Source organism: Lacerta agilis, chromosome 9, assembly GCF_009819535.1.
Source record: "Lacerta agilis isolate rLacAgi1 chromosome 9, rLacAgi1.pri, whole genome shotgun sequence".
Taxonomy (NCBI): domain Eukaryota; kingdom Metazoa; phylum Chordata; class Lepidosauria; order Squamata; family Lacertidae; genus Lacerta; species Lacerta agilis.
Window position 1 is genome coordinate 9089455 of NC_046320.1, and position 144179 is coordinate 9233633.

Here is a 144179-nt window from a genome sequence, read left to right on the forward strand (position 1 = left end):
CCTAGGGCTTGCCAAACAGAAGGTTGGTGGTTTGAATCCCCACGACGGGGTGATCTCCTGTTGCTCGGTCCCTGCTCCTGCCAACCTAGCAGTTCGAAAGCACCTCAGCGTGCAAGTAGATAAATAGGTACCGCTCCGGCGGGAAGGTAAACTGCGTTTCCGTGCGCTGCTCTGGTTCGCCAGAAGCGGCTTTGTCATGCTGGCCACATGACCCAGAAGCTGTACGCCAGTTCCCTCGGCCAATAAAGCAAGATGAGCGCCGCAACCCCAGAGTCGTCCGTGACTGTACCTAATGGTCAGGGTTCCCTTTACCTTTAAAGTGCAATATACAAATGTGACACTAGATGGCGATGGTGAGCTATGCCAAAATAAATGTATTTTTCAAAACCTTTTTGGGAAAAGCATTTTCACCGCATTTTTTAAAATATGTGTGTAGATTCCACCTAAGTCATCACTTGAGGCGTAAGAGGGGACCAGGAACCCCCAAAGTTGATGGGTGTTGCCATTCAAATGGATCTCGTGATCAACTATGGGGCTCACTCTCAAACCCCCCCCCCTTTTATGCAAGTTGGCCCCCCTGACTCAAGGGCATCTCTGCCCTGAAAGTGAGGACTGTGCCTTCATCACCCTCAGAAGCCTTTGGGCTGAGGAGGTGTTATGTATTAAGTTTAACTGCAGTACTCATTCTGGCCACCGTGGCTGCAGTTCTCAATCTGCCCACAGTGGCTGCGGTTTCCACTCAGGTCCTCCCAACATGCAAATGAAGAAAGGAGAGTGCCGTTCACGGATTGGGCAGCTAGAGGGAATTTGTTACTACTGTTGAAAGTTACTGAGTACTATATAAGCCAGGCGGCTAAGCTGTTGCTCAGTCTAGGACTCAGAGCTGAAATAAAGAGCTGGTTGTTTTAAGAGCTGTGTCTTCATCCATCGACCCACTACTCAACAGGAGGGACGGCGGTGTAGTCAGGGACTCGGCCTGGCGCCCTTCTGCCTCGAGCGCCTAACCCGCCCGCCTTTTGAGGTGGGTTCCGAGGGCGGGAAAGCAAGAAAAGGCGGGAAAGAGAGACAAGACTTAAGAGACACACACAGAGAGAGGCCGGCAGGCCGGCAGGCCGGCCGCCCTTCACGCGCGCCCGCCCGCCTGCAGTGGCCCCTGCAGTGCAGCTGTTTCTCGCACATGACCGCGGCAAGACCGGGTAGTGCTGCTGCTGCGTGCGCCACATCCAAGTCTCTCTCTCACTGTGTGTGCTTTTTGAGGCGATTATTCTGAGAGGGAAACCGCGCCAGCCCGCTTCGTCTCAACATCCACACACACCACCGCACACGGTCCCCAGGCTTCGCTCGCGGCTGCCTCCCGTCAGGCGACTCGACCCGGCCTGTGGTGGAAACTTCTATTTTTACAGCGCGCAACTCCTTCATGGCCCCTCCGCGGCCGCCCACCCCCTACCCCCTCCGCGGCTCGGCCCCGTCCTTCCTCCTCCTCCTCCTCCTCCTCCTCCTCTCTCCTTCGAGAGACGCGCGGCTGGAGCAGGTAATAAGGAGCCATTGCCGCCGGTGGTGGCGCATGTGCCGGCTTGTTGTGGTTCTTCCCTTCCCCGCCTCAGCTGCGCCCTCGGGGAGAGGCGGGCGCGGCGGCGGCGGCGGGGCAGCCCAGAGAGGGCGCTGTGAGGGAGCCGCTCCTCCGTTTCTCCCTCGAGGGGAGGCTGCCTGCCGCCTCACCGCCCGCCCGCCCGCCCGCCTTTGACAGCCCCGGGGGCGGGGGGAGGCGGGCGAGAGAGCGAGCGGCGCCGGTCACGTAGCGAACGAAGCAACAGGAGCCGCTTGCGCCCCCGGCCAACTTCCCCACCGCCTCCTCCTCGACCGCGGCGGGACATTGTCGTCCCCTCAGGGAAGAGGCGGGAGAGTGTCTCGAGTCTCGAGCTCCCAAGTTCCGCCTTCCTCTCTCTCGATCTTCATCTTCCTCGTCGTCTCTTCGCTGACATCTCCTCGCGAGCCGCAAACGGCGCACTTCCTTTCAAGGCACACACATCCTGCGCTGCTGCTGCTGCTGCTGATCGGTAAGTGATCTACTCTCACCGCCCCCCAAACTCCCTACATACTTTTTCTCTCTTTGCAGGTTGATTGACGCTGCTTCTGGGGCGGGGGGGTGGGGAGGAGGGTGTAGCACCCACCTAACCCACCCAGCCACGCCACCCCACACCCCGCGGCGACACGGTGCGCCACGGACGGAGCAACCACGTGCTGCTGCTGCTGTTGTTTCCACTATGACCGTATGTGGGCAAGAGGCTTCGCCCCAAGGACGGGTCTCTCTGCCCCGAGGAGCTTACAGTCTGGATTTTCACAGGGAACTGTGATGGCGCAAGGTGGGATAGAAAACAATGGGTGCTGTTATGCAATGGAAATACCCCCCCCCCTGCGTTTGGTGGGGTTCGCCTCACCCTCCAGCAGGAGTGCCAACATTGGCGTAGCCAGGATTTTTGTTGGAGGCAGCAGGCTTTTGTTGGGAGGGGGCAGAAGAACCTCAGATTTGCATTGATTTATATTGATTAGGAGGGGGCAGCTGCCCCCCATGGCACCCCCTTGGCTACGCCTGTGGGTGCCAACTTGAATAAATATCAGAGGAGACAGGTAAGCCCTGCCCCACTTAATTGATCACGTGATGCAGCACGCACACAAACATCATTTGAATGGAAATGCCCTTTAAGGTTTTTTTTTGGGGGGGGGCTCAAATCTTTTGGGGGGCAAAGGAACCTTGCCCACTAGGAGTTGGATCCTATCCCCTCCGGTAAGCATGCCTTGGGGCCTCACTTCAGTTGGGACTGAGGAATATAGAGCTTCCTCAGCTACGCTTTGGCTTTGTGGTCTCACAACCGCAGCCAGCTTTGCACAGTTAGAAGGAAGCTGCAGTGGCCAAATGGGAACGTTTTAATGACTGGCACTGCTGACACTGACAACTTGCCTTCAATAATTGTTGCATCAATAAATCACAGTAGAAGGATTGTGAAAACTAGGACAGCTCTCTCTCTTTCTCTGTGTGTATGTATAAACAGTTTTTAGGTCTACAACAATGCATTACAATGTTGGTTTTTAGTTTGTATGTTTGCTTGTTTTTGTCCTGTCTCAACTTGATCACGGTTAATCTATTGGTATGAGCAATGATGTCTGGTTGGAATCCCACAAATATTTGGTTAAAAACATGTTTAACATGTTGCCTGATGAACGCACCTTTTGCCACTTTTTTCATAAACACCCTACCCTGCTTTTCATCTAGCTCCCAAAGATTACAACAGTACCAGCACTAAAATACTAATTAATGTAATATGCTAGGTGAAAATGGCATATTTGGAAGTAAAGTTGAGTTTTGCTTTTTATTTTTTATCATGTGGATATCATGCATATATCAGGATTAAAAAGAAATGTTTTGTGTGCATTCATTTCCATTTTCTAAGAGACAGAGGCATAGATTTATCTCTCAGTGCATCATCTTGTTGAGATTCAAAGGCAGCTTTGAACTTACTTTGTAGGCTCTAACTTGTGCCAATAACAAATTGTAGAACTAAAGGCGCCAACTTTGCTCATAACTCAGCACTGCACTTGTGTGGTTTTCTCTTCTGTTCAGAGATCAAGTGATAGAGGGTCACTCTGCCATTTAGCACTGCAGAGCTTAGGATACAATTTCAGTCTGGGATTTTGCTGTAATGTTGAAATCCCAGTGATACAAGTTCACCTGCGTTAGTGATGATGGAAGCATAAACAACCTAGGAATAAGCATGTAATTTGGGAGGCTATTTCCTTTCTAAATTGCATGATGATAACCCCTTCTTCACTCCAGCAATAATAAAATATTGTAACCAGTGTCATCTGTACAAGTACAGTGAGGGGTATAATATTTCCTAGTGGAGAATAATCCAAAATGTACTGGTTGGTTAGCAACTTTTCTCTTTGGAGTTTGCTTGTGCTGTATTTAGGGTGTGCGCTTGGAGTATTGTGGGTAAAAATAATGTCTCAGGAATGTCACAGCAATAAACTCCAATTGTGCTGCTCAGAGTGAAGCATGCAAAGTAATGTTATACATAGCACAGTATACTCTGGTTTCAAGCTTGATGTTTGTAAAGGGCTTGGAAAGGCTTTTTAGCAATATTAAAATTACAGAGACAGGGCATAAAAGAGGGGAAAGGTTACAAAATGCATCATAGCTGAATATTTAAGGGTAGCTGTAGTCATAGAGAGAAAAACTGCTTAGTGTAGTTAGGAAGGTAGGAAGCTACCCTTTACTCAGTCAGACAACTGGTCCATCTAACTGACCAGCAGTGACTCTCCAGGATTTGAAATGGGTGATGTTCCCAGCCCTCAATTATGTCCTCTTCAGGGGTAATGGACTATAGCCTGCACCATGGCCAGTGCTTTGGGTAGATGGTGAATCAGGCATCCACAAAAAGTCTATAAGCAGGGTGACTCAATTCACATGTAGGTCAAGGTTACTGATCCCAACATGCCAAGTTACTAAATCTGTGGAGGCCATTTATCTAAACCCAAGTCCACCTTGTATGTGCATTGTAGACCCATGTGCAGTGTAGGGATGGGAAGCAGTCAGTAAAAATGACAAGTTTCGGCGGGGAGGCCACAGCTTTATTGATTATAGTGCAAGAGCCTTGGCAAAGTAAAGGCCTATATTTATGTGATCACCAGCTCGTTGGGTGATGATGAGTTGCCTCTTGACAGCAGAGATTGACCAATTTTGAGGTTTCTGCACAGTATGAACCACTTACAGGGAACCTCCCCCGGCCACTGGGGCAGGGGTGCCATGGTCCATCAGCCCCCAAACTGGGCTTCAGGACAGAAATCATTGCCCTTAGTGGCTAAAGTATTCAGGCCACTTAATCTCAAAATATTCACACTGATGTTGCGCATGTGCACACACACATGACGGTAAAATTACTTATATTAGAAGACGCCTGCTTCTTGGGAGAAAAGCAATGACAAACCTAGACAGCATCTTAAAAAGCAGAGACATCACCTTGCTGACAAAGGTCCATATTGTTAAAGCTATGGTTTTCCCAGTAGTAATGTATGGAAGTGAGAGCTGGACCATCAAGAAGGCTGATCGCCGAAGAATTGATTCTTTTGAATTATGGTGCTGGAGGAGACTCTTGAGAGTCCCATAGACTGCAAGAAGATTAAACCTATCCATTCTTAAGGAAATCAGGCCTGAGTGCTCACTGGAAGGACAGATCCTGAAGTTGAGGCTCCAATACTTTGGCCACCTCATGAGAAGACTCGACTCCCTGGAAAAGACCCTGATGTTGGGAAAGATGGAGGGCACAAGGAGAAGGGGATGACCAAGGACGAGATGGTTGGACAGTGTTCTCGAAGCTACCAACATGAGTCTGACCAAACTGCAGGAGGTAGTGGAAGACAGAGTGCCTGGCGTGCTCTGGTCCATGGGCTCACGAAGAGTCGGACACAACTAAACGACTAAACAACAACAACAAATCACTCTGGAAGTCTCTCGCCATTACTGTTAAAAGTATGTGGAGGAGAAAATACCAAATATATGTGTCTTCTCCCATTTTTCAAGTCTCTTTTCTGGCTGCCACTATAAATCAAACATGCACGTACCCAATTGAGGTTTACTAAGACCTCCCCACATTCTCAATGTGTTGTCTAATCTGTGCCTTGAATTTCACTTTACTGACTGCTGTTAGGAACTAGACTCCATGCTCCACATTTTGAGGGAGAGAGGTAACATGTTCAGCCTTCTCTGGAGTTGGACGATCCATATACTTTTGTGCACTTTTTGATGTTTTGTTTATTGTTTATTGACCACTTTTGTTATGTTTGTAGTTATGTGATTTTTTTTTTATATGTTGTAAGCCGCCTTGAGCATGGTTTTAATTTTGGAAAGGCGGCTTACAAATAAAATGATTGGTTGAATGATATATCAAATTTCAGCTTTCTTATCAGTTGTGGTGAAAAGAAATTTTATACTCCATCTCTGAGTAAGTAAGTGAGGAGGAGCCAAATGTGTGTCCAGCAATAATAATCTGTTCTGATAATAAAGTATAGCAGTTCCTTTCTTAGCTGTAAGAACCACCATTTTATTTCTTAGCTAGCATTCCTTTTAAAACAAGATACTTTCCCGTCTATGAGCGGCTGCATGGGAATTTGAACTCATGTGTCCTATTTTAGGCTAGTTTTAAGAGATTGCTTATGTACTGCATGTTATTTAGGAAAGAGGCTAATACTCCTGAGCTATTATTTAGAAGCCTCACTGCAGTACAGATGGTGGGATTTGTGACTGTAGCTAAGCTCAGAGATTGAAAAGAACATTACTATATAAAATGGAAAAAAGAGGCACTCTTGCTATCTCCCTCAGAGTTCAAAAGGCTATGAACTGTTGACAGTTGCTCTCAATCGTCTTAATGTGCTTACAAGCTGAGCCACTGCATATTTTAAGTAAGGAGAACATTTGTCAAAATACACAAACTTTCATTATGTTGCAAAGAAGCATTAAGTCAGGATAAAAATAGTAGACCAGAAAACGTAATATGATTCTTGTGGTGTGATGTATCATCCATCACCTTTGTACCTCCCTAGATATATGGGTTGCTATAGGTTTGATATGGCTTGAGAAGAATGCTCCCCAGGAAGGTCAAAGGGCCAGTACCTAGAGGATAAGGGCAAGCTAATGTGCAGTCAAGATGCAGACAAAACTGTGGTTGTCTCCCTGCCTGCTTCCCTGTCTTCTCTTTCCTACTTAGCCCATGGTGTTGCTAAGTCGTGATGCTTCCTCCTTCTCCATATCTTCAAGCAGGGGTGAGGAACCTGTGACCCTCCATCTGTTGTTGGGCTACAGCTCTCATCTGCTCTGACCATTTGCCATGCTGGCTAGGGATGGTGGGAGTCTGTGGTTCTTGTTACATAAGCTACCGTATTTTTCCGTGTATAACATACCCCTGTGTATTAAGACGCCCCTATTTTGGGGGACTCAAAATTAAGAAAATGGGGGGAGATTGCCCCTTTGTATAAGACTACTCCTTTTTAAACTTTATTTTTTAGTAAAAAAAAAACAACCTAGTCTTATACATGGAAAAGTACGGTATTTCTTAAAACCTTTGGATAATTTAATTTGGACTACGACAGTCTTGCTTTTTCTTGTGTTTTCAATGAGCCTGAAGACAAAACCTTGCATGAAAATGTTGTAGCTCATAATTGGACCCATATCAAACAACCATAATGAATGTACTATAGTGCTGTGGCTTTTAAATAATGAAATATACTTTATAGCTGGCTGAGGATCATCTGAGGCTTTAACATCCCTGTGTTTAAATATGACTTGACTCCTGTAATGCTTTTGCCCTAAGTGTGAATCACTATTGTTAATGTCTGATATATATAATTACACAAGAAGCTTTTCATTTTATTGCTTAATTTTATACAGTCACTGACATGACTCTTAAATGACAAAATGGGAAAATTGTGTTAACCGTGTAAATATCTTTCCTTTCAGAAGCATAAGTCTTCATCAAAAATTTCTTTGATGACTCAAACATGGATCCCATATCGTTCAAAGTTAAAAATCCTGAAGCAACAAGTGATGGCTCAATAGACTTTAGTCTTCAGCTAGTAGGTTCTCTGCCAGTACACTCTCTAACCACTATGCCAGTGCTCCCTTGGATTGTGGCAGAGATTCGGCAGCTCAGCACACACTCCTTGAAGGAAGAGCCTAACTCCAGCCAAATACGGCTTTATGTCTCACCGACCAGGCTGCGATGTGAAGCAGACACAGGGAAAACGCAGCAGTGGGATCCTCTGATTTGTTCCAGCCTGTTTGAGTGTAAGCCACAGCATGTCCACAAACTGATTCACAACAGTCATGATCCAAGCTACTTTGCCTGCTTAATAAAAGATGGAGCAACAAACCCCCAAAGTATCTGTTACGTATTCAAAGCTGATGATCAAACAAAAGTAAGTGATATATTTTTGTTAACATTCAAACCGAGAGATATTCACAGCTCTTTTAGAGAATGTGTTGCAAATTAAGATGGCATTTAAATAAATTGTATTGTAGAGAGATGCAGCTTCTGTGATGGTTTGACATCCATGCCATACATTTAAGATATGTTTCTTAACACAAAGAATCTAGGGAACTGTAGTTTTGTAAAGCTGCTGGGATTGTGGCTCTGTGAGAGGTAAACTACACTTCCCAGGATCCTGTACGGGAAGCCATGACTGTTAAAATACTATAAATGTGCTTTAAATGCATGATGTGGATGTGAATAGTTCTATTCCATACAAGCTGTATATGATTATGTTCTCAATATGTAAAACAAAGTATCCATTCATTTATCCAGAGCTTCTCCTATTTCAGTGTTTTTCAACCACTGTTCCGCGGCACACTAGTGTGCCGCGAGATGTTGCCTGGTGTGCCGTGGGAAAATTACTTTATGTATAGTCAATATAGGCACAGAGTTAAATTTTTTAACATTTTCTAATGGTGGTGTGCCTCGTGATTTTTTTCATGAAACAAGTGTGCCTTTGCCCAAAAAAGGTTGAAAAACACTGCCCTATTTCATGAATATAAGACCTCTCAAACAAATTATATTAGTACTCTATGAAGCTTGGTATTCAGTCTGTGTCAATGTGCACGAAGAAATTGTTCAATAAAAGTGGTGCAAATAGGGCAGTTAGGGAGTGATAATTATCCTGTTTGTGCCATATGTGTTTAACTCTCAGCTTCTGTTATCCAGAGAACAGATTCAGCTAGTACAGTTATCTCTGAATATGGCAGTGTATTTGGGGATCATTAATATTTTTTGCCATTTTCTTTCTATTGTGACTTCCTTTTCCCATAAAATAATGAAAACTGTAGAATGGTGGTGGTTCGGGGTGTCAAACAAAATTTTCAGCACCCTCAGTAGCTTTTTGAGGGGGTACTTGAACTAGTATAAAACTAATATGATTCAATGGTATAGATATGGCATAGATAACTTGTGATGAAAGTATTTGCTTTTGTGTTTGTACAACCTTCTGATTGGCATGCCAGATAGGCTTAGTGATTTAGACCACAGCGCCACCCGCATCCCCACAGTAAATATGGCTTATCATAGGCTCCCCAAAGAATGGAATTGCAGTTCCTCTAGGATAAACCAGTTTTAAGCCTGCAGTATACATACCTCTTTCCATTCCAGACCACATGCTAATAAATATTGGTCTAGTCTAGTCTATGTGTAATTCCATGAACCACAGGATCTGGGTGTCAAAGGTTGTTTTAGAGTAGCATGACTGGTTCGGCTGCACTGGGCGCTGTGCTGCAGGGGATGACACAACAGTGCTGTAGAATGGAGTGTGAGACAGGAGTGATGGTGAATTTTAGCGTAGCACAGGGCGCCACTGAAATCTGAGAGCGTAAAGTCTGCCACTGTAGGTATTAATTAAAGTGTAGGGTAACAGTGCTGGGACTGACATTCCCCAAACTGCTGCGTAATAAATGTGTTGTGACAACAGCATTACAGATTTGTTCCAGATGGCCAGAGGATGATAGCTCCTTCTCTACCTGTTTTCCTTCCTCTGTTCCCAATTTGCCTGAAGTTCTGATCTTTAGTAGCTAAAGGTAAAGGGACCCCTGACCATTAGGTCCAGTCATGTCCGACTCTGGGGTTGCAGTGCTCATCTCGCGTTACTGGCCGAGGGAGCCGGCGTACAGCTTCCGGGTCATGTGGCCAGCATGACAAAGCCGCTTCTGGTGAACCAGAGCAGCACACGGAAATGCCGTTCACCTTCCCGCCGGAGTGGTACCTATTTATCTACTTGCACTTTGACGTGCTTTCGAACTGCTAGGTGGGCAGGAGCTGGGACCGAGCAACGGGAGCTCACCCCGTTGCGGGGATTCGAACCACCAACCTTCTGATTGGCAAGCCCTAGGCTATGTGGTTTAACCCACAGCACCACCCGCATCCCTATCTTTAGTAGCTATATGATGTCATATTGTGAAAACAGAATGGCTCAAGTGTCCCTTGCTTTGAGAACTGTTGGTTTCAATCAGTGAATGTTATGTTATAACCATGAGACTTAAAAGCATGGGATATCCACCTGCCGCCGCCGCCCCCCCAATACTGATGGCAATAATAATCACCTCAAACGCTAGATGGTGTTATTATTTGTTACTTTTGTTAATATATATTATTGATCACTGTTTGCTGTCTACCACATTGCCCCATTTTGTTTTACACTGTGAAAAAATGATGGTAACATTTACTTGCTTGGCTAGTTCTGGGAGCAGTTTGACATAAAGTTTGAAGAACAAAACAGTTAAGTAGAGGACTGTGCATGTTTTAGTTTCTTTTGGGGGTATCAGTTTATTATTAACATCATGTTCTAGGAAAGAGCCGAACATTTTCACACAGCTACGAACATCAAATGGATGCAAAATTTATAGTTCTAAAGCATAACATAACATAAACATCTTGTCCTTTTCTAAAAGTCCTATCACGTAAAAAGGATCCTGATTTGGAAGAAGCTCAAATAATTGTGACCCTTGTTTATACCAAGTAAAACAAATATTTCTTTAGAAAAACATTTTTTAAAAATACTTTGCTGCCAAATATGTAGTGAACCTCTAAACTAGTTCTGGTATTTGTAATCTGAAGGACAAACATATCTTTAAAAAATCTGTCCGTAAGATTGTTTTTGGGGTAGCATTTTAAACTTGGGGAATGGTTTTTACTTTAGTCATTAGGTGGCTTCTCAGCCATGTGGAAGCTTTTGAAGTTGAGAATGGGTATTTTTCACGAGACTTTGCTTGAGATCCATGAACTCTCTCACACTATTATAATGGTGTGGCTGCTTCTTTAGGAGCATTGCAAAATTGGAGTGCTGTAATATGGTAGCAGACTTAGGCCAGGATCTGAAGAACTGTGCTAGTTCAGTGTTCCAAGGTGACTCTTGACTTGTGCTTTCTTTGAACCCTTTCTTTGCCTTTTGAACAAGAATGGAAGTTTGTGATTTGGGTGTGGCTGTTATTCAAAAAACAAAAAAATCCCTCTGCAGAAGTGCAAGTGCTGGAAGAGACAGGACTTTCCATTTTAGGTCCTGGCCATATCAGCGAAACACAAAATGTATAGCATTGAACATGCATTTTATACCTTAACAAACTCATTAACAGTAAGTTTTTATTTAAGAAGGAAGGGAGGAAGAAAAGTGCAGTTATGCACTTCCTCGCACACTCCAATTTTCTTCCTCACTTCCTTCTTTGGGGAAACCAAAGCTAACATCTGCTCAATCCAAACTGGCAAATGGTGGTTTGCACCAACCATGAACCAGAAATCATGACTGGAAGTAGGTTTCTATTCTGGTTTGGATGCATACTTTGAGTTACACCAGGTGTTGGGAACCTGTGAGCCAGATGCTATTAGACTGCAACTCCCATGAACTTACTGGGGTAAGCATGCTCAATGGTCAGGGATAGTGGGAGCTATACTCATAACATCTGGAAGGCCAGAGGTTCTTTATCTCAGGCTTGCAAAAAGCATGGCTTGCCCAATGTCCAAATCGTTTATTTGTAAACCATGCAAAGGATGGTATGCCTGAATTAGGAAGGAATCAACAGCATGTGCATGGAGGGGAGAAAGTATACGGGTCTATACAAGCTTTAGAGTTAAATTATCAGATGAAAGTATAACTATACAATACAAAGGGTAATGGTTGGTTGAAATGAAAAATTCCAATGTCCATATTAGGACAATATCTTTATTAGGCCAACCAAAATATCACAAAGCAATGCACAATCTTTTGAGTTCTCCTGAACTCTTAATAAGGCTAGGTAGTATACAAAGCAAGAAAATAAAATAAAAGGGGGGAGGAGACAGGGGGGGCCCAATTGCTGGTGATTAACCCATCATTTTCTGCATGTTGAAAGAGTTTTATGACGGACTGATAGGGGAAATAGTAGACATTCATATGAGGTCCCTTAGGTTCTATGCAGGTATAGATTCTCTATCTCGGGAAATACAAAAAATACAAGTTAGTTTTATATCGCCAGATCTTATTCTTTAGTCTTTGATCTCCTATACAGAGGCCAGTCAAACAATCAGCTTCAGGTGGTTTTGCTTCATTGAGAAAACAAGCCTTCTTAAAACCTTTGATCTCAGAATGCTATTGAAGTGTCTGGCTTTGATATTTAATTCCACAAACAAGCATAGGAAGTATCTTGAAAAACTTATTCTGGCCTGGCCAAACAATAAACACATGCTGGCCTGTTAATTGCTGGCCAACAGGCCCTTCTGCAAGGTGGGCTTATATTTATATTGGGCTGGGAAACCTCAAGCCCAGAGGCAGAATACTCCTATGGCTATGCCCTCCCCTCACTGTGTGCTTCCTTAGTGCTTTTGCTTGTATCATTGACCTCTAATAATGCTTCTCGCATCCTAGATGGTGTATGGAGGGGTGTATGTAGAAACATCTGCATTTGCATGGCTGGAATGTATAAAAAGAAAGAGTCATATCCAATGTTATGCCCACTTTTCCCTCTGGTCCCACCTGTCATGGGCACATGGCCCCCACGAGCTTCTCTCTGAGGTAATGTGGCCCTCAAGATGAAAAAGCTGCCCTATCTTGATTTGTATGAAACATTTCTGGATTTCACAATCTAACAGGTATTCATATAATGTTTCAGCTGTTAGAAGCCCCTTTTCCCATGCAAGCTAACAAAACGTCTACGACTAAAAAAAATATCCCAAAATGTCTTTTATTTCTGGAAATAGAGGAATTATGAATTGTCAAAAAGCTGTTCAAAATTATCCACCAATATTTTCAAATGGCTCTGCCCTGCTAACACAATTTTGGGCTGTTGCTTCACTCAGTATCTAAAGTTCAGAGTTCGGGAAATATTTGGCTTTCAAATTTTTTGCACCAAGTCAATTTAGAAGCCCAAGTAAAAGAATGCAACTTTGTAGTGGGAGTTGGAAGAGGAGGAAAGAGGGCCACCACACAGGTGCATTTTATTATTCTTTATCTTAACCAAAAGACTGAAAAACAAGAAGATACAGTAGTGGTTACCAACTGGTGGTCCATGGACTGCAGGGGGTCCGTGTAAACCACCCAGGGTTTTTTTTTCTGAACAGCCAAATATATTTGTTGCTTAGGATGCAAAAACTGAATAATAATAGCACCCAATTGGTATTTCACCTTTGTCTACCTGATTCCAATCTGCAACTTAGAATAATATTTTTTGGGAATGTGTTTTGAGAAAAAATCCATATTTTTGAGGCTTGTATAGCTGGCATATACTGTAAACAGCCTTTGTTTGATTCCAGTTCCTCAATAATGATTTGAAGTAACTATTAGGACCAACAGCAAGAGTCTAATGAGAAGAACCCACCCCTCCAAAAAAAAGTTGGCTTCCAGCATATCCTCCAAACTCTCTTAGGGACATGATAGGAAAGGAGGGATGAGAGAGGGAAGAGTAAAAGTACAGTTGTGTAAACATAAGCTTTGTTTTGCCTAGAGGCGAAGAGTATGCAACAGTGCAGATAGTGTCGTATTACAATTGGGCAGTTAAGTATAGCAGTTGCGATCAGTTGGAGTACTGGATTTGTCCCATGTTTGCTGTAAATGTCCTCAGTACTAGCTAGAAATAGGATGTTTATCTAAGTGACTTTGTGCCTGACAGGTTTGGTAGTTCTTAGGTTATTTCAAAGCCACTATTTCTTAGAGATTATACTTAAGGCGTTCAGAAGAAAGATGAAAGTTACCCACATTTTCTTTTCTTTTAATATTTTATGTGGTGTTTTTCTTATTGTATAGTTATAGTCTTTTATTTTGAGGCTTCCGTGTGTATTTTGTATTGGAAAGATTGCTAGTAACCCTTATAAATAAATAACACTGGGCATCAAATTGCACATTAACTTCAGTGTGTTCACTTTTTGTTACAAAACCATATTATTTCACATGGATGTGTATTTCTATTCTTTAGACTGTTGGAATATGACCTGGAAGACCAAGGTTCAAATCCTCACTTAGCCATGCAACTCAGTGAGTGACCTTGCACTAGTCAGTCACCACCTCTCAACCTAACCTATCTAACAGGGTTTGTTAGGGTAAAATGGGAAGCAGTGAGTCAGGAACCATGTACGGTATGCCACCTTGAATTCCTTTAGTGAAAAGTGGGATATAACTGGAACAATACAATACACGCACACTGCTGAAAGGCTAGTGGAAGTGTCTGGCATTCTGATCAATAGTACGGTAGGCTACCTACCAGACTACACAGCCAGTCAGGACTGAGAACTGATGAGGATTATGTATATTATTCCGCTATGAAAGGCATAGAAAAGACATAGCAAACTCCCCAAACATTGGTTGCTAGCTTTAGCTTCATGACGGAGGATTATTATGTAATTTATTGTTTATATCTGACACCAAGGCTTTTGTAAGCATCTCTATTAAAATTACCCAGACAAGACATTGAACTGTGGGGTTAGAGTTAGTATTGTTTATAGCACTTGACTAGCAGATGTTAAGACAATCTGCAAAGTTATGAGGAAATACTTAGAGAAACACACACACCCCATCACTCAGATTTATATAAATGTCAGTGCCAGCAAAAATTGTACTGGTGCCCTTTTCTCTCTTCTGTCAAATGCTGCAGACCTCATTTATTTTCTTTGTAAGGTTGCTCATAACTTTAAAGATGCAGCTGATCTTCATTTGAAGGAGCAGAAATAATTGAAACTTGAGTGCATGTAGATCTCCTGAGAGAAATAAACTTTTTAACAGACTTGTCAGAAAAGTAGACATTTTAAACACGGAGCAAAAAATGACGTAGTTTGATTTAAATCAGGTGTGGTGGGTGCTTTGTTGTCTGTGTGGTGCTCACAACAGTTTGTCTTTTTTGCAATTGTGCCTGAAACATTTGGCGACCAATGATTTAAATGATCCATCTTATAGCTCAAGAAATATCTGCTAAAATCTGAAACATTGATCCAGAAGCACAATCAGTACTCCTTTGAGAGAAAGTTATGTTCTTAGGGGAAGGTCCAGAGGAAGAGTATATGATTTGAATGTAGAAAGTTCCAGGTTCACGCCCAGGAATTACCCCAAGGTAGGCCGCAAAAGACCCTGGTTTGAAACCTTGGAGAGCCACTACCACTCACTGCAGAGAGAAGATTGCACTGAACCAGATGGACAAATGATCCAACTCAGCATAATGCAGCGTCAGTGTTGGGCACCCATTGGACAGTGCCTGTGACATCACAAATCAAATGTCCCTATCCCTGAAATTTTGGGGCAAAACATGTTTAAAAATAAAAAAAATTGTGCATAGCTATCCTTTGCTGTATCATTTCCCAATCATTTCCAAAGTCTTGTTTTTTGTTTTTTTTGGAAAAGAAAAATAGGTGAACAGGCTTTCCCCATCTCCACAATAGTAAGCTGGGTTTTTTCTGTCTTTCTCCACTATGTTTGTGCAGTTATACAGTATTACTGTTGTAACATTGGAGACACCATTGTAGCACTAAGAGAGAAGTAGCTTTTGTTGCCCCCAATTTTTAAAATACCTCAATACAATCGTTTAACTTTATAAGGAGAGAACTCTGTGAAACAGCAGAGGGCCAAACTCACATAACTCAACCATTAAGCTATAGGTCAGATCTAAACTCAGGAACAAGATCAAAAGCAAATAATAAATTCTAGTTCACAAGCACATGCCTTGCAGAACAATGTTTTAGGTAAGAAAAAAATGTGAGTCCAGTTTGATGTTCTAAATCAACAGCCCACAACAAAGGCCTGCCTGGATTTTCCAAGAGGCTGCTATATAGTCGAAACAGCCAATAAGGCCGCATGTGGTCAATAAGCAACAGGTTGCCCTGAGCCGTTGAATAAATAGCACCAAGAAAATCCAGCCCAGGAACTCAATCCTGACAAGAGGCAAGGAAGATCTGTCAAATGCAGAGATTGCAGTGAAACCACCACCATCCAATCTACCTTTTATTGTTGCACATGGTCCATAGGTAGAGCCCCATGCTTGCAACTTGATCAACAGGAGCTATGCATCTAGTTTTGCAGATGGAGAGCATACAGTTCATATGGACAAGGAAACACATATAGGCCCCTGTGTGCACATTGAGACATATGAGGGCAAAGCAGACAAGTTATATTATGGGGAATGTGGGCCACAATCCCAGTTTCCCACCACACATACAGTTAATTGGTGAGATTAAGCAACTTGCCTTTCCACCCACTGATTTCCCCCTGCCAGTATCCTGCCCTCCTTCATGTCTCGTTTTTTCGCTGCATCCGTAAGATGCCTTTTTGTGCTGCAGTTCCCTAAAACAGCCACACTGTGGAGCTATGGCAATTGAAAATGTTCAACATTCAGACACCCAATATGTAGGATGCAGATATTTAGCAATATTTTATCACATTACTTCCTTAGGAAAAGGCCAAGGCAAAAATCAGAGTGGATTCTGGTGGCGGGCACCACCAAGCATAGACCCAGCTTATTTGCTGACTTTAAAACTCGGCACTTCTTGCTAAATAATAGATTTTACATTCTTTTCTATGGGACATGAAATGTCTTCTCTGTGTACATGGTGAGATTTAGAGGCATAAGGGTTTCCAGCTGCATCAAAAACTGTTACCTTTACCAGCTTCAAAACAAACAATTGTGAGGTTAAGGAAATCTGACCTATCCCCATGCAACATAAGCCTAGCTAATAAAGAGTTAGCATTCATTGAGAATGGAAAAGCTGCCAACAGTTAAGAGTCACAAGCGGACAAGGAACTAAAATGATATTATCACAATCTGATTACCAATTATATTCTCTAATGTGGACATCAGTCCTGCGAACAAGGCTAGAATAGTGCCAACCTATATGTGTATATTCATAAGGGCTCAGCTAGGAGGCGAAAGTTTTAAGCTACTAGGATAACCATTATTTTTATAAAAGTTTCTTTTATTTTCATTTCTATTGGTCCAAAAAGAATACTTGTGTGTTAAATTATGTACACTATACTACAAGGCAGACGAGTCTCAGTCTTGTATTGGTCCCCATGTTGCAATGGTCTTCATTGTAAACAATAACATCAATAAAAATTCAGATTGATTGGAGCTATTAGGGCAGAGGCTGCTGATTTAAGGCATGGGGCAATGCGCTTAGACTCTGTTGTGTTCCCTTCAAAGGACCCATGGGCATAGTAACTTATTTGATTGGAAAAGTAAGCAGTTACATCATTCCAGTTAAAATCAGAGGGACTGAAGTTACTTAATCAGCTGGTTTTATGCCTATTTTATGTAAATCCTATTTCAGTTTTGTAACATGCATTTATGTCAAAGTTCTGATCATGTTCTCAGAAGGCCAAGGATACTGGCTTTCAATACTTTTAAAGCAAAGGATAAGCATACTGTACTGATATCCTTGCACATTTAATTGACTTTACTTAAATCTGTCTGATGCAAATGTGAAACTTATGTTGACTGGAACATAGATTTGCAGTGCAATGCTGTACATCAACTCAGAAGTACCCTTGAGTTCAATCATATTTATTCCCATATAAGTTTGTAAAGTGTTGCAACCTAAGTTTCTATTATGTATCAAACAAAGAGAGAAAAGTTTATATTTCTTTCTAGTCTTTTTGTTACACATTGGTGGTGTTATTGAAAATTGTTCTCTGAGTCATTTACTCATAACAATATTTACTTGGAAATAAGTCTCACTGAGTCCTAAGTAAGTGTGCACAGGATTGTAGTCTCAGGGTTGTGCTTTAAAAGTACAGGTGTAACATGGTATTACAAACTGTGCAACACAATATCTCAGTTCCATTCATCATGTTTTATTTGCCTGTTGATTGCTAAAAACTGTTTTTGAATGCATCTGCCAGAACAAACAGTGTTGGTGTCTGTGTGGGTCTCTAGTTGCAATCCAAGCCTGTGACATTTCTGAAAGTCGTGTCAGGAAATTGGAACCTCTTTAGTTTCCCTTCACAGAAATAGCTGCAAGTGTGGGGAATACTTTATCTACAGCTTATATTTCAAAATAGTTTATACTGGTAACTCTGGAGATGCTCCCACTGCAGTTTCTCACTTGAATTTTTAGCTGAGAGATTGGGATTGGGGAGGAGAGTGAACTTTCTTCTAAATACCTTCCCTAAATTTTATTTTAAATGTTTCCACCAATAACATCTCTCATAGATACTGACGGTTAATTTCTACGGAAATTGCTTATATGAAATAAGTTGCACAAAACTGCATTTCCCAGTAGATATCATTTTTATAGTTTTAATGATGCCCAAACCTTATCTCATCTTGGAGGAAACACTAGGATATGATTTAATGGTTACTGAGAACAAACACAAAATCCAAGAAGAAGAAGAAGAAGAAAAGTATAGGAATTCAAATTAAAACCTGAACACTCAATTTGATATCATATTGTCCAACATTGTTTTAAAATCTGTTTTCAGTGTGATGCAGAGAGGATTATCAGTGATGCTATTAATGTATTGTCATGCAGTAAATGGTGTATCTGTGGCAATTCCAAAAGTAATCAAAGCACAAGTTTGATTATTTTGGAACTGGGTCAAATGAAGCATCAATCCAATCTAGAAAGAGTTTTTTCTCTGATGTCAATGTTATTCTGGTGTTTCATGTGAATGAGATGTTTTTTGATAGAATGGCTGCATTTTCTGCACATGAATTCAAAGAAAGGCCAACTATATGAGGCATTTCCCACACACCCTTTAGGGTTTCTTGGTTTTGTTTTGTTTTGCCTTAGGGTTGCTTTCCTGCTTGAAGCTCTCAGCAGAGGCTGGGTAGAAGAGAGGTCACCCTTGCTCATTCTGCAAGCAAGTTCACACTAGTTGGTGGCTTCCATGCATTCATTTCAGGGGCTATCACTGAGGTCATGGTTGGAGCAGTTCATGTTGTGACATCTTTGGTATGAATCTGTGCTTCCATGTATGGGCTATACACACAGGTGCTACGAATTGCATGATTGTTTGGCATTTTGTTTTTGTATTTCTTACCAAGTTCTAAGTTTAGACACTTTGCTTCAAAATAAAACTAACAGACATCTAACCATTCAGTGGTGACATTGGCATCTTCCCACAAAAAGTAACATCCGGAACACCTTAAAGCCCCTTAAGCAAACACAGAATTCCAGCTTCAGTTTCTACCAGTTGCAGGTGGTTTGCCATCTTCCTCCACAGACAGGCATCTTCCCTAACCTGACTTCTTAAAGTACAGACAGGATGTAGTGGTAGAGACCTGCTGGTTCATGAGCTAAATCTGGCCCATGGATAACCACCAAGTGGCCCACTGTTTACCCATCTCCTCCTTGGAGCTACAGCCTCGTGGCTAAAATAAACCTTTTAGTCCCAGACAATCTCCTTGGAGCTGACTCAGGAGGAAGAGGAACTGCCAAAATCACACAGGCTGTACACAAAGTCCCAGATTGTGAAGGTACTGGTAGGTGCTGGGCAAAAACATATCTCTCCAACCAGGTGTTCGGCTGATTAGCACTCTGTGGCTTTTAAAATGTGTTTGTGGGAGGTGGGTTGTTAGTGGTTTGTTTTTATTTTATTATGTATTTTGTATTCTCGTTTTGTATTTTTCTGTTGTGAACTGCCATAGGATCTTCAGATGAAGGGTGGCCTACAAATTTAATAAATACTCCTAATAAGTGAATAAAAGGGAGAAGTAGCTTGACCCCCTTGGCTCTGTGCTTTCTTTGACCTACATTGCCCATTGGCGCCAAGCACTGAGTTGCCAATACATGAGTGTAGTGTTTAGTGAAGTGGGTCAAGTGATTCCCTCCACTTTCCTGATTCAAGAGGAAAATGAACCCTGACTTCTAGATATGAGGCAATGGCATGACACTACTTGTGTGCTCCCTGTGTTCCCTCTGAACACCTGGAACTAAAGACTTAACATTGTTTGTTCACTTCCACCAGGAGCTTTAAGGTAGCAGAACAGTCCAAGCCATGGAAGCTGAGCGTTGTGGAGCCCTTTGTCATGCTGCTAAAGGAGTTGCACCAGTAACAACAAAAAGATATGAGGAGATGTCAGTTGGAAGGAAAGCAAAGTGTACGGCTGACCTGGCCCATATGGTCAATGAACGATAGGTACCTGGGGACTGTTGTTGCCGTTTTCTAGTGTAGCATTCCTCATGCCCAGCAGTTTTGAAGTTTCTGCAGTGTCATAAGACAGAACTTTTGGGGAGATTCAAAGGGTTTATTTTTCTTCGTTTTTTTTTTTAGGGAGCGTGTCACTGTTTCAATGTCAGATAATCCAACCCCCAAAAGCTTCGTGAAATACAAAAGTATCCTTCAGTTCTGTAACATTGGATGTATTTTATAACTTTTCTATGGTTTGGATAGGATTGCCAGTTAATATTATGCTATCTTAACATGGCCCCGGCAGAGCCCAGATTGGGTTTGATGTGAGGCTGTGGGGAAGAGCCCGCAGTTTCTGATAGTCCTGGAGGAGCCCACATTTTCTGGTAGTTCCAGCAGCAAGGCCCCACATAAAAGCCATGCATTCAGACTCAATAGCTTGCATTAAAGTTGTTGAGGTGTGGCCTTGTCCTCTACTTTTCTGGCAACCAGCTTCAAAGTTTTTATTTTTAATGCAACTTTTTTTGCTTGGTTGGCTGCCTTCTTCTCAGAGAAATCAGCCCTCATAGGAACAGCAAGTCTACTAAAGCTCTGGGCCCCAAAGAGGCAATTTACAGTTTGGCTGGAGCAACTGTGTTCAGGCCTGGAATGATCTGTCATGAGCAACGTTGGGGTGGTTGTTGTAGTGACTGACCACTGAGTTCCCCTGGGAACTGTCTCCATGGCAGCTGCTTTAAAAGGAAGTTCTTGTAGAGACGTGGAAGGTGAATGTGTACAAGCCAAGGTTTTCTACCCCAAGAATTCATCCAGCTACCCTGTTCAGACTATCTCCATAGCAGATTATAAAATGCTGTTTTCAAGAGTTTTAAAAACATTATACAGTGCATATGGCACAGTTTTGCTTTTTGCCCTTTTTGGGGATAATATATTATTGAGTTTTCCATTCATTTAAAATGGCTATACAGTACCCTTGGAAATAGCATTGCTTAATCTATTCACAAGCTGCAATAAACATTAAAACACAAAGTTCTGTTTTAAGTATGTCTGTACTACTAAACTTTTTTTGGAGGAGAGGGGGTGGAACAGATGGACAAACATTAAGGCGAGGTAAATAAAAATAAATTATTGAATACCTGAATACTTTCCAGCTAGCTCCACACAAATAAACCTTTTTGAACTTGCAGACTTAATTTTTACTATGCAACTGGGAGACAGAAATGTTATAACATGGTCAGGAGTCCCCAGTCTTATGGCCAGAAGCCAATCTTTGCTGCTAATTGTTCATTGTCCAGTTTACTCTTACCATTTATAGGGATGTAGTTGTTGCCCCCCCCCAATTATTCAGCTAATATTCCAGAATAATGTGGGGGGTTTTTTAAGCCTTTTCTTTTATTGCAAAACAACAACAACAACTTTTGTGAAAGATCCTGAATGGATCCTCAATATTTTCATCTGTCTAGAATATGTACAAGCAGGACTATTTTTCAGCAGAGCTCACAGGAGCTCAGCTCCAGCACCTCTCAAGATTGTGCCATTGCCATTCTAAGAGAACAAGGGAGAAGTTCGTGGTGAGCTCCGGTACCTCTTTTTCTAGAAAAAAATAGCACTGTGTACAAGCACAGTGTCCTGGTTTATTTGTGGTTTGGGGTTGGTGGGCATGCCTTGGGAGACATCTGTTTTGTGCTACTTCTCTCTGACCTTTGCAAGCTGTCAGTTTGTGACATCGGCAGATGGAGATGATGTTGAGTCAAAGCTCTGCCCATGACAACATTCATTAGCTTCAGACAAAATTTCATCACAACAACCAAGTTCGCCATAGCTCAGGCTGACGCACCTTTGAATGTCCTGTACCATCACAAGATTAGAATTCCAAAATGCCAGGCATTTTAAAAATAATTAAAATTCCATGAAATGGCTGTAGCTTTATGCATGCTCATAATGATGATGTTTACTGCTGGAGGATCATGAGGATATGTAAGGAGAGTGACTAGAGCCACAGAACTTTTCTCAATTTGGACACAACCCACCATTAGTGCAGAAAGGAAAACCCTACACTCACTCTCTAATAACAGTAGCATGTGACCAATGGTGCAGACAGTCAGCTCCACATTCACTCTTTAAAACGTTGGGTCAAACAGCACAATAAAAGGCCTTGCCTTTCCAACACTGTGTAAATAACATCATTCATAAAGCACCTGAGATTTGCTAAGTGCTGTGCACAGATTACAGTCACTGCCCATATGCTTACATTTAAAAGACAGGAAACAAAATGAAAAAAGAATGGAAAGGAGTTATATAGTTCTCATAATGAGCAGCTTGGAAGGAAGCAGCTGGTCTCTCGCCCAAGCCTATGGAGTGGCCCTTGCTGACCCATCTTTCCCTCTGACGTGAAATGGCTGCTTTATTCTTCATCTTCTTAAAACTGTTAATTAAATCTGTTAGTCGCTTTATCTTGCACAGGGTAATCCAAAGTGATTTACAACCAAATAAACAGACAGACGATAGACCTCACATAGATACATTAAAACCAAGAGAAAAGAGAAATATGTTAAAAACATCCCACCCAATTCTAAAAGGTCACAAATAGTTAAAGGCCAAAGGCCAGGTTTTGCCTGGCGTTTAAAGATATATAATGATGGCACCAGGCAAGCCTCCTCGGACAGGACATTCCACAAATGGGAAGCCACTACAATCTGTTCTTGTGTTGCTGCCCTCTGGACCTTTCTTGGAGGAGGCACACAAAGAAGGGCCTCAGATCATGAGCACAGGATCAGGTTGGTTTGTGTCTTGAGAGGAGACGTTTAAGACAGCTCATCTCTTGTCCAAGCCAATAGACTGGACTTTGCTATGCTATTCCTCCTACAGTAACCATGTGAAAATACTGGCATGACAGTGAATAATTTTGAAAGTAAACTAATCCGATGTATATCAGCACTTCTCACATTTCTTCTAGAACCAGAAGCCTGCAACCAAGAAATTTATTCAATTTATAATGTAGACTCATCCCAACATTCAATGGCAGCTGGTAACATTTTTAATTTATAGGCCTTGCCGTTTTTCATCACAGCACTTACTTAGGAATGTTTGCAGAGTGCCATTGCACATGTGCAGAGTGCAAACCCAACACCATCAATTATTCTCTGCACATCTATGGACAGGGAAAGAGCTTCCATGTAAGAGGAGGGTCTAAGTATAAATTTCAGACAAGATTGACTCATACCTCTTATTTAGAAATTAAGCCATACTGGATGAAGTCTATTCATCTACATGTCTGTTGCCAAAAAGCTAAACACACAAAACATTTTAAAATGAGGAAAGCTTGCTTCTAGTTGCACGCAGTCCCTCCCACCTGCCCCGCCCCAGAAAGCAATTCAACTTTCAAAAAGCAAAGCAAAATAAAAAATAAAAAAATTCCTTCCAGTAGTACCTTAAAAGGTAAAGGGACCCCTGACCATTACGTCCAGTCATGTCCGACTCTGGGGTTGTGGCGCTCATCTCGCATTAATGGCTGAGGGAGCTGGCGTACAGCTTCCGGGTCATGTAGCCAGCATGACTAAGCCGCTTCTGGCGAACCAGAGCAGCACGCGGAAACACCGTTTACCTTCCCACCAGAGCCGTACCTATTTATCTACTTGCACGTTGATGTGCTTTCGAACTGCTAGGTGGGCAGGAGCTGGGACCGAGCAACGGGAGCTCACCCCGTCGCGGGGATTCAAACTGCCGACCTTCTGATCAGCAAGCACTAGGCTCTGTGGTTTAACCCACAGTGCCACCCGCGTCCCTTAGTAGCACCTTAGAGACCAACTACGGTAAGTTTGTTCTTGGTATGAGCTTTCGTGTGCATGCACACTTCAGATACACTGAAACACAAGTCACCAGAAGTCATTCAACATTGCTTTTTCCAGAGGGGGAAGAAAGCAGCACTTACAGTACATTACTTAACTTCACTATTACCAAAATTAATTATATTTTGCAAAATATGTTTAAAAATAAAAGTACAGGACAAGCGCCCAATATATATTTCATGTTAATATTGCAAAAATCACTATTCCACTGTTGCTCCAATATTGATCTACTAGTGGAGGCTGCAGTCCCACCATGTCTACTCAGAAGTAAGTGGGGCTAGGACTGCTTGCTGTTAGCAAAAAGACAAGAAACGAATTCACTGAATTTGGGGGGGGGGGTTGCGTTTATTTTCAATTAGCAGTGACATTATTTATTTGTAAGTTGGAAAGTTTCTAGAAAGTCCTATTAATGGCTGTGTGTGTTGTTGGGAGAGTGTGCGTGTTGTTTTAAGTGAGTTCTATGAATACTCTCTTTTATTCAGAACTCCTTAAAAGTTGCCAGCATATGTTCATAACTCCCCTCCTTGGCATGTTATTGCAGTTCTCTTAAATAAAAAAAGAACTGCCCCGTTTCACAACTTCCTGAGTGATCTACTACAGAGCAGGACTTTGTTGGTACTTTCCTTAACTGCCTCTCCCTGAGAGTAGGTGGAGTCGTCTTTTGAAAGCAGCCTATAGAAAATCTCACTCATGCGCGCAACCCACCCAGCCTTTTCCTTCCTTGCAATGAATCTCTGCGATAGACTGTGGAATCGTGTGCGAGAGACCAGTGACCTCATAGTTGCTTGCGGAGCTTGGAAGGAGCGTGGTTTTCTGCAGCATGGAGCGGATAGTCTGAAAGAAGTGCTTTCTTGTTTCTCAGTAAATGAGCTTGCTGCTCGAGGCAGAAGCGGGAGAGGGCGGTTTTATGAGAGCACAGACGCTGAAAGAGAGGAGAAAGTGGCTGGAATTGCAACTTTCCTCACACTGCTGCATCTGCCCTTGTTAGGATGTCACCATTGTTCAACTGGGTGGCGAAGGTAGGAGGAGTTTTAAACTTCATTCATCTCATTTCTCTCTATTTAGATATGCAGATCAATGGCTATGTTTTGATTGTGGGGTGCTGCAAGAGAAAAATGCAGCTGGAGAGCAAACGTTTAGTTAGAGGGTGTTAAAAATGTGCAAAATCTTTGTGAAAACCCCTAACAGTACAACCATGATGTATGTTTACTTGGAAGAAAGTGCCACAGTGTTCGGTGTGAGTTATTCTCCAATATTTGTGTTTAGGATTGCAGAAGAAGCTAGAATTCTTGTGTTAAAGCAAATTTGTAGGAGTTGGTATGTGAACATTTTAGTATTTATATGTAAAAGAAGACAATTTGCATCAGTTTAAATCTTGCCATTCTTGTTGTTCCGAATAAACATAGTTCACCTAGTCTGCTCCAGAAATTGAAAGAGTCCTTTAGGTAGCTTCGGACTATGCTTGGAGATGGACAGCCCATAAGCAATTAGTGGCAGAGGTTGTTTATGTTTTAGTTATTTGTCCTGGAGTGTTGATAGCAGCTTCCACTGTAACTTAGCTTTCTTCCAACTGTGGACGCTGAGCAGCTGAAAGGGTTAAATGTGATAAGTGGGGTTTTTTGTGTGTGTCTCTGAGCCTGAAGAATTAATAAATTGATGGCCAGTTCTAGTTAGTGATTCAAAATGGGGATGTGAGACAACCCAAAGAACACATCCTAGAAGTGAATTGAAAAATGAAGACATAAATCTTGGACATAAGTTATTTGACATTTATCTCATTTTCTTATGAGTACACATTTTACTATGGAATATAGTACCTTCAATTTCTTCCTCAAGAGTGTGTGTAGTAACTTATTTCATGTGTGCTAATATCTTTGAACACCTCAAGAAAATGAAGTTAGTGAAAATCAATGCATTCCTCTTCTTTTATTGTCCACAAAGGCATAATCCTCTCTATTAAATGACTAAAACAGCTGCTTATTTTTTATCACCTTTGTACCTCACCGCTGGGTCTTGTATGAAGGGTGTGTTCTGTATACTCAAGTAAGCAGTAGCTTATTCTTCTTCCTGTTCTTTATTCTGTGTTCAAATTTCCTGTCCTGACTGGAATTGAAAATTTTGAGCCTTGCTAGTGCCCACAGGATTTCCCATGTTTCTAACTGGGGAGTGAAGTATCTAACCACTTGGATTCTTACTTTCTGTCACATGGATTTGTGAATGAAATACCTATCCACTTACTGTTGTCTTGGATTATTACTGTTGTCACTAGGCTACCTTTGGTTGTCCTGAAGGGAACCGGCAAGTTTCCAAACATAATCTCAGGATTGTTCCTCTTGCCATATATATATATATACACTTAAGTGACATTTTGAAGTAACAAAGTAGGACAAGTAATTTTTCTTGATCTGTTCTTGGCATCCGTCTGTCTCTGAAGTCAATGGAGGAGTGTGCCTTATCTTAGTCACATGAACAAATTAAGCATATTGGAGTTCAGAGTAGGAGTATTGACAAAATACTCCTACTCTAAAATACGCAGGGACGCAGGTGGCACTGTGGGTTAAACCACAGAGCCTAGGGCTTGTTGATCAGAAGGTCGGCGGTTCGAATCCCTGCGACGGGGTGAGCTCCCGTTGCTTAGTCCCAGCTCCTGCCCACCTAGCAGTTTGAAAGCACGTCAAAGTGCAAGTAGATAAATAGGTACGGCTCTGGTGGGAAGGTAAATGGCATTTCCGTGTGCTGCTTTGGTTCGCCAGAAGCGGCTTTGTCATGCTGGCCACATGACCCGGAAGCTGTACGCCGGATCCCTCGGCCATTAACGCGAGATGAGCGCCGCAGCCCCAGAGTCGGACACGACTGGACCTAATGGTCAGGGGTCCCTTTACCTATTGACAAAATGGGAGAAAGTAAAGATATACAATACTATGTTGGCCACAGTACGTTGTACAGTTAACTGATTGTTGTTGGACTACAAATCCCTCGCCATGCTGACTGTGGCTGATGGTATTTGGAGTCCAATAATGTCTAGAGGTCTACAGGTTAGCCACCCCTGCTTTACAGCTTTCATTATATCCCTTTCCTGCTGCCACCGCCCATGATTTCTCTATACCAGGTTTCCCCAACCTGATGCTTTTCAGATGTCTTGGATGACAACTCTCATCATCCCTGTCCATTGGCCATGCTGGCTGCAGCTGATGGAGTCCACCAGCAGCTGGAGGGACCAAGACTACTCTACTCTAGGCTGTTGTTCTGTTTTACAGATGAGGAACAGAGAATTTGCTAATGCCATGAGTCATTACCCAATCAGAAGAGAGTCCTTTCACACTCAGGAGTGACCTAGTTCTAACCTTTTACAGCACAGTAGCTTTTACAGAAAAGTTAAGTGTTCAAAAATACAGGCCAATGCATTTCCTTAATTCTGTTCTAATTGATAAATTTTAATAGTTACTGTGCTGTGCTTTTCACTAACCTTTCCCGTCTCTTTTTGACTATAGCGTAAACCATTCTAAATCTATTCATAAAAAAAATTCTTTGAACATTTGGAATTTGTGGGTGAAAATATTAGCCCCTTCTACATCAGCTCTATTTTGGGTCATCCTTTTTCCCTTTGTTGACAAATATTTCAAATTTAAAGAGTGGAAAGCTTACTGAGACTCAAAATACTTTTTCCATCAAGACACTCTGGTAAACTGTTTGCAAAAAGCCAAAGGCATTTTTTCAGATGTTCAGTAAATAAGGGGGAAAGGCTTAGGTCTAATAATAATAATAATAATAATAATAATAATATAATATGATGCACTCAGTCAGCAAAAGAGGGCCCCACAATTTGCAGCATTGTTCTTGAACATATCACAGTGTGAGTGTTGGAAGCAGACTGTGGTATTACAGTTCCAAAAGGGGCAATGGAACTCATGGACTGCCAAACATTTCAAGGCGATATTTGTCCAGATTAAAGAAGTTACATTGGATTAACAACTCTTTAACACCAAACTGGGAGGGGGTGCAGGGACACAATCTGTCTTGCTGATGGTGTTGATGCCAAGACATGGCAAGGCACTGGAAGAGGATCTTTAGGACTGTATCAGACAAATAATAGATCACATTAGAATGCTCTTTGCTACAGCAAGGTTGGAGGTAGCTAAGGATGTTAAGGAGCTCACGGATGCAAAGGTTGTGGAACATTGTCAGTAGAAGAACTCATACTTAATAGCAAAGAAATAAAAATATGGTACCCATTTATAGTTTAATGGCATTAAAGATTCATAATCTGGAACATTTTCGCAAAGTGTGCTGCTCTATATCCCATTTTTAGGACCAGAATATAAAAGTCTTATAGGGAGTTTTTCTCTCCTAAATTATGTGCAACAAACATGTAGATCATCATGTGTGGCAGCTGCATGTACAGGTGTTTCACTGCATATATCCATAGTAGCAGTTGACTTTTTGGAATGCATTAATCACATATATGCAGTTAAAAAAAAAAAAGTACAGCCCATGAAAGGCTCTGCATGTGTGTGTAAGGAAAAAAAAAAGATTTCAGTCCTCTGTATTGATGAGCCAGAGGGGCTGCACACTTTATGTAGCATTCACATTTGCCTTAAGTGCACTGGTTTTACAGCAGTGTTGCCTGCAGCAAACATTAAGTGTGTGAAGGCAAATGCATACCTCTGCCTCCTCAAATCCCACATTATCTTTTATACCATACTCAGATTGCACTTTATCCCCTCTGTGACAGGGCTCCTCTGTTTTTGAGAGTAAATCCTGTTTGCCTCTGTTCATCTCCCAATCTATTATCATCTACTGCAGCCTGTTTTTTACTAGTCAGCAACAGTGCTAAGCAGAGAGGTACAAGACTTCTTTCACTCACAATCAAGCTAAAATTGAAAACAAACAGCTAGAGAAACCATGCAATGGTTATGTCTGCAGCACGTTATGCTTAGCTGTCCTACTTACTTTAAAAAAAGAGAGAGACCTACACATTTTTCATAAACTTGCTTTGCAAAATATGTATAAGTTGTGTTAATAGTTCAACCTGAGAAGGGGGAAAAAACCTGTAATTGGTTTGTATCTTTTCTGTGTGCAGCTGACCATCCTTATCCTCCCTTGAAATGCTTGTTTGGCTGACATGTTCTTTATCTTCCAAAGGAATTTGATGTTTGTTAAAGAGAGACTCCTCCACCATTAGTAACTTGCATACAGGAGCCAAGAAAATGGCAAGATCTTGCCTCTGGGTAGCAAAAGATCACTGTCATGTTTGCATTGCTCTGTGACACCATGCATACTGTTGGGACTGTTTTAATTCCCATAGTAACTGCTGAAGTGGCTAATTAACATAGAGAAAAGAAATGTATAGCAATCTCCATAGTATTTGCAGGATCTGAACATAGTTAAGTATCATGTAAGAGCAAAAGATACCTATGCAGTTACTGTTTATGGAGCCAAACTGACCTTTGAGAGACACTGGATAAACAGTGCTTTAATTATCATTTTACAGCACTAATGTGAGAGTTACTGAGCCACTTCCTGTTTAACCATGAAAGCTCAGAGACTATGACCTCAGTCATAGGGATCAGAGAATAGATACTTCATCTTGCTCCTCTTCACTCCTAGCAGCCACAGTCTGCAGGGATCCTTCTCTTTTCCCTAGCCAGCTTTTCATACTGTAATTGGTATCATGGCTGCCCTATATTGAACCTTTGCCAATGCAGTAGTGGACCAGGGGCCCAGCTCTGTCCTGGATTTTAGGCAAGTCAATCAAAAAGTTGCTTCGGGGTTTTCAAAAACAACAACACTCAACAACTTTTGGGGTGTCATTGTCTTTACTTTTTGAAATATGGCAACCCTATCTAAACAGATTTTGACTAATCTGTTTTACATATGAATAAATCTACAGGGAAAACTGGCCTTTAAGGCACTGTTAAGACTACAACTTCCATTATCTCTGACCATTGCTGTCTGGGATTGATGGGAGTTGGAGTCCAACACCATTTGAATGGCAAAAGGTTCCTCATCCTTGGTTTATCCTGTTTATATGAACACTGGGTTTTGAATTTGTAAAGACTTGCTAGTGCTTGACCAGTTACAGAAACACAATGGTCTGTGCAGCTGATTATGGCTCGAGATCAGCTTGCTCATTTGGGAATCAATATCGACGCAACAGTAGCTCCTTTGAGGAATTCACTCTTACTTCGTTTAAATGATTTAAACGAGACATTGAAAATAGGAACATGAATTATTGAAATGGTCACTTGTAAAAGCTCCCTAATTAGAATTTTAAAGGAAAGGAGCGATCAGGATGGTAAAAGAGCAGTTGTAGGAAAGAGCCATACGGTAGCTTCAGGTCACCCTCAAATGCAATAATTTAAAATTTAACAAATGACTACTCAGGCTTAATCCTATGCATGTTTAGGATTGGATAAGTCTCAGTAAACTCAGTGGTATTTGCCTCTTAATCGTCATGTATAGGACTGCAGCCAGAAGGCTTTTAGCATTTGTTTTGCTCAAATTAGTCCATTTCCATTGTGGAGTATTCCACAAGATGCTATTGTGGATACTCCTTTAAAACTCTCTGCAGACCAAGGGGATTGTTTGGGTAGGAAGAAGAACATATCAAAATCTGTGCTGGATGTCAAAATCTGAATCCTGTACACATCAACTGCCAGAGGCTGATATCGATGGAGTTAAAATAGGATGGCCATATCTTTTGGCTGCCCCAGGTTAAAATGGGCACTCAGAAACTCTTATTTTCAAATGCCCTATGATAAGCAGTGCATGCCTTTTACATTTAAGAAGCAGCTTATATACTGCTGGCTACTAGTCATTCAGTCAGGGAGAACTAGCACCGAATACAGAACCACGCTACATCTGCAATAGCATCTTCATTTCTGCCATGTTCCGATGCTATTTTCCATGTAGAAATAAATGCTGTTAACACCTGTCCCCCCCCCCCATTCACTCTATCAGCTTGGAAACTGCATTTAATGGATTGTTGTTTGTACAATATAGTAGTTCAGGCTGCTAGATTTCCTGCTGTTAGAGAAAGATGGTGTTCTGTACGTTTCCAAAACATGACTGCAGCCTATGTAAAACAGTACAAGCTTCCTGTGTGTGAGGTCAGGTGTTTAATCTTGGCATCTGCACTTAGTTTTGAGTTTAAAGGGCTTTTAGAAACCTCTGCCTAACATCCTAAAGTGTTGCTACTAGTCAATGCCAATAGTCAATACACGCCTGACTCACAACAACACAGCCTCTTGTATACTTAGCTATGGCTTAACAATGAAAGAGGGACACATTTATTTTCTTCCATTATTATTATTATTATTTGAATTTATATACCACCCTATACCCGGAGGTCTCAGGGCGGTTCTTTTTCTTAAACTATTCTTTAAAAGGACACCTGCTGTCATATCTTTAGAATGGGGCAGGTGCATCCTCTCCAGCACTAGAGCTTTTTCCTGTTCTAATTATAGGACTAGAAACCAGGGATTTATTTTTTTCAGCCAGAACTCCCCGGAACTCTGTTCCAGCACCTCTCAGGTGTGTGTCATTGCCATTGCAAGAGAACAAGGGAGGTGTTCATGGTGAGTCCCAGCACCTCTTTTTCTAGAAGAAAAACACTGCTAGAAATTATAGAAAAAGTTGCATGCTAAGGCTTGCAGGATACAGCATATATTTTTAGAAGGGTTCCAGTAAATAGCAAATGAAGGCTACAGTGTATCCTTGTGTCCCTTAAAGAGCTTTAATGCTTCTTCTTACTTGACTAATCCAAAAAACACTACAAACTGGAAGCTGGTACCATCTGTTGATTGAGCAACAGTCTTAAGGCCTACGAAGAATACTTGTCTCAGTTCCAAGAATGATTTGGGTTAGTGTTGAGTTAGAACTACACCAGTTCCCCCAATCTTTAACCACCCTACTTCCTCAAATGACGATAAACCCTAAATGACTCCAGGGTCACACTGATTTCCTAACTTTACTTTGCCATTTACCAAAAGCAGCTTTGCTATTTAATAGGAACATAAAAATCTGCCTTATACCGAATCAGGCTGCAGGCTTATCTAGCTCACTGGCAGCAGTTCTTCGAGGGCTCTTTCCAGTTCAAAATTCCAGGGAACGAACCCCAGACCTTCTACATTATGTCTACCACTAACCAATGGCATTTGCATGTAGTTTCCCCAATAGTTGTGCAGTTAGAGAATGCACATGCCCTATTCCAAATGTATGCATCCCTTTCTTAGTGACTTCACAAAAATTACGTAGGCTTATCTCACCCCACATAATGCTTAACAATCTCCCAGACCATAACACCTTTTTACATAACCAAGAGGTTTGTCCTTCATTATACACAGATAATATAGCATAGCTCTAACATAGCAGGCAGTTGTAGATTACAGGTTAAAGGTGATCCACAGTGATAAATCAGTAGTTCCTGAGTTAGAAATCAAAGCCCCCTCTATTCTTACAAGAAAAGTTAACTGAAAAATTAGCCCCAGGGTAAAAAAGGCAGGAAAGTGAGATAATAGGTCAAGGGAGACTCAGATCATTCCCATTGCAGCATAGAACAGAAGGCAAGGCAGGCTCCTGCTTGTCCTGTCCAGAGAATGCACACATCCTGTATCTGGAACTGACAATACCCAACAGCTAGTGTACTGCTGGATCTGGGTCTTTGAACTCTGAGCAACCTGGTCTTCTGGAAATTGAAACAATAATGTAGGCACAGATCTAAAAGTATTATATTTGACGCATGACAACTTAATGCAGTACTGTATATTCCTAATGCTCTCCTAAATGCACACTGAATATTAAATGGTTGATTCCTGAAAACGGAAAAATAAGGTTAGGAACTTAATGTCTTAGCTGTTGCTGCTAATGTGTTTTTGAGAGCTAGTGAAAAGGAAAAGAGGTAGCAGTAAATTTGTGTACAAATACTAGGAGATGCTTGAAAGAGTTTTCTTGAAAAATCATTTCCCCCTCTTTCAGTAATGAACTGCATGCTAAAATGCTTGTCCATAATCAGTGCTGTTTGTCCAGTACTGTGTTAATGTAAAGGATCTTGATACTAGGTATACCTATCATTCTGTACTTAATCCATACTTGGCACGGGTTCGACCAAAACCAGATCTGAAGCTCATCTGGTTCAGTGCCCTCCTATAGTTATCAGCCAATTCCCATCATGAATGGATTGTTTAAAACATTGCTCCTCAAAGCAGTGTGAAGAACTAAGACTCGGAAGGTTGCCTCTTTTGTGGTAAAGGCTTCCAGTCTCGGGAAAGGATACCTAATTCATTTCAGATTATGCTTCCAACTCTACAATTCTATGATTCTGTGGTAAAGTTTCTGATTTTTTTGAGAAACGAACATTCTGACACGTCTCACCCATTTTTACATTTTTAGTTTTGTTTAGTAAATATCTAATAAAGAGTTTCTCCTCTCGCTGTACAAACAAACACTGTATGTGTGTATACATATATATACATACACATACACTTTTATGTAGAGTTTTAAGCATATTTTATTTTGTTCTCTTTTGATGTGGTCTACAGACTAACAACACATTATATTCTATTTAAAGAAATATTTCTGCTTCCATAATATAGCCTTCCTCCTGACATTGAAGGGCAGGATCCTTTTCTTAACACTGCAAACAAATGCTGGATTTTCCCTCACCTTCTCTCAGATTGCACAAATTTTTCCTGGTGCTATATTAACTGAAGAGAGTGCAAACACCAGCAGCCCACCCACAGTGGGTTTTCTGTTGCTTCTGCTTCGTTTTTTGAAACTCTATATAAAGCCCTGTGTGGACAAGCCCAAAGTTTCCTATGCGCTGGGAGCTGCACAATGATGTGGTTTTACCACTGAAGGAGCATCCAAACATTAATTCTGTGTTTACCTTGCTTTCTAAGGTTATTTTAGTGCAGTTGCAGGTCAGACAAACGAGGAAGATGAAGGTGCAGTCAGTATTGAACAGAATCAAATATTATTTTACCCATTCTAGCCTCTAAGTGTAGGAAGGCTTTTTCTCCCCTGTTAGTGTGACTTGGTCCCCTGCAGCCCTCATTTTTGGCTAATGTTGTGTGGGGATGCACCTGTTTGATTGCCACGTAACATCCCACAGGTTATGGCTAGAATCCTGACAGAATATCAGTGCCTTGATCAGATAGTTCTTTGTATCAAACTTGGATGCATATCTCCTAATACTGTACAATGTTCATAGAATACCATTGGACTGCCAGATAGTAAGCAGTAGGGAATAGAGCCAAGGCTCTTGTTGGACCATACTACTGTCTCTGTGCCTAGAAGACAGAAAGAGGCTTGGATTTCTAACTCGGGAGCTATTGCTTGCCGCTGTGGGTCACCTGTAACCTGGAATCTACAACTGCCTGCCTATAAATTGCCTGCTTGTTACCTACAGCAAGTAATTTTGTTAGAGCTATGGTATATTATCTGTGCATAACAAAGGACAAACCTCTTGGTTATGTAAAATGGTGCTATGGTCTAGGGACCTAGGTAAGCCTGTAGTTTGATTCGCTATAAGGCAGATTTTTATGTTGAAATCATTATTTACAGACCTAAATTAGTGGTTGTGGGTCCTAACTACAACATGTATGAAATGGGAAGTTGTGTATTTAGAATTACCTGAACCCACAGTTATTTGCAAAAAAAAAAAAGTTTATAAAAATAACAGTAGTATTTCATCTCCAAATTTTCATTGGAGTTTCCCCCGCCACTCTGGGCGGCTCCCAATTGAGTGTTAAAAACAATACAGTATAACATAAAACATAAGCATTCCAACTTCACATATTGGTCACACGCAAAATATTAATACTCAGTAGTACTCAAAAGTTTTGCCTGGTCCAAATAAATGCTAGATACTTACAGTGTTGTACTGATAATACCAAATATGGGTAAAGTCCTTATTCATACCAGCCTTAGAAGAATGACATTTTTTCAGTGCCTTTATTATTTAAATAGAGCCATCAAAATTCCATGTCGTTTTACAAAGTGCAAGAGGGCAACTTATGCTCTTACTCAACTGCTTTTTTAAAACAACTACTTAATATTAGTTCAGAGTGCAACCAAACTGTATGTTGACTGAGTCATGCACCATGCTCAGAGAATGAAGTAATTCTTCCTGTCTCATTTCAGACCATTCTTGTTTCCTTATTGTAGTCCTCTGACTAATGCTATCGAAATATGTCTGTTATCTATAAAAAGACCTTCTGAAGTCTTTGTCAAATCCACAGGCAACTATTTTCTATTACAGTTAAGGATGAAATTGGCACCTGCATTAAAAACACACACACAAATGAATGCACATACAAAGAGAAAAGAGTTTTCCAGAAGGGATTTTGTTTGATGCTTTCTGGGACATAATTTCTCTAGTTATGTAGAGAGATGGTTCTAAAAGCAGAAGCCTTACTTTTTACTCCAGCACTGCTTGTTTCACCATTTACTCTGAGCAGCTACATCTCTGTTTTGAAAATCTGCCTTCTATGAAAAGGAGAGTATAATCTGAAAAAAGTATGTATTTTACAGACTTAATGCCATCAAGCCTCGAATCAAGAAAAATATTTTTAAAGCCAGAAAATTTGGTGTGGTTTCAGTGTTACGTTTGTGGTTTGGGAGCTACTTCCACATGCTTGGTTCCTTGCCATGCCAGTAACTAGTTAATACCAGAATTGTGTGCATAGGTAATTGACATAGTTGCTTCCCATACTGCTATTACCCCTTCTCAGGGTACAGCAGCAGTAATATCATCTGGCCATCTCATATGGTCCTGTTTGTGAATAGCAGTCCTGCTAGACTCATGGAATTGGCTTCATGTTTGAAATATGCATTTTACTGAGCTATATTTACTTTTCCCTAAAGACAATTGTCTTTGTTTATGACTGCCTGAAACTCCTTTCATACCAGAACATACCCATGCACACACATACTCTGGTCATAATCCAAATACATTTTCTCTTGTTCAGGAACAGGAGGGCATTAGGCATGCACAAAGGTCTGCTAATTTCCCCTTATGACAGCAGGTCCTGAACATCACATTAAGTAGTTCTGAAGAGCACACACAGCTACCATTGTTCAAAAACACTAAAAACATTGGATTTTAAAAAGAGAGCACAAACAGCTTTGGGATTAGAGTACATAAAAAGCCCCCATGCACATGAGGAATACTGTGCATAGCGCTTTGGATCTTAGCCTCTGTATTCCAGGACAAGTTCACACACAAGCATGTATGTCACTTGATTTCCCTTCACTCAGTGTTGATAACTGGCAGCTTACTGTGTGATCTGATTTCATTGAAAATCTGTGATATGATAATCCTCTCTGTTGGGTTAGATCTGTGATGGCAAACTACACATATATTGGTTTTCCTTTAATGTTGTGATGGCCAAATAATGAAGATGCCTCTAGCTGCCAAAATTAATTTGTACAGTGGTTTTTCTGATTCACACATCACTTTCTGTCACCTTAAAACCCCCACTTTCTTCCTCTAATTTGAGTGGCTCTGATACTGTCGTTTTCTTCCAGGTGCCTGAGATCATAAGCACTATCAGACAAGCAGGAAAAATTGCACGGCAGGAAGAGTTTCAGAACAACCTCTCAGATGTGGAAGATCCTTTTAGCAAAAAATTTGAGGTGCTATTCTGTGGCCGAGTGACAGTAGCGCACAAAAATGCACCTCCAGCCCTCATAGATGAATGTATTGAAAAATTTAATGATGTTAGTTATACCAAAAACTTGGATTCTGGTCCATTCGCTCAACAACATGAAACTGTCAACCATTCTGGAGGATTTTCCATAAGTGATAAATTCCGATCCGTCTTCCAACCCTTAGTTAATGAAGAACAGGAGAAAAGGCCGATGCGGAAATCCTACTCTCAGCCCGGACTGCGTTCTTGTGCTTTCAAGAGAGATTCACAAGCAGGTTGCCTGAAGACAAGTAGCAGCTTTGTCAGATCCTTTGATGAAGATGCTGTTTCTCTGAACTTAAAAAGTCGATTTATTCAGGGGCAAAACGTTCAGCCAACAGATATTGCTGGGAACCGGATAATGTTGTTCACGGTAAAACAGAGTTGTGTTTAATTAATTAATTGCATTTCTTTGCCACCTTTTTCTCCAAGGAGCTCAAGGTGGCATACATGGTTCTCCTCCTCTTCATTTAAGCCCCACAACAACCCTGTGAGGTAGGTTAGGCTGAGAGGCAGTGACTGACCCAAGGTTACCCATGGCAGAGAAGGGATTTGAACCATGATTTCTCAAGTCTTTGTCCAACACTCAGTAACCACCACACCACATTGGTTCTCTGATAGCATCTCTGAACACTGGATAACATGGTAACAGAAATGGATATCCAGAGCTTTTGTGCGTTGCTACTAGCTGATTTGAAGTTAATTGAGTTCAGGTGTGTGTGTGTTTATACAGATAATGATGGAGTGCTTTCTGTTTACTGCAGCATAAATCTGCATCACTTGTCCTCAAAGCCAAACTCAACCCTACAGGAGCACAGCTAAAATTTATTTTCTGTGCTGTTGCTCTTGATCTTGTAGCTCCATCAAATGCACCCATTTAGCACCACTCCTTCCCATATTTGGCATTTTCCTTTTTTTAATTTTAAGGAAATAGATATGAAGTAATAAAGGAAAGTACTTCGGTTCTTGCACTTCCTCACCACTGAGCAACTGCACTGTGTCCTCAGATAGTTAGAATTAAGAACCTTGAAAATTGCAGGCCTCTATCAATGTAGAAAGTAAGCACAGCTCACTCCACCCCCACCCCCCCTCCACCACCACATCTTAAAGCTTACAGACTATGATGGTAGTCCTGTAAAATCTCAAGCCTTAAGCTGGCATTCTGTACCTGATCACACCCTGTAATATTCCATACTGTATCTACCACATACAAACTTTGGCATGTGGAGCAGCTTTAACATGACTGCATTTTAAGTAGCCCTTGTTTCGTGTGTGTGTGTAGGCCATGTGTAAGATGGAAGCCTAAATGTGTGTAATACTTATAAAGACTTTCCAATTAAAATTGGGCAGAACAAGAAGACTGGCTAGGCTTCCCTTACGAAGCTGTGCTTTAACAGACTATGAGGTAATGTCTAAAGCAGCCTTCTTCAAGCAACTTCCCTCCACTGTAGTGTGGCTTCATTTGGGATACCCTAGAGTAAATTATTTTAGAACAATACCCAAACACTTTAATGCTCCGGAGACAGTATGGCCGTACGATGCAAGTGTTCACAAACAAGAACCTGTCATTCACACATCAATTTTTTAAGGTAAATTATTGAAACAAACTGAAAGGTATAATGTCTGAAGAAGTCCTCTGTCATTTACCTTCCAGTAACGCTAGATTATATTGATCAGTTAATGTTTAAACTGTTTTAAGTGTCTACATAAGATGGCACACTGTTTCTCCCAATATGCCAGCTCACCAGAGAGAAAGAAAATGAGCTAAATTTGTGGGAAATACTGGCATTGCATTTTCACTCATGAATGATTTCAGTCTATAACTCAGTTCTTTGAGGTGCATATGGAACTCCTATCATTGGCAGGTACACACAAATGGAAAAACATGTAAAGTCTCCTCTTTTGAAGTTACTAAGGAATGATTGTGTGGAAGCTCTCATGTGTACTTTGGATCTTTAGGGAGAGGGAACATAGCTCATTGGTAAAGCACATGATGACATCTCCAGTTAGAACAATGAGGTAGCAGGTAATGTACCTGGCGAATAACAGCATAAACAGTATGATGCTAGATGAGCAAATAGTCTAATTGGGTATAAGGCAGCTCCTTTTGTGCCGTGCGCAGGGTTGGGCTAAATTCCTAAACAAGTGTGGTGGTGGTTGTTACCCACCCTTCACCCGAAGGTTCCAAGATGAGTTACAGCAATCTAAAATACAATATGAAAGTCCTGCTTTGCATTGTGGCTGATTTATCATGCAAAATTCAGCATACCCACTACAGTCTCAGAAAATCATATTTTTGTCTATAAATCATTTTGAAAGGCAGCTGACTAATATTTTGTTTCTTTTTTCAGATTGGCCAGTCTGAAGTTTACATCATCAGTCCTGATACCAAAAAAGTAGTTATTGAGAAAAGCTTTAAGGAAATTTCTTTTTGCTCTCAGGTACCAAGCTTTTGATTCCTCCTTGGTTCTTAAAAACTTGGGTGTTGTTTTCCACAACAGGGCAGTGGTTTTCTCCAACTAAATTCCATTACCCATTTACCAAGCCAGGATCTTTGCCCTAAAACCAGTGTATGACTCAAAGGATGGAGAGGACATTCGGAGGAATATGTGGCAATGGTTTATGAAGTTTTGGGTGATCATTTAGGTACAGGAAATAAACTGCTAGGGAAGAAAATAAACTAAAATTCGAGTGAGCAGAAAGTAACAGGTTTTTTGACAGTTAACTTGTAAAAACTGCTCCCTTTACAATCTGATCTCTGATGAAAGGACAGAGTGATTTTCTTACCACTTAAGAAATGTGTGTCAGGGTAGATTTCTAAAACCATTGTAGTGGTGACCTTTGCAGTCAGTATGTGATAGGAACACTGTGATAAATAGTATTTCTGTTTCATTTGCAATGAACTTCTTCAGCATATTTCCCCCCCCCCCCAGCAATTAGGGATCCCCTCCCCAGTTTGTCCAAACCATGAAGGCAGCAAAGCCCACTGAGTGGGACATTCCTTCAAATAACCAAGGACTGTGTTAACCCCAGTATGTTTGAGAAGATTGCCTGCAGTGGATCTTGAAATAAATTAACACAAATCCCAGAAATTTACTTTCGAAAGGAATTTTGTCAGACAGCAAAGGAACTTTCGTCAAAGAGAGAGAGAAAAGCTGTGAGGCCGCACTTAGCAGGTTGCCCTCAAGGTCAAAATTTAACTTTCTCAGACCAACAGGAAATAAATTCCAAATTTAATGACCCAACTCCCTCTCCCAGTCCTTTTGATTGCTTAACTAGTGGCCCAACCAATGGGAAAAACTGCACACATGCTCCTGTTTGCTGTCTCTAGAGAAAGGAGGGCATATGCTACAACTCTACATCCTCCCTTGGACGCCAGCCACACACTGTTTCCATGGTAACTGTTGACAGTGACGCTTTAAGGCTTGAAGATGGGAAAATCATTCTGTTTTGCTTCTGCTCTTATGAAACAAGATTCTATAACTTGAGATGCACAACCTTAATGGATATTAAAATGTAAACATCTGAGAAGTTTGGGTTTATGAAAGTATTTATCCAATTCCTCATGGATACCATTCATTCCTCAACAATTGTGCTGTATGTTTTAACGTTGAGTGTTCCAAGGCCCAATGGGAACAATATCTGCCTATACGCCCCAAACTGTACCTAGAAACACTATTATTTTGGGAGCTGTATTTACTGCCATACTGTTTTGCAATCTTACTGGCCTTGAATTACATTGAATCCTAGAACTAGGGGTATTCTATGTTACATAAGCAATGTCTCCTGTATTTCTTTGTTGCCTAACTCATTCATCTTTGCTCACCCCGATTACTTCTTGTTATCTGTGCCAAGTCAAGAGAGTCTCCATTTCTTAATCATGTTATGTTTTGTTGGGCTCCTGGGCATCTTAGACTTAAAGCTTCCATAATGCAACACAACTTGCAATTAGAGACATGCAGTTTTCTCATTTCTTGATTTTACCCCATCTTCAAATCTAAACTGGGCCTTTTTGTCAACAGCATCCCTTAAGAACTCCAGGAGGTTGGAAGCATCTTAGCTCAGCTAAGAACTGGACATGGGGTTCACATGCACCAGCACTTACTGAAGCAGGGAGCTCCACCAGAGTGTCTTCTCAGTTGAGCAAGTGATGTTTGAGGGTTGTTGTTTTTTTTAAAAAGTTCTCCAAATATTTTGTCAACTCCGCCATATGATCAGCAACATGTGGGCCTAACTTGGTGAAGAAATTAGTTTATGTGCTTTCATGTTTTTAAAAGCAATTGGCTGGTTGTTCTCCATTTAATATCTTGGGAACTTGACTGCTGACAGAAGGAAGGGGTTGTGGTTTTTTTCCATGAGCAAAATGGAAACTTGAAGGCTGCTCTTTGAAATGTCATCCAGTACATGGCTCTCTGGGCTTAATGCCACTCCACCACTCATCCTATTGATTACTTTTATGTCAAGCTCTGGGCACTGAGATCCATACCAAGCAATGGTATTGATATTCTGTTTCTCTTCTCTCCCTCTCTCCTTTTAAAAAACATGTTAATCTCTTCATTAGAAATTGGAAATGGATTGGATCGGATCCAGACTACATTAGCTTCACTTAACTTCCATTAAAACCAGCGGACTTAAGTCAGGACTTCCGTCCCATTGGTCTCAGTACAAATCAAATGCAACTAAAGAACAGTGTAATCCAAACACAAGATTCACTGGGCTGAGGCAGTTTAGATTTGCCAATCTTGGGCTTTCATTGTATAATATATATATGTGTGTGTGTGTGTGTGTGTGTGTGTACAGTGGATGCTCAGGTTACGGACATAATCCATGATGGAGGCACATCCACAACCCACAGTATTCGTATCCCGCAGCACCGCGTCTGCCACAATTTGGTGTTTCTGTGCGAAGCGTCGAAACCCAGAAGTAACCCATTCTGGTACTTCCGGGTTTGGCGCCGAGCGCAACCTAAAAAAACATAACCCTCAGTGGCCGTAACATGAGGTATGACTGTATATTTTTTATTTCCCAATGGATTACTTTTATTTTCCTGTAGTCAATATTTATTTTGCAAGCCTTTCACAAACGTTTGTATGTCAAGATGCTGCTTAGCGGACTAATTACAAGTCTTTACCTAGCCTTTATGAATCTTTGATATAACTTTCTGTTGTAGGGAATTAGACATGTGGATCACTTTGGATTTATCTGCAGAGAGCCTTCGGAAAATGGAGGCTTCCATTTCGTTTGTTACGTGTTTCAATGTACAGATGAAGCTCTGGTAAGAACCTTTAGAAAACAAAAAGAAAGATGTGCTGGACATAGAATGTCTTCTATATAGGGTTCTTATTTTCTCTGAAGCTTGATACTTGTCACTATTGGGCTAATATAGTACTGTATAGCAGTTAATACATTGTTCTTTAGCCTTCTTAAATACTAGGTCTTCACCCCTAGTTTTCTTTGCTCCAGGTTGATGAGATCATGATGACTTTGAAACAGGCTTTCACAGTAGCTGCTATACAACAAACTGCCAAAGCACAAGTCCAACTCTGCGAAGGATGTCCTATGCAGTGCCTGCATAAACTCTGTGAAAGGATAGAAGGTAGGAATTATGCAGCATGGTACATGTTTGCTTTTTTTTTTTAAGTGTATGGATTATTGCTAAGTAAACAATCAAGCATGAAGTGCTTTGCCAAACTATGTGTATTTAAAAACAACTTTGCTACTTGGGCAGTACTTGAGAAGTCTGGAGAAAAGTCCTTGTCTGGCAAATATTTGCATATTACAAGGTCCAAAATACTAAAAATATATTTTTCAACACTTACATGTGCTGGATAGAAAAACTGGGGGGCAAAATAGGCCAAGAGGGTGTTGTTGAGGTTTTTGTTTTGTTTTGTTTTTCTGCAAGCCCCCAAAAGGGTCTTTGTTTGTTTCTTTAAAAGTATAAGGTATGCAGTCGTACCTTGGTTTTCGAACAGCTTAGTTCTTGAACGTTTTGGCTCCCTAACGCCGCAAACCCAGAAGTGAGTGTTCTGGTTTGTGAACTGTTTTTGGAAGCCGTAGATCCGACGGGGCTTCCACAGCTTCCGATTGGCTGCAGGAGCTTCCTGCAGTCAATCAGAAGCTGCGCTTTGGTTTCCGAACATTTTGGAAGTCAAATGGACTTCCAGAATGGATTCCATTCGACTTCCAAGGTATGACTGTACCTAGGATTCTTTTAAACTTCAAAAGGGATTGTCCCTCATAGCTTAAAGGTCTGGTTAGAAGATTGTTTTGGCTGTAGCTAAACCAGTGTAGTTTGCTTAGCATCAAACAAAATGTCTCCACTTGGTTCTCTTCCTCCAAGTTTCAGCAGGCACAAAGGTTCAGGTGGCATCCATAACCAAGCCCCCAGTGACTGACTGCTATCTGGGTCTTCTTCCTGTTCTGAGCTTATTCTTTTCCCTTGCTTGTGGAAGCATAGATTGTGATCACAGTCACTTCAGGTTTTTGTTTTGTTTTTGTTGTTGTTGTTGTTTTTTGCTTCTCTGCTTTTCACCTTAGTGTGGTGAGTGTAGTCTCTGTCTGGAAAGCTTATATTAGAGGGACATGACTTTTTGAATATTGCCTGGCCAGGTATTGTCATTGGATTGAATCCAACTAAGTGATAATACTCAGAATAGAACAATTGAAATCAGTAGATGTGACGGAATGAAAACTGTTCACTTTAGTGGGTCTACTCTGAATTGACTGTAGTCAGATACAACCCATCTAAAATCTTTTTGCTTACCCTATATTTGTTTGCCTTGTTACTTGTTAGGGTTACATCCTTCTAAAACTAAACTAGAAATCCAAAAACATCTAACAACGCTGAACAACCAGGAGCAGGCCTCTGTCTTTGAAGAAGTTCAGGTAACTGTCTTGCCTTTTTTCTTGTGGAAGGGGTGGGGTGGAATAGGGAACATGTCCTTCAAAGTATTCAAATATTTATTATGGTGTATCAAAAGAAACAACAACAGACCCTTGGCTCACTAGTGAAAAATACTGGAAATTCTTTTTAAAATCTTGGAAATTGTAAAAGAGAGAGAGAGAGAGATTTCTTATGAAGGCAACTAGATTAATATTGGGAGCTGGGATTGCTGCTTCCGGCATTCCTTGGCAATTAATAATAGAAGCAACTGATCACAGGAACTGACTTCACACACTTCTGTAGTCAGTATATCTGCTCTTGTCCAAAGAAGTGTGAAACTACAGCTAGAAGCCCAACAGGGCTTGCTTTTCTCAAAACAGCAGGGCCACCTCCACTTTGATGTTACATGGCAAACTGTCCTCTTTTGTTGTAGTCATATCTTGAAATCTCATTTTAGCAGATATATAAATTAAAAGGCTGTAAGTAAATTTCTAAAAAATAATAATTCTTCTACCTGGAAATTTTCTATCTAAATCTGTCAAGGGGGCAATTTATTTGTTTTTGCCTTGATCCCTCTTTGTATCTTCACTCCACTGTGAATCGCCTATTTACTTATTTATATGGGGCAGTGTAATCCTTTTTTCTTGGGTTTTGTTTTTGGAGTTTGTTTGTTTGTTTTTTGCTAGCTAAATTTGTTTCGTTTGTGATGTTGTTGCCATCTACTGGTATTGTAGGGTACAAACGGAAATTTAACCGTACAATGTGCTGACAAAATTTAAGTAATAGGGCAAAATCTGGATGGCTAATATAGATGTTCCCTTTTTCCTATTGCAGAAAATAAGGCCAAGAAATGAACAGAAGGAGAATGAGTTAATAATCTCTGTCCTGAGAGTTATGTATGAGGAAAAGCAAAAGGATCATATCCACCTTAGTGAAGCCAAGCAGGTAGGCAATTGTAAATACTCTCTCTCTCCCCCCCCCACCCCTTTTTATTGCTGGAAAAGATCTATTGGTGCATAAAATGAAAATGCCCTTTCTAAAAAGGTCTGCACATGAGACCTGATCTATATTTTCTGAAAACATGTGGCACAGCCCTCCTGGGAGGATCACATATTTAAATGCTGCCCTGTATAACTTGCATGTATTTTATTGTGTGAATTATTTGATGTGTTGTTGTTTTTTAATTTATTGAGTATGTCAACTGCTTTGAGATGTTTTTATATTGTCAGGTCCGTGTTGGGTTGCTCATGAGTAAGCAGGCATGAGTCCGAACTGTCTTTTAACAGTTTTATTGTGCAAACTATTTACAGTGCAGAGTGCTGAAAAGCATGACCGTACCAGTCGCTAGCAGAATCTGGGAATGGCCCCTTCCAGCTGGGACCCCAACATAAGAGTTTCGGTATCTGAAATCTCTGCCTCCCCTCCTTGCGTTTCACCCCTCTGCGCACTTGGGGCGACGGAAATGGCGTGTTTCCCTCCTCGCCTGCTGAGCGAGGGGGGGGTGCAGGGTCTCTTCAACATCCCCAGAGCCTCTGCTCTCAAGCCTCTGAGCTGCATGCCCCTCCCCACTAGAGACATCGCTGCTTCCTCCTCTGGAAGAGGAGGTGCTGCTGGTCAGGTGGGGCCTGGGCTCTCTGTAGCATCCCAAGAGCCCTTCCACCACCCTGCGCTGAGCCGGGGACAGTTCCCTGACACACATATATATAGCAAAGTGGTATATAAATGGATCATGAATTAAAAATGAAATTTTAAAAATTTAAATCCTTGCACTTAGATAACTAGCATTTGCAGGCTAACTCAACCAGCAAGAAGTTGACCAGTAAAGTGTCTATTTTGACATTGCTCTGAGTGGTGAATAGGTGCCGTTGCAAAGGAGGAGAGAAAGCAACATTAGTTTAAGCAGAATGCTCTCCTGTGGCAGTAGCTGTGCACTGAATTGAACAGTAGACTACAACATAAGTGCAAGCCCACTTGAACCTTTACCATTATTTTATGCAAGCATCCATACATATTTGACCCTGAATACTTTCTCTGGCAACCATCTTCTCCAGTAATTGGATACAGCCTTTACATTTCATTGGAGATACTACTTTCTTTCCCCATGAAGGATGCCTCAACCACCTGGCTCTCAGTTCTGACTGCCCAGAAACTTGTACACAAGAAATAAATGCAATCCAAATTGCTATGTCTAGGACATATTTTGGGGTGGGAGCTAATATGAACGGAGGGGAAAACTTTCCTTTCCTTGTGTAAGGGGGAAAATCTGATCCGTGTAACAAATATTTAGCCTTTTAGAACTTTTTTTGTTCCAAGTTAGTTCAGAATGGGCGTCATACAAATTGTGTGACACTTCTAGAAAACATGGAAGGATGTGTTCTATGGAAACTTGTTCTATTTGTCCTTATTCTCTCTTTTTAAAGAAATGTTATTTTAACTTTCTAGACGTCACAGTCATCAGTAGAGGCCATGGGAAATGAGATGCCAAGCAGCACACCCCGGTTCAGACTGGATATGTTGAAGAGCAAGGCTAAAAGATCACTGACGGAGTCATTAGACAGTATTTTATCTCGGGTAAGGCTCTTTAATTTTGTTATCTTGTGTCTGATGGCATCATATATGTTAACTGAAAGAATTTTTTAACATAGTGCAGATATCCAGTAATTTGATTGGTGATTTCTTAAAATAGAAAGGAATGAAAAACATTGATGACTATGTAAAACGTTCACTTATTAAATTAGTACTTAGCGGTCATGCTTTTGTTACTTTCCAAGTTGCTTGTAAATATCAGTGTGAGTGACCTTTTTGAAGGAGACTGCTGTTTCTTATGCAGAGCAAGGCTATTCTTAGTCCACTCAGGAAATTAAATTTAATAATGATCTCAGCACAGTGAGAACTTTGGGGGGGTTATTGCAAGGAATTGTATGAATTTTCAGATTTCTTGATATATGTGTGCCTATATAATATGAGGATTTTCTTGGTAGGGGAATAAAGCCAAAAGTCAACTGGAAAGTTCTGGAAGTATTGATTTGGACAGCTCCTTATCTAGCACACAAAGCACAACAAGTAAAGTAAGTGAATGTCAAAACATAAAAAGTAACAATATATGTTACAGTCTTTAATATTATTTCCTAAAAGACAGGTGGCCAGTTGGGGGCACACAGTTATATTATTAAACAGTGTTGAATTTTATTTTGAAAACGATGAACGATTATATTTGTTATCATAAACAGGCTCTATAACTCTCTTGGCTGCTCATATTTCTGTAAGTCACACCTGTATAATTTCTAGCACATCAGTGATCTAAAAGTTTACAAAAACATACCTACTTGATCATCTGGATAGGATTCTTAGTCATCTCAGATACTTAATTGACAGGTTATATAAAAACCTAGGGCCTGCAGTTCCCTTCATTTTAACTTCCTTTTTTAAATAATAATTTTTATTAGTTTTCAATTACACTCCAATAATAACCTCATTATAACAATACCAATTTATAATACAATTAATAATACCAATCATTCAAATACCGAATTATATAATTTAGATAAAGTGGCCCCCTGCATGCTAGATTTGATGGTTTGATGATTTTCCTTATTTCTGCATTCCAAAATCTTATTAATTTCAATTACATTCTGGTCATAATAATACAGTCGTACCTCGACTTACAAGCAACTCGACTTACGTATTTTCTGAGTTGCGAATGGGTCCCGGAGCTAAAAAAAAATGGCCGCCGTTTCCGAAATTTTCGAGTTACGAAGGGAAAGCGGCGGCACAATACCTCTACTTACGAAGATTTTAATGCGGTTTTTCGACTTGCAATGGTTTTTTTACGCTAGATGCCGATCTTCGACTTACGAAGATTTCGACTTCCGAAAGCTCTTTCGTAACCTATTCTTTTCATAAGTTGAGGGACCACTGTAATCCCTTATATAACAACTGCAATATTAATAACTTCTATTCGTGTTGACACATTAAATGATTTATAAAACTAGAAGTGAGGAACTCAAACTATATCCTTGTTCTTCCTGTGTGTGCCAATTCTGTCTGTGGTGTTCCTTCCTGTCCTTGTAAGATGTTATGTCCTTCTTTCCCTCAGTTGTTGCTGTTATCCATCATGCCTTGGATGGAGCTGATAGCCCATTGTTCAATAAATTTCTCTATCACTCCATCCCGTGCTTCGTTGCTTTGCAACTTTAACAACAGCTGCAAAAGTCACTCTGTCCCAGTAAATTACCTGTTGTCACCATTTTTCCTCTCAGCCTGGGAAGAAGAGCGGCCTGTCAAACTGCAGATGACTCAATAAAGAACCCTTATCAGTTCCTTGGCAGTTCACAGACTCCTTTCATCCTTCCTTCCAACTGAAGATATATGAGCAATTATACTTCCAATTAAATTAAATTCTAAGTCTTCTTAGCATTATTCAGTTCACTTCGTAAATAATAAAGGATGGAGAAGAGTAAACCTTTTGCAAAATAGAGCTTCCCTCCCTTTTTCCTTTTTTTACACACACAGTTCCATTTGATAAAATAAAAAATTCCTTCCAGTAGCACCTTAGAGCAGTGTTTTTCAACCACTGTTCCGTGGCACACTAGTGTGCCGCGAGATGTTGCCTGGTGTGCCGTGGGAAAAATTGTGTTTATTTGATTCCTATTCAAGAGAATTACTTTATATATAGTCAATATAGGCACAGAGTTAAATTTTTTAACATTTTCTAATGGTGGTGTGCCTCGTGATTTTTTTCATAAAACAAGTGTGCCCTTGCCCAAAAAAGGTTGAAAAACACTGCCTTAGAGACCAACTAAGTTTGTTCTTGGTATGAGCTTTCATGTGCATCCATCATGCATGCACACGAAAGCTCATACCAAGAACAAACTTAGTTGGTCTCTAAGGTGCTACTGGAAGGAATTTTTTATTTTATTTTGTTTTGATTGTGGCAGACCAACACGGCTACCTACCTGTAACTAGTTCCATTTGATGTTATATTCCATATTTATAATCCAATTTCTTTTATCCTTGCTTGTACAAATATATTTTGAAGTAACATTCAGAGGAGGGTTGCTGAATCATAAATGTAGAGAAGAAAACTTTAAATAAAGAAACTGTAGACTCCCCTCCCCCCCCACCATCTTTTGCCCCGAATGGAGTCTTATCTTATAAGTTCAAACCTTAAAGTCCTTGCAGTTGTTGTTTTTTCTGCAGTTTGTGATCTCATCTCTTCTAGCATGTTCCTGTACTTTAGTCCAATTAAGCTCTAATTAACAGAAGAACCTCTGCTTCTTAATGGCGGCGTTGGAGGGTTTTCGGCAGGCGAAGTGTTTTTGCACTCAGCGCCTTCCTCCCCCCCCCCCCCATTTCATGCTGGAGCGAGAGCCAGGTACCGAGTCGAACTGCGAGTGAAGCCCGTTCTCCCCCTTTCCCCGTCCCTGGGGGGAATTTTCAAGAATAATTACCTTCAATCATCCTTGTTTTCCCTTTGCCAACGATCTTCCGCTGTCGTGGGGGCTGCCTCCATTAAGGCAGAGCAGAATCAGAAGCCCCTTCTTTTTAACTTCCTGTACATCTCCCATTCCAGGTCAGACTTACCTTCTGCAGCATGAGTATTTTGTTCATGGTTCAGTTCATGTTTCGGATAAGCTTATGATCTGTAGCATATGAATAACATATTCTTGGTGAACCCTTCTGGGCTTCCCAAACAGGAATGAAATCTCATTGGAACTATACATGCAGACGATGGAGAAATGAAATTGCAGAAGTGCAGCTGTAAAGCATATATGATACGTGCAGAGCAGCCTGAAAAACATAACACTTATCACTTCTATGCCATGCTTAATTATATGTGCATATATTTTATGTTGACAGGAAACATCTCTGTTTGAGGAAGAAGACCTTCCCCCAGAGAGCCCCCTCAAGGCAAATGGATCTGTAGGTGATATCTCAAGTGAGCTAGAAAGCCTGTCTACTGAACAGTCTGCAAAATCAGCTTACCAGGGATTTAGAAGACGAGCTAATACTCTGACCCATGTGCCAACTGAAAGCCAGGAAACCTCAGAACCCACTGAAGCATCTCCGACTGTTCCCCAAAGGAAACTTATGAGGTATCATTCGGTGAGCACAGAGACTCCAAACCAACAAAAGTAAGGCTAAGTTTAAAACAGGATGCTGTTGGGGGAGAAATTTGGGCTAAATGTTTTAAGGTATGTCCATTTTTAGAGAAAATGAGATCTCTGGATAAGTCTGTCTCATATATCCAACCATAGCATGTTTCTGGACATAAATGTTAAAATTCTCAGATAATGTGACAAAGTACTTTTCCATAGCAGGATGCTTTAAAAATGAAACATCGAAAAGTCTTGGGGTAACTCATCATTTGAAACCTTTGACATCCTCTCTGTCACATCAGTGCTCCTACTCATTGGGAAATATGAATTGGCTCTTAGACTTTAAGGAATATTTGTATCAAGGTCCATGATTCAGACACTAGAATCCATGCATGGACTGTGTTACTTGCAGGTGTTTTCCAGTTATTGTCTGTTAGGGAAGTGCATGCAACCAAAGAAAATGTGTGCCATTTCCTTTCCAAGAACAGTATGGGAAGTTTGGATAGTACCTACTGAAACGAAGGCTAAATATCTAGTGATTACAAATACTTGTAAATTGGGCAGGAGGAGGGATACATTCCTCTATTTGCTGATAGAGATTGGGGCCCTGTCCTATTTTGCCCAGTCGATAGCATGAAATGCTTTTATATTTGCTGATCAACACTCACTTCTCATATTCTTGTGTCAGTATGCTTCATACGTTTTCTAAATGTTTGCACATGTTAGCTGTGTTGCTTTGCTAAAAATACTGGTTTGCCAGGAATATCTAGACTATTACAAATTGGGATTTGTGCCAAATCACTTTTTCTTCCTTGCACATACCAGAAGTGGCAGAAAGAGGAGGAAGAGTGAAAGAAAGAGGTTCTATGGCTTGGGTTGGTTTCCTTGTCCTTTCTTTGAACCTTGTTGTTTGTTATATCTAGAGGGCTTTAGCATTACAGCTATCGACTTGCAAATTGTTCATCAGTATCACTTTGCCACAACGCTATTTTCAACCTGCTGCTGCTTGCTCAGTAAAAGCTGACTTGCTTAGAATGTTTTATTTCACAGTTTATCTTTGATCTCAACTTTTGTGACATAGGGCACTGCTGTATTGCTTTTGCTTGCATGTTACAGAGTTGGTAAAGTTTTGGGGAGTAAGGGAGAAATAACGGGTTAGGTTTTTTTATTTTTTTTTAAAAAAAGCCTTGCTAAGTTTTACTTTAAATATAGACTATATATACTTCCATTGCTTCAAGCGCATATAGTCAAATGCAAAAACCAAAGAAGGTGTGCATCACTTTAATGTTCCCTGCTATCCAGAATAGTGATTATCTTAAATTCAGATGTATTATTATTATTATTATTATTATTATTATTATTATTCTTTCATATGAGGTTATTTAGATAACTGAGCTTGCTAGGAACTTGATCCTGCGTTTGTGTTGCAATTACGCGATACTTCAAGGGAACTTCTTCCCATATTAGCTCCTTAGAATGACACCATAAATGCATCCTCCAAAAGAGCATTAACGTGTTTCAAAATGTTTAGGCGTCCCTCCACTATACATATTGCATCAACAGTCCTGACCCTGCATTATCCCCTGGTCTGTTGGGTGTGGTTGCTGATGGGCATGGAAATTGTTCAGAATCCATACGTCAAAGCCTTGGCAATAAAACCTTGTTGACAACTCAAGGCCTGATGCAGGCTGGGAAATATATGTAGGAGAAACCAGCAATCATCCTTTCTGGACTGCAAAGCCTTCCCACGGTCTTGGAAGCTGTGCTCCTGTTGCTCACATAAGCGTTGAGAAAATGAGCCATGTAATCTTGGCTTGTTTAGGGCTAGAAGAGGACCACTCCAAGAAGTAAAGCGCTGTTCTGTGTTTGCTGCCTATTTGATTGTCATATGTCTGCCTTCCTACTGGGGACATCAGAAGATCTTTTTGGTTAGGCCAGGCACCTTGGAGAAGGCAGAATCAATGGAAGAGCATTCTCATTGTCCCTGGTGCCTGTGCTGTTATTTAACATGGTTAATACAAAGGCAATGATGTAGTGTATCTTTTTTTTATTCAGCTCTTTGCCCTTTTCTTTTTGTCTTTTTAAAATTTTTATTTATGCTTTTCAGATTTATACATTTCACTAATTTTACAATCACTTTAACATTTCAAAACTTGACTTCCTTCCCCCCCTCTTTTTTGCAGTTCCTTAAATTTTTAATATCTTCTGCATATCCAAATTAACTTAATTTGCTCATTTATTCATCTACTTTAAATATATACTCTTATCAGACTGCAGATTATTACAGTAATCCTGCCAATGTTCTTATCCGTTTACAATTTATCTGTAAATATTCAATGTTTTCTTTGATTTGTCACGTTTCTTTCTGTCTTGCCTTTTGTTTAATCTTCCCTGCTGGAACCCTCCTTGTAAAATATGAACACACCTGGCTGCAGCTCTAAAAGTTCTTCCGATCAGTCATCACCGGCTCCTCCTCCTCCTCCTCTTCCTCCAGCTCGTCTTAATCCCTCGGCCACTTCGCCCAATTTCTTTAAACATTTTAGGCATAATTCAAGTGGAGAACAAAGTGGGCATGCTGTGCCAAAGAGGTGAGAGAAGAGATGTGGGGAGTTTGTTTATGATCCGCATTTTAAAGAACATTTCAAAACATAAAAACCACCAGAAACCCCAGTGGTTTCATGCTTTCACCTATAAGGATGTACTTTTCGTGCTTCATTTGAGGTTTTGCCTTAATTATGTGGAAGTAAAAATAAGTTCTCACAACCTTTGGTGGGCTATGTAGTTTGAGGAACAGGAATGGACTTTTTCCCTACTCTGAGGTGCATCTTTTGAAGCTTCTCTGTAGTGTCATTATCCCACACTCAGATTATTCTTTACTAGGCGCTGTGGTTTAAACCAATGTGCCACTTGGACTTGCAGATTGGAAGGTTGCCAGTTTGAATCCCTGCGATGGGATGAGCTCCTGTTGTTCGGTCCCAACTCCTGCCAACCTAGCAGTTTGAAAGCACACAGTGCAAGTAGTTAAATAGGTACCGCTCTGGCGGGAAAGTAAATGGCATTTCCGTGTGGTGCTTTGGCTTCGCCAGAAGCGGCTTAGTCATGCTGGCCACATGACCCGGAAGCTGTACGCCGACTCCCTCAGCCTGTAAAGCGAGGTGAGCACCGCAACCCCAGAGTTATTTGTGACTGGACTTAACTGTCAGGGGTCCCTTTACCTTTATGCTATTGCAAAGCTTGAGAAAAGCAGTGGGAATAGATTGACCTTAAATGTCCACCTGATGACTCTCTCATGACTATTTCATCTAGAAGCCAGGAGAGGAAGACAGTTAAAATGCATTTGTTTGGTGCTAGGAAAAAATTACATGGACCCAGCCTAAATCTTCTTAATTCAAGTAAATTTCATGTAAGGGTCACATGGCAGCCCTACACAAACCATCATATTTGGTGATTTTCCTGCCACATTTCCCTTCCATTTCATGAGACCAACCCGAAAGAAACCACTGCTGCCCCACTCATTTCTGAGGGGGAGGTGAAAGAGAAGGTGATTTCTCTTCCCACTGATTCAAAAGTCCAAGAAGTGAGGTTTCCTATTCATTGCTGATTTGGAATAAAGACCTAAAGAGACTTAAAATGTCTTGCAATGTTAGCCTTTGATTTCTTGTTATTTGTTTTAACACCTACAAGTTTTATTTTTCTGGTTTGTTATTTGTTTTAACACCTACAAGTATTATTATTTTTTCTGATTTAATACTGATCGTTTTTTTTTCCTGTTTTGTGTTTTTGTCCTCAATTTCACCTGGTATACTTACACTTCCTCCTTCTGAACTTCCCCCTTTCAACTGCTCTCAGCACCTCCTACCGTTCTGCTCTACGGAAAAAGCTTCACTCTTCCTCTTCTGTGCCAAACTTCTTAAAATTTCTGGCTCCTGTAGATGAAAATAACACCTCTGACTTTAGGAACACGAAAAGGTAGGGTTCTCTTCCTGCAGCTGAAAAAAATCTGTGATTGTTTAAGAAACATTGTCTCAGACTGCAGTGGGAATTGTTAAAAGTTATAATTGTTCAAATGTGGTTGGTGTGGTCATTTAATTAAAAAGCCATTTCACTTCAGTGTGTATTATTCATATTTTTAAATAATATAGATAATGTGAGGACCATGACTTTTCTAAAGTTATGTGATGGCAGTGATTCTTATAAAGTAAGCTGCCGTCCTTATTCAGTAGCTTTTCAGTTACTGCTGTTTGTGAGCAGAATGGGTCAAAGTTGTAGTTTCTCACATTCCACACGAACCCTCCCTACCTACTGTGCGTTCAGAAACTCTCTCAAAGGGCCAAAGTACGCATTTCATTAATGCTGCCGCTTTTATTTTGGAGGAAATGCAGCCGCCGGCCCTGATTTGGTGCCATTTTCCAAATCTGGAGGGGAGTCTCTCACCAGTTTCCTATCTGCCCCCACCTTGCTTACTGTGAATCCACATGACAAAGCTCTTCGCATTTCCTTTGGAGATAAATAGCAGCTTTTTCCTTCTTCAAAGGAAAAAGCAGCAGCGTTAAGGACAGCTTTCTAAAAGCGTGATTAATGCACCTCATAGTAGTTTGACTCACGAGCAGAAAATAAAGAACTGTAGTTGGAAAGACGACAACAGTTTACCTGAGAAGAAAATGGTAAGCAGCAGGGTTCCAATGGTTAAGGGTCACCAGCATAAGCGAAGCCATTGCAAGAAAGTTGCAGTAATACTGACTATGTGGAAGAATGTTCTACTTGTGGCCGGATTTGCGGAACCTGGGAAAGTGATTTGGAGTTTGATGACTTAGGATGTCACCTTATGGGGATGCTGTCGCATAATCAAGAAAGTGGGGGGGTTATGCTGTAGCTTTTTCTGCACAAAAATAGGGGTACGATAAAAATATGGGGGGGGGGGTTAAAAAAAGAACCCATAGGCCTTTCTTGGAGGTTTATATTACCTATCACTCCCACTGCTTCATTTTTATAAAAGGATGTTCAGGGTTCAGAGCACAAGACTCTCCATAGGCTGTTTTTGTCAGAGGTATTTTGGGTGAAAGGGGTAGCGCTAGCAACTAAAATTAAGTATTAGTTTCACGTGGGCCCAGCATTTCTCTAAAGTGGCCTGCTTATTACATGAAGAACTGGTGGTTGTTCTTTGTTGCTGCAAATACTTAGGAGGATTTGTTCATTCTGCTTGATGGATTGCAAAACATACTTCAGTTAACTTCATTTTGCAGTTTTTACCGGAACGATAGACAAATCTGGTTCTGACAATCCTTCTAATTTTAGTGACTACAAGCCCAAGTCAGGTGAAGCGGCTTCTATCCATGAAAGTCCTGTGAGGACCCGCCGGCATTCATGGAGACAACAGATATTCTTAAGAGTGGCAACCCCACAGAAAGGATGTGATTCTCCTAGTTGGCACGATGGTAATGGTCTTCCTTAGATAAAAAGAACCTGCCTAACTTATGCTACAGATAAAAGTTCTAATTTTTTTGTGGGTGGACAATATCATGAATTTCCAAAGAACAGATTCATAATTAGTGAACCTACTGATCCAGCAGGATTCTTCTTAATGTTCTTTAAATTCAGAAGTAATAATAATAATAATAATAATATTATAATAACTTATTATTTGTACGCCGCCCATCTGGCTGGGTCTCCCTGGCCATTCTGGGCAGCTTCCAACAAATATTAAAATACATTAAAATATCACAGATTTAAAACTTCCCTAAACAGGGCTGCCTTCAGGTATTTTCTAAATGTCAGGTAGTTGTTTATCTCTTTGACCTCTGATGGGAGGGCGTTCCACAGGGCGGGCGCCACTACTGAGAAGGCCCTCTGCCTGGTTGCCTGTAGCTTTGCTTCTCGCAGCGAGGGAACTGCCAGAAGGCCCTCGGAGCTGGACCTCAGTGTCCGGGCTGTACGATGGGGGTGGAGACGCTCCTTCAGGTATACAGGACCAAGGGCGTTTAGGGCTTTAAAGGTCAGCACCAACACTTTGAATTGTGCTTGGAAATGTACTGGGAGCCAATGTAGATCTCTCAGGACCGGTGTTATGTGGTCCCGGCGGCCACTCCAAGTCACCAGTCTAGCTGCTGCATTCTGGATGAATTGCAGTTTCTGGGTCACCTTCAAAGGTAGCCCCACGTAGAGCACATTGCAGTAGTCCAAGTGGGAGATAACCAGAGCATGCACCACTCTGGCGAGACAGTCTGCGGGCAGGTAGGGTCTCAGCCTGCGTACCAGATGGAGCTGGTAGACAGCCGCCCTGGACACAGAATTGACCTGCGCCTCCATGGACAGCTGTGAGTCTACAATGACTCCCAGACTGCGCACCTGGTCCTTCAGGGGCACAGTTACCCCATTCAGGACCAGGGAGTCCCCCACATCCGCCTGCCCCCTGTCCCCCCAAAACAGTACTTCTGTCTTGTCAGGATTCAACCTCAAGAAGGATTTAAAAAGCAGCCTGAGAAGGCAAAGTGTTCTCAATTTAATTTAATTTAATTTAATTTAATTTAATTTGATACAAACATTTTTATGTCAGCAGCAGATGTCCCATTAATATCCAGGCATTACCAGCTACATCAGGCATAGGTAAACTCGGCCCTCCAGCTGTTTTGGGATTACAACTCCCATCATCCCTAGCTAACAGGACCAGTGGTCAGGGATGATGGGAATTGTAGTCTCAAAACATATGGGGGGCCAAGTTTGCCTATGCCTGAACTACATCATCTAGCACCACTTCCTGCTATTAATCTGATTTGTAATTATGTTGGCAGCAGGCACTAAAAGTGGTTAAGAGCGGTAGACTCGTAATCTGGGGAACTGGGTTCGCGTCTCCGCTCCTCCACATGCAGCTGCTGCGTGACCTTGGGCTAGTCACACTTCTCTGAAGTCTCTCAGCCCCACTCACCTCACAGAGTGTTTGTTGTGGGGGAGGAAGGGAAAGGAGAATGTTAGCCGCTTTGACACTCCTTCGGGTAGTGAAAAGCGGGATATCAAATCCAAACTCTTCTTCTTCTTCTACGCAACTTAAGGAGGGGAAATGGTGGTGGTCGCCCTGCTAAATTGTGCTTGCTGTTTTTAACATGTACACCAGGTGGCACTGTTTCTTCTGCTTGTGACTCTTAGAGTTGCTCAGTTTGAGTCCCTTGTGCTTTTAAAGGTCAAATGTCTCATGAGTTTGGTCCTTAAGGAATCATAGCAGCCAGCTCTAGGGGGCCGTGGGTGCTTGGTCACCCACAACAATTGCAGAAAGTCAATGAGAAAAGCCAGCAAACGGGAGAGAAGCAGTTCAGCTCCACCTTCCGCAGCCAGCAAGTGAGAACCCTTTTCCAAGGGGTGGGGGGAGTGTTTCAGACACAGAGGCAGAGTCTCTCTGCCATCAAGTCTGAGCCCCTCCCATGGAAAAAGGTGCCTTGGTGACTCTGGGGAGGAGGAAAGGAGCTGCCGCTGCTACCACCAGCCTCCACAACCTGGATGTGCAACGTCACATGCTTGCACATGCATGTGTGCATGTGACATCACACGTCTGCGTTGCAGCAGTGGGCACTCACAATCCCGAGGGTGAGATGGCACCCCTGTAATGAATTAAGATCTTCTTTTACTTTTAAGACCGGAATGACTATTATTTCTAGCAGTGCTTTGCTTTTCAGTCTATGCTTTGGGAGGATTTAGAGTCTTGCATTGAAAGTAAGGAGCACAAATGATCAAAGCTCTGGGATATGCTAGTAATGCTGGCTAATGCTATGATCCAGAGGCCCACACATTCAAACAGAATGGGTGGTGGCTGTTTTTTCCGTCCAGCAGAAACTTCTTGTGTCTTACAGGATATACCTTCTGTCCTTTGAAGTAGCTTTTGAAGGGGTGGGGTGGACCGCACATCATGTGCAGCACTTTGATTGAGAGCACTGTGTTCATGTTATGCCCTTTTTTTAAAAAAGGAGATACTGTACTGAGAATAAAATCCAGTTGAGTTTGATAAGCCCTGTATATGATCCAGATTTTGTAGGCACTGTTTAGCTAAATGCAGGACTATTGTGTAAGGAAGAGCTCAGAACTGGTTCAAAATCCTTAGAAACTGTTCTTATTTTTGAAAAATGAGTTGCTATTTCTATAACAGCTGCAAAAATGGGCACCTATGTGTTGTTAAATAACTTAAGCAAAAGACAGAGTGTTAGGATTTGCAATTTCTGAGGAGCGGTGGGGGCTCTAATTACCTCCATTGTTCTTCCTTCCCTATAAGTACTGGAAGCAAAATAAATTATCTGAAAATGTTCATAGTTTTCACATATTGCAGATATGCAGAATTTCTCTCAGCGCACAGACCTGTTTAAATGTGCAGGTTTTTCTAAAGTTATTTACAAATGCTAAGCTGTATTAGCACAACAGCACACTAATTTAGTTTGCTTGCTTTGTTGGACTTTGCTCCATTTTTTTGCTCTCACAGTATTATTATTGCCCTTTTACCATTTAGGAACTGAAGCTGAGAAATGATCACTTTTTCCAGTGACAGCACAATGTGTTTGTGGCATATTTAAATCCTCAGCCTAAATCTCCCCCTGATTCCAGTCTTTCATTTTAAGCATATTGCTCATATGGACATTCATGTACATTCCCATTGACTTCACTGGAATGAGTCTTCCAGTATAAGAATCAATTCTTGAATGATTCTGTTTTGATTCTTGGCATCCTAAAAGTACTGTGGTATTGGCGCAATATGTATCCAATTTCAAATGTTTATTTCCTGGTGGAAACTAATTCATATTTAAAATATAATGTGAAATGAATTAGTTTCCACCAGGAAATAAACATTTAAAATTGTTTATTAAAATATATATAGCAAGGCGAAGTAAAATCTGCATGTAGGTGTGCATAGAGCAGCCTTCCTCAAAATAAAGCGAATCTTTCTGTTGTGCCCAAGGTATTCAGGATCTCCAGTGGAATGTTTGACTTTTAAAAAATTTGAACAGTTGACTCCCTGCAATGTCATAAACTACTTCTGAGAGCGTCTTTGGTTTTGTGTTTTTGGTAAATTTCACCAGATGTTACAATTACTAAGTGTAAAGTGACATGCATTGCATAGTGATGGCATGCAAGCCACTTTAATATGCTTTCAGGATTAGCTATTCATTTGCACCCCCACCTTGCACAGACTGGGAAAATTTCTCCACAGCATCACAAACCTTTATTATAGATATATTGTAACTGATGCTTACCTGAGGTGTTGATCTAGAAATCCAAACTATAAACATTTAGATACCAATAAAAGGCTTCTGAATGCTTCTTTCTTGTTTTGTCACCATATTAAGAATACTCTGAGTTGGGCGAACTTCCACCCAGATCACCATTGCAAGCTGTTTGTGAAGATGGGCCCTTTAGGGCAGTAAAAGAAGAGAGGAAGAGGACACCCAGAGAGCTTCGGGAACTGTGGCAAAAAGCAATTTTGCAGCAGATACTGCTTCTTAGGATGGAAAAAGAAAATCAAAAGTTGCAAGGTAAGTAAATTACTGGATCAAAAAACTGAGGAATGGCAGGAGCAGGGGAACCCGTTGGACTTGTGACTATGGCAATAAATAAGTGTTCTAGAAGAATTGTTGCCTTGTGTTTATTCAGAATCCTTTCTTCCCAATATCCTGTCATGTTTGCTTTCCTTCTTTTGCTGTACTTTACCCATAGTTTGTTTACTTTATCTTAATAGTCTCTTTGCTTGTTTTATCAGTGGCTAATCTTAGCCTGGTTCCTGGAAGTGCTGATAAGGTGCTCATTTTCTGACTCTTTTGACCTGTGGCTTTGGTATATTTGGATTCACCTTCCAGATGCTGAGAGTACTCAACATCTGTTAGTGTCCTGCTGAGTCATTCCGAGTGAAAATCTCCCAAGACTTTAATCTGTGTGAGAGGTACTGGCTTTAAACTAGTACTGGTGGAAATTGAATGTCACCCTACAAATATTTCAAGTGCAATAGGGACACTTATAAAACAACAAAAACAACCCTGAAATATTTATTTCTGCCTCGTATCCTCTAGACTATAATCCATGAAATAGGCAAAAATGGAAGACAGAATGTCCCCATGACCCTTTCCTCCATACATGCCTTTTCACAACTTCTGTGGCTACTCACAGCTATGATCTGTCTGCATTTTCCCCCCTTTCTCCTTTACTGCATGGCCCAGGTAAGGTGCTATTGAGCAAATTTATTTTGTCACGATCCGGAAATTGGAGGCGAGGAAAAATCCTTTATTCTTTTTTCGCATATGGTTTTTAGCATGCCACTATACTGTGCAATCTCGAAAGGAACTGGCAAAACCAAACTGGAAAAGAAGTATTCTTCAATCTGTAAACTGAAGTTGCAGTGGAGGACTAAGGCTGCACTCTCCTATAGATTGTCTCACTCCTATAATAAATGAAAGTGCTGTTTTTATGATGCATAATGCTATTAAATCATAAAAGTGACAGTATTCTTATGATGTATTGGAATAATATGTCCCGAGAATGACAGTGTGCTGGTAATGTATCATCACAGCAAGGGCTTGTTGTGCATATATCAAAGCAGACATCATTAAAGTGATAGCTACGATATGACAGATTACTTTTTAAATATGGTTCCAGGTTATGCTTAGTGTCCAGGCAGTGCTTTTAATGCTGCCCTTTAAGTAGAAGGAAACACAGTGCATTAACTTGTCTTTTTTCCATCTCCTTTTGCTTTGGTCCCTGTGTTCCAGTTCTCTCTCTCTAGGGTTTCTTCTGGCATATGGTAGTCCCTAACCCTAACCCTAACCCTTTCATCTACAGAAAAAGAGCAATACAGTCAATTTGCATCTTATGCATGGGTTACCTTCTGGGGATAGTGTTTAAAGCCGAAATCACGTATAGTCAAAACAACCCTTTAAAAACCAGAAAGTGATCTGTAAAAAAACATAGTGCGACACTTACCATGCTTTTAAGTTCTCAGACATGCTTACTGAACTCTGGGAAGCTCTTGCAGGATCTTTTGGGGCCATCCAAGATCTCACGAGAGCTTCCCAGAGCCTGCATGTGAAACTCCCAGAAACCGGTAAGCAATTCTGAGAGCTTAAAAGCTCTTTTCCACACTGGGAAAACCAAGTGCAGAATGAGCTTGTAAGCTAATTTGTGCGATTTCAACTGGCTAGCCTTCAGCTGTGTAAAGTTGCGAGTTGACTGTACTTTCTGTCCTCAAAATGCAATTAATCCCTTATGACACATGTCCAGGAGATCTTGTAACAGCATAGCCTTCCCTTCCCTCTTGGCAGCTGGGCAGCAAAGAGCCTCAGGATAGGCAATTATCTCCCTCTTAGCCTGGGAAGACCCAGAATAGACGGTTGGGACTCCTCCTTTGGCCCAAGGTAGTGCTCACAGCATTTCATTTATTTATATACCGCTTGACTGTAAGTGGTTTACAGAAAATAAAACCAACATTAACATGGCAGTAAAAGTTGAAAACAGGTACTTTAAAAAATTGAAAATGTAATTACAACCAACAGTTAAGCTGAAAGCAGATTAAAACATTGCATCTGGAAAGACTTTCCTGAACAAAAATGTTTTTAGCAGGTGCTGAAAAAAGTACAGTGAAGGCACCTACCTGATGTCAGTAAGCAGAGAGTTCAGTTTCCCCTTCTTATTTTTTTATCTAATCCTGACCCCACTTAGCACCTACCCACATGATGCTTCTGTAGGAACACTGACTGTATGGCTCATGTCGGCTGCATTTTCAGACTAACAACAGTTTTCAGCTTGGACTCAAGTCTGTACTATTTTCTATGTGTAAACAGTAGACAGTGCAGGTAAGATGACTGTTTTCAGTAACTTCTTGCAGTAAACTGCTAGTAAGGACAAGCCCTAGAATGACACCTTTCAAAATATCCATAATGGGGCAGCAGCATATTGAATATGAATCAGTAGCATTGTAGTACAGTATTCTTATATTACCTTATTTCCCCTTTGAAGCTGCTGAAACACACTTGCCTTTTTTGAGTGTCATGGTCCATTAGGCTGACATTTTCATTGAACTGTCAAAGCTCCATTTATCATATGCTGAATGTCATTAGCATGTACCTCTTTAATCTTTTTTGTCTAGCTTCTGAAAACAATCTGCTAAACAAACGTCTGAAGCTTGATTATGAAGAAATCACCCCATGCCTCAAAGAGGTAACGTTGGTCTGGGAAAAAATGTTGAGTACGCCAGGAAGGTCAAAGGTGAAGTTTGACATGGAAAAAATACATTCTGCTGTTGGAAAAGGTAAGTGTACTGAATTATTGCAGACATGCACACACATTCTTGAAAAGTAAACTATCAGAACACCTATTTAAATAATGCGGGTAATGTATTATATGAATATGGCTGCATTTCATGAGTGCAAGTGCTTGGGGTTCATTCACTCTCAGTGCTCATGGAATAGACAGAGCCACAAAGGAATTGCGAGTAAATTGGGAAGTCCCAATTTTGAATCATGCCTCTGTCACAAGCAAGACACACACACTCAGTCCCAGTCAGCCCCATCTGCAATATGGGGAATGACTGCAAGCAAATGGAAACAAATGGAAGTGCTGTGCATTTGCATGTAGAAATCAGGATTAATTCTTCAGGATCTTCTTCAGGAAGTTAAAAATGGGATCAGTGACTTGATCTAAAGTAGGGATGTGGAACCTGTAGTTCTCCAGATGTTGCTGAACACCAGCTAAGGTTGATTGGAACTGGAGTGAGACAACCAAAAGTCCCCATTACAGCTGGTTTTATAGATTATATTCCCATTTCTGACAGAGCCCCATAACATACTTTTTTTATTTTAAACATCCAGATGGACAATTCTTATTTATTTTAAATATTTATAAGCTGTCTTTCTGAATAAAATTATCTGAAGACTATAATGAAAGTGTTAGCAGTGAGGAAAAGGTAAAAGGTATTCCCCCCCTTTTTTTAGCAAAGTTATTTTCTGTGTACAGTTTTAGGTCACAGTCTTATACCCTCTTACCTGTTGAACACATTGATACTTACATCTGGCTAGGCATGCATAAGATTGTGCTGTTGGTTTAGTTTTCTAGGGAAGATTCTTTGAAGTACCTTGCCTTTTCTATCCCACATGTAGTATGAGAAGCTGGATTTTTTTGTTCCTGCTATGATTGCTACAACTGTGCCAACAAAGTAGTCAGTATCCTCTCCCCAGCCAGCAGTAAAATGTGTGTTCGTTTTAAAAGTAAATACAAGAACTGTACAATTCCCATTGAGAAAGAACCTAGTGACTGTGATCTTCCACTGCCAGTGTGCCTGGCGTGCTCTGGTCCATGGGGTCACGAAGAGTCGGACACGACTAAACAACAACAACAACAATGTCAGTGGTACTGGCACCAGTAAGCTGTGTTTTTCTGTTCACTTCTCCCCATCTCTTCTCAGTGAAGATAAATGGGATGGAGTAGCAGACAGCTTCATTTGGAAACTATGCCTCAGTGGGGTATCATACTGCTGAGCAAAAACAGAAAAATGTGCTTCATTAGCATTCCTCACCCCTCAAATTGTGCCTACCTTTCAGTGAATTTTTAGCACTACTGTTTGCATAAATTTGTGGACCGAGGACTGACTCAATGATGACTTTAGAAGAGAGAGAACATCCCACCACCCCTTCTACATCCATTAACAGATGTTTAAGCATCATTGGAACAAAGCAGTATCTCTTCCATTAACTTCCTTCCTTCCTAATCATAACGGGCAGTGAGAGATAGTATATTCACCCTACTTTGTCCTTTGAGAAAAGAGGGATTGTCTACCTCAAGATCTCCACCCTGCCTTGAACTTTAGCCCTGCCACCACCACTTGGCATTTAGTACTGCTCTTGACAATTTGGCCCACACATAGGCTTTAGTAGATAATTTATGTGAGTTAAGGTGCAAATTATTGGATACTGTAGTTGAGACAGATGGCTGGTACAGTGATAAATAGTATGTGGGGTCCCCCCCCCCCAATTCCAATTAATTCTTTTCTTTTCCTTTTCCTTTTTTGGTTCCTATTGCCTTTTGGAAAGGAGTTCCTCGGCATCACCGGGGTGAGATCTGGAAGTTTTTAGCAGAACAATACCAGCTTAAGCCTCAGTTTGCAAATAAACAGCAACCAAAGGATACACCTTACAAAGAACTCCTAAAGCAGCTAACCTCTCAGCAGCATGCAATACTTATTGACCTAGGTAAGTCTACAAAAAATAATAATAACCCCAACATAATACTTAGCATTTCGTTTTTTGCTGAGAAGGTACATTTTTAAAGTCATGATTTTATTTAAAATCTATTCTGTTGCAGTCTATATGCATTGATGAACTCCCCAGGTTAGAGACAATGCCTGGTGTTCAAAAGTATTCTTTATTTTATTTGCACAACATGGGATGTTCAACATCATGTTTCTTTTTAAAGGGCAGATTAAAAAGTGGAACGTGGGTCTAGGTCTCATGACTGCAGAGGAGAAACTTGAAAACATAAACAGATATATGATACTGTACCTGCATCACAGGGGGTTGGGCTAGAATACCCTTGGTGTCCGTTACAGCACTACAATTCTATGATTCTAAAGATTCAGAAACTCAAAAGGGTTTGAGTGGCATTGGGAGTAGGTCTGCTGCATATACCGTAGTTTCCCTCCAGCGAATCTACTGGTCCCCAAAGAAGCACTTACAAAACCATGTAAGGCAACCCATGATTTGCCCGGGAGTTGTGTTCCAGGTCATTACATGTGACGGTAGAGTGCACATAAGCCCGCCCCCTTTTCTGGCCACTTGCGGGTCACCACGGTGCGCAGAGTTGCACATCAACTGAACTCACGTAAATTGGTTGTTTCCTGTATACATAACTTAAAATCTCTTAAGTAAGTTCTAAAGTTCTAAATAACTTCCGCGTGCATCTGTTTGTTCCAATGCTGTGTGAATGATGACAAAACTCAGAGGAATAGTTCCTGACCACTCAAGCAGTAAGACACAGTGTAAAAAGTCTAGACCTGCACGAATACAAAAAAAACCCCTTGCATATTTTACTCTGTATAAACTAATTACAGATAAATTGTCAGTGTAATGAAACAACTTCTGAATATAATGATAAAATGCACTGCATCCTCTGTACTTCCTGTGCCTCCTAAACTTCACATTAGTGGGGACTTTTTATCCATTCCCCACAGAATATAAATGGCAGCAGCCCAAGATTAGCAAGGCACAGGAACACATTGCTATGAGTTTCCAGTGCCTCACTACAAAAATGAAAATGTTCCCAACACATTTTGAGTGTAGTCTCTTATTTAGGAAAAATGGGTTTAAAAGCAAAATATACACAATACTAAAAATGTATGGATCTTTCATTATCCAACATCACATCAAATTGTACCAGAATGTTAGGACATTTCAAGTTAAGACGTGTTGAACTGTCAGTAAGCAGTGATTAAAAGGGTTGGTTTTTTTTAAAGCATGTATTAATATTATAACTATACATTTAAATTGGATTATATACATACTAGTAGACATTAAACCCGTTAAATTAACGGGCGCTGGAACATTCCTTCCGGCGTCTCTTCCGGCGCTCTCTCTCCTCCGCCGCTTCGCTTCCGCCCATGCTCCCTCGGCTACCTTCCGGTCTTCCGCCCGGCCGCGCTCGCTCCCGCCGCGCGGCCTTTCCATTCCGCCCGCCGGCTCCCTCTCTGCCTCGCCCGCCAGGCTTCGTGGCTGGGCCGCTAACCAGGAAAGAGCCGCCTGGGGGTTTCTGCTTGATCCCTCGGAGATCCCGGGGCCCCTGCGCTCCCTTGCTCCCACCTGGTAGGCGCCGTAGTTGCTCTCGGGGTTGCTGAGCGGCGCGCGGCGCCCGAAGTCTCTGCGCTCCAAGTCCCAACGGCTGTCCGTGGGGCACATGCGCAGTAGCGCAATCCCACGGACACAGGGACTGGACGCAGAGACACTTGCACTTTATTATTGTAGATTGGCTGGTTTGTATTCAAAGGTAGTTTAACAGCTTTTTAGAATAAAAAACATAATTAGTATTTGCTAATATTAGAAGCTAAATGCTTAGATAGCTTCATTTGAATGTAGTATTGGATTGTGCCTGCTTTTCGCTGAAGCTGTATCTTTTAGCTGAGTCACACCTACTTTTGCTTGTTTCTTAAGCCTCTTTCTGTGAAAACAAAGCCTATGCTTGAAATGCTTTAGGAACATTTTCTCCTTGCGTTGCATAGTACTTGAAGAGTGGCTTAGGAGCCTGTGCAAATTGCTTTTCACCACAGTTAATTCAGCCAGCTTCCATGTGAGTTTTAAGATCAGACACAGCAAATTGCTGCCTTAATCCATATCCTTCCAAGGAAAGGTGTATTCCAGAAATGCCTGTCATCAGTTATCATGTAGTAAGAAAGAAAGGGGGGAGTATTAAGTACTCTTCTTGTTCATTCTTATTATTACGTCTTTTTCCATTTTGGATATCTTTTCCCTTTCCTAGTTAGCTCATGCTTTCAAAGTGACTCTGTTGAGAAAGACTTTCTGCCAAACAGGAGAGAGACATTGAATAGAACTGTTCAGCGTGTGTTGGAACAACTCCTACTTTGGGCAGGGAGGTAGCTGCTGCAACACAAGCTGCTCTTCCAGTTGGGAAGCAAAGCACGCTACATCTGCAGAAACACTCGGTTTCCTGCCAGCCTGGGCAGTGAGCAGCCAGACCCAGAAATCAAACAGTCTCTTCCTAGTATACAGTGTGCAGAGCACTAATCTGTTTGCAGGAAGACTTAGCTTCGGGCTTTGTCTTTGTTTTTGAAATAAGAGAACCCTGATAGCATCTGGCAAGGCAACACACCTCCCATAGATGCAATGTTCCGGAAATTAAAGGGTGGGGTGAGATTTAACAAGTGCAAAGCTACAAAAAACTGCTTTAGCTGCACTTGAAAGGATGTGGGGGATGCAGGAATAAATCTACCTCGTATTTTAATTTGGAAGAAAAGAAAAACTGGTTGTTTCTCTTGCTTTCTTTCAGAGTGGCAAACATTCTCTTCCCAATCCTCATGGGACATCTACATGGATCCCCCAATCTGATTTGTTATCCCAGTTTGTAAATCTGGATCAGATCCGTTTCAGGCTCATTCTGACCAGGAGCCAGATCACAAGCTGGAAATTGCAAATCTTCAGAAATACCATTTGCATTGTGAACCCAAATCAGCTCTAACTGTCTTGTTTTTTCACATAGGGGCATGACATTTGCAGTCATGGTGGTCCCTACAGAGGGGATCAGTCCTGAAAAGTTTCAGATGGGTAGCTCAAGTGGTTTTCATGATTTGTTGTTGTCGTCGTTCAGTCGTGTCCGACTCTTCGTGACCCCATGGACCAGAGCATGCCAGGCACCCCTATCTTCCACTGCCTCCCGCAGTTTGGCCAAACTCATGCCAGTCGCTTCAAGAACACTGTCCATTGTCCAACCATCTCATCCTCTGTTGTCCCCTTCTCCTTGTGCCCTCCATCTTTCCCAACATCAGGGGGTTTTCATGATAGCCAACTTTAAAGTTTAACATATTTTCAGATTAAAATGGACATAACATTTTGAAAACATTTATTTAATTAGGTGTGAGGTAATGGGCACGAGCAGTCAACATTAGGCAGACACTGGCAGGCTTGCAGTGAGGGGGGATAATACAGGTACAGGACAATGAGAAAAACACACAACATATTCATAGGAGTCACAGAAGAGACCCTGTCATATAGAGTACAAAGTCTATGTTGGATTTAAATCGTTCAATCTATAGTATCAAAACAATTAGACTTTATAGTTTATTAGACAAGCGACCTAACAAAATGATTTGGTTCACACGAAAACATGGCATGTTTGCTTTATTAATATTTGTGTTGCTAACCCCAATTTTTAATTTTCACAGGCCGCACCTTTCCAACGCATCCATATTTCTCAGCCCAGCTTGGAGCTGGGCAGCTGTCACTTTACAATATATTGAAGGCCTATTCCCTCTTGGATCCAGAAGTCGGCTATTGCCAGGGCCTTAGCTTTGTAGCTGGTGTGTTGTTGCTTCATATGAGTGAAGAAGAGGCTTTCAAGATGCTCAAGTTCCTTATGTTCGACATGGGCCTGAGGAAGCAGTATCGACCTGACATGACAATTTTACAGGTTGGAGCTCCAGCTTGCAATTTATATATATATATATATATATATATATATATATATATATATATATATATATTTAAAAATGCAACGGCATAAGAATTATATATTGCGTTTCCACCAATGTTCATAAAAAGAAAGCACAATACGTGAAACTCTTGTGGATTTTTATTACCCGTGTATTCAAAAAGGTTGAATGAGAAGATGCCAAATGGGAACATTGTCAGCTGTGTATCTGCTGAAGTTGGGGCACAATTTTGGAGTGTGTTAGCAGGTCAATATGCTGTCAGTGGCTGTTATGCAAATAGATTTATGAGGTTTTCCTCAGAGAAAAAAAAAAGTATCCTTTAATAAGATTGTGATGATCACCAAATCACAGTATTTTTAGCTGGCATAAAAGGGGGAGGAAGGATAGTTTTCATTTTCGAATACAATGTAGAAGGCCAATACAAAATAGCTTCAGTTTTCTTTTTCTTTTTCTCAGGTGTGTGAATGCTAATTTGTGGATATGAAAATTTTAGTTTGCTTCCTGGAAAGTATACTTAGGATCACAATTTCAGCTGAATGCACCAGGGCTTAACATTCATATTAAATGTGCATTTGGACTATCACATAAAGGTCCAAGGGAAAAGTCCTTTAAACATTTTGTCTAGTTTAACAACCTTTATTTTTATTTGCCTGTACAGATCCAGATGTATCAACTTTCTCGACTTCTTCATGATTACCACAGAGATCTCTACAATCATTTTGAAGCACATGAAATTGGACCTAGTCTGTATGCTGCCCCCTGGTTTCTTACCATGTTTGCCTCTCAATTTCCCCTGGGGTTTGTGGCTAGAGTGTTTGGTAAGTCACAATAAATGTTAAGGATACCTAGGATCCATTAAATATATTATTTCTTTGAAATTCAAGAAGTTTTTTTTCTATCAGTATGAGCCAATCAGCTAATAGGATATGAGAGCTTTTCTTAAGATTGTATGGACAAGAATGTGGAGACAAAGAGAGCATAGCAAATGCAGATGCTTTCATTCCACCATGTCAGATGCCTTATCTTTGTTTGTAAACGGAGGAATAAGTCTTTCATGACAGTAACCACACTTTCTGACAAATAGGCAATTGGTTAAAATGGGACAAAATCATTTTTAATGTGTCATATTCTATGGACAGTCCCAGAAAAGAATTGTGAATTTTGCTTAGGCTTTTAGTAAGTTGAGACAGTATTCTGATTTGACTGAACTGCATCTATTAACCTAAATTCCATGGTTGACAAAAATTTGATGGAGGCCCTAATCTCTGCCTAAACCTATTGATTGCATCATAACTTAGTATGGAATCAAGTTGACATTCCAGATATAACATGCTGAAATTATAATCCAACATTCCTCTTCACAGTCATGCATAATAAAAATATATATGATCTTTGGCATTACTTATCAATGTCTTGCTTGAATGCACATAAACTAAAACATATGCTATCTGTATATATCCCACCCTATATGTTTCCAAATGTAGGGCGGTTGCTTTTAATTATTGTGCATTTTTTCTTTTTCATTACCCTTCTTGCAGAGAAACACAGACAACTTGTTAAAAAGCAAATACACTTGAAAGGAACTGTACATGTGTAATGAAATATAGATATGTGAAAGGTCTTTGTGGAACAAAGACTAGCACTAGTTTGGGAGGAGATAAAAAAGCAAAACTTTGCTTGTTACACTGGAAGCAATGATTTGCAACAATTCTTGGAAAGTTGCTCACAAAACTTTGTATGAGGAGAGCATTCTCTCTCTTTAAAATAATGAATTACAGCAGTGGATAGCCATGTTACTTACTCCGTTGCACCAAAGACAACAAAGAATTATTTTTACGATACTTTAGATGAAGAAGAACAAAAGGAGAATTGCACACCTTAGTCCCTTTTCTTTTACAGAATATTTAAATCAGTGCCTTCCTGGTTTAGCAGCTCGCTCTTGTAGTTGTTACGCTAGAGTAGGTCTTTGGGGAACTTGGAATACCAGATAAGGAAGTTCTAAGTTAAAAAATTGGCTGTGCGGACTAGAGGGCTGCATTGTGTGTTAAACCCACCTCTGTTTTTTCTCTCTGCCTCTGTGAACTTTCAACACCCCTGTTGAAATATGGGTCCTATACAAAAAAAAGATGTATTCTCTTATTTGCTCAGCAATAGAAAAACAATGTTAACTCTGTTTCCAGATTGTATTTTTGAATCACGCTGACATTTGTTTGGATGTCTACATTACGTCGTTCCTGGCTCACCACCCAGATCCAGCAAACCTTTGCCCTGGATATGTTCTTAAAACAATTGGCCTTTTGTTTAAATGCTTGATGTGTTATACAGGGATCGACAAATTATGTGTGGCCCTGGTGGCCAACCAAGAAATTTGTTGCCATGTGGATATCCTCCAGGGGGGTAGGGTCTTTGAGATGCAGCACAAGGTCAGGGACAAGCAGAAGCTTCTCTGATTTTCTTCTTCAGCGTGAAACTGTAAGGGGTGGCAGAAGCCAATGGGCTTTCTCTGCCAGGCACCTAGAGCTCCAGCCACATGGCAGGCAACCCTCCATGCCTGCACCATCCTTCTTAGTGGGTGAGGGGCAGTGGAGGTGTGTGGCTTTCTGCACCTGCCTCTACTGTCCTTCCTCTGTTCAGAGCCAGGGAGGGTTGATGGAAGCATGCAGGGTTTCTTTGCTTCTCTCAGGGGGTCAGAGCACCACCCCACTGCCAGGCACAGAGACCAGGCATTGTGCTTGCACTGACCCCCTTCAGCTTGGAAGCAGAAGTATGTTTTGGCTAAAACAAGTAACAGGTTCCATATTTGCATTGGGGAGTGGTGAAGAATCAGCTCTCCCCTTCTTCACCTCTAGCGTTATGAAGAGGTCTTGGGCCTGTCTCCCTTGCCTGAGCCTGACTGACCCCTCTCTGTGGTAAGATCTTTGAGGAAGATTATAAAATGCTGCTGTTTTACACAGCAGCAAGACAATTGGTATGTCTGCCACACTAACATAGCATAGGTCACCTTGAACTGATCTCTTATCTCCCCCACCCCCAGCTTCTTGCATAATCACTGCTCTTGGCTTAAATTGAAAATTAGTTTTGCTTGGCTATGCTTTCAGCATTATCTGCCCTAATTCTAGCATGTATTTTAATTTTAGTTTTTTTCCTTCAGTGTGCTCTCTTAAATTTGGGTGCCTTGCTGGAAATTAATTTTGTCCGACTTTATTTAAGTGAAAGGCATATAAGCATCAAACATTTATTTTAGATGGCAAATGATTGTAAGGTTAGACTGGAACTAACAGCTGTCAGTAGAATGCATATATGGTGTAAGTGGAAAGCAATGTAAGGTATATGTCAGACAGAAAATTGTCCATTTCTTCTATTGTTTCATTCAAATAGGCCTTTTGCTGCAGGATACATAGAACTGCTACATGAGCCTATTGTATTCAATTTATAACCAATGCATTATTTTATCAGTATATCACATATTGTTAGAAATCTTCAAATCGGAGAACTGGAATAAAGCTGCCATTACCAGAACAATTATTGATACACAGTGGTACTTGAGCATTTGGTGGGTTCCAAGCTGCTAAAATTTTTCATTATAATTTCTTCTTTGCCTTCTCCCCCCACCCACTCTTCCCCCCCCCCCCAGACATGCTGTTTCTCCAAGGATCAGAAGTTATATTTAAAGTGGCTTTAAGTTTGCTGGGAAGCCATAAGCCCTTAATTCTGCAACATGAAAACTTGGAAACTATAGTTGATTTCGTTAAATGTATTCTCCCAAATCTGGGTTTGGTACAGATGGAAAAAACCATAAACCAGGTATGAAGCTAGGTATTACCAGGAAGATGTAAGTTGCAAAATTGCTAGTAATTTATTGATGGCCCAGTCAAGAAATGTATTTGTACTCAACCCACCCACCCCACTGTGAGCATGGGCAGTTTACTTGCACAATGGAAATGCTTTGGATGTTTGGCAATAGTAAAATATGTCCCATGCACAAGAATCAAGGTTGAGTTTCCTCTCCACATAATATAATGCAGTATTTCCTGAAAGCAAGAAATTAAGCAAATGCTCTGCAAAATGGAAGCAAGGGAGAGAAAGTAATTAATGGCAAATAATATTTACTTGAGACTCCTAGCCATTCTACCAATTCTCATCATTTCCCTGACATTTCATCTTCTAAACTCCACAGTCTGCCCATCCCTCCCTTCACCTCCCACCTGGTCCTACTTTGCAGCCTGCCCAATTCCATCAAACTCTTGGATGCTTCACTTCCTCGCCACTCAGATTCCAAGGCCTCGGTCTCCCTGCATGTCTGGCATTCCAGTTTTTGCCCCTCTCACCGTTCTTTCTAGAAATCTGTAGTAAGGCTTTCCCCAGTTCATTTCTTAATGACTCCTCCTCTCATTGCATTGCACCATTCTACAAACTAAGTACATTGCATTTGGTGATCTAGGTGTTGTGGGTGCATAGTTCAGCCCTCTAATCTATGCAACTCATAGCAAGATAGGTGCTCTCTATAATCTAGCCACTTGGAAGAGCACTGTTGTCAGTGGTTTTACTATGTTTTGCATACCGTTGGTTATCTCTCTGGTGTGAAATGCTCTTTATTCGGGCGAGCCCTTTTTCACTTTCAAAAACCAATAGGGTCTTAGCCACTGGATGCCTTGACTTCCTTTGTAATCCTGAAACGCATCTTATAGCTTTAGGAGCTAACTTATTTGTGTTTTGTGTTTTCAAATGTTCCCTTAATTTTTACAAGACTTTATCTCAGTAGGCTCATAATAATTTTGAACAAGTGTAGTTAGTGAGTGAGTGAGTGAATGAATGAATGAATAGCATGATCTATAATGTGATCCTCTTAGGTGTATCTGAAGAAGTGTGCATGCACACGAAAGCTCATACCAGGAACAAACTCAGTTGGTCTCTAACGTGCTACTAGAAAGAATTTTCGATTTTGTTGTGATCCTCTTAGCTATGAATAGCTGTGAAATAACCTGACATGTCATGAGGACATTCTCTCGTGACAAAAATGCTTCTATATGATGCTACTTTTAGCTGATGCTCCTGTTACTGGAGAGAGAGAAAAGAAAAAGGTTCAGAGGCAGCAAAAATGAAACTCTGCTAGACAATAAATTTCGCTTGGGAAGAATGTTTGGATTACCTGACGCCCCGATTTCTTATAGACAGTGAGCCAAACAGGATCTTATACAGAATATGCATTGCAACAGGTTTTCTGGTTGTTGTTTTCTTTTTCTTTTTTAAATCAAGGCACTCTTCCATTTTACATATGTACTAGGTATTTGAGATGGATATTTCCAAACAGCTGCAAGCTTATGAAGTTGAATACCATGTGCTTCAAGATGAATTGATAGATTCTTCTCTCAACGAAAATCAGAGGATGGATAAATTGGAAAAAGCCAACACCAATTTACGTAAACAAAACTTTGACCTCCTCGAGGAGCTGCAGGTACTGATTGCACATTATACAATATACATTAAATATAGCTCAGTGGCTAATAACTTGGCTCATTTATTTACAGCTGAATGCATCGGTAATCAGTGGGTTTTTATATTTCAAAAACATTTGCACATCTAGTTTCTGGAACCCATGTTGATGATTATTAGAAAACCAGATGGCTATGGGATTTGATTATCATTAAAAATAAAAGTCCTGAAATGCCTAGTGGATTTGTCATCTCTCTCTCACTTGGATATCTTGTACAGGAGCATAACTACATTGTGCTTTTAAATACTAGGTATCTGTACCATGGGGATATAGGCAATTGCTAAGCAGAAAAAAAAGATGAGATGAAGGAAGTAAATTTATGAGCCGCTTAGCCAGCACAGCAACTGTTATGGACTATGACATCAACAGAAATTGCCTAAATAGTGCAACTGTTGCTCTCCAAGGTCTACACAAACACACACTTGTTTCCCGTTTGTTTGTTTGTTTTGGTTTTGAGCATGGGTTTTTTTCCCATTGGGATCAAAATTGGGAACTAAAAAGATGGAAAGAATACAAATCATCCAGGTTCCTGCTTCCCAGGTCAAAGCTTGCTGAAGCTGAAGAGGTGAAAAGCCAATTTCACAGTCTTTGGCAGGCTTTTTTTGTTATTTGTTTGGCCTGACTCATGATTCATGTTTCCTTACCTCAGCATCAGTGAGGCTCATGCTAGATAGATGTAGCTCTGGATTAACAATGCTATTCTTAATTAAAATGCCTTGGTTAATAAATTTACACATGAATTAGTCAATTCGTGGTGTAGATTTATTGGCTTTCAGTTTTGTTTTGTTTTTTAAACAGAATTTATTAGCATTTTCATAATATAACACAAACCCGACCCCACACCTACAAATACAAAAACAAAAACAAAAACACATAATGTCAGGATTCTTCTTCTTATTTGTATATCTTACAAAAAAAAAAATTCTACTTCTGAATCTTGACGTTTGACTTCCCCCGCCTTTTCACCTTCGGTTTTAAATCAATATACTATTTCCTTAACAACTTTTCTCTATAAAAATGTTTTAACTTTACTTAAAAATAACACAATTATCTTGATCTTTTTATTATAACCTAAATCTTAACCAAATATTCTTATAGCTAAACTTATTTCTTCTATCCTTTATCATGCTGCTTTTGACTTAAGATTCAATATCTCCTTACTTATTTAAAATAAACTTATAATTAACAGACTTCACACTCCGATTTCGGATACCATGACAGACCATTTGGATTATACATTTAATACTTCAACCCACTCCCCCTCTGTCCATTGTCTTTTTCTGTCTTTCACCAGAACCGGATCTCCAATTATCTTCTTCTGAGTGTCCACAGATCCAGGCATTCACAACAAACCTAGCATCGAGCTTCAGGGTGTTCATCACTTCCTTTCTGGGCTCCTCCGTACCTTTGTACCATACTTCTTCTTCTTGTAAAAATCTTAATTCCATGTCCCTTGCCCCCGAGCTGCCACCTCGGAGTCTGGATATTATAAATTTTCCCGTTACAGGGCTGCCACCCCCAGAAATCGGTTCCTTTTCCCGGAGTTGCCCAGCCATTTCGAACCATCTTTCAAGCACCCCTCCCAGCTCTTTGCCAAGGTTTGATTCCATTGTATAAAACTTTTGAAAAGCCTCCTCTGTGGAAAGTGAGTCCTTTTTATTTATAATTCCACTCAAAACTTGCAGTTTCCGATTAAGCAGTTCCAGCTTCAAGACAGTGAGCATTTCCTCATCCTTTTTTTTATTAAGATTTTATTATTTTACCATGAAACAAAACAGAAACAACATTAGACATACATAAACACAATAAAAACATAATGCACAATCAACAATATAAAACACAACAATACCATACAAAAAAGAAAACTTATACAAACCTTGCCAAATACTTATCTTTGTTTCTCAACTTATTTTAACTTCTTAGGGGGACTTCCCCTGGTCCCTCCTCTGTCTTCAAAAACATATATACTCTTAAGGTAGCTTCATTTCTTTTCCCATTAGCTCATACTCAATATTCTAATGATCTTTAAATTTATCTAAACCGAGATATTTCTTAACTTATATTCTGTATCTTAACACCTTCTTATACAAATCTATCACATCAAAAATTTCTTCTAAAACCATTATATCTAACCTTAAACTTCTAAAGCCGATTCTTTTATATATTTCTGCACAAATATTCAAACATTCAGTTTATCATGCTTAACTAAATAGTCCTTAAATTTCTTCCAATCTTGCGACACCTTCTCCTCCCTCTGGTCTCGGATTCTGGCGGTCAGGTCTGCGAGCTCCATATACTCCATCAGCTTCATCTGCCATTCTTCAATTGTCGGTATCTCTTCACCTTTCCAAGTTCTTGCCAATAAAATTCTAGCCGCTGTCGTGGCATACATAAAAAATACTCTATCCTGACTGGGTATCTCTTCATTGGTCATGCTCAAGAGAAGTGCCTCTGGTTTCTTACAAAAGGTAATTTTCATTACCTTCTTAAGCTCATTATAAATCTTATCCCAGAAGGCCTTTACCCCTGAACACGACCACCACATATGATAAAAGGTACCTTTCGACGATTTACATTTCCAACACACATCCGACATTTTAGGATTCATTCTAGCTCATTTCCTCATCCTTTAAACCAGAGTTCAATACCAGTGCAAACACAAAGTCCAGCATTTTAGAAGGGAGGGTGAGTGTCAAATTTCAGTTCCTGTCTCTTCCTTCCTTTGTTTCAATTTTTTCCCACGACAGTCCAAGTCGTCGCCATTTCTCCGAAGCCGGAGTATAAAGACCAAAACTTCAAATGGAGATATTTTTTCCCCAGTTAACCCCCGAAGGGAAATCTCAGCAATCTCAGTTTTCAAATTCCAGATACTTTCTATCGATTATTGTAGCAGCAGTCACTTAAACGGTTAATTTCTTTCATCTCCCGAAGGGAGGGAGGCGGGCTGCCTTTCTTCTTTCCCCCAGATCTTTCCAAGAATACAAAGAGTCAATCAGATACTCACAGCCACTGGGTTCTTATCAGCTCGTTAAAGACAGGTAGAACTTAGACGCTCATCACAGGCTTTGTCGCCGCATTTACATCCCGGTTGGGGCATGTCCCCTATAGCCCGGCTCCGTCGTCCCTTCACCCCCACTCCCCCTTTACAGGGGGAGCGGGGGAAGGGTTCGGAGCCACAACGGGCACAGCCGGGGAGCCCAGGGTGTGGGACGCTCTTCCCGCACCCCAACCGGAGCCCCGCTTTGCGGTAGCAGGGCTCCTAACCCCCGGGATGGACTGGGTGCTTCGCAGCCGAAGCAGCCCACGACCACCCGCAATGGCGTCGCCGCCGGAAGTCCGGCTTTCAGTTTTTCTACTCAGTATTATGTTGTAGGCTTAAGTCATTCTGGATCTTAAGTAAACAAGATTTGGAAGGAATGTGGAGAATATATCATACACAAAATTTAATACATTATTAAGTAGCAAAGTCATCATTTTCCCCCAGTGGTGGCTGTGGAGAAGTTTAGTCATTATATTGTTGGCAGGAATCTTCCCTGCACCAAACATTGATGTCCACATTTGTCCCACATTCTTTTTTTTATCTAGATGCAGTCCAATTCTACTCTATCCTTAAACATTAAAAAAGCCATGAGGGAAACAAGCTTCATCTGCATTGCCCCAGTATAGGCTCAATTTCATTTTGTGTAGAAAGATGAAACTCCAAAACTGGCTGTGTATGCCAGTGATTTGGGTCGCTGTAAAGCTGTACTCCTGTATTTTATTGTTCTGCACATGTGAATTTCAGCTGGTTTCACATAAGAGGAATAGAAAGGTGTGCCGAGGGAGCAGTCTGCGTGTTCTTACTTGTTTTCCTCACAAGCAATCTGCATATGTTTCTTGTTTGTCCCTTAAGATGGCAAATGGAAAGATCCAAAACCTAGAGGCCATGGTTGATGCTTTGCTCAACAATGAAAGCAAGCTGAGGCAGACAATTCTCACTCTAGAACTGGAGAGGAAAGCCCTGCTGGAAACAGTAAAGGAGGTGCACATACATTCGGCAAGCCCCAGTGGAAAGCCTCTGCTCACCAGGCAAGAACATATGGATTCTGCTAACTGACAGCTGCAGACATAATGGAGGAGGCAAGTTGAACACAGATAAGGAGGGAAGAAACGTTTTCTGAAGTCGCTGTCTTTCAAGGTGTCCTTTGTATTGTTCACGCCTTAACTTTGAGCGAAACAAAGACTTTGCACAAAAGAGACGCATGTTACTATTGGAGGAAAGTTTTGCTTGTTCTCATGTACAATTCTTTTGAATTGAGCATATACGCAATGCAACAAGCAGAAGGACCTTTATGCTGCCTTGTTCTTTTGCTTTTGACTGACATTTCCACTCCACTGTAAAGATTTGCTGTCCCAGACTCTGCAGCAAGTGCTTCTCTACCCCAAGGGCTTCATGTTGCTTATAAACTAAGCATTTTAAAAACTCTACTTTTAAACACTGTGTGTGTAGAATTACAGCACTAGGAGTTCCTGGAGTGATTCCTTCTCCCTATTGAGGGGCTACATTATTCATCTGGAATTGGACTTAGTAAGTTTGTGGCACTTCCCCCTCTACCTGAAGTTGGAGTGGATTCCATTTATTCACATTGTGTTTTTAAATCCCCTTTGCTGCCTTAAGACATCAATTTAGTGAACCCAGGAAGTCAAATTTCACCATATGCATTTTGAGATTGTTATCTGTTGCTACAAATCTGATAACTTTTAATTACTGGAGGGGGTGTGTGTTTTTTATTTTTTAAAATCCAACATTATAGCATGGTTTAATGCTCTGATGAAGTAGATGAAGTTCAGGATACTACTTTTTTCTTCTCTAAGGTGTGTTTTGACAGACCTGAATCTTTCGTGTCATTATGATGGATCATGCCTTAAAGTGTTGTTTTATTTATTTTTGAATTATTGTATGTTGTAAGCCTTTGGTTGCCAAATGGAAATCTAATGACTGTCAGTTTTAATTTTAGTAGTTAATTGGACACTCAACCCACTCTGATGAAATTTTGCTTTTCAAAATATTACCTTCTGAAATTATGGTGGTACTTCCAAGGGTTGGTTCTATGAAAGACACACTTAACAGTGCAATCCTACATATGTCTACTCATAAATAAACCCCACTGGGTTCAATGGGATTTACTCCCAGGACAGCAGTGTTACACAGAGCAGCTGGCTTATTTGAAGTAGGAGTACAGGCTCTCAATAAAAATATATCCTTTTTTCTTCATATAAACAAAAGCATTTTTAAGACCGTTAAAAGGTCTTCAACTTACAACTTCAGGTAATGTAAGATTATTCATCAGGAAGCTGTTCAATATATATTACAGAAAGTTCAACTGATAACACAGATTCGTTTCTTTCCCAATAAATTTGTTGACTTGAAATGTATGGGCATTTACTTTAACTAGTAATATTACAATTGATAAACAAATTATGCATTAAGAAGTTTTTTTTTCTTCCTGCCAGCAGTGGTTGACAATAATTATTATATTGCAAAGTGAATTTCCTGTCTAGATATAAGGAGAAATCCAGAAACATTAAGATAAATTGACTTCAATAAGATGTGGATCTCGCATCAAACTTAAACCTATTTAATAGTCATTCCCTCTGGCAAGAAACCCTTGGACAGTATTCTGTGAGGGGAGCTAGAGAGACTTTTCAACACCCTTACCAAGCTAAATTTACAGGATTCTTTAAGAAACCATGATGGTTTAAATGGTATATAATTATTCTATGTTGTTATATAGATAAGCCCGAAGTATTGTTTATGTTGCACGAAAAGGGTAACACATTCCTTCATTTCTCACACCTCTCAGATTCACTGCATAGTTTTGCATCCTTAAACAAAAACAAACTCTTATTGATTTATGTTGTGGTTCAGCGCTATTCCATTCACATTTTTACTTTTAAAATGATGGTTTCATTGTGGGTTATTCAGAAATTTTATTATTTTTAGTCTTGGGAGTGCCCAGCAATGATGTATTTGGACAAAGGCAATAACTGATATATAAGCTTTTTAACACTAAAACAAAAGAGCAATAAAAAGACTAACTAACCCAGCCAACTTCATATGTGATGTTCAAAAATATAGAGTATTGGGCCTCCTGCAGTAGTCCTATGGGATTATTAAATACAAATATGAAGAACCAGTCAGCAGAGAAGGCTACAAGCCCATGGCACCTCTTCCTGAGACTGTCCAGAAAGCACATTGGTGAGCCTTCCTCCACTGAGATTGCCACCAACAGGATGACTTCTTCTCAACCAGTCAGTATGGCCACCTCAGCATGCTTGGGACAGTCACTGATGTGAGCACTCAACAGCCTCTTCCCTTGTGTGTGTCCGTGTGTGAGTGTCCAACCCTTATAAGGATTTTCAGTCCAGCCATTTTTACTTTCCAGATCACTGGTTTGTGCTGAAGCAATTGGGGACATCATAAGCAAGAGAAGTATTGCTGATTAAGCTGCTAAATTGTACTTCCAATTCAAGGTGGGAATTGCCAAAGTTTCGCATGAGAATAGCTGTATGTTAATTTGCCTAGCATTATTTCAATACATCTGAGAGAGAGAATCTGAACCCAGGTCTTCTGAAACCCCTTTTCCCCCCACACAGCAATGGCCATTTTGCAATTATTTTTGCCCCAGAGACTACTAAGGACTAAATGACGTTTCTGTGCGCTCTGGCTTCCATCACGGTGTCCTGTTGCGCCAGAAGCGGTTTAGTCATGCTGGCCACATGATCCAGAAAGCTGTCTGTGGACAAACACTGGCTCCCTCAGCCTGAAGCGAGATGTGTGTGTCACCTTTGACTGGACTTTGGCTGTCCAGGGGTCCTTTACCTTTTTTACCTTACTAGGACTAAACTGGTGTTTTCCACAGCAACAGTCCAAAGTTTGAGTGACAAACACACTTTTTAAAATATATATAATGGGCATGCCTGCATTGGAGAGCCATGGGCCACCAGATGTGTTTATGTGGAAATTTAACAATGTGCACCTCTCATTCCTACTTCAGTGCTTAGGGAGCTTTAAATGTACCTGCAGCAAACGTGGTTGCTCTATAAAGTGTGTCGGTGACTGCTTTGGAAAGCAATAGCTTTCACTTTGAGCGCACAGGTAAGTATTCTCCCTTCAGAAATATCTCCAGATCTGCTAAATTCCCATCTGATCTCATAATACAGCGGCTGTATCACGATTTTCCCTTGCTTGTACAGAATTGTATAGACTATGTTAATAAGCGAATGAAAGGCTTCTAACTTGGTGGTTTGGCACGTGCTGTGCATGCTGGGCATCTTATCAGCATGACAGGAAAATGATGACCACCTTCTCTCCAGATGAGGAACTAGCAGCCCCAGAGAGCTGGAAACCAGCCAACCCTTGTGGTTTTATGAAGACAATAGGAGGGAGGGGAGGGCAATGCATATAAGTGCACCATGGAGTGGAATTTAATGAAGCATATGCTTGCTTTATATATCAGTAGATGACAAAATATTGTAGGCCTAGGAATGGATGGACACGGTCAGGAACATCAACTACGGCCCCTGATGAGGACTGCTGAGTTGGCAGGAGATGGCTCCCTTTAAAGAAAGCTGAAAGAGTAAGAATAGGTAGGAGAGATTATGGGGAGAGTGTTTGGGGTAGAACTTCCCAGGAGAAGTAGTGAAAAGGTTTGGATGCAGATGTGAAGAATGGGCTTCAGGCAGGGGCTTAGCTGAGCAACAGTATGGCAAAGGGACCTTAGGCTTTCAGTTGTAAATTGCCCACAGCATTCAAACTAATGAGTGGATACTACTAGCAGGACTGCTTTCACAATCTGCAGCTCTAAGGCAAGTCACCCTTGAGTGGCCACCTTAAACCTAGAAGGGAAGGCATGCAAAAAGATAATTCTCTCGTGCTGGCTCTGGCTGTGCAAAGTGAGAGGGGCAGCGCAGCTGGTGTGGGGTCCCCTTCACCAGTCTTGCTACCCTCATCTTTTGACTCCAAGGTGTCTGCCCTTCAAGCAGTTTTCACCATAAATAGATAGAATATGGAAAGCAAGTGAAAGTTGGCAGTAAGTCAAATTGTGACCCGGTGTGGTGTAGTGGTTAAGAGCGGTAGACTCGTAATCTGGTGAACTGGGTTCGCATCCCCACTCCACATGCAGCTGCTGGGTGACCTTGGGCTAGTCACACTTCTCTGAAGTCTCTCAGCCTCACTCACCTCACAGAGGGTTTGTTGTGGGGGAGGAAGGGAAAGGAGATGGTTTGCTGCTTTGAGACTCCTTAGGCTAGTGATAAAGCGAGATATCAAATCCAAACTACTACTACTACTCCTCCTCCTCTTCTTCCACTGACTGTGCAAGAAACATTTGATGCTCATGGTATCTTTTGCTTCATATTGCTTAACGTAGGGAGAAACAGCCAGTGCACAGGGCCGCCAGGAAACCTGCCTTTTAACTAAACAATCTGAAGTACCAGGAATCTCGTACCTCAAAGCAGGCTTTTTCAGTCTAACCCCAAAGCTAGCCAAGAAATATTTCATAACTATGATGACTGTACAAGCTCCTGCTTATGCCACTGGGATTTAAAATGGTTTATTATGCTGATAAACTGGGGCAACTGGTTATTATGTTGAAGACAAGCATGAATTTGGACTGTAATTATACTGTGCTGGGATTTTCGCAAAGAAAAAAGCTATGCAAGTTTTTGAAAAGCTGGAATTTGAATTTCCTTGTGTTTCCAAAGCAAAAACTTCACACGAATGGTGACAGGCCTCATAGTGTATGTGGAAATCACAAATGATCCATTAGAGCCAATTTGTACATGGAATACACATTCTAGGACTATTCGGGGAGGGGAATTGCATGGTTGAATGTTCTTAACATAAAACAAGCTCTGCAGAGCAAACCAGCACGTTAGGGAAAGAGTTAGGCTACATTTCTGGAGACAGGATGAAGCATTTAATCGTGCAATTATCTGTCAGCATTCAAAATTGACGGGGGCTATATGACATTATTGTGAACATGTACTTGAAGCTGTTTTGCTTGTACAATTGTGCAGTGTGGGTGAGGAGAGAGAGAGAGAGAGAGTCTATTAAAACAATATACAGTGCGCACGCCTCTTACACATGGGTTTAGTTCCAGGGGTCTGCGTGCAAAGGCAAAATTGTGCAAAGTCAGGAACATCGCCCCCACAGCAATGTCATAGCCCTTCCTCCCCCTTCCCAAAGCCTGGGAAGCGAGGAAAACTTGCTGGGCATGTAGATGGGTGGGAATAAATAAATGGAAAGTGGTGGGTTTCCCTGCCTCTCCACCTATTTATTTATCCCCACCCAACCCATATAAGGTTGCGATCGTAAACCTTCATCATCTGCGGCAGACAAAACGTGAATGCTTTTGAAGGTTTGGCAGCAACACTATCAAACGAATTCAGCCCCTGTTAAAATGCATGGGGGGAAGTGTTGTAGCTCAATGCAGAAGGTTCAATCCCCAGCATCTCCAGCTAGGGCTGAGAGAGAACCCCCGGCTGATGCCATGAAGAGCCGCTGCCCGACAGCGTAGACAAATAACTGAGCTAGATGGTCTGACTCAGTACAGTGGTATCTCGAGTTAAGAACTTAATTTGTTCCGGAGGTCCGTTCTTAACCTGAAACTGTTCTTAACCTGAAGCACCACTTTAGTTAATGGGACCTCCCGCTGCCGCTGCGCCGCCAGAGCACGATTTCTGTTCTTATCGTGAGGCAAAGTTCTTAACCTGAAGCGTTATTTCTGGGTTAGCGGAGTCTGTAACCTGAAGCGTCTGTAACCTGAGGTACCACTGTTATAAGGTGACTTCTTGTGTGGAAGCTATTTTCAGGTGTAGGTGGCAAGATGCAAATTCCAAACCAGATACAAATACCAGTGCTGTCAATGATTTGAACTGCAGCTTTTCATTACTATTGCTTGCAGTTCCTTAGGCCAAGCAGTCACAGAGTGCTTCTAGCCGGGTCATTTCAATAAGGCAGTGCAACCTCTTTACCGCAACACTGACTCACATCCCTTCCCCCCCCCCGCCCCCACCTTACCACCACTTCAAAGTTTTTGAAATCCCGTTAGGTAAACTTGCAGCCAGAAAATCCTCCGTATTTTCCAGACACAGCATGACTTGTCCTGTTTCCCCACATTTATTTACATAAGCTATTGTAAGATGAATGAATGTCTCCTGTTACTCCCACCTGGAGACTATTTCTTATGTATTTCCAGCACAGGACCTTCTGTTTTAGCATATTATCCCCTGGAGGGATTTTATCTCTGAAACACAGGAAGCTTTCTAATTGCAATGGTTCCCTAGGCTTCTTCACAGGTGCGTTGTTTTCCATTCCTCTGAAGGGATAACTACTCTCTCTGGCTAAAAACGGGATTCCAGCGATTTCCACCGACTTTGGCAATCTCGTGTATTCTATTCTAGGGCAAAAGATGCCAGAACATGCCGAATGCTAGTATCTTCAGGCTAATTGCACTCTTTTCCATAGGTTAGCTATTTTTGCTGAGTAGCATGTGTATGTATGTGCATTTATATATGCAGTATGAGTGGGTGTGTATTTGTATATTCTGGGAATTTTCTGGTACAGGATGGTGCAGGGAGTATGTATTTTTATAGCAGTCAACATAGCTTGTTGCGTCTCACTGAAGTTCTTTTAACCTCTTTACCAGAGTCTCATCCATTGATGAAAGAGCCTTATACGTTGTCAAACTGTTTGGTTTAGCAAGGCAAGTGTAACCTGCTCTGACTGCAGGGCTTTGGTCAGAAACTACCCAATAATCTTTTCAATCGGCCCAGGTTGGCAGCCCACCCAGAGCAAGATAAATTTCTGCTCTGAAACTACAATTGGTTCAGAGCTCAGCAGCTGGATTACTGATGGGGGCTGGTTGCCAGGCACACATCTCTCTCATTTTAAAGTAACAATTCCAGTCACCAGTTTTTTCCTATGGCAGGAAAAAGGGACCCAGGTGGCGCTGTGGGTTAAACCACAGAGCTTAGGGCTTGCTGATCAGAAGGTCGGTGGTTCGAATCCCTGCCACGGGGTGAGCTCCCATTGCTCGGTCCCAGCTCCTGCCCACCTAGCAGTTCGAAAGCACATAAAATTGCAAGTAGATAAATAGGGACCGCTCCGGTGGGAAGGTAAACGGCGTTTCCGTGCGTTGCTCTGGTTTGCCAGAAGCGGCTTAGTCATGCTGGCCACATGACCCGGAAGCTGTCTGCGGACAAACGCCAGCTCCCTCGGCCTATAGAGCGAAATGAGCGCTGCAACCCCAGAGTCGGACACGACTGGACCTGATGGTCAGGGGTCCCTTTACCTTTACCTTTTATGGCGGGAAAGGGCAACCCATGGCCTTCCAAATGTTGCTGGATTACAGATCCTATTATGCCTTTTGGCCATGCTTGCTGGAGAGGACAGCGGTTGTAGTCCAACAACACCGGATGACCCAAGATTGGGCAAGAGTGAACCTGTGAGCATGTCCTCTGCCACTATTGTGGACCTCCTTATCCTCTTACCTTCACATCTACTAGCAGCAACCGATGATGTGGTGGGTAGGGGAGGAGGAGGGTAGCAGAGCCAGTTCCTAGTTTGAGGGGATGCTTGACAAAGTGTCTTCTGTCAAGTTCTCCTCCTTTGGGCATTCTGGGAAGTAAAAATGGGTGCCTGCTGATTGCAACTACCAGGCATGAGGTACCAGGACTGGCATTAGCACTGCTGGTCCCTGCCAGTGTGGGGGGGGGGCACAGCAGCTGCCCAAGGGTACCAGATGCTGAGGCCAGGCCAGAGCATTATGGTTTATGGACAAGAACAAAATTAGGTGTCACAGAGCAGCGTGCAAAGCAGCCCAGAATTTCGGTGTTTAGGTCTGCTGTGAGAGCAAGCTCACACAGGTCCAGTTTTGTCATACAGGTGTTTTCACAATGGGCATTTGTGGTGAACTGATCGCGACTGATTCATGCAACCAGTTTGTCATGCAAAAAAAGCTTTTGCTGAAGTGGAGTGTACCAGAACTGAAAACAGAAGATCTGGTTGAAAGAGTTTTGTGGGTCAAAGGCACGAGCAGAGAGGCATTTGCTTTCCACTGAAGCTAAGGAAACAAGATTCCCCCCCTTCTCCCCCTCTACCCCTGCCCCAAAGTTCAGAGCTTAACCAAAGTGAAAAGAAATATGCTGTCAGCCTTTGCTTTAAAAAGAAGTAGGAAGTTTGCAAATTGCATACAGGCGGGGATGGAGGAAATGAGAAATGCAACTAGAGCTTGCACATTTAGCTGGTGGGTTGTCTTTGCAATGTCCAAAAAGGAATGTGCAAGAGAGAAGAAGCATGGCCCATGCATGCCAAGTTCAGCAGAGGTGCCATTTTAGCTCTCATTAATTGGGTCCCCCTTGCAAACTAAGAGGCATAGCTGCTTTTTAATGTGTGTCATGTAATTGTGGTGAACTTTGCAATGGAGTGCAGATCTGTTTGGCGTTCTGTTATTTCTGTGTTACTCTCTCCCATTCAGTTTTAAGCTGTTAAATTAGGTTACTTTATTGTTCCGCTACAATGTTAGATTTTTTTTAAAAACGATGTACTTACTTATTGGCAATATGATTTGTAATTATTATGGAGTGTGTGTGGTTTTATAATCGTTAATGTTTACTGCTGTTCGTTTAATCTGTGGTGAGCCACTTTGGGCAGAATCTTTTGGGAAAGTGCCAAAGAAATTAGAAGAGGAATGCCAGGAACAAGATTCTCAGCAAGATTTGAAGCCCTGCTCTGGGACATATTGAAGTATGTTTGTAAAAAAAAATTAAGCAGTGTATTTTAAGAGTATTTGTTGCAGGGTTTTTTTATTACTCTCCCTCGTAATTATATTTTCTTATTTAAATAACCGTAAGCAGCTCTGCAATGTTTCTACTCGCAGAGCAACTGAAAATAAATATTTAAAACCAGTAAAATATTGTATAAAAACATATTAAAACAGCAAAGTTGGTGCAAAAGTATCTGCTGCAAGAATATTTATTTACAAAATCTTTACTAGGGATCCATAAATAATCTTGAGGTTTGACTGGAGAAGGATTAGGTTTTTGTAAGTACCTGATTTGGGAACTTGCAAGAGACAATAACCACTCAATGAGCTGGTTTGGGCATAACACTAAGCCAAACAATGACTTCTTAGCATAAGGGTGACTATTCCCAAAGAAGATATCACAGCAGCTGAACTCCCCCTGCCCCCGCTACTGCCGGGAGCCAGTGTGGTGTAGTGGTTAAGAGCGGTAGACTCATAATCTGGTGAACCGGGTTCGCGTCTCTGCTCCGCCACATGCAGCTGCTGGGTGACCTTGGGCTAGTCACACTTCTCTGAAGTCTCTCAGCCCCACTCACTAGAATGTTAGCCACTTGGAGACTCCTTTGCGTAGTGATAAAGTGGGATATCAAAACCAAACAACTCTTCTTCTTCTTCTTCTTCTTCTTCTTCTTCTTCTTCTTCTTCTTCTTCTGTATTGCCGTAAGCCGAACTATGTTTGGCTTGGCATGTCATCCGAACCCAAGTTCATGGTTAGTCTCTGCCAGATAAAGGTAAAGGTACCCCTGACGGTTAGGTCCAGTCGCGGACAACTTGGGGGTTTAGCGCTCATCTCGCTCTATAGGCCGAGGGAGCCAGTGTTTGTCAGACAGCTTCCAAGTCATGTGGCCAGCATGACTAAGCCGCTTCTGGCGAACCAGAGCAGCGCACGGAAACGCCGTTTACCTTCCCTCCAGAATGGTACCTATTTATCTACTTGCACTTGACATGCTTTTGAACTGCTAGGTGGGCAGGAGCTGGGACCGAACAACGGGCGCTCACCCCGTCACGGGGATTCAAACTGCCGACCTTCTGATCAGCAAGCCCTAGGCTCTGTGGTTTAGACCACAGCGCCACCCGCATCCCTCCAGCCAGATAAACCAGGTGCTATAAGCACCCGAGAACAAATCTTAGCCACAGCTCATGGTTTGTTTGGAGTGAGACAAACCATGAGGTCCAGGTTGGATGACACACTACGCTAAACCATATCTTGGCTTATGGCAGTGCAGCAACAGCAGTGCTGGAGGAGGGGGCAAGGCAGCTGTGATGCCTCGTGTTTATGAATTAAGTCATAGGTTGGCTTAGTGTTGCCTGTGAATCACCGGAGTGGGTAGAACGAGTGAGTTGGCCAGAAATATAGTTGCTCCCGAGGAAACGTCCGGTGCACGGGACAGGGGTTGCTGTCCTGCCCTCTGTCAGCTTGCCCTGATGTTCTACCAGCCAAATGCATGGGTGCATATTCAGAATTACCAGGAAAACTTGGTCAAAGCCTCTTGAGAACCTGTCCCAATAAATTCCAAGAAATGACCAGCTTTGAGGGTAAGCAAAGATTGCCACTTGATGGATATTGAAAGAAAACTCATTTCCCAATGGGTGCATATTCTGTAGCATTATCAAACTGGTGATCTTAATAATCCCTGGCTGTTACTGAATGCATATGAAACCCTGGTGAATGAATGGGACTATAATTCATCCGACAGGGTGCCAATATTGTAATGAATGCATGGGATGACTGTAGGAACTGACCCCCATGGTCCAAGGTAATTGGCTTTTCAACCAATGGAGACAAGACTTGCGTAAGGCCAAGACCTACAAGACTTTTTTCTTCATTAATTACATCTCTTAACAATTATAGACCATGAAAGCCATTCAGCTGATGCAAGCGTGTGTTTCACTGTGTCTTGCTGTATTCAAGATGAAGGTGTAGATTGTCCTTAATTGAAAGGGAGAGCATCTCAATAATCTCTGATCGAAGCCTCCTCAGAACATGTTTGAGAGGATTTGTGTACCTGTTTTGTGGGACGTACCACCTCAAGCTGCCTGATTTTAAAAGGCCCATTGTTTCAGATGGCGACAACTCCCTTGGGCAGCCTGCCCAGCGGAGCCAAATTTGGAGTGAATTTTGAAATGTTGCATGTTACGATCCAGTGTCAACTGACATTTAGCAAGATATTTAGATTATAATTAGAAGGCTTGTGAAAGCTGGTTTTCAAGAAAGATGATCCCATAGGTTGATAGCTAGCCCAACAATTCCACAGGAACCTCTACAGATTTGTCTCTTCTGTTTGTAACCTCGCCTGCCCTACCTCCCCAAAGAGCTCAGAAGAGCATTTTTACCCTCAGAGTTGCAATGTTTAGCAAATAATAGATTGGAAACTTTGTGGTTGATTAAGACGGTGCCTTCAGTCAATCATACAGGGTTTGGGGTGTTGTTGTTTTTTTAATGTGAACTATTTCTGAACAAGTTTATCACAAAAACAGCCGGGGATTACACTGTTTTGTCACAGGTGAGATAGTGCCCCCCCCTTACTGAAACCTGTATAACAAGGGAACAATTCTAGTATAGGAGTACAAGACTTGCTTTGCACACAAAAGGTCCTTGCACACATGTACACAAACACACCCAAATACACACAGCCTTTAGCCCCACTTCAGGATATTTTAATATAAGCTACTGAAACAGGCAAATTCCCATTCTCTCCCCTTCTATTTTTCTTTCATCACCAAGCCGAGACCCTCAATGTTATGTAGGTCATGGAAGCTCAAAGGCTCATATTAGACCTGTTCGTTGGTTTGTTTTGAAATTTTATTTTCATTATTTTCATTTTATAAGTGAATTGACATATGCATACCAAGGGGTTTCCCCATGCCTGCAGAAATGACTAATTTTGGATGGACTCATTTCACTTATAAAATGATCGGCACTTCACTACTCATGTTTGATATTGGAGGGAACGACCGTATGTGAGTCCTGTGGCCCGATAACGTGTTGACTTTCCAGAGAGATGGATAGCTTGAACTTCTAAGCCCAATCAGAAAAGTCTCACAGGAGCAACTACTGAAAAGCCCACTCCAAACTGCATAATAATTTTTTTCTTTCATTGTACCACGTCCAAGTGGGTGGCGCTGTGGTCTAAACCACTGAGCCTCTTGGGCTTGCCAATCAGAAGGTCAGCGGTTTGAATCCCCGTTATGGGGTGAGCTCCCGTTGCTCGGTCCCAGTTCCTGCCAACCTAGCAGTTCGAAAGCACGCCAAAAAGTGCAAGTAGATAAATAGGTACCGCTCCGGCGGGAAGGTAAACGGCGTTTCCATGCACTGTTCTGGTTCCGGTGTTCCGTTGCGCCAGAAGCAGCTTAGTCCTGCTGGCCACATGACCCGGAAAAACTGCGGACAAACGCTGGCTCCCTCGGCCTGTAAAGCGAGATGAGCACCGCAACCCCCAAGTCATCTACGACTGGACTTAACTGTCCGGGGTCTTTTACCTTTACCTTTTTACCACATCCAAGACTGTTACAATGATCTGGCAAATTTCTGAATAATCTCTCCCCAGTACCGATAATTTTAGATTCCTTGCTTATATGTACAACTTAAACTTAAACTTGTTCCCACTGGGAGGGTTGACATTAATTTCAATGCAAAACAGGATCTAAAATGTAACTTTTCTAACTCAGATAAGAGAAAACGAGTTTTCATTTATTGGTGCTTAGATTAAAGGCTGTTGAGGCAACGACGTTTTTGTGTGTGAAAGGGGTGTGAAATGTGCTGCTGTTTCACTGTGTTCCATGTTTGTAAGGCTGTGTCATGCAATAGTGCCTGAAGTTGTACTTACTGGTTTATCTAAATCACACTAATGCAAACACAAATAGTACGCATTATGATCCTGGTTCTAGAATATAAAAACCAGCAGGAGAAAACTGGAATAACCAGACAACTGAAATCTAATAATCATTTGCATTAAAATTGCAAAAGTGTGTGTGTGTGGGGGGGGGTTCCCCTATGCACCCAAATGCTAGACCAAGAATCCTGTAATCTGTAATGCATATGCAGTTTTGGAAAATATAAGCAAAGAAGGGGTACATGTCCCTTTCTCTGGTGGGAATGCAACCTGATTAAAGAACACCAGGAAAAGATCGTTTAAGGTAGAGGTCAGCAAAAATTTTCAGCAAGGGGCTGGTCCACTGTCCCTCAGACCTTGTGAGTGGCTGGACTATATTTTTTTGGGGAGGGGGGTGAACGAATTCCTATGACCCACAAATAACCCAGAGATGCATTTTAAATAAAAGCACACATTCTGTTCATGTAAAAACACCAGGCAGGCCCCACAAATTACCCAGAGGTGCATTTTAAATAAAAGGACACATTCTACTCATGTAAAAACACGCTGATTCCTGGGCCGTCCATGGACCGGATTTAGAAGGCGATTGGGCTGGATCTGCCCCCCCCCCAGGCCTTAGTTTGCCTACCCATGGTTTAAACATTAAAGGTATCACGGACTTTAAGTGAAAACGAAGCCTTCTTCATACTTTTGGGGCATGTTAAAAGACTGGGTATAAATAGAATTTTGTAGTGGCTACGCATTACTTTTCTAGCAAAAGCTTGGAGAAGAGTTTGTATGCCAGCAACAAGTGATCAATGGAAGAGAAAGCTGGATCATTGTGGCCACTGATGAAAACCACCAGCCAGAAAATGTCTGAAAAGAAAGTAGAATCAATGCAGATTTTTCAAAAGGAATAGGATGGAATTTATTTAGCAGGGCAACCAGTACCGACCATATAAATTAGTAACTCAGAATATTATAGTTACAGGTGGGTAGCCGTGTTGGTCTGCCATAGTCGAAACAAAATAGAAAATTCTTTCCAGTAGCACCTTAGAGACCAACTGAGTTTGTTCTTGGTATGAGCTTTCGTGTGCATGCACACTTCTTCAGATTCTTCAGGTATCCAAAGAAGTGTGCATGCACACAAAAGCTCATACTAAGAACAAACTCAGTTGGTCTCTAAGGTGCTACTGGAAAGAATTTTCTATTTTGTTCAGAATATTATAGGCATTCTTGCTACTAAGAGAGAAAGAGTGTGTTTCTAGAAAGGAAAACTAAGTAATAATATTAAAATGTTTTTTTTTAAAAAAAACGGATCCAATATTATATCAGACTACAGAAAGAATTAAACCCCCAAAACGAGCAAATATCTGTCTTCCAGTTCATTTAATTTGCATACAGGTGATTTTGCTTATCATTGCTGTGCTTTGTGTGAAACGGCAGAGGACACACAGCTTTGGTTCTGATGGTTAAGTAAGAACAACAGCAGCAACAATTTAAAAAAAAAAAGGATTAACTGTCATGGACTACAGCAATTTGATCCATGCAACAGCAAACCTCTCCACCCATGTGGGGAATTGTAAGAGCAAACCTGCCTTCCCACCAGGTGGCACTGTTGTTCCAAACAATTAATGGAAAACAATTGTTCCTTTGTAGGATGCAAACTTTGAAAGGTGGTGGCTAGGGCGGTGCCAGAAAAATTATTCAAGAATTGTTTTGGATCTCTCACTTTTTGGATTCTTTTGGGTGCGTACAGGATGAGGCAATCCTTAAGGTATCCTAAGCCTAGTTATTCAGGGTTTTGTACACTTAAACCGACAGCATCTTAAAAAGCAAAGACATCACCTTGCCAACAAAGGTCCGTATAGTTAAAGCTATGGCTTTCCCAGTAGTAATGTACGGAAGTGAGAGCTGGACCATCAAGAAGGCTGATCGCCGAAGAATTGATGCTTTTGAATTATGGTGCTGGAGGAGACTCTTGAGAGTCCCGTGGACTGCAAGAAGATCAAGCCTATCCATTCTCAAGGAAATCGGCCCTGAGTGCTCACTAGAAGGACAGATCCTGAAGTTGAGGCTCCAGTACTTTGGCCACCTCATGAGAAGAGAAGACTCCCTGGAAAAGACTCTGATGTTGGGAAAGATGGAGGGCACTAGGAGAAGGGGACGACAAAGGATGAGATGGTTGGACAGTGTTCTCAAAGCTACTAACATGAGTCTGGCCAAACTGCGGGAGGCAGTGAAGGATAGGCGTGCCTGGCGTGCTCTGGTCCATGGGGTCACAAAGAGTCGGACACGACTGAACGACTAAACAACAACAACAACAACAACAACAACACTTAAACCCTCAACCTGGCCTGGTAGCAGGCAGGAATCCAGTGCAGATTGTTTAATACCAGTGTCAGTGTGGTGTAAAGTGTTGGACTAGGACCTGAGAGACCAGGCCTCAAATCCCCTCTAAGCTATCAAGCTCACTGAGCGACCTTGGGCCAGTCACTGCCTCTTGGCATAGCCTACCTCACGGGGGGAGGGGCGGTTTAAAAGGAGCAAATGCAATAAATAGATTGGCGGCAGTCTACTCACATCACTAGTCCAGCCGCAGCATTTGGCACTAGCTGACCACAAAAAGATCAAACCTATCCATTCTGAGGGAAATCAGCCCTGAGTGCTCACTGGAAGGACGGATCCTGAAGCTGAGGCTCCAATACTTTGGCCACCTCATGAGAAGAGAAGACTCCCTGCAAAAGACCCTGAAGTTGGGAAAGATGGAGGGCACAAGGAGAAGGGGACGGCAGAGGACGAGATGGCTGGACAGTGTTCTCGAAGCTACCAACATGAGTCTGACCAAACTGTGGGAGGCAGTGGAAGACAGGAGGGCCTGGTGTGCTCTGCTCCATGGGGTCACGATGAGTCGGACACGACCAAACGACTAAACAACAACGAAGCTTCCAGGCCAGATATCTTGGAATCATAGAATTGTAGAGTTGGAAGGGGCCCTGAGGATCATTTCTTCCAACCCCCTGCAATGCAGGAATATGCATCTGGATCAAACCTGCAACATTGCCGTTATCAGCACCACGCTCCAACCGATTTACCCTGGCCCTCTTTTTATAAAAAGGTTCAGAAGTGCTCCTCTATTTTACATCTCGGTTGTTGAGCTGTGGGCCCCGTCACCTTTTCAGGCATGCCATGGAGGTATAAAGCTGTTCCTGTCTCAACAGGTTTGTAATGAAATGTGCATGCAAACTCTCCTTTGGAAGGGGCCCAAATGCCCACTCACTTTTACAGACCAGACATTCACATCAATAACGCTCAAGAGGCACTCAAAGGCATTTTCAGCCTCATGCATGAAAAGCCCTCTTCGGCTGAAATCTGGAGAGTACCGGTAAGTTCCAGTGAAATGAATGCAGCCAACCGGCTGCAACTCACTTGTGCATCTCTCCTTCATTTCAGTGGGACTGAAGTGCAACTAAATTTCTCTGGATCGGATCCCATATTTAGGTTTACCGAGAAATGAATCCCACTGTGTTCAAAAGGACATGCTCCCAGGTAAGTGTGCAAGGGACATGTAGCAACACCAGCCTGTTCCTCAAGCTGCGTCACCACTGAAAAGCTCCACCCGTTTCTTCTGTCAGCACTCCATGATGATTGAGCTGCCAAACACCCGTTTGTCTTCTTCACTTCACCTGGACAAACTCACGTGAGACAAATGCTACTTGTAGACAACGTTTCAGGGAAAACAATCCACACTGAACAAGCTGGTGTGTCACCCATGCTCAACTGTACACTCCCTTCAACAAACAAACAAACAAACAAACAAACACCCACATAGATTGTGAAGCAAAGAACAGTGCATTGTTCCATAGGTATTTAAGATGGTGCCTTTCTTCATTGGCCATTTTCTCTGCTGGTTTTGAAGATAAGGATCAAAATGCTGTGGGAACAGGGTGAAACAAGAACCTCAATGTGTGTGTATGTGTTGTGATCTTGCTCCACTTGCTCATGTCAACATACACTCAGAAGTCAGTTGAGACATTGGAAGTTTCAATACTTTTGCTGTCAGCCCACATGAAGCCTAACATGACCGTCGAAGCTGATCACATGGCATGTGTCTGGGTCACCTCCTGGCCAGCTGGTGGTCTGCAATGTCCTGCCAAGTGGTGAGGAGAATCTAGCTGTCAGCAGAGGCCGATCCGTTGAGCTCCGTCTGCCCTCAGCTAACCTGCTCCTGCCAACCTCCTTTCCAGCATGGGTGGTGTCAGGGAATGGTTGGAACAGGAAGACTAGGAAGTGTGCATTCAGTCTGAGCAGCTTCTCTCCAAAGAGGAGGGCGAGGGGGAAGCAGTTTCAGGAGGAAGAGAGAGAGAGAGAGAGAGAGATGCTATACCGTTCAAGGAAGAATTACCGAGCTACGAAATGGTGGAGGAGGAAGGGGAGGTGAGAGAGCAGCCAGCAGAGACCTCCTTGGAGAGTATGGGGGAATCCTCCATCTCCACGGGCCCTTTGGGAACCTCCACATCCTAGAACAGAGAAGGCAGAGGGTTGGGACTCCTGGAACTTCCTGTTGGCGCTCAGGATGTAGTTGGGGGAAGAAGAGGCGGGGCTCAGAGTAGCCAACGTCTCTCTTTGTGTGGAGACATGGATTCTTGTCTTGCAACCAGATGACTGAATAAAAAGGACTATAAAATAATAATAATAATAATAATAATAATAATAATAATAATAATAATAATAATTTATACCCCAGCCACTCTGGGTGGCTTCCAACACAATATTAAAATACAGTAATTCATCAGACATTAAAAGCTTTCCTAAACAGGGTTGCCTTAAGATGTCTTCTAAAAGTTTGGTAGTTGTTCTCTTTGACATCTGGTGGGAGGGTATTCCACAGGGCGGGTGCCACTACCGAGAAGGCCCTCTGTCTGGTTCCCTGTAGCTTGGCTTCTCGTAATGAGGGAACTGCCATAAGGCCCTCGGCGCTGGACCTCAGTGTCCAGGTAGATCGATGGGGGTGGAGATGCTCCTTCATATATACGAACTGCTTGTTATTCCTGCCTTTGATGCTACCAGAAGGGGAGAGGATTCTCTACGCCTGAAAGGTGGCGTCACTGCATGTCGGCCTTCTCCTTAGCCTCAGTGTCAGCAATGAGGATGGGGACAAAACCAGTAGTAGTTTGCTCTGCGTATCATTGGTTCCAACTCCTCTAGCCATTGGCAGCCCCTGTTGGCTCTTCCTCTGCCTTCTGCCCCACAAGTACTAATGGGCACCAGCTTCCACTGCTTGCCTCATGCCTGCCCGTGGCTCCCACACAATGTAAAAGACCCAACCAGGTGGGCAGTGTTGCCGGTGGGCCACCACTTCTGTGGCTGTGACCCACGTGAGTAGCTTCTGCCCAAAGTGGTCATTTTAATGAAAAGTCCCTCATGGGTACATTCCCCAGTCCCAGCCCTTGGAGTGTGGGACCAACTCATCTATCCTGCATCAATCTCTTGTGTCCATGCTTCTTGCTGCAGCCATATTGACTGTGGCTGTGCATTGGAAGCCCAAATTACTTCCTTGGCATAGTGTATTGTCAGAACACATGACATATAAACAGAGAGTCCTTAATGGTTTATCAAACATAGATCTTTTCTATTCGACGTGGTGTAAGTTTCTCTCCTATGCTAACTCAATTGGACAGCTAAATCCCCTGCTCTACAGACAGGTACGTGGAGCAGTTTTATTCAGAACTGAATTGACTCACTTTTTATTGTATTTTTCAGTGGTTTTCTGGTTTGTTACTCTCCTCCGTATCTGTGTTTTATTTTTCTCCTTTCATATTTATTTTTATTTAACATATCCATATTTTTACTGTCTTCTGTATGTGTTTATGTCAATAAACTTTTAGTTTTATTTTAAGTCCCACTTGGATAATCAATTTCCCCCACCCTTCTCTAGAAAAAAAAGGTTACTTTGCTGAAGTTTCTGTGAATTTTATCCCCCATTTGCTCCCAGTCCCCATGCTGTGCTTTTCCTGAAATGATACGGGAGCACTGGGGAGGAAAGAAAATGGAGCCCAGGTTAGCAGCACAATAGCTACAAGAAGACAACAGCAGAAAGCTGAGTGTCCGTCCGTCCCATCCCCCCATGTCAAGAAACCACAAAAGAACTTCTCCTCCCCCTAGATAAATATGGTGAAAAGCCCACCCTATCCCCATTATTCTGCCCAGAAACTTGAGTGGAGAATTGAATGCCCAGCTCTAACTTGAAATCCTGCTGGCCTGCTGGGGCATTGTATCAGAAATCCCAGAGTATATAAGGACATGCTGCATCTCTGTGTACACCCTGTTATCTGAGAGGATGACGACGACGACGGCGAGTCTCTGGAGTGGCATTTTAGCCTTTGGCCTGCATCAGCGTGGTGAAAGGGTTGCTCCCTTGCAGGCTTCCGGGGGAGATTGTGCAACTTCTCCCGGGACTCTCATGCCTGATGGGTAAATAGCACTGAGCATTCTGTCTGCAGGCCTTTCTGCAAATGACCAAACACACAGGGAAGAAGGCGTAGTTATTTTCTAGGGTGGTGTATGGCCTTTCCCTGCCTCCCCCTCTTGTTGGTTGTACATATATAAAACAAATATGGTTCCTTAGAACCAAAGACGATATTATAAATAACTCTGCTACAGCTGTAGGAATTAATTCCCACCAGTAAATTGTATTTATTCAAAAAGCACATTACACAGATGGCCAAATTCTTAATGGTACCACTGTATCTTTGGGGATGGTTGCATGTCAGATGGCTGTCTTCCATCATGGTGTATATAAATGGGATTAATTTATTTTATCCTCATGTGGCATGTCAAGAGCACTGTGAATTGAAAGCTCACTAGGAAAAAGAAAGGATGCACACAGACTGCATAGACACCATACCTTTATTTTTTTATTTTTTAGTAAGAATTTATTGGGTTTTAACAATAAAAATACACAAATTACAAACACTACAGAAAACTACAAAACAAAAACTTACACACACTTACACACACTTACTTATCTATCCTTATCCTCTTTAAAATCATTGTTTTGGGACTTCCTCACGTCCTCTCTTCTGCGTAGACACCATACCTTTAAAGCACCCCCCCCCCCCGTTTATTAAGGGTGCTGGGAACTATAGCTCTGTGAGGGGCAAACTACAGTTCCCAGGATTCTTGGTTTGTGTGTTTTAAATATGCTTTAAATGTATGTAATGTGTACTCAGCCACAGATTCAAAACAATCAACAAGAGTTTTGTCAAAAAGTAAGGGGTGAACATTAAATAACTTCGGTAAATGCACCTATAGGCAAACTGGCTTTGGGTGTTTGGTCCTCTGCATGGCGACAAGAGCTAAGTTTAACATGATACTAAAAATTGTGTACAAATGGCACGTGATTTTGCTAGTAGAGGCTATCCACAACAAGTGATAAGAATAGCACAGATTAGAGCACACAACAGGCCTCGCCATACCCTTTTTGAAAAAAGATCTGAAGTAGAGGACAACCATCTGACCTGGGTTCTAGACTATACCCCGTTGTCCAATTCAATTGCTAAGACAATCAGGAAACACTGGCACCTTATACAGGTCGTACCAGGTTGGACTTCTATACCTCCACGGATAAGTTTCCATAGAACCAGGAACATCAAAGACATGCTGGTACACGCAGACATGATTGATAAGAAGCAGCCTCCATATTATGATATAAAGGGGCACTTTAAATGTGGAAATCGGGTTCTACTATGAGTAAGAGCACGTGTTGCGATCGGGACCTGGCAAGACACATCCCTTCCTGTGGGGGTGGGGCCGGTAGCTGGCCTTAGCAGCTATAGGGCAGAGAGGAGTTACTGGGCAAAAGTAAATGTTGCAACTTGTGATGGACAGCTTAGCGTCCTATATATTCCTCTGCACACAGGGTGATCCTTCTCTTGGCTTCGGCTTCTGATCACCCATCCCTCCCCCCCTCTTTTTCTTAGGCCTCTGCGCTTGACCTTGCAACTGCCTGTCATGGGGTCGTCTGCTTTGGGGCAGAGGCCCAGTAGGAATTTGTCATCTGGCTGATTGGCTGTTGCCATTTGGTTTTGCCTACTGCAGTAGCAACTTGTCACAACTTGTAAGGTTGGCGGTTAGGCATTGGTTCCTGTGTGGATTGCTGGATTGGGCGGTTCCCATCCAGAATCATGATGATACTGGGAATTCCGTTAAAGGAATCCGGCGACTCTTATGCTTTGTCCGAGCCCCCGGTAGGGGTTAGGGCCATGGCCGAGTCCCTGGGACCATGGGGAGAGGGAAGCGTTGTTTCCCCCCGCTCCTTAACTCTCCTCAGCGGCATTCTCCCAATCGCTGGTTCTAGGCCAGCCTCTGTCCCGGTAGGACAGTAGTCTGAACCAATGCCTACGCAACCACTCACCGAATTTGTATTTAAATAAAGTTGTGGCCTAAATTATTGCAAAAAAACCCAAACAAAATTATGTCTCCTGTGTCAAGTCATGGGGGGGGGTTTGGCTTGAGGTCCTCGATACGCAAGATGTGCAGTGTGCAGTTTAATGATTGAGACTAAATAATTTATTATACCTGGAACCAACAGCACTATCAAACTTGAAGCATTTACAAACTGCAATTCCCGTGGGGTAGTATATGTGATTCAGTGTACTTGCAGCCTATGGTACGTGGGCAGTACTACTAAAACAGTTAAAATCAGGATACTAGAGCATAAGAATTGTATTTTGAATAAGATTATAGAAGCACCTCTTACATCTCACTTTTTAGACTCTAAACATAAGTCAACGGATTTCAGATGGTTTGTCATTTACAAACATAAGACCCAGGAGGCAAACATGGACATCTTAAGAAAGAAACTATTACAGAAGGAAATGTATTGGATTTTTAGATTTGGCTCTTTGACCCCGTCGGGTCTTAATTCTTGTATTGACTTTAGCCCATTCTTATAATAATTTTCTATAATCCTGGCTCCAAACTTTACCAGCCCCGCCTATCACCTGAATAAGATGGCCTGTCACTTTAAAAAATATTTTACCTCAGAGTATATAAACCAGTGATTGGAAACACCCTCTAGCAGTCTTTAACACCAGCAGTAACATACAGACCATGGGAGTGATTCAGCCCTTTTCTTGAGTTTGTTCATTATTTAAAATAGTTTAGTTTGAATTTTTTTTAATCTGTGCTTTCTAGGTTTTCAAACCCTTTTGTAAAGACAGTGTTAGTTAGAAGTTTTCAGTTGAGTCCTCAACCTTGGATTACTGCATCTTGCTTCCTTTAAGTTGGGCTTTGTTTAAAGCTTTGTTTAAAATTTGCCATTTAGGTTTTCAAAACTTCTTTGTAAATGCAGTATTAGAACTGTTTCAGTCGAGTTTTCAACCCTATATTACTGCTCTTCGGTTCCTTTAAGTCAGGCTCTGTTTAAAAATTTATATAACTCGTTTTGAATTTGTGCAATCTAGGTTTTCTAACCTTTTTTGTAAATACAGTATCAGAATCTTTACTCTTGAGCCCTTAACCAGTCAGGTTTTCAAACCACCTTGGTAAATGCAGTACTAGAACTTTTACAATTGTGTTTTCAACCCTATATTATTGCTATTTTTTGCGTTTGAACCTTAGTCATTTAAATATCTTATTTCCTTCTGAGGAAACTGAATAGTTCAGTGAAACGAGGTATTGTAGCTGGCATCCCGTTAAGGTCTTGTTTATTTCTTTAGTTTTTTCCTGTATTCACTTCATGCATTTAGCCTTACTTTTTACATAATTATTAAAGTCCATTCCCCTTCGTTTCAGGAATTTTCACGGTACCTTATTTGTTTGTGCAGAAGTTTAACATGATGAGCTGGAGGAACATAGCACTCAATTTGTAATGTGACCATTATGAGCCGGTCAAATTCATATACTGAACTACAATCTGTAATGTGCTCTGCCCTGGCTCGCTTGATACACAAAACCAAACCTTGGCTTAGCAAGGCTATGCGACATCTCAGGCTCTTGGAGTGGAGCTCACACAGCCGCTATACTCCTCCTCTGCCCTTTTTGAAGCTGCGCTGCATTGGGCAAGCCAAAGTTTAGCATGGCATGTTGTTTAAACTGGGGCTTGCAGTTAAGTTGTCTCCTCGCTAACCATGAGCTGCTGCACGTAAGAGCAAACAGCGGTTTAGTTTTGGGTGTTGTGTGTCCAGTCAAAGGCGAACATGGGGTTGCGGCACTCATCTTGCTTTCAGGCCGAGGCAGCCGGCGGTTCTCCACAGACAGCTTTCCAGGTCATGTGGCCAGCGTGACTAAACAGCTACTGGCACAACGGAACACCGTAACAGAAACCAGCAGTACCTATTTATCTACTCTCACTGGTGTGCTTTCGAACTGCTAGGTTAGCAAAAGCTGGGACAGAGCAACGGGAGCTCACTCCTTCATGAGGATTCGAACCGCCGACCTTCTAATCGGCAAGCCCTAGGCTGATCAGTTTAACTGCAGGTGCCAAGCACTGAACTTGAACCTAAGCTGTGGTCCCAAAGTGAGGAAATTTCAACTAATTTCACTTCCAGCCAAAAGTATTTGTACCTAGACATGGGGGTGGGGAGATAGGCTGTAACAGTAGGTTTTGCTGCCACAGGAAGGCTATGTAAGGTTAAACAGGTATGGGTGTGTTTCAAAGAACAGGAAGAAGATGGGTGGATTGTGCAGTATCTGGAATCAGGTTAGGTGTGGCAGAAAGAGGAGAGCTAGGGATAGTGTCTGTGAGAGACAGAGAGGAAGGGAAGGTGACAAGGAGGTGCTAGTGGTATGAGATGCCTGGCTAATCTGTGTCCCTGCAGATGTTGCTGGACTCCAATTCCCATCATCCCTGGCTGTTGGCCACGTTGGCTGGGGTTGATGGGAAGTGGAGTCCAACAATGCCTCTGGAAAGTGGTGATATTGAGGTCCAGCTCTGAGGTCCTTTTGGCAGTTCCCTCCTTGCGAGAAGTGAGGTTACAGGGAACCAGGCAGAGGGCCTTCTCAGTAGTGGCGCCTGCCCTGTGGAATGCCCTCCCATCAGATGTCAAGGAAAGAAACAACTACCTGGCTTTTAGAAAACATCTGAAGGCAGCCCTGTTTAGGGAAGTTTTTAATGTTTGATGTTTTATCATGTTTTTAATATTCTGTTGGGAGCCGCCCAGAGTAGCAGGGTATAAATATTATTATTATTATTATTATTATTATTATTATTATTATTATTATTATTACTATTATTAATTGTGTTTGGTTAACACAACAACCATTTTTTTCTGATGCCACAGGAGCATAGAATGTGATCTCAGGCACAGAAACCCAGCTTCCTAAGAAATTCAGTCTTTCCTTTCCAAAACAACGCGTATATAGTCTTTATGTCCTTCCAATGTGTGAGTGATATCTATTGAAATTCAGAATCCAGGGAGGTGCCTGAATATGGTGTTTGGCAGTGGGGGCCGAGGATTCAATTGAGAGTGGTGTAGTGGTTAAGAGCAGTTGACTTGTAATTTGGGGAACCGGGTTCGTGTCTCCGCTCCTCCACATGCAGCTGCTGGGTGACCTTGGGCTGGTCACACTTCTTTGAAGTCTCTCAGCCCCACTCACCTCATAGAGTGTTTGTTGTGGGGGAGGAAAGGAAAGGAGAATGTGAGCCGCTTTGAGACTCCTTCGGGTAGTGATAAAGCGGGGTATCAAATCCAAATCCAAACTCTTCAATACTCTGTGCATCTCCTTGACCTATTCCAAGATGTGCAAAACAATGGTCCATCAGGTTCGCAAAGATACATAGAAAGATGACTGCAAAGCACAGTGGATAGAGTAGGAAGGTGGTGGTGAGCTTGGGTCCAAATCCATCTTCCTGTAGAGAACCATCTGCCCCTGTCGAGCTGCCCTGGATATGGAACTTTGTGGCAGACCAGTCCACTTTGGGGTGAGGGGGGAGCCATTACTTCTCCTGCTTCCTTAATGAGCTTCTCCAGTAAAATGAATTGCTGACCAGGAGGACAGCGTGTGGTTTGGATATAGAAAAAATCTCAGTCGTGAATCCAGCCCGTGCTCGTGAGCAAATCACTATAGATAGCCAAACCCTTACGTGGCTCCTGTGAAGATGCAAATGGATTCTGTAGCAAGCTAAAGCTGGAAAATTGCCGTGTGAAATTATTTTACTATCATTAACTCTTGCATTATAAAGCTTTCCTATTAAAATGAACGGAACTGGTTATATTGTACTGTTTATGTATGGGATAGCGAGTCACCAACCTAGGACGATGATATTGCATGGGTAAGAGGTGACAGTTTTTAACACAGTCAAGACAACATTGTGTGGTTTTTTAATTGCCAGGGAACCAAAGTATTCAGATTCCATGTATAAGAACCTGCTTGACAGACTATACCAGCCATTGCAAAATATCAGCAGCTGTTTCAATACGGTTAGATGAAGCAGTTTCCACAGTCCTTGAAGGAAAACTCAGTGACAGATGTGTGAGTAAATGCTACACACAGTGCAACATGGCTCCCTCAACTGGTGGTGTGTTCTTGTACTGATAGTAAGGTAAAGGTAAAGGTAAAGGGACCCCTGACCATTAGGTCCAGTCTTGTCTGACTCTGGGGTTGCGGCGCTCATCTCGCGTTACTGGCCGAGGGAGCCGGCATACAGCTTCTGGGTCATGTGGCCAGCATGACAAAGCCACTTCTGGTGAACCAGAGCAGCGCACAGAAACGCAGTTTACCTTCCCACCGGAGCGGTACCTATTTATCTACTTGCACTTTGACGTGCTTTCGAACTGCTAGGTGGGCAGGAGCTGGGACCGAGCAACGGAGCTCACCCTGTCGCGGGGATTCGAACCGCCGACCTTCTGATCAGCAAGCCCTAGGCTCTGTGGTTTAACCCACAGCGCCACCTGTGTCCCCGTACTGATAGTACAGCGATGCAATCAATATGATGTCAAGTTCTGGGATGTAGCTTGGAGGGTACAAAGAGAAACATCTGTTGTAAGGATGATAATTCAAAATGGTCACATTTCTTTCTTTCTTTTTTTAAAAAATGTTTTTATTAAAGACTTGCTTGGGTTACAAAAGTACATGCATCACCTCTATTTTCAGATCACAAAGTCCTTTTCACAGATCAGTTATATTCGATGTGAGACTTAATGCTGTGTACAGGTTGGGGGAGAAGTTAGGAGGGTGAACTCGTTTTTGAAAACAATGGGAAATAAACAAAAGGCACACCCATTTGTTTTACATTCATCTTAATTTTAAACAAATTTTAAACCAAAATTTACACACACACACACACACACACACACACACACACACACAGCCTGAGTGTACCTATTTCACAGTCCTTTTGGCAAATATGCTTGTGCCACACCAACTCCCCTGCTTCATCCCCATCCAACTCTTACTTTTGGTAACAGGCAGCAACCTTGACTTTGAGAAGCCAGGTAAGCAGCAGGGCCCACCACTGACCACTACTGATTGGAACAGATGATTGATTGATTGATTGATTGATTGATTGACTGATTTTGCTAATCACAACCCAAACTGACTTACAAACCAGTCAACAAATGGAAAATCCTACTGCTCTGGACAAAATAATTGCCCCACACAAGCAGAACAAAGAGAGAGTTTGAATGCTTCACCTGTAGGACTATAAATCATTTAATATGTGAATGTGAATGGAAGTCCTTAAAATTGCAGTTGCAGTATAAGGGTTTGTTATTCTGACTGGAGTGTAATTTGTAAGACTGGAAAGCAGAAATATAGTAAATCATCAAACCATCAATTCTAGCATGTGGGGGGGCACCTAAATTGTATAATTTGGCCTTTGAGTGATTGGCATTATTAATGGTATTATAATTGGGCATTGTTATAATGAGGCTTTTATTGGATTATTGTAATTGATAATTAATAAAAATTGTTTTCAAAAAAGAAAAAGGAAATCCTAGTGCTCTCCACGTCAGCAGGTGGTGGCAGCAGGTATCCGATGAGAAGTCTGGTCCCAGTAGAGTATCTGAGGGGCTAAGCATGTGACCACCAGTAGACAGGCCCTTTGGAGGGACCAGAAGAACATCGCAGGAAGGAGTGTGGGAAAACCAATCCTGACCACCTACAATGGAGCAGTGCATCCAGAATTCTGCCCTCCGCAAGTTAGATGAATTCTTGCTCCAGTCATTCAATGTCACGCTTGCCACAACCCACTTCAATCAAGGCCAAGGGCGCAGCTAACTTTGTAGGCGTGGGGAAGCATGATCCCTTGGTTGGCCACTGCGGAGAGCTTTGCCTGTAAGCTCCCGGTCTGGAAGTGCTGAACACTACAGGAGAGAGTTGCAGGCGTGGCTGGATGTGCCCTGCAGGGTGGGCCCTCCACCCCAGGGCTAGAATGACTGGAAAGACAGCTGCCGCTTCTGCCACTCCAGAGTTGTGCAAAAGAAGGGAGGGTGTCAGTGGCTTGGGGTGTGGGACCAAATCAAGTGGGAAGGGAAGCAGCAAGGGCGGAGGAACTGTTGGTGTGGATCCAGGTCAGCTGCCAAAGAAGAAGAAAATAAGCTTGGTAGCCTCTGCAGCACATTGGAAACGGAAGTTCATGGGTGAGTGAGAATGACCTGCCCTAGCAAAGGAGAGACTATCTTTTAAGAGCAGAGGAGGAAGGAACGAACGGGATGAACCAAGCCTTCTCTGACATTACATGAGAAAAATGGTCTTTGTATCTTCTGCCAATGTAACAGGCATTGTTTCTCTCTTTTTTTTATTCATAATTTTTTATTGATTTTTAACTCTTACCATACATACACAGAACTTATAAGTTATATTTACACTGTTATCCATTAGATTACATTACAACCCATATATTTGTGTCTCAATTCATATTTATATTTCACCTTACAATTTATAAGCTCCACTCTTCTTACAATACAAACTAACCAACATTAACCCCCCATACCCCCTCCCCCTCCCCTCAGCTTCCCCCCTTCTTCCTCTGTTTTATTGTTCCTTTTAATTAATTCTTGCGGTTTTAGGCTTCTTTATTGTTTTTATCTCTTGTTCAAAATTACTTTCATACTCTATAGTCTACATATTTTCCTTTTTTTTAAACATTATATATTTCCAACCTCCAATATAGTGTTTTAGGTTAAGCTATGAGTTTATAATACCATTTCAAATTCCACACATCCTGTTTAAATATAACAAAAAATTTCCCCATTCTTTTTCAAACGTTTCGCTTCCTGTTTGCCGAATTCTGGCTGTTAATTTTGCTATTTCCATATAGCCCACCATTTTTTTGCCTCCATTCTTCTATAGTTGGGATCTGTTGTTGTTTCCAAACTTGTGCTAATAGGGTTCTAGCACCTGTGGTTGCATACAGAAATAGCGTCACATCCTTTTTTTCCACATCCTCTCCCACCATGCCTAGCAGGAAGGCTTCGGGCAGTTTCTTAAATGAGTACCTATAAATCTAACAGGCATTGTTTCTCACCTGCCCGTCCCCACCATCCCAGTGAAAATGTGGACAATTTCATTGGAAATTTTTGGCTCCCTTCACTAATGTTCCCAGAGGAGAAGAAATGATATATTAGCACATGAAGCTGCCTTCTGCAAATCATTAGTCAATTGACTCAGTACTGTATTGTCTACATCAGGGTCTCCAGCTTCTTCTTTTTTTTTTGGACTATAATTCTCATAATCCCTCATCACTGGTCCTGCTAGCTAGGGATGATGAAGGCTGTAGTCCAAAAGCAGCTGGAGACCCAAACTTAGGAAACTCTGGTGTATACCAGTCAATCAATGGGAGCTGAGGCTGATGGGAGCTGGTGTTCACTGACACCTGGAAGGTTCAAAGGTCTGCACCTTTCTGGTCTATGCTGAGTGGCAGTGGCTCAGACAGGAGTACTTTTTCCCTGCTGCACTTCGAGATCCCAGGAATTGGACCTGGAACCTTCTATTTGCAAAACAAGCCCTCTTAACACTGAGTTACGGGCTTGTCCTATTTTACGGAAACAACCCAAGTCTTAAAACATGGGGTCAAGCCAGAAATAGAGTGTGACAACTTAAACACCTGTTGGACACCTTTTGCAAACAGTATTCCATAAGCCAGGTTTGTACAGTCGTACTGTACCTTTGTTTTCCAACAGCTTAGTTCTCGAACGTTTTGGCTCCTGAATGCCGCAAACCCAGAAGTGACTGTTCTGGTTTGCGAACTATTTTTGGAAGCCCAACATCCGACGGGGGTTCCGCAGCTTCCGATTGGCTGCAGGAGCTTCCTGCAGCCAATCAGAAGCCGTGTTTTGGTTTCCAAACGTTTTGGAAGTCGAACGGACTTCTGGAACGGATTCTGTTCGACTTCCAAGGTACAACTGTGTTTGTAGCATCGTCACTTTTAGATGATGCACCATTGACAGCCTCTCCGTCAGAAACATGCACCAGGCATATTTCTCTGAATTCATATTAAGGAAGTAATTGATGGATTACTGCTGCTATAGGTGGAGGCTAATTTAGCTTTCAAACCACTTCAGATACACAACCTAAGCGTGCTTGTGGATTTGGTTGCTCTGCTTTGAAGACTATGAAGTGAGAGTAATATTTACTAAGTTTAGTCACCTGTTATGTTAGATGTTGTTGTTGTTGTTCAGTCGTTCAGTCGTGTCCGACTCTTCGTGACCCCATGGACCAGAGCACGCCAGGCACGCCTATCCTTCACTGCCTCTCGCAGTTTGGCCAAACTCATGTTAGTAGCTTTGAGAACACTGTCCAACCATCTTGTCCTCTGTCGTCCCCTTCTCCTTGTGCCCTCCATCTTTCCCAACATCAGGGTCTTTTCTAGGGAGTCTTCTCTTCTCATGAGGTGGCCAAAGTACTGGAGCCTCAACTTCAGGATCTGTCCTTCTAGTGAGCACTCAGGGCTGATTTCTTTGAGAATGGATAGGTTTGATCTTCTTGCAGTCCATGGGACTCTCAAGAGTCTCCTCCAGCACCATAATTCAAAAGCATCAATTCTTCGGCGATCAGCCTTCTTTATGGTCCAGCTCTCACTTCCGTACATTACTACTGGGAAAACCATAGCTTTAACTATACGGACCTTTGTCGGCAAGGTGATGTCTTTGCTTTTTAAGATGCTGTCTAGGTTTGTCATTGCTTTTCTCCCAAGAAGCAGGCGTCTTCTAATTTCGTGACTGTTGTCACCATCTGCAGTGATCATGGAACCCAAGAAAGTGAAATCTCTCACTGCCTCCATTTCTTCCCCTTCTATTTGCCAGGAGGTGATGGGACCAGTGGCCATGATCTTAGTTTTTTTGATGTTGAGCTTCAGACCATATTTTGCGCTCTCTTCTTTCACCCTCATTAAAAGGTTCTTTAATTCTTCCTCACTTTCTGCCATCAAGGTAGTATCATCAGCATATCTGAGATTGTTGATATTTTTTCCGGCAATCTTAATTCCGGCTCGGGATTCATCCAGTCCAGCCTTTCGCATGATGAATTCTGCATATAAGTTAAATAAGCAGGGAGACAATATACAGCCTTGTCGTACTCCTTTCCCAATTTTGAACCAATCAGTTGTTCCATATCCAGTTCTAACTGTAGCTTCTTGTCCCACATAGAGATTTCTCAGGAGACAAATGAGGTGATCCGGCACTCCCATTTCTTTAAGAACTTGCCATAGTTTGCTGTGGTCGACACAGTCAAATGCTTTTGCGTAGTCAATGAAGCAGAAGTAGATGTTTTTCTGGAACTCTCTAGCTTTCTCCATAATCCAGCGCATGTTTGCAATTTGGTCTCTGGTTCCTCTGCCCCTTCGAAATCCAGCTTGCACTTCTGGGAGTTCTCGGTCCACATACTGCTTAAGCCTGCCTTGTAGAATTTTAAGCATAACCTTGCTAGCATGTGAAATGAGTGCAATTGTGCGGTAGTTGGAGCATTCTTTGGCACTGCCCTTCTTTGGGATTGGGATGTAGACTGATCTTCTCCAATCCTCTGGCCACTGCTGAGTTTTCCAAACTTGCTGGCATATTGAGTGTAGCACCTTAACAGCATCATCTTTTAGGATTTTAAATAGTTCAGCTGGGATATCATCACTTCCACTGGCCTTGTTGTTAGCAAGGCTTTCTAAGGCCCATTTAACTTCACTCTCCAGGATGTCTGGCTCAAGGTCAGCAACCACATTACCTGGGGTGTATGAGACCTCCATATCTTTCTGGTATAATTCCTCTGTGTATTCTTGCCACCTCTTCTTGATGTCTTCTGCTTCTGTTAGGTCCTTTCCACTTTTGTCCTTAATTGTGGTAATCTTTGTACGAAATGTTCCTTTCATATCTCCAATTTTCTTGAACAAATCTCTGGTTTTTCCCATTCTGTTATTTTCCTCTATTTCTTTGCATTGCTCGTTTAGAAAGGCCCTCTTGTCTCTCCTTGCTATTCTTTGGAAATCTGCATTCAATTTCCTGTATCTTTCACGATCTCCCTCGCATTTTGCTTGTCTTCTCTCCCCCGCTATTTGTAAGGCCTCATTGGACAGCCACTTTGCTTTCTTGCATTTCTTTTTCATTGGGATGGTTTTCGTTGCTGTCTCCTGTATAATGTTACGAGCCTCCATCCACAGTTCTTCAGGTACTCTATCCACCAAATCTAAATCCTTGAACCTGTTCTTCACTTCAACTGTGTATTCATAAGGAATTTGATTTAGATTGAATCTTACTGGCCCAGTGGTTTTTCCTACTTTCTTCAGTTTAAGCTGGAATTTTGCTATAAGAAGCTGATGATCTGAGCCACAGTCAGCTCCAGGTCTTGTTTTTGCTGAGTGTATAGAGCTTCTCCATCTTTGGCTGCAGAGAATATAATCAATCTGATTTCGGTGTTGCCCATCTGGTGATGTCCATGTGTAGAGTCGTCTCTTGTGTTGTTGGAAAAGAGTGTTTGTGATGACCAGCTTGTTCTCTTGACAGAACTCTATTAGCCTTTGCCCTGCTTCATTTTGATCTCCAAGGCCAAACTTGCCAGTTGTTCCTTTTATCTCTTGACTCCCTACTTTAGCATTCCAATCCCCTATAATGAGAAGAACATCCTTCTTTGGTGTCATTTCTATAAGGTGTTGTAAGTCTTCATAGAATTGGTCAATTTCAGTTTCTTCAGCACTGGTTGTTGGTGCATAAACTTGGATTACTGTGATGTTAAAAGGTCTGCCTTGGATTCGTATCGATATCATTCTATCATTTTTGAAATTGCATCCCAGTACAGCTTTCGCCACTCTTTTGTTGACTATGAGGGCCACTCCATTTCTTTTACGGGATTCCTGCCCACAGTAGTAGATATGATAGTCATCCGAACTGAATTCGCCCATTCCTGTCCATTTTAGTTCACTGATGCCTAGGATGTCAATGTTTATTCTTGCCATCTCATTTTTGACCACATCCAGCTTACCAAGGTTCATGGTTCTTACATTCCAGGTTCCTATGCAATACTTTTCTTTACAGCATTGGACTTTCCTTTCGCTTCCAGGCATATCCGCAACTGAGTGTCCTTTCGGCTTTGGCCCAGCCGCTTCATCAGCTCTGGATCTACTTGTACTTGTCCTCCGCTCTTCCCCAGTAGCATGTTGGACGCCTTCCGACCTGAGGGGCTCATCTTCCAGCGTCATATCTTTTATAAGCCTGTTGTCTTTGTCCATTGAGTTTTCTTGGCAGGGATACTGGAGCGGCTTGCCAGTTCCTTCTCCAGGTGGATCACGTTTGGTCCAAACTCTCCACTATGACTTGTCCATCTTGACCTGTCCATAGCTTCCCTGAGTAATTCAAGCCCCTTCGCCACGACAAGGCAGTGATCCATGAAGGGGGTTATGTTAGATACCTAGTTAATATTTGATTACACATTTGTACAGTTAGTGACATAAATCAAACAGTTTAATTTTTAAAAAAATCCAATATAGAAAGGTAAGAAGAAGAAGAAGAGTTTGGATTTGATATCCCGCTTTATCACTACCTGAAGGAGTCTCAAAGTGGCTAACATTCTCCTTTCCCTTCCTCCCCCACAACAAACACTCTGTGAGGTGAGTGGGGCTGAGAGACTTCAAAGAAGTGTGACTAGCCCAAGGTCACCCAGCAGCTGCATGTGGAGGAGCAGAGACGCGAACCCAGTTCACCAGATTATGAGTCTACTGCTCTTAACCACTGCACCACACTGGCTCTATACTCTATAATTGGCAGGGGGGATCCTGGAAGTTGGGGAATTGGTGGAGATGCTGTCTGTTCTATTGCAAATTCACAAAGCTACTGTTCCTTGTGGTGAGGCCACATGGGGCTGCCTTTTAGAAATCATTAGTCCACCTAACTCATAATTTCCTACACAAGGGATAACTAATTTGCTGCCCTTCAACTGTTGCTGGACTACAGTTCCCAAAGGAGGGGAGGGCAAGATTATTATTATTATTATTATTATTATTATTATTATTAATTACATAATGTTAGTTTCAGCCAAAACAAACAGCAAGACAAACAACATAAGTTTGAGTGGAAGCCGAACTGTAGTGGAATGCAAACAGCACTGATTACAATGAACACAAGATGGAAATTGCAGGCTCCTTACAACCCTGTTGGGGTGTGCAAACATGCAGTGCTATTTTTCTAGAAAAAGAGATGCCAGAGCTCGCCATGAACTTTGTTTTCTTAGAATGGCAATGGTGCCTACCTGTGAGATGCCAGAACTGAGCTCCAGCTGAAAAAAAAGCCCTGCAAACATGTATGAAAAGTTCAGTGTCAAGATTAGCTGTGGCTCCTTGTTGGGTATATTTTAACTGGCAAGCCAGGATTTGATACCAAACAACCCTAAAATGCAGATCATCATTATATTCGGGTCAGGTTTCATATCACAGCAATTCATAATCTGTTTAAAAAATATATTAATAACCTTTTATCATGGTTCTAGTTACAGGTAGGTAGCCGTGTTGGTCTGCCATAGTCGAAACAAAAAATAAAATAAAAAAAATCCTTCCAGTAGCACCTTAGAGACAAACTAAGTTTGTTATTGGTATGAGCTTTCGTGTGCATGCACACTTCTTCAGAGTGTATCTTTTTAATCTTTTATCATGAATATATACACACATACTGACAAAGATGAAACAAAGCATATTAAGAATTTGTAATGGCAATGTGCCTGGAATGTGATCAAAACACAAAAGAGAACGATGTTAGTCCATTGTTGCAAAGACAACTTTGTGCATTTTTGTAGTTTCATGTTAGAGTGTCTGCTTTGCTAAACTACCTGCAAAAAAGGGAAGAATGAGATTGTTCTGCATTTTGCAAAAATAAAACTTAACAGCTATTTAAATAGGCAACGAATACCATGATGGCTTAGGTCTGAGTGGTGTTGACAAGGGTGTGTTTGAAACAGGTTAGTTAGCACAATGCAAGGTGAGCTGACCTCAGGTCAGGAACTGCAGGATGAAGTGTATGACTTGGAGCACTTACCTTGGGATTCTTCAGCATGCTACGCCCTGTTGAAACAGATCCAACCCACCTGGTTCATCAGGTCAAAAGAAATGGTGTGTCCAACCCCACCCAGTGTCCCACCTTAAAAGAAAGAGAATAAAAAGGCATGCAGCACACTTTTGAACAGGCTGCGACAGCAACCTGATGTCAGTTTCAGCTGGCACGTTTTAATAAGCTGCTCGTAAAAAGTCAGCAGACGACGCAAAAGAACAAATCAGGCATGGGAAACTCTTGCTTTGGCACGCTTTATTTGTCAAACCTTTTAATTTATTTTTCGTGACCCGACCCCCCACCCCACCCCACCCCACCCACCCCCAGGAGCATTGCCTTTGCGGTTTACACCTGTATCAAAACCATGGTTACAGTGGTAGAGCAACAAGGAACCTTTTTGCTCACCCCCTCAAAAGAAAGGCCCAGTCCATTAGGCCCAAGGTGTATAAAGGAGTGCCTTCCTATGCCTGTGCTTTAAGGTAAAAATGGTAAAGGTAAAGGAGCCCTGGATGGTTAAGTCCAGTCAGGCCGAGGGAGCCAGCGTTTCTCCACAGACAGCTGTCCGGGTGATGTGGCCAGCATGACTAAACCGCTTCTGGCACAACGGGACACATTGACAAAAACCAGAGCGCACAGAAACGCCGTTTACCTTCCCGCCACAGCAGTACCTATTTATCTAACCGCACTGGCGTGCTTTCGAACTGCTAGGTTGGCAGGAGTTGGGACAGAGCAATGGGAGCTCACCCCATCACGGGGATCCGAACTGCCGACCTTCTGATCAGCAAGCCCAAGAGGCTCAGTGGTTTAGACCACAGCAGCACCCGCATCCCAGTGCTTCAAGACCAGCAGAAGAGGACCTGCTTGCGGTACTCCACATGGGAACTCCCTTCCAGGAGAAAGCCAACTGCCCCCCGCACTAAGAGTGACCAGGCACAGATTTAAAATGTTCTTGTTTCATTTGGCTTTTGGAACACATTTTTGTTGTCGCTGGCATTCACCTGTTTTAGGAGACAATGGAAGGGTATGCCTTTGGGGGTGAAGTCGAACTGTTGGAAGGTTACAAGCAGGCACACCAACTCTGGGGGCCGAAAACACGCCGGCCCCCTTAATATTTGTTGGAAGGGGCTGATCCCCCCTCAATGTTGAGGGGGCCCAGCACGCATGGTTTGTGCGCAATGTCATATATGTGTTGAGGGTTGCATGTCACAGCTTAAGTGGCCAGCTCCTCCAGACAATGCAACGTGTTGTGTTTGTGTGTGTGTGTGTGTGTGTCTCATTGTGTTTATTTATTTTATAATAGTCAGGTTTATACATTTCAATCATTTTTCAGTCATTTTAACATTTCAAAACTTGACTTCCTTCCCCACTTTTTCTGCGGTTCCTTAAATGTGTTTTTTATATCTTCTGCATATCCAAATTAACTTAATTTGTTCATTTATTCATCTGCTTTAAATATATACTCTGATCAAACTGCAGGTTATTACCATAACCCTGCCATTGTTCTTATCCGTTTACAATTTATATATTCAATAAACCATTTCCATTCTTTTATAAAAAGTTTGTTATCTTGATTTCTTATTTTTTGGGGTAAGTTCCGCCATTTCTGCATATTCCGTATGTTTTTGTATCTATTCTTCTTTTGCTGGGACTTCTTCTTCTTTCCATTTTTGGGCAAGTAACATTCTTGCCGCTGTAGTAGCATCCATGAATAAGTTTCTGTACAGTTTGGGTAGTTCTGTCCCTATAATTCCAAAAAGGAAAGCTTCTGGTTTTGTTTTTGTTTTGTTTTTTTACAAATGTTATTTTAAACATCTTTTTCAATTAATTATATATCATTTCCCAGTAAGTTTTAACCTTACTACAAGACCACCACACATGATAAAAAGAACCTTCATTCTCTTTACATTTCCAACATTTATTTGATTTAGATTTATACATTTTAACCTGGCAACTCTGGTTACAGTGCCTGCTGAGGCTGTAGAGACCATTATGGGAGAGACATGTTTTGTTGCAGCTGGGGTAGGCATGTGATTGTGCAGCTGCAGCATGGCGTTTCTTCTCTCTGCCCTCCTCCTCCCAGTGCTCATTCCTCCTCTGTTCACTGCTATGTCTGTCTGACATGGGAATACAACTGAGCTAGATTTAAACAGTTTTCTAGCTTACTGATTTCTGTTTTAATTGCTGTTTGTGTTTCTGTGTCTCTTTCAATAATTAAGTCTTACATGTAATGATTGTTTGCTGCCCTGGGCTCCTTCAGTTTAATAGCTATTATTATACACATAATCATAGGATCCAACTTCTAGGGGCTGAGAACCCTTCGCCCTCCCCCCCCCTAAAATATTTGAGAGGGCCGGGTCCTGTCCCCCCAAGTGGATTGCAGAGCCATCTTTCCTACTGGGTTCTCAGGCGTGTCCCAGTGAGTGGGAGAGCTGCGCAGCTTTGCCGGTGGCCTCCCCTTTCCCTCCTGCACACCTGCCAGCAGCACCCCATCAACCATATGGCTGGTGAGCATGCAGCTTGCCTCCCAAGCCTCCGCGGGAGGAGAGCGATCCCCGCAGAGGCTTAGGATGGAAGCTGTGCCCCGCCAACTATATGGCTGGCGGAAGTGCAGCTTCCTTCCCAAGCCCCCGCAGGAGGACAGCGATCCCTGCAGAGGCTTGTGGAAAGGTTGACAACTCTGGGAAACGGGGGCAGGGTGCCGGAAGGATCTTTGCACCATGGCGCCGGATATGCTTAAGATGGCCCTGGTGGATTGGCATTGCCATTCAAATGGTGTGCATGCAACATGTCTTGGGGTTGATTATGTGGGCAGGGCTTCCTTGGACACACACCCCCAATACAGTGGTACCTCTGGTTACGTACTTAATTTGTTCCGGAGGTCCGTTCTTAACCTGAAACTGTTCTTAACCTGAAGCACCACTTTAGCTAATGGGGCCTCCCGCTGCCGCTGCGCCGCCAGAGCACAATTTCTGTTCTTATCCTGAAGCAAAGTTCTTAACCAAAAGCGTTATTTTCTGGTTTAGCGCAGTATGTAACCTGAAGCGCATGTTGTGACGGATTGGCCCTAGGGTGGAGGAGGTATTACATCCCAGCACAGAAGGAGTTAAGCCACCTTCATCTTGACAGACAGTTCATCCTTTGGGGGCGGGGCGCTCCCCGGATTAAAAGGAGGGAACGGCCGTTTTGGCAGTTGAGAAGAGGGAGGGTGTGTGTGGAGACAGGGAAGAAAAGGGGTGTGGTGGTTAGGCTAGGATAGGATGAAGATCAGTCGATTATACTGAAAGAGTTTATGCTTTAGATGTAACTGAGCTGATGAACTATTGAAGTACTTGAAACATGATGTTCTGAAATAAAGACTTGTTTTTGTTGAGCCAAGAGAAAAGAGGCATTTATTTGGTCCAGCGATATATGGATGCTCATGAGGAGGTGAACTCAGGGAAAAGACAAAACTGACCTGCAGGGTGATAGTTTGTGTCTTGGAGTTTCACTCAGGAGGGGCAAAAGGGCAGAAACCTTGGTAAGGCTACACAGTTGCTAAAAGGGTTTAGCTAACTGACGCAGTGGGGGGATCTAATGAGAGAGAGACCCGGAACTGATAGAGCTGAGAGGTATTCTTAACCCAGGAGCCAGAGCTGTCTTAAGGGGATCTGCCGCCCTGGCGCGGCTATCCCTCCGGCGCCCCCGCCATGCCGCCTCTCCGCCGCCTCCCTCCCGCGCTTGCCGCCCCTTGGGAGGGGGGTGGGCGAGCGGGGGATGAGGGGTGTGGCGCTGGAGCGGCGCGGGGCTCTGCGCGCCCTTCCAGCGCTTCCGGGACGGGAGGCGAGGGCGGCCGGCTCGCGCTCCCGCGCGCATCCGGATGGCGCGGCGCAGCCGGGCAGCGCGGCTGGGCAGCTTGTGCTCCATCGGGTGGGCGGCCGGCTGCGCGCGGAGCGCGAGCTGCCCGGCTGCGCGTGGGAGCGCGAGCCGGCCGCCCTCGCCTCCCGTCCCGGAAGCGCTGGAAGGGCGCGCAGAGCTGTGCTCCTGTGCTCTGCTGGGCAGCCAGAGGGCATGGCGTGGCCGGCCAGCTCCCTTGCCAGGAGTGAGAGGGCGCTGCCGGCAGGCGCTGCCAGCGGGGCTGGAGGACGGAGGCGCCCTCCAGGCCATTGCGCCCTGGCGCGCCGCGCCACCAGCCCCAATGGATGAGACGGCTCTGCCAGGAGCCCAGAGCAATATATATATATAACAGGCCACGGAAGCTGGACAAGAGAACCCCGTTACTAAGTTATCCCTAGTTATTATAAAAGGGGATTATCCACACAGATGGACCTCAAGGATCGAGGTGGGGTGAATAGAAAAGGTGACCCGGAACACCTCAGAAATAATACACTTAGAAACAGAGGGGTAGTCAGCAGGGAGGTTCGTCGCGCATGTAACCCGAGGTACCATTGTATTTTATTCAGGTTGGCACCCCTGAACATAATAAACAAACAAAAGTCGTAAAGGGTGCTCTACAATGTACTGAAGTGATTTTAGGTTGGTCCGCCCCCCCTCCATATTTATATGAAACGTTGATCTATTGTTACAGTGACATGGCATGATCCAATGCTTACAGTGCATTCTTTCTGACTTCAGGAGGTGAGCGGGCTCCCTTCCTAAGCACAATTCCCATGCTTTAGTCCCACTGAGTTCAGTGGAAGTCACTTCCAGCTTGCATCAGGCTACATATTGCTCCAGCCAAAACTCGTGCAACTTAAAAGCAGGTGAATCATGTCCTAAATGTTTTAAAAATTAAGAGTATTAAATAAATACTGGGGTTCATCAGACAGCTGGTAATTATGCCAGTTACTCTGGTCAGTGAGTTGTGCTCCTAATGGGTAGGAGGAGTTGCTCTCATGCAGGTCGGAATGTCAGAGCCACGGATCGCTGGTGAGATGTTGGCTGAGAGAGGAAGAAGCAAGTCATTGTGGGTAAGTCAGCAAGTATGTGGAGCACAGTACTGTATTAGTCATGATGCCTGTGACACGTGACACCCTTTGTGATTGCAAGGACGTAGCGACTCTTAAAGTGAGCATAAAATATCAATTTCACATTATGCTCTAATACGTTGTTATGGTTTACATATTTCACGACTCTCCAGCATCAAGGGATGCACAGTTTCTCCGATTTAAAATAATCTTTATGGAGAACTAGAAGACGACAAATCCACATTCAGTTAATCCAGTTCTGTTATGTTTGCAAAACTTGGGGCTTGTTTAGAGATGATTGCTGTCTTGTGGGGTCCATCAAACCCAAGCAATTAATCCTCTGCTGAAATTTCTTAAGCAGTTCACAGCAAAACAGAAGATTAAAGCAGAACAAGCAAACCTGAATAATAAATAACAACAACAACAACAACAACAACAACAACAACAACAATTTATTTATACCCCGCCCATCTGGTTGGGTTTCCCCAGCCACTCTGGATGTCTTCCAACAGAATATTAAAAACACAATAAAACATCAAACATTAAAAACTTCCCTAAACAGGGCTGCCTTCAGACGTCTTCTAAAAGTCAGATAGTTGTTTATTTTCTTGACATCTGATGGGAGGGCACTCCACAGGGCAGGCGTCACCACCAAGAAGGCCCTTTGCTTGGTGCCCTGTAGCTCCACTTCTTGCAGTGAGGGAACTGCCAGAAGGCCCTCGGCTCTGGACGTCAGCTGAATGATGGAGGTGGAGATGCTACTTCAATAGCTCCACATGACAGCTGTGATTGTACCATCAGGTGGCAATCCTTTTGTCATGGACTGGCTGGATGCAGAAGGAGTGGTAGGAGGTAGCAGTTGGGGAACCCTCAGGGGAAATAAGCCAAGAGCCTGGGAAGTAGTGGTGGGACTGCAATGAGTGGTCAGAGGAAGAGGAAGGCGCAGACTGGAAGGAGGTGGTTTTGGCAACAGCATTTAGTGGTTAGGAAGATGCTGTGGCAGAGAGCAGTTCAGACTCCGAGGCTGGAGAGGAGGTTGGCCAAGAGGCAGAGTTGAAATGGGTTGCTGAAGAATCCAGGGCGTTTTCCCCTCCTGCTGGGACAATCCCATATCTAATTGGAGTTAGCCACTACTGAATAAACTGGTGTACTTTTAAAAAGCATTGTACGTCAAGCAATCGGCCATCTGTAAAAGTATCATGGTAACGTCAATATTTTAGCTGAAATAAAATGAATTCATAGGCCTAAATATAGATGGATAATGTAGAAGATTAGCGTTCAAAGTCCATGTTTTTAAATTCAGAGTTGCAATGAAAACTGGAAAACTGAATATGAAAAACTGAGTACAGTGGTACCTCGGTTGTCAAACATAATCCGTTCCAGAAAACCGTTCAACTTCCGAAACGTTCAACAACCGAGGCACAAAGGGCGGTCTGCAAAGTCAATGGAGAAAATTGAAAGAAACGCAGCTGAAGTCTTTCAACTTCTGAGGCGCATTTGAAAACGGAAGCATTTACTTCCAGGTTTTCGGCATTCGAAAACCGAAACATTTGGCTTCCGAGACGCTCGAAAACCGAGGTACCATTGTATGAAAAACTGCATCCCGCTTCTGGTACATGTACAGGCCTGTGGGAAGCTCAAAACTATTGTGAAGCCTTGTGTTCATTATCCTGAATACAAACAACAAAACAAACAAAATATGGGGTTTTTTGCCCTTAAGCTCTTAAGGGAGGTTTCTCTCCTGCATTTGAAGATAACAGTTCAGTTTAATTCTTAATTAATTTTAATTAAATCTAATTAGTTCATGTTGAAATCATGCATTGCTTATCATTTTTACTGTAGCTAGCAAATAATTGGTCTCAAGGTCAAATCCTGATGCCATTTAATCCCTTAGGAACTTTGCTGGTAAACGAAAGCAGGATGATTTCTCCCCAGGGTGCAGTCCCGGCTCCATTTAGGTCAGTCAGTAAATTCCCTTCAGTTTTGACAGGGCCAAAACTGCAGTTTAAATCTTTCATTACCTTGCATGATGGTTACTGCTGTTAACTCTGTTTCATCACATCTTTGAGCTTGCATTTCCTTTATTCCAATTATATGGACCAGGGTGTGTTTTCATTATATATTTTAAAAGCAAAGGGAATGCTAGCATTGTCACACATTCACAATTTTAATGAGCCATTTCATCTTTCAGGAGCCCTGCTCTTGCTCAGCATTACAGACAAAGCTTGTCCACATTTAGTATGTTCGCATACTGCTCCTTCCCTCATATTCATAGCAACATTTAGATCTGCCTTTTTCAAAGTCATAACTATGGCAATGTTGTAGATAGTAGGAGAGGATATATTGATTAAATATTATCCTTCTTCACGCACGCTAATGAGCTAGTAGCAGAGTACATTCCCCAGTATATAGCAGGAAGCTAGTTGGAAGATTTGTCTGAATCTCTTTGCTTAAGCAATTCAACTGTCTTGTCCAGATTGGGTTTGTTCCTGGTAAATCCTCTTTGTTCCCTCTTAAAAAGAATAAAGACACAACAGTCTTCTTTAACGGTAATGATAATAAGTTTACTTACATTCAGTTCACAGTAGGTTCCCTGAAGGCAGCCTTTAGCTTATACTTACAGAAGAGAGCCTGAGTTCATCCAATATGGGAATGAGCCCAGCAAAAATATATCAGTATAACAGCATCAAGATAATCAAGAGACAAGAGAGGAAGATGGCTGTGTGACTGGCCCTTTTACTGGGTCTCCCAGGGTCACGCCCATTGACCTGGTCACATGCAGGGGGAGGGTGCTCCCGACAGGTGTGACATCCCCCTGTGTGTCCACTCTGGGCAAACAAGAAGTGTTGTACTTGACTACTTATGTTGTTCTTGTTGTTCAGTCGTTCAGTCGTGTCTGACTCTTCGTGACCCCATGGACCAGAGCACGCCAGGCACGCCTATCCTTCACTGCCTCTTGCAGTTTGGCCAAACTCATGTTAGTAGCTTCGAGGACACTGTCCAACCATCTCATCCTCTGTCGTCCCCTTCTCCTTGTGCCCTCCATCTTTCCCAACATGTAACTTATGTTACATCCCACAATAACACAGTTTCATTTCACTCAGTAATGTGTGCCCTAGAGGTAGGGAAACTGCATTCCTCTCTCCACATGTTGCTGAACTGCAAATCTCATCAGCCCTAACCCAGAATGGCCAACAGCCACAGCATTGTAGCCCGTAGAGTTGCAGTATCTTAAAGTATGCATTTGGTTACGAAGAATTCCAACATGCTATTATTTTTGTGACTGGACAACATTTACATTGGTAAGTCTACATTTGATGAAGAGGCACCTAAACTGCTTTAGGGAAACTCAAATAATTTTAATTTTACCTTCTGAAAATGTCAGATAATGCTAATAATACTAATACGATTACTGGTAATATATAATAGAACCGCAAAGTATTTGGCAATCATTTCTTATGATTTCTATGCATTTTCACACACCTTTTACTTACCAAGCAAAATTAAATTACATTGCTTTAAATAAAATACCTTCCCAAGTCATCTTGCAACTTTTTAGCACCCCTCATGTTGGGAATTTGGGGTTTGTGGGATTTATCCCCCACCACCGTCACTACCTGAAAATACAATGCACTGGATTTTGTTTCTCATGTTAACCCTAAGCACATTTTATCCTCAGAGCATTCCTGGTGCATCAAGATGTCTGGTGAGGAACGTGGCACATCTGTCATGGATTTCTTGTGAGTTGCAAAGGATTCTGGGTAGTGGTCTGTGGTACATATTCAGCACACCGAGGGAGGCAGCTGGGCCTATTGGGTCTTAGCAACGCCCAATGTTCACTGACAGAGTGACCTACCTCTCCTTGCCCTTGTCATACCCTCTAACATTTCTCTGATGAAAATAGGGATGTCCTATTCAATAATAATAATAATAATAATAATAATAATAATAATAATAATACCCTGCCCATTGACAGGTTTGCCCCAACCACTCTGAGTGGCTTCCAACATATATTAAAACATTATAAGACATTAAGCATTTTTTTTAAAAAAAACTTCTCTATACAGAGCTGCCTTCAGATGTCTTCTAAAGGTTGCACAGTTACTTATCTCCTTGCCCTGGGGGATGCATAACTCCATACCCTCCAACATTTCTCCGATGAAAATAGGGGTACCCTAAGGAAAAGCAGGACATTCCGAATTTTAAAATAGAATGGGGGAAATTTATTGACCATTTGAAGATTCATTGTGACCAAAACATTTAGCAGGACTGATATAAACACATGCAGCAAGAGATAATTAAGTGGAAGATGAGGGGAAATTAGTAGAGGTATCTGAACTGGATATGCAGTAATAAAAAGATATAAAATAAATAACTGCAGAAAGTTGTTTGCAAAGATTTTGTTTTTCTTGTTTAAATATTTGTAAACGGTGACAATAAAAAAAGAAATTTTAAAAAGCGGGACATTCCAGGATCAAATCAGAAACCGGGATGGCTTCTGTAAATCCAGGACTGTCCCTGGAAAACAGAGACACTTGGAAGGTCTGCCTCGTACCAGTTTTACATTTTCTAATCTGCTGATTTAAACCAAATAAAGCTTAGCGTCCTCATTTCAAATTCCAATTTACTAGAGCTCTGTCAAGAAGGAAGATTTCCGCCCCTTACGAAACACTCAGCTGTGTGAAATATCATTGGAACAATGAAGCTGAGCTGGAAACAATGGTCATGGATTATTTACAGTTAGCACGCTGCATAAATGTTAAAGTTATGTGAACAAGGAATTCAAGGGATAGAACAGTTCATATTGGCCTGTACCCAGGCAGTGCCCAACCCAGAATTGCTTTGGCGACTCCATGCGACTTAACTGTGGAACATGTGAGTCAAAAAGGAACTACATCCATTATGATCACCCTGTGGCTCCCATATTCTCCATTCAAGTCCACGGCAAACCACATTTCCACATCACTGTGTATCTTATCTGCCTCTAAGTCAATCACATGATGGCTGCTATTATGTTTGCACTGGGACCAAATTCTTGACCATAGAGTTATGGCACCTTAGCATACCAAGTGAAAGGGTCAGACCACAGGTGTCCATCAAATATTTCCGTCAGAACTAGGCCCATTTTAAACATTTAATATCCAAATTACTTTTTTTTTTGCTCGTGTATTCAGAAATTACTATAGCAGCAGTGAAGCCAGGCTAAATTAAATTGCTCAGTGCTTTATAGAAACCACAGGTATTCCCACGAATGTTAACGAGGCTTGTTCAAATTTGATTTAATTAAAGTTTTACTGTTTGCAAAGATCAAAGAGACGAGTCTTTAAATTTAGCGAACTTTACCTTTGGTAACCAGCTCATAAACTCCTCTTGAACAGCTTACAACCCTCAGCATTCGGTTTTGGACTGGTTTATTATTTTTGATGTCTTGCCAATTAACTCAAAATGCAAACTTATGATGAAAGGGACTGTTGCACCTAAAGTTCTATCCCCATAGAAATGTAGGTAAAAGTAAAAGGTAAAGGACCCCTGGATGGTTAAGTCCAGTCAAAGGCGAATAAGGGGTTGTGGCGCTCATCTCGCTTTCAGGCTGAGGGAGCCGGCGTTTGTCCACAGACAACTTTCTAGGTCATGTGGCCAGCATGACTAAACCGCTTCTGGCACAATGGGACACCATGACGGAAGCCAGAGCGCACAGAAACGCCGTTTACCTTGCCGCCACAGCAGTACCTATTTATCTAACCACACTGGCATGCTTTCAAACTGCTAGGTTGGCAGGAGCTGGGACAGAGGAACAGGAGCTTACCCCGTCAGGGGGATTCGAACTGCTGACCTTCCGATAGGCAAGCCCAAGAGGCTCATTGGTTTAGACCACAGCGTAAGTTGAGTAAAAGTTGCTGAATTCACACAATAATGGGATGCATTATTAATCCGTTAAAGCTAATGGAAGGCTTGTCTTTTGCCTTCCAAGGAGACCTACATTGAAGTCACATTCCACACTCCAAATGTCACAATATTGTTAGGTAATGATTTGTTGCATCCTACACTTACTGCATCTCCGTATTTATTGTTCATTTCAGACTCTTACTGTGGGCTTCAAAACAATCCGTATTTTCTCAAGTCAGAGGGAGGACTTCCTGGACAAAATAAGAAACCATATTTTTAGATGTTGTGTACTTCCTTTTGGGGTGTTGTAAGAATGCATGCCCGTTTCCCCCCTTTCTTCACCTTTCAAGAAACAACCTGACGTTGAAAATGTTCAAAAGCAAATGCTTTCTTAAAAGTATAAGGCTCAGCCATTCCAGTACAGTATTGAAGCACTTCAGAATGCAGGTTTGAGGGATGCATATTCGATTGTGAAAGGAGCCTAATCATTTCACCACTGAATGACATAGTTCCATCATGTTTACAGCCATAACGTAGGAAGCAAGAGATCAGAAAATTATTCTAATTGCCTGTGAGATTTTTATTCTAAGCTAAGCCAAGTATGAATCTGGGAATCGGTTCTAAAAATGTAATCATTACAGGCAACCAGTGTTGTGAGAAATAAAGAACCACATGGAGTTAGTTGGAAATAACCTTTTCCCCTTTTCACTTTCTTTTCTTTTTAAAAGAGAGAGTTTATATTTTTGATTGCAGTCTACGTCATTACGTTTATATCTTTGTATCTCTGGCTTTGTATTTTTTTCTGTTTTGGTATTATTTGCTTGTTTTATTTAGTGTTTGTTTGCATGATGCATAATTATAAATAAAGTATCATTAAAAAAGATAAGGAAGCAAGAGATCAGACCATGGAGAAGCAGCTGCCATCCCCTCCAACATTTCTCTGGTGAAAATGGGGACGCCCTATTCAATCCCCTCCTCCAACATTTTTCCACAATGGCACCCACCTGAGAGGTGGAAAAAAAAAACCCCACATTGCACCTACCTTTCAGGTGTTGGGAGGATAAAGGATTAGGGGAGGAACAATGCACACTGTCTTGAGTTCTTTTAAAGAAAGGCAGGCTATAAATGCAGCAAAATAAATATATAATATAATATGTACCCTGCATATCACAGAAAACACAGCAAACACTAAGGGTTGGGTAAATTTATTCAAGCATGAGTTAGCATTGGCTAATCTCCCAGCAACTTGAGACTTCATAGAATAGGACCGTCTTTTAGAAAGATGAGCAATGACCCATAGAATAAACTTTGCTTAACATACTAAGGCACCTATTTTCCTAGTTAAAAGGTGCCAGTGCATTCGTATCATCAGAAGGTGGGGAGGGACACTAGTTTTGCTATAAATATATACAGTGGTACCGGTACCTCAGGTTAAGAACTTAATTTGTTCTGGGGGTCCGTTCTTAACCTGAAACTGTTCTCAACCTGAGGTACCACTTTAGCTAATGGGGCCTCCCGCTGCCGCCGCGTGATTTCTGTTCTCATCCTGAGGTAAAGTTCTTAACCCAAGGTACTATTTCTGGGTTAGCAGAGTCTGTAACCTGAAGCGTCTGTAACCCGAGGTACCACTGTAGTTAAAAGAGGCACCTGCTGTTCAGTTTTACATGTACTTGTTGTTATTATTATTATGCATTTTGTGTTTTTTATATCGTATTTTTATGTTGTGAACCGCCCCTAGATCTACAGATGAAGTGTGGTACATAAATCCAATAAATAAATTATTAAATTACTATTGCATAATTAAACTTCACTGGAAATTCCTTAACCAGGCTTTTTCAACCCTGGCGATCAATGGGGTGACAGATGTCGCAGCCAGATCGCCCTCACATCCACCTTAACCAGGCTTTTTAAACCATTTGGAAGGGTGGGTAGGCAACGGTGTGCTTTAAAAAGAAGCAACTATTTAGTGTGGCAAAGAGGCGGTCTCCTCGGTCTCCTTTTTTTTGTCCGTGCTGGTTGTGATGACATCGTAGCTATCTAGCCAGTCAGAAAGAACAATGATTGTGGGTTTTGTTATGCCGAATAATAGTGGGCCCTGTTGAGAGATTGACAACTAAATTGTTGAACGAGAGTGTGGTCATTTCCCAATGGAGATGGGAAGATTCCTGTCAACAGGGGGCTCCTGCCTCATCATTATGTTTCATTTGTTTACTAATTCAGGGTGTTCAGGAATCTGGTAGAGATATATTTCCTTGGAAGGAAGCTTTCCAATGGAGCAGACACCAGGCTGCCATCTCTCAGTACATTTGAAGCTGCAAGAGGATCTTCATTACATTTGACTGGAAACAGGAAAACACAAGGAAACAATCGCACTGCATACAGGGTACCTTTGGGCAGGAGTGGGTTTCGGCTTTTCTGCACTGGAGCGAGCTCTTCTTTCCCCACCTTTACTCAGAATCATAAAATTGCAGAGTTGTAAGGCATCCCGAGGGTCATGTAGTCCAACCCCCTGCAATGCAGGAATCTCAACTAAAGCATCCATTATAGGTGGCCACCCAACCTCTGCTGAAAACCTCCAAGGAAGGAGAGTCCACCATCTTCTGAGGGAGCTCGTTCCACTGTTGAGCAGCCCTTACCATTAGAAAGTTCTTCCTGATGTTTAGTCGGAACCTCCCTTCTTGTAACTTGAATCTTGTATGATCTCTGAATCAAATTCAGTGGTTTGCACAGCCTGTGTCAGGAACGTGGCCCCCCAGAGCGGAAGGGAAGAGTTAGACTCAGAGATTGAACTAAGTGAGCGAGGAATCGACTCTGCAGATGTGAATTGCCTGACAGAATCGAGAAAGGGCTGTCTGACTCCCCTTCATGGGGAAGACTCTTTTAGCTCTCGAGAAGAGGAAGAGTTGGAAGGCAGCCAGAGCGTGGCTAGGCAATCAGCAGATAAGCAGAGGTCTGAGTCTGTGTCGAGTGGAAGTGGGGAGGAGGCAGGCCAGCCTCTCAGTCCCGTTCTAGGAGTCTGGATAAGATCAGATGGCAACGGAAGGGCAAGAGGGGAAAGGCAGGAGTCTGGTGTCCTTCCTGCTGTGGGAGGGGCGAAAATTCAGACTGACCAACAAACGTAAATGCGAGCAGGCAAGAAACCGGGCTCTGGATGTGTCTTTTTGTAAATAAACATACATAAACTTGCCGGCAGTCATTACTTCTTATCGGGGCTTGCTTGCCTGCCAGAGATCATTACAGCCCACAAAAGAGAAAAAAAATGCCTTCGTGATTGACACAAAACCTGGCCAATCAGCACTGTGAGAACAGCGAGTGGGTTTTGCTGTTTCCTCAGCAATGGTTACGGAAGAGTCTCTGCCGCTTTTCCAGCCTAGAATAGCGTGAGGAGAAAGTGAGGAATTGGGTTTGCAGTGCCTTCATGCTTTCTGTGCCTGCATTGAGGCTGGGCAACCTCAAACCTCAAGGACTGACTAATTTACTTTCGTAATATTCCATTCTACCTTAAGAGTAGACATGTGACCGGTGCTTCTTACATGTCTATGTAAGCTGTGTGTGCTTCTGGAAGCTTCCATGTAGAAGTTAGCTTTTTCTCTTTTACCTCAGGACATGGAAGAGATTGAATGTGTTCATCTCTTTGTCCTGCTGTTTGATTAATAAAATGCTTGTTAAAACGTTCATATCAGCCTCTGTTGTGCCACTTCTGCTGTGAAATGGAATCTGAAGGCGCGCCTACCTTTCTGGAAACTAGGCCTCTGTTTTCTGCTGCTACAGGGATCAGAACTCGACCGGCAGTTTTCAGCCGGTAGTGAGTGAGCCAACTGGGGGGGGGGGGGGAACATGCCAGTTGCTCTGGTCTCCCTGGAAAATTACCAACATTTACTATCAAATATCTGATTATCTTATGAAGGTCTCATTTCTTAGGAAAGTCAGTGCAAACCTATATATATAAACTATCAAGTGCCTAATTAGTGCTATACCCAAACCCCTCCCACTGTAGCATCCTATTCACAGACCGTATTTTTTTTCTTGCAGGGACCTTTTGCAACAGGGGAAGTATATGGAGTGAAACATCTAAGTGAATTGCTTGGAATGGGAAGAGTTCCTCCCTGCCCCCCCCCCAGTCTTCTACCAATGACATAAGGGCACCCCCAAGCTACACCTAAAACAGTACCATAAATTAAAATAAAATACAAAGGCAAATTAAAACAAACACCAGTTATTAAAAGAGAGCCATGTTTATAAGCAGAGAGGGGATCAAACAGGAATTAAAGGCTTGCCCAAAATGTGCCATTTTCAGAGTCTTTCCGAAGTATTTGATTTGATTTGTAAAGCTTGCAACAATGCAATTTTTTAGCCAATATGTTAAAGATTGCTGTGGATTCTTGACTTTTGCAAGAAAAAATGGCCGACTGAAAGTGAGAAGCTAGGGGTCAAAATCCTAATGACGTTCTCCAGTGCCCTGAGAATGAGTCAGGAGAAACAGAATCCTCTTTTGCAGAGGAATAAAGGTTTTGAAAAAATGGAGGGCAGATTTTAGCACAGCACTGAGCTAGCCCTTGTTTCAAAGATTTAAGTGCAGGACAAAAACAGTTGCCCAGAAAAACTAGACTATGGGAGTCTCCCTGGTCTGTCTTATGCAAGTAAGTCGGATTATACTAAGCTCTGGAACAAATCGGACAAAGCCTCTGGGATAGTGCCCATCAAGCTCTATCGGCCTATGACAGCACAACTCATTACCTGTTTTCCTTTAGCGTCATGTTTGGCAATTATTATTTTTTTACATTACTGATTACATAACCTCCAACATTTCTCTGATGAAAATAGGGACATCCTATTCCGTAGCAGCAGCAGTAGTAATTTTATTATTTATACCTGCCCATCTGACTGGGTTGCCGCAGCCACTCTGGGCAGCTTCCAACATATATAAAAACACAACAAGACATTAAACATTAAAGAACTTTCCTACACAGGGCTGCCTTCAGATGCCTTCTAAGGATTGTATAGTAACTTATTACCTTGGCACCGGTGTGTGTGTGTGTGTGTGTTTTGCATAACTCCATATCTTCCAAAGAAAATAGGGTCGTCCTACCATACCCTTCAACATTTCTCCGATGAAAATAGAGATGTTCTAAGGTGCTGGAGGAGTGCAAAAAGATCAAACTTATCCATCCTTAAAGAAATCAGCCCCGAGTGCTCACTGGAAGGACAGATCTTGAAGTTGAGGCTCCAGTACTTTGGCCACCTCATGAGAAGAGAAGACTCCCTAGAAAAGACCCTGATGTTGGGAAAGATGGAGGGCACAAGGAGAAGGGGACGACAGAGGATGAGATGGTTGGACAGTGTTCTCGAAGCGACTGGCATGAGTTTGGCCAAACTGCGGGAGGCAGTGGAGGATAGGGGTGCCTGGCGTGCTCTGGTCCATGGGGTCACGAAGAGTCGGACACCACTGAACAACAACAACAAAGGAAAAGCGGGACATTATAGGATCAAATCAGAAACCAGGACGGCTTCTGTAAATCCAGGATTGTCCCTGGAAAATAGGGACACTTGGAGGGTCTGTGATTATCTTAATCTCTGTGTAGTAAGATTTCCAAAAAGCCTTTTGGCTTCTCTGATTGAAGGTCTTGTGTTCACAAGTAACTGGGGAGATGCGCCAGCATCCAGATGTGTTCTAGAATATGTCCCTCGAACAAAGAGGAGGTGGGAAAAGTGGGACAACAGTTCCCGAAGCAGAAAACTTCTGCATGCAGTACATAATTAAACTATGGAACTTGGTGGGTCCCACACAGGATCCAATGATGCTTGCCAATTTGGATGGCTTTAAAAGAGACAAATTAATGGATGAGAGGGCTATCAATGGCTACTAGCCTAGAGCAGGGATACACACATGTGCTCTGCCTCTCCAGTCAGAGATAGGAATGCTTCCGAATACCAGTTTTTGGAAACCACAGTTTCTCATGGGCATCTGGCTGGCCACTGTGAGAACAAGATGCTGGACTACACGGGCCTTGGGCCAGATCCAGCAGGCTCCACTTATGTTCTTGTGTAAGTATAATTTAATAAACGGGATATGTTTGCTCCAGAAGCCCAGTGCAGAGCAATCACACACATACTTCTAAACCTGAGGTCAGAGACACACCTTTCCATCAAGATAATATCTTTATCCTCCCAGCCATCATGGAGCCAGGATCTTAGAATCTTTATCTAGAAGGAAATCGTGGATAGATTCTTTATCATCACATAATGATAGAGAGAGTCAATTCTTCTCCTGGCCCTCTTCTTGAATTAAGACCAGGAGAAAAATTGTTCATCTGTGTTCTACACCCTGTGGTCTACCCTCATTCACAAATTCTGTCGTTTTAAAAAAACTTTGCTCCTATAGATAACATGAAAATTGCTACCACCGCAACTAATAATAATATAGAATTGAGACACAGCGGGGACTGTCGTAGCTTTAAGAAATATGCTTTATTTGCCTATTTACACCTTCAGTCTGCATGGAAGGAGTCCAGATCTTACAGCATGGTCATTTCAAGGGAAGCTTGTCCCCACATCAGTGCTGCTGAGTCTCACCCAGCATCTCTCCTAGCTACCCTTCAGCCATCCTACCCAAGATGGATCCCAGACTTTCTTCCCCCTCCTTTTTCCCAGCAACCCTTGCTCATGACTCTCTTTTCCTGTCATCTCACACCCAGTTACCCTGACAACCTTCCACCACCACCCCAGTCTCTGTTCACACCCCAGGGCAAAGTGGGGAGACAGTTCTCTTGCATTACCAATGGCTCTCAATAGCCCTGTATTGTTTCTTAATGGCCCTAGCCTGGCCAGGTCGTTTTACATAGCCTAGGTCAGGAATTACTCTGCAGCTTGTAATTCTCCCTTCGTATCTCAAATAATCTTACCATTTAATAATTTCTAGGGTTTAGCCACCCCAAAATCTATAACAATATTTACTTCCCTTGGCAGATCCAAGAGACTTTCATGAATACTTCTATTGTAAGAGAGTTTATTTATGGCATGCCCTGGCGTTTCTAACCTGCCCTTCGCCATATGGTCCTAGAGCAGGGATACACACATAATTAAAACAACAAGAAATAGCAACAAATGTAAAAATCACATAGATATAACATTTAAATAACCATTCATATAATCAGCACCATGTGCTCTGTCGCTGTTAGTGCATACACTATTTCAAACTGAGTAGAGTATTATAATTTCACTATCTCCCGGGAGTGTCAACTTGACCCCGTGACCATGGGTGCCCAGGACTGTGGGTGCCATGCTGCGTGCATGGCCCCGGCGCCAAAAGTTGTGGGTGCCCGGCCCCTTCATGAGGAATTTTGTGGGTGCTCGAGCACCCAGGGCCCCAGGGAATTGGCACCCATCCCTCCTCCCCAAGGCCTGCTGAGAAAAAGTCAGTGCCAGACTTACTCTGTGTTCAAAACACATCAAATGGTTTCAAACATTTCGTGATGAGTTCTGCATCAAAGCCATTCGTTTGCTCTTACGGGCATTTTTCAGGTTGCAGGTAGATATCCTTTAACTAGAATGTCAAGAGGATTCCTTGGTTTGAGACCAGGCTAATGTGTCAACTGACAGCCAAACTGCTTCTGTCGCAGGAAAATATATAGGCAGTGGCTATCGTTTTTGTTTGTTGCTGTTGGTTTTTGGTGTTTTTTTTTAAGCTCCTAAGAACAACCATTTAACGAGCTTAACAAAAGCAAAAGCAAAATCCTTTAGGCAAAACCACAACATAATATCTAGCTGTTCTAAGAACCAACTGAACATTTGTTGACATCTCATCCTAGTCCATCATGTTAAAGGGACTGAAAGGCAAGTTTAAATGTTAGCACATTCCTTGCTGGCTGAAACTCCAGGAAAACATCTTGGAGTAGGATCTAAGCCTTGTAGAACATAGGAAGCTGCCTTATATCTGAGCCAACTCTTTCATAGAATATAGAATTGTGTAGTTGGAAGGTACCACGAGGATCATCTAGTCCAACCCCCTGCAATGCAGGAACCTTTGGCCCAATGTGGGACTCGAACCGATGACTCTGAAATTAAGAGCCTCATGCTCTACCAATTGAGCCACTGTACATGAACTATTTGTCCATCTTGCAACAACTATCAAGGGCCTTTCTTTGCTACCTGTTTTTAACTGGAGATGCCAGGGCCTTTCTGCATTCAAATGATGTGCCCCATTACTGAACTACGGCCCCTCCTAAACCAAATTTACCATGCTAACTCCCAATGTGATATCTAATGCAGAATTTGTCAGCCTTGGTTTCCATAGATCAGGCAGGTTTCTAGCCCTTAATATTGCTATGGAGTGCTCACGGTTTGGGCATGTGGGGACAAGTTAAGACTGCATTGGCATCAGCCCTCAGCAGAAGGTAGTCCGAGCAACTTGGAGCTGCTGGCATTGCAAGTCCCGGCAGGATCGTACGGCAGAGGAATGTGTAAGCAGGATCTAAGAAGCAGGTTTGCACAGATGTAAGGCGGCGAGGGTAATCCAAAGAAAAGGTCATTCACGCAAGCCAGAGCAAGAGCCAAGGGACTGGGGAAGGCGGAGAAGCAGGCAGGCAAGTTGGCACACATACAAAAAAGGGAGTCAAGGGAACGAGACAGACAATGGCACAAGCTAGGTGTTGCTCAGGCAAAGATCCATAGCTGACACAGACGAGATTGCTGGTCAAAGGTTTCTTTGTTTTTTGCTGCCCGAGACAGATTAATTTTTTACTGCCCTCCCCTCCTCCCATACCTTATTGGGTGCTCAGCAGTAGAGAGGGAAAAGAAATTCGTTGAGTGCAGATTTTACCAGATTTACACTTCCCAATCCAATACACGAAGGGAAGCTCTCCTTTGAAATTTGCACATCTCTGAATTTTGCGATGCAACTCTCTATTCGTTCATTTGTTCCTATTTATCAGCTACTACTTTTTTCTAAAAATGAACTCAAGGAGACTTACAAAAACAAAGACTGAAAACAATAATAAAAACAACCAGAAATATAACAAAATGTAAAGGGACCCCTGACCATTAGGTCCAGTCATGTCCGACTCTGGGGTTGCGGCGCTCATCTCGCGTTACTGGCCGAGGGAGCCGGCATACAGCTTCCGGGTCATGTGGCCAGCATGACTAAGCCACTTCTGGTGAACCAGAGCAGAGCACAGAAACGCCGTTTACCTTCCCGCTGGAGCGGTACCTATTTATCTACTTGCACTTTGATGTGCTTTGCACTTTTCGACGTGCCACCCGCGTCCCTATAACAAAATGTACAGATGAACAAATCCAACTCAGCCCCTCCCGACTAACAGAATGCAAAAAAAATCAAACTCCAAAGGCCTTGAGGAATAAAAATGTTTTTATCTGGTGCCTAAAATCAGATGGTGACCCTGCAAGGTGTGGGGAGAGCACCCCACAACCAGGGAGCCACCACTGAGAATATCTGTTTTCATGTCTCCACCCTCCAAATGTTAATGAAAACATAAAGTCACATTCTCTTGTGGGAAAATTGTTTTCAGAACTGTCTACATTAAGGGGAAAATTATATTATATTATATTATATTATATTATATTATATTATATTATATTATATTATATTATATTATATTATATTATATTATATTATATTATATTATATTGCATGCGTGAAAGTATGAATTTTCATATGAACTTATTTTTTAAAAAGTCACCGATTTATGCAGAAATTGCCTCCCCTTTTTAATGCCAATGTATGCAAAAATTGATTGAACTGAACCTAAGATCAGAAAAGTGAGAAACTCGGAGAAGGCGAAATTAATTATCCATCCCTACTCAGCAACACGGGAAGCAGGAGGCGTTGTGGGTTAAACCACAAAGCCTAGGGTTTACTGATCAGAAGGTCGGCGGTTTGAATCCCCGTGACGGGGTGAGCTCCCGTTGCTCAGCCCCTGCTCCTGCCAACCTAGCAGTTCGAAAGCATGTCAAAGTGCAAGTAGATAAATAGGTACCACTCCGGCGGGAAGGTAAATGGTGTTTCTGTGCACTGCTCTGGTTTGCCAGAAGCGGCTTAGTCATGCTGGCCACATGACCCGGAAGCTGTCTGCGGACAAATGCCAGCTCCCTTGGCCAGTAAAGCGAGATGAGCGGCGCAACCCCAGAGTCGTCCGTGACTGGACCTAATGGTCAGGGGTCCCTTTACCTTACTCAGCAACACAGTCATAGCAAAATCAACTGGGAAGAAGTAGCACTACCCTTTCCTCATTCTAATCTATCCTGGGATGAATCTAAATGATTCAGATAATCAGTTGTATGGTCTGTACCTTCTGTGCTGTGCACAGCTCAATGTTGCTGTTGCTGTTTCTGAAACCCTGTTCCCCATGCCTGCCCTTTCACGGTCTCCCACCCCCTTCCTTGATTTGCTACTGCAACTCCCCGTTCCCCCAAATCTAATGCACCTCAATATCCCAGCACATGGAAGCAGAATAAATTTCCCGGTGGCATACATCAATATGTATGATATAGTCTGATTGCACAGTTAGATGGAGGGTGTGTGTGGGAAAAATATGTATGCACAATTAGGGCCATTGAGCCATGCATAAAATAAGATGCAACTACATAGCAGCAGTATCTTTGAAGACATCACCGAACGTATGCAGTGAAATGCCTGAAGACTTGGCAGAACTTGGCACTGTCTGCAGAAATTACTAGCTTTGCTTTTTCTTCCCCTCCTCCCATTTTATTGCTGTCTATTAGCGCAGTGTTTTGTACGGTACCCTGTAGGCACAAATTATTGCCCTAATCAGGACTATAAAACACTGACAACTTCAAATATGTTGGGCAAGGATCTGGCTCTCTGCCTGGCTCCTTTCAGCAACTTACTTGCCCTTAATTCCTTTTAACTAGGACTACTGTCGTCATGAGCTGCTTCGCTTATGAGGTGTATCCCAGATATCGCTGCTTGGCTTGACCTAAATAGTGCTTGGCATGCTCTATCAGAGTTAGCAAAAGTTAGCAAAAAGCAGAAACCGTGTTGCTATAAACACCTCGGACCAACAAACAGAATGAGGGGGGTGGGAAACATCTTGGCTAGGCGTGTAAACATGATGAGTTGCAGACCAACTCCCAAGAAGAGGCAGAGAGCAGAAACTGGATCACAAACTTATCTGGCAACATTTCAATTGGGCCTCTCTTCTGATTAAACATTTCCCCTCGGGACAGGGACAGCCCTGCAGAGTGACATGGGTGCCTCAAGCAATAGATTTTGGATACCTTTTGAAGGTGGTAAATTGTTATTGATTTCTCTTGCACCTCGAGGAAAAAACACAATTTGCAGCATTCACCTCAGGTGCTTAACTGTAGTCCGCTAGTTTTGTCTAAGGCAGTGGTTCTCAAAGGGCGTGGGGCTGGAGAGGATGGCAAATGGGGTAAGAACAGTGCTTTTTTTCTAGGGGTACGCAGGGGTACGCATAACCCTAAACATTTTGTGAATCATAGTTTGGCCTCATTGAGGGGCAGTATTTCAATGTGATTAGGAAAGTGAGAGTACCCCTAAACATATTTTTTTAGGAAAAAAAGCACTGGGTAAGAAGATTCAAGGACAATCAAAGAAACATTTAAACATTTCAGTGCAGTATAGTATAGTATCTATATTATATCTATCTATCATCTGTCTAGCTATCATCATCTGTCATCTATCTATCTATCTATCTATCTATCTATCTATCTATCTATCTATCTTAATATACAACCAGAAACAGAATCCACACCCCATTCATTTCAATTTAATGGAAGCACAATGCAAATTTGGGGTGAGGTAGACATAATCAATCATGTGTCATTTGCAGACTGAAAACAACAGCAGTAAAAAAAAATTGTGTTTATTGGATTGATTTCCATTCCTGACACTACGAATAGGCAAAAATCAGCAATCCGCTCAAGTTTCTGTTTTTATTGAATTCTTCGAAATCTCTTCAAAAACTTGGCCCCAGTTTTTTTCAGGATGTGCAGTTCTGAACCCAATCTTAAAATCTGAGGGTTTCTCCCTCACTGTACTTGAAGTATAGAATGCATTGAGCTGGCCTTCAGGAAATGTAAAAGACAGGCAGAGCTTTATCTATTTCAGTGCACTCTTAAATATCTCAGATTAGATCAGATTCTGATTTTCATCGAGTGTACAGTTGAATCTATTTATATTCAAATAACTGAGTTGGGTTTCCTTCCCTGAATTTTTTCACCATGTAGGAGTAGAATTATGGAAAACTGAAGGATTTTAGGGGGAAAACACTTAAGAATGTTCAGCCTCATTTGATCCCTGGTTTTGTGAAGTGAAAATTGAAGTATAGCCCAGCTGTAATTGTGGATAATTTTGGCATTTTTTCGTACTCTGCATTCATACAATTATATCCTGCCATTACTGATGTATTAAACAACCATCTTTCAAAAAGAATATAACCGCAATAAAAATTAAGGTAGCAATTTCTCATAATATTTATTAGCATCTTAAAAGAATGGGGAAATGGAAGAACCTATAATCACCAGGGAAGTTAGGCAGAAAACAGAGTAGAGCCAAACAGGTCCAAGTTAAAGGAAAACAATGGCGCTTTTATGGGATCGTTTTCTTTGATTTGTAAGATACTTAGCATTAAAAATGCAACCAAAAAAATAAGATAGGCCATGCCTGGTCCAGTTGCAGAAGAGTTGATTGCTAGCAGGTCCTATTGTTATACACATAGACGATAACTTTCCTTTCTGTTTCTAAATCCAGTTTTGGAAGGCACACTGCAATAAGAGACGAGAATCTCTTTCCTAGAAAAAACGAGGGATGAAGACTGGAACACTTGGGGAAGAGTCAGGGCCGGATTTAGGTTTGATGAGGCCCTAAACTACTGAAGGTAATGGGGCCCTTTATATGTCCAGCTGTCCTTTGTCAACAACAAATTGTCACTGTTTTGTGTTGAATATATAAAAGGTAAAGGGGACCCTTGACCATTAGGTCCAGTCATGTCCAACTCTAGGGTTGCAGCGCTCATCTCGCGTTACTGGCCGAGGGAGCCGGCGTACAGCTTCCAGGCCATGTGGCCAGCATGATTAAGCGGCTTCTGGCGAACCAGAGCAGCGCACGGAAACGGCGTTTACCTTCCCGCCACAGCAGTACCTATTTATCTACTTGCACTTTGACGTGCTTTCGAACTGCTAGGTGGGCAGGAGCTGGGACCGAGCAACGGGAGCTCAGCCTGTTGCAGGGATTCGAACCGCCGACCTTCTGATCAGCAAGGCCTAGGCTCTGTGGTCTAACCCACAGCGCCACCCGCGTCCATGCTATATGGTAATTTATTGACCTAATAGATATCTAAAGCCATTTGCACATGTTGCCATGCAACTGGTCCAGGCAGAATGTAGGCACCCTATATATAGAAATGAGCAAACCAGTGATATTTAAGGGAGCAGGCTAGCAGGTGGGGCCCATTGCCTACATCATAGGAGCCTACACAACACAAAACACTGTTGCTGTATGTAGGTTTCATTTTATTTGTTTTTAATCTTATATTTTGGAAATGTACATCCAGTTTTTTCCCTTTAGTTTTTTTTTGGGGGGGGGGCTAAGCTATAGCTTGTTTAGCTTATATGTAAATCCAGCACTGGGAAGAGCCCTAGCTCATAAGTACAGCATCTGCTTTGAGTGCAGAAGGTCCCAGGTTTGATCCTTGGGGGAGATTTATTTATTTAACAAAGTTTATATACCACTTAACATGAGCGGGGTCAAGTCCATGAGCTGCAACCTAGCCCAGCTGAACTGCCTTATGCACGAAGCCAAGAGCCTCACTCGGCACCCCTACCTGTGCCTGGACTCCTGCACCAAGAGCCCCATTGCCAGCATCGTGTACTGCCACATGCTGGCCACATGACCACATGAAGCTGTACGCCGGCTCCCTCGGCCAGTAAAGTGAGATGAGCACCACAACCCCAGAGTCGTCCGTGACTGGACCTAATGGTCAGGGGTTCCTATATAAATGGACGAATGGTCTGATTCCTATGTTCATATGTCAGTGGGCAATCCTCCCCACCCTAGGGTAATAAGTCCCACTGCTGCAAGGTAGGACATACTCCAGGTACTTTGCCCCCCACAATGTAGACCTTGCCCGGCCTCCAGGGGTATTACACAACCCATAGATTATTCTTATATAGGCATTAGCCCATGGTTGGGGCATGTTGAATTTTTCAACTTTCAAATTCCCCAAATGAGGGCTGTTAAAAATTGTAACATGACTTCCGAATTCAAAAGATATTTCACTTAAATTAATATAGTTTAGTTTTTGCTTGGTAAGTAAAATGTGTGTAAGATTGCATAGAAATAATTAAAAACAATTGCCAAGTGCTTGCAGTTATATTATTATTATTATTATTATTATTATTATTATTATTATTATTATTATTATTCAAACTCTGTATTACCTGACACTTTCAGAAGGTAAAATTAAAATTCTTTGGTTTTCCATGAGCAGTTTATTTGCTTCTTAACCAAACAACGGCTTAACCAAGCTAAACGTTATCCAATCACAAAAATAGAATAGTTGATTTGAACTAAATCACACCTGAAAACATATTTTTAAGACCCGCCCCCCTCGGGGAATAAATTTGCAATAATTCAGTTTCGCCCCCTAAAACAATACACCCTGATGTATCATATAAGCAATAATCGCTGATACAATTTCATATGCTTTAAGATTAGATTGGAGTCGTTGTTAAACACATCTCTCATATATATATATATATCGCAATCAGGTTGGACTGAACTGATTATCCTCCCATATCTGTAGACTTTTGTTCCCAGGTTGTTCCTGTCCTTTTGATGCGTTGGGGATCTGCACTGCACAGCCCTGCAATAGAGGCAGGCATATATATACCTTCACACCCCGCCCTGCCTGGCAGAGACAATGTTGCACGTATGCCTCCAGACAATGAGACGACTGCACCTTTCGCCTCTAATTAAAATGATTAAGAAGGGATGAAGTGAATTGCAGTCTGTGCAGGTAAGGCAGCTGCGGAGATAAAACTGGAACATAGTGAAACTGCCTTACGCTAAGACCATCGATCCATTTAGGGCAGGATTGACTGTACCTGTTGTCTTCAGCAGGGGAGTCAGAACCCCTTGCTGGTTTGGGGATTTTTGTGTTTTTTAAAATTGAATTTATATACTGCCCTGTACCCGGGGGTATCAGGGCGGTTCACAGAATAAAATCAAGATATAAAACCACAAAATACATAATAAAAATAAAAACAACATCCCAATAGCCCTCCCACAGGGGGGAAAACACCCCACATTTTAAAAGGGCATAGGATGTAGATCGGGTCAACCAAAGGCCTGGTTAAAGAGGAACGTTTTTGCCAGGTGCCTAAAGGTGTACACAGTCATACCTCAGGTTGCGAACGCTGCGGGGTATGTTTTTTTCAGGTTGCGCCGAACCCGGAGGTACCAGAATGGGTTACTTCTGGGTTTTGGCGCTCACACATGTGCAGAAACACCAAATTGTGTCATGCGCGTGCACAGACGTGGCGCTGTGGGATACAAACACTGCGGGGTGCGGACGTGCCTCCGTCACGGATTACGTCCGCAACCCGAGCATCCACTGTAATGAAGGCGCCAGGCGAACTTCCCTGGGGAGAGCATTCCACAGACGGGGAGCCACTGCAGAGAAGGCCCGTTCTTGTGTTGCTACCCCCCGGACCTCTCGGGGAGGAGGCACACGAAGGAGGGCCTCAGAAGATGATCTCAGGGACCGGGTAGGTTCATATGGAAAGTGGCAGTCCTTGAGGTATTGCGGTCCTGAGCCTTTGAAGTAGGTCAAAACCAGCACTTTGAATTGGTTCACAGGCTGGCCTGTGGGAGGTGCCTAAAATATATATAATGAAGGCATCAGGCAAGGCTCCCTAGATGACCTTCGTAGTCCCTTCCAACTTTACAATTCTATGGCAACCTAGAGTTGCCATAAACTATTCAGTTCTACGACTGCAGGGGAGAGCCGCAGCCCCGCAGCCCAGTCTGCATGGAGGGTATAGTGCCTGTATTTATCTACTGCTAAATACATAGAAATGTGGGCCGGTTCCCAGAGTGTTCAAGGAGATTTAGGCGAGAACTTTGGAGCCATGTGATGCCTCTGCAAGTTTTCCGTTTTTCAAAACGTGGTTTTATTTCACTTCTGTGGGTCCTAGCACCTCGCTCAGGCTACAGGATGCCAAACCAGTAATTAGAGGAATAAAACATGTGAATAGAACCTCAAAGCGTTTTTCCTCGCTTGTCTGAAAGGTGTGGATTTGTCTTAGATGATCAAGGCAATTTCTAACTCATTCGGATCAAATTCACTCTATAATTAAGGCGCGGCTCGAGAGCAGAATCTGATTGTCAGCATTTTCCTGGGGGTGGGGGTGGAGTGGGGGACAATCCATCATCCCCCATGTCTGTAGGATTGCAAAGTATCCTGGAGAACGCAAAGTTTGATACCTTTAAGCTGACTGCAGGGGTGTGTTCAAAAATTCAGGCAACGGAGAGCTCTTGTCTGAACAGATTCTATCACCTTCTCACAGCAACATATTCATAAACGATGATGGGACTGTAGGGCTTTGAAGAATCAAAAGGCAATTCCAAATAATGCCGAGCTACAAAGAGCCAGTCCAGCCCATATCATCCATATTTCCACAAGTGTTCACTGCTAAAGAGCACATCACTGCAGATGGCTCAAGCAAGCAAGCCAAGTCGCATGCAAATAAACAAAAGTTTGGATTGTTGTTGTTATTTTTTAAAATGAGCATGAACTGCAGGGTTTGTGAACCTGTAGCTCTCCAGATCTCACTGGATTACAGACTCCCATCTTTGAACATTGGCAGCCAGAGTCTAACATGTTCTCCACAACTACCCAATGGAAGACTAGCATACACTGGGCAGCAATGTGATTCAGACTCAGATTCTCTTCCCCAATCACTTTTCATTTTGTCTTCAGTCCTCTGAAGCTAACAGCTCTGCAGGCACTTTATATAATACATTTATTACCTGAAGATTTTTGAATTGCTTAGTGGAGGGGGATGTTATTGATCTAACCAGAAAAGAAACAAGGGACAGGAGCTGAGTAATAGAGTGTTTAACCCTTTTCCTCTGCACTGTTTTCTTCTTCTTTTTTTCCTGCCTGGAGCTATTATTTGTCCTGCAGGGGGGAAACAAACAGTACTATATTTATCACAGAATTTGAGATGAGTGCGAAGCAAGAGGAGTCAGAGTTCCATCGTGTGGCAGAAGCAACATTTTTGGCCAGAAGCAATGTCCTTGTTCTAGTTTGGACCAGATGCCTGGAGTTGTTCTCTTTCCTGCATCTTTTGAAAGTGCCTTTCTGACATCCAATAATGTTGCATGAGTAACAATGTGGGCAAATGAAGGGCAATGCTATCAACACAAACATTAGTTGTTGTTTTTTTAATCTTGAAGTTTTGCAGCGGTGCAATTGGCTATAGCAACGTTATTTTTAAAACACCATTTTATTTTATTTTTTAAAAATAATTTTGTCATTGTACCAAAATAAATGCATAAGATAATATTTCAGAGGTGGGGGGGGGGGGGGAAATTCCATGGAGGTGGGGAATTGTAGGACAAAAACCCTGCCTTCACATACCTCCTAGCGGTGCAGCAATAAAACTGCTAGCACATTCGCAAAGCTAAGCAAGGTCCACTATGGTTTCAAATTGGATGGGGGACAGCATGTTGAGATTAGTGCATTGCAGGGGGTTGAACTAGATGAGCCTTGGAGGTCCCTTCCAACTCTACGTTCTGTGATATTCTTAGTCTATCAGAGTTCCAGAACCACTTTAATACTTCTGTAGTTGAAAAGGCACACTTCTTAGTTCATGCTGCTTCGGAAGTTACAGCTCAATAACGCAAATCCTATAAAAATGCGCAGTTCAATATGACGTGAAGTTGTACCGCAAATAGTACTCAACAAACTTGTAAGCCGTGTATTCTTTTCCCCTAAATGCCAGTCGGAGAGATTTTTTCAAATTTTTGAATCGGGATTAAATGCACTCAATTGGTCTAGCAATAGCTGCTAGCCATGGTAGTTAAATGGAAACTGTGGGAATACGTTTGTGGTGCTTCCTGCACCTTGCCGCAGCACAGTAACCTTCCGCGCTATGCACGGAAGGTAAAGAGATCCGGCAGAGGTTTGCTGCCTGGATCCCTCCGCGCCTGTAACAAAGCGCGGCAAAAAAGCCTCTAGTAACGGTCGGAAAGCAGTTTCCCGCCTAGAGACTCAGCCAAATGCTATGTTGTGATTGGTCTATGTTAATGTTATGACGTTGTTCAGTTTATCAATAAATGGCCCCTGCTCTCTGTAGCGGTGTGTAGAGTGTGCGAGACAAGCCAAGAAAGCGAAAGAGAAACCAAGCCACACAGAGCAGTAGTCGGGAGAGCGCAACTCCACCATTGACTGCAGTCTCTTAGTCTCTTTATCTTTTATTTCTTTATTTTATTTTTGGCCGCCTTCTTAGTTTTGGCCGCACTTTCTGCTGCTCTTTTTACCGCCTATCCTTTCCTCTTTGGAACCTCAAGCCTTCGTAACAACTCCAGAGAAACTTTCAGAACTCCAAACAACTCCTCACGACCTTCAGCTTCATAACCAGCAGACCCATTCACAACCAGTGGGAGCAGGCACTCCGGAATTACTGGTTGTCCCAGATGTTGGTTATCCCCACAGGAAACCCCATGTGCAGAGGCAGTCTACCTCTGAATGCCACATGTGGAGGACAAGCAACAGGAAAGGGCTGTTGTCTGCATTCTGGCCGGCCACTTATTGGAAACAGACTAATGTTGTTCTATGATGCTCACCAGAACAAGATGGTTTAAGCATATACCGCCAATCCCGGCCCAACTGCATTGACTGCCAATTAGTTTCCGGGCCCAATTTAAAATGCTGGTGTTGACCTATAAAGCCTTAAGCGACTCAGGACCTCAATACCTTAAGGACCGCCTCTCCCCATATGAACCAACCCGAACTCTGTGTTTGTCATCCGAGGCTCTTCTCTATGTCCCATTTCCCTGAGAGGGTGACAAGAGAAAGGGCCTTTTCTGTGGTGGCTCCCCATCTGTGGAGAAGCTCACCCATCACCTTCATCACATGTCTTTAGGCACAAGGTAAAAACATTCCTCTTTACCCAGGCTTTCAGCCAGTAAATAATCTATGGCCTGTTGCTGCAGGGGACTGTTATTAGGACTATTGTATTATTATGACTGTCTAGTATTATGCTTTTAATTATGTTTTTATTATTGCGCTCTGCAAAACGTGTTTTTAATGTTGTGCACTGCCCTGGGATCTTTTGATAAAGGTTGGCATATAAATCAAATACAGAATAATATTACAGTGCATATTATATTTCAGGGCAGGGTAGGGAGGGCGGTGGCGGTTCGGGGAAACAAAATCTGTGCTGTCAGGTACATCGCGTACTCGGCACCAGGAAAAACAGCATTTAATTCTGCTATAACTGCGCTAATAAATTAGATGACATAAAACAACACCACAGTGACCTAGCTGGGGATGCAATTTCTAACTAAGCCTTGGCTCTGGCCTCATTCCCGTTGGCTTCAGTGGGGTTACATCAGAGTTTGTGCACTGCAGGCTGAGAATACTAGCCGCGATTACTAATATGAGCCTTATGAGGGCTTTGCAAGCAACACACAATGTTCTGTTTGTATTTGGAGATAATTAAGGAGACTTAATGGTGCTTAATAATAGCGTGGCACAATCTGCTTTGGTGCAGGGACCTCATTCCTAAGGGGAGGGGATCTTGGGTGCTTTCTCAGAAACCCTTGCAGATTTAAAGTCCTGGGAACCCAGAAATGCTGAGCTTGCAAGTGTGGTGTAGTGATTAAGAGCGGTAGACTCGTAATCTGGTGAACCGGGTTCGCGTCTCCGCTCCTCTACATGCAGCTGCTGGGTGACCTTGGGCTAGTCACACTTCTTTGAAGTCTCTCAGCCCCACTCACCTCACAGAGTGTTTGTTGTGGGGGAGGAAGGGAAAGGAGAATGTTAGCCGCTTTGAGACTCCTTCGGGTAGTGATAAAGTGGGATATCAAATCCAAACTCCTCCTCCTCCTCCTCCTCCTCCTCTTCTTCTTCTTCTGCTGCTGCTGGGTGCTCTGCCTAAATAAATACTTAAAATCTAGAATTTAGACAGGGAGCCAGAACTCTGCTTTTATCCTTACTCCTCTTCCTTTGTTAATTCCAAAGTTATCATTGGATGCAGAAGATGGCGGGATAGAATTGATGACCTCACTCCAATAATAAGATGAGGTAATGATGTATGCAGAGGTTTTTTTAATTAAAAAAAAATTCAAGACAGGCTTTTATTTGCTCTATTGGCAAGTGGGAGAGGCTGATTTTTTATTTTACCATCTTCCAAACAAGCCTAAAATATTTTTGAGAGAACTGACTGCCAGGTAAGCTACTAGGTGCTTCCCTAATATAGCAGCCAATGCCATATTTGTTCACACATTGCAATGAATGCAGGTTCAAGACCTGAGGTGTTGTGCGAATAAGCATACACTTGTCTATTTGTACAGTTTAACTGTTGTGCATAAAGCTACGTCGTAGACTGTGCATTGGCTGGACGTGACGTGTGAATAATTCTACAGGTGTACATTTGCGTACACAAATTATACACTTGTTGCATGTAACATGTGAATACCCCAGTGCTGGATTTACGTATAAGCTAAACAAGCTTTAGCTTAGGGCCCCACTCCCTTGGGGGCCCAAAAAAAAATTAAAAGGAAAAAAAACTGGATGTACATTTCCAAAATATAAGATAAAAACACAAATAAAATAAAACCTACATACAGCAACACTGTTTTGTGTTAGGTAGGCTCCTATGATGTAAGTAATGGGCCCCGCCTGCTAGCCTGCTCCCTAAAATATCACTGGTTTGCTATTATTTCATGTTATAGCAAGTTTCTAGAGACTAGATTATGAGTCTTTGTAAATTGTGTTTCCAAAGGAACTTTTGTTATTGCCAAATGCCAACATATTTGCATTATTAAGTTTGTTATGAATAAAAAATCATTTTAAGTTAGAGCTTAATAATTATTTCACTATTAATATACTTCTTCTTAATTGTATTCACTATTAATATACTTCTGAATTGTATTTTAGTTCAACAATTACTTTGATGAAATACATATTTTGTTATGTGCAAATGGCTTTAGATACCTATTAGATCCATAAATTACCATATAGCATATATTCAACACAAAATACAGTGACAATTTGTTGTTGACAAAGGATAACATGTTGAACAGTAATTCCCTCACAGTTGGTTAGGAGAGAACTTTAGTTTGCTGCAAGGAAAAAAGGAAATAACTAAATGTTCCTTTGAGACCAGACTACTGCTGTCCAGCTAACAAGGAAAACTGCTTGTTCTCTGAATGGCCCACTCCTCTGGCCTTGTGGGTAAGGATAGATGAATCGGTGAATTTCCAGTCTTGAGTTCAAGTTCACCACATTTCTGCATCACTTTCAGGTTTTTTAAAAAAACCATTACACAAATTTACCAGAATTTAACTGGCTCATTGGCCCTAACATACGCTTTTTTTTTTGTATGCAGTATTGCTCAATAGACACATTTTGCAAGCAATTTGGTGCACCCTTCCATGCTATTTTCACAGACCTATGCGTTTTGATGCACCCTTTCCTAATGCACATCATCTTGCACACATTTCGGGTTGCAGAGCCACATCACAAATATCCGAAAATGGTGAACGTCAAAGGGTAGCCCCTGTCTTGCTTTGCAAAATGTTTTGGGAAGTGAAAATGAGGTTGGTTTGTGAACGGAACAGAATTTCTCTTCTCCCCCCCCCTTCCTAGTTAGGGGTAATTCCACATTGCATAGCAGTTGTTGCAGTGGGCTGGTGCAGAGGATCATACCAGAGACCAT

The 144179-nt window shown here is 42.2% G+C and overlaps 1 protein-coding gene across 6 annotated transcripts; it reads left to right on the forward strand.

Moving 5' to 3' along the window:
- Positions 1 to 2000: 2000 nt before the first annotated feature.
- TBC1D1 (TBC1 domain family member 1) lies at positions 2001 to 78473 on the forward strand. Of its 6 annotated transcripts, none has more exons than XM_033161347.1 (22): positions 2001 to 2057; positions 7511 to 7968; positions 36480 to 37013; positions 38992 to 39081; positions 41811 to 41915; positions 42104 to 42236; positions 43434 to 43525; positions 44358 to 44468; positions 45966 to 46094; positions 46505 to 46591; positions 49383 to 49657; positions 52057 to 52209; positions 53471 to 53590; positions 54917 to 55056; positions 58942 to 59127; positions 61728 to 61889; positions 63655 to 63825; positions 67521 to 67765; positions 68446 to 68605; positions 71422 to 71591; positions 73072 to 73242; positions 77174 to 78473. In XM_033161347.1, exons 2-22 carry the CDS (start codon positions 7552 to 7554, stop codon positions 77375 to 77377), a joined length of 3855 nt encoding a protein of 1284 aa, XP_033017238.1. In that variant the 5' UTR covers positions 2001 to 2057; positions 7511 to 7551; the 3' UTR covers positions 77378 to 78473. The 6 variants fall into 6 exon arrangements, with proteins under 6 accessions (XP_033017238.1, XP_033017240.1, XP_033017239.1 ...); XM_033161348.1 differs by having other exon boundaries at positions 2002 to 2057; positions 63667 to 63825; XM_033161349.1 differs by lacking the exon at positions 52057 to 52209.
- The last annotated feature ends 65706 nt before the right edge of the window (positions 78474 to 144179 follow it).

Excerpts from the sequence above, each read along its gene's own strand:
- TBC1D1 (XM_033161347.1), top strand. The coding sequence starts at position 7,552 with ATGGATCCCATATCGTTCAAAGTTAAAAATCCTGAAGCAACAAGTGAT. Across the intron at positions 49,658-52,056 it reads GAGACTCCAAACCAACAAAA|CTCTAAAAGTTCTTCCGATC; the intron begins GTAAGGCTAAGT and ends ACCTGGCTGCAG. Across the intron at positions 59,128-61,727 it reads AGAAAATCAAAAGTTGCAAG|CTTCTGAAAACAATCTGCTA; the intron begins GTAAGTAAATTA and ends TTTTTTGTCTAG.